The sequence below is a fragment of the Girardinichthys multiradiatus genome, chromosome 22, assembly GCF_021462225.1.
Source record: "Girardinichthys multiradiatus isolate DD_20200921_A chromosome 22, DD_fGirMul_XY1, whole genome shotgun sequence".
Classification (NCBI taxonomy): Eukaryota; Metazoa; Chordata; class Actinopteri; order Cyprinodontiformes; family Goodeidae; genus Girardinichthys; species Girardinichthys multiradiatus.
In genome coordinates, this window is record NC_061814.1 from 27,392,485 (window position 1) to 27,532,934 (window position 140,450).

At 39.2% G+C, this 140,450-nt stretch overlaps 10 protein-coding genes across 18 annotated transcripts; 6 read left to right on the forward strand and 4 right to left on the reverse strand.

The window, feature by feature from the left end:
• The first annotated feature begins 943 nt into the window (after positions 1-943).
• On the forward strand, positions 944-7,666 carry echs1 (enoyl CoA hydratase, short chain, 1, mitochondrial). Its single transcript, XM_047352077.1, has 8 exons — positions 944-1,121; positions 2,776-2,973; positions 3,070-3,197; positions 4,003-4,102; positions 4,179-4,283; positions 6,910-7,029; positions 7,112-7,179; positions 7,272-7,666. Exons 1-8 carry the CDS (start codon positions 1,031-1,033, stop codon positions 7,335-7,337), a joined length of 876 nt encoding a protein of 291 aa, XP_047208033.1. The 5' UTR covers positions 944-1,030; the 3' UTR covers positions 7,338-7,666.
• An 8,751-nt stretch (positions 7,667-16,417) lies between these two features.
• fuom (fucose mutarotase) lies at positions 16,418-20,867 on the forward strand. 3 transcript variants are annotated; one of them, XM_047350872.1, is made up of 7 exons: positions 16,427-16,584; positions 16,694-16,762; positions 16,836-16,906; positions 18,879-18,977; positions 19,058-19,131; positions 19,290-19,476; positions 20,510-20,867. In XM_047350872.1, the coding sequence occupies exons 1-7, from the start codon at positions 16,500-16,502 to the stop codon at positions 20,561-20,563; spliced, it is 639 nt and encodes a 212-aa protein (XP_047206828.1). In that variant the 5' UTR covers positions 16,427-16,499; the 3' UTR covers positions 20,564-20,867. The 3 variants fall into 3 exon arrangements, with proteins under 3 accessions (XP_047206829.1, XP_047206828.1, XP_047206830.1); XM_047350873.1 differs by lacking the exon at positions 18,879-18,977 and having other exon boundaries at positions 16,418-16,584; XM_047350874.1 differs by lacking the exon at positions 19,290-19,476.
• Positions 20,868-20,928: 61 nt separating this feature from the next.
• On the reverse strand, positions 20,929-22,793 carry si:ch211-217g15.3 (uncharacterized protein LOC368914 homolog). Its single transcript, XM_047350871.1, has 4 exons — positions 22,732-22,793; positions 22,586-22,640; positions 22,447-22,484; positions 20,929-22,361 (listed from the first exon to the last, which is right to left on the reverse strand). Exons 1-4 carry the CDS (start codon positions 22,737-22,739, stop codon positions 21,023-21,025), a joined length of 1,440 nt encoding a protein of 479 aa, XP_047206827.1. The 5' UTR covers positions 22,740-22,793; the 3' UTR covers positions 20,929-21,022.
• A 25,257-nt stretch (positions 22,794-48,050) lies between these two features.
• msx3 (muscle segment homeobox 3) lies at positions 48,051-50,320 on the forward strand. The gene is made up of 2 exons (XM_047352343.1): positions 48,051-48,574; positions 49,519-50,320. Exons 1-2 carry the CDS (start codon positions 48,226-48,228, stop codon positions 49,911-49,913), a joined length of 744 nt encoding a protein of 247 aa, XP_047208299.1. The 5' UTR covers positions 48,051-48,225; the 3' UTR covers positions 49,914-50,320.
• A 2,187-nt stretch (positions 50,321-52,507) lies between these two features.
• On the reverse strand, positions 52,508-57,644 carry znf511 (zinc finger protein 511). The gene is made up of 6 exons (XM_047352342.1): positions 57,349-57,644; positions 57,184-57,257; positions 55,069-55,270; positions 54,853-54,977; positions 52,990-53,229; positions 52,508-52,773 (listed from the first exon to the last, which is right to left on the reverse strand). Exons 1-6 carry the CDS (start codon positions 57,541-57,543, stop codon positions 52,701-52,703), a joined length of 909 nt encoding a protein of 302 aa, XP_047208298.1. The 5' UTR covers positions 57,544-57,644; the 3' UTR covers positions 52,508-52,700.
• Positions 57,645-59,313: 1,669 nt separating this feature from the next.
• Positions 59,314-70,068, forward strand: adam8a (ADAM metallopeptidase domain 8a). 2 transcript variants are annotated; one of them, XM_047350633.1, is made up of 25 exons: positions 59,314-59,459; positions 59,614-59,726; positions 59,823-59,896; positions 59,992-60,070; positions 60,604-60,680; positions 61,102-61,318; positions 62,189-62,266; positions 62,366-62,434; positions 62,756-62,925; positions 63,019-63,100; positions 63,193-63,335; positions 63,556-63,733; positions 63,813-63,902; positions 64,069-64,264; positions 64,361-64,442; positions 64,528-64,708; positions 64,794-64,880; positions 65,949-66,033; positions 66,390-66,501; positions 66,603-66,801; positions 66,991-67,038; positions 67,814-67,870; positions 67,970-68,032; positions 68,115-68,195; positions 68,507-70,068. In XM_047350633.1, exons 1-25 carry the CDS (start codon positions 59,387-59,389, stop codon positions 68,549-68,551), a joined length of 2,679 nt encoding a protein of 892 aa, XP_047206589.1. In that variant the 5' UTR covers positions 59,314-59,386; the 3' UTR covers positions 68,552-70,068. The 2 variants fall into 2 exon arrangements, with proteins under 2 accessions (XP_047206589.1, XP_047206590.1); XM_047350634.1 differs by having other exon boundaries at positions 67,970-68,020.
• A 61-nt stretch (positions 70,069-70,129) lies between these two features.
• On the forward strand, positions 70,130-77,826 carry spef1 (sperm flagellar 1). 2 transcript variants are annotated; one of them, XM_047352003.1, is made up of 7 exons: positions 70,130-70,316; positions 70,439-70,550; positions 72,021-72,168; positions 72,290-72,329; positions 76,852-76,924; positions 77,027-77,132; positions 77,483-77,826. In XM_047352003.1, the coding sequence occupies exons 1-7, from the start codon at positions 70,208-70,210 to the stop codon at positions 77,597-77,599; spliced, it is 705 nt and encodes a 234-aa protein (XP_047207959.1). In that variant the 5' UTR covers positions 70,130-70,207; the 3' UTR covers positions 77,600-77,826. The 2 variants fall into 2 exon arrangements, with proteins under 2 accessions (XP_047207959.1, XP_047207960.1); XM_047352004.1 differs by having other exon boundaries at positions 72,021-72,144.
• A 3,542-nt stretch (positions 77,827-81,368) lies between these two features.
• Positions 81,369-93,061, reverse strand: erlin1 (ER lipid raft associated 1). Of its 4 annotated transcripts, none has more exons than XM_047352108.1 (12): positions 92,915-93,061; positions 91,951-92,082; positions 89,969-90,050; positions 87,842-87,888; positions 87,687-87,748; positions 87,483-87,608; positions 87,323-87,396; positions 87,031-87,089; positions 86,824-86,915; positions 86,644-86,733; positions 86,479-86,558; positions 81,369-85,068 (listed from the first exon to the last, which is right to left on the reverse strand). In XM_047352108.1, exons 2-12 carry the CDS (start codon positions 92,061-92,063, stop codon positions 84,877-84,879), a joined length of 1,017 nt encoding a protein of 338 aa, XP_047208064.1. In that variant the 5' UTR covers positions 92,064-92,082; positions 92,915-93,061; the 3' UTR covers positions 81,369-84,876. The 4 variants fall into 4 exon arrangements, with proteins under 4 accessions (XP_047208064.1, XP_047208065.1, XP_047208066.1 ...); XM_047352109.1 differs by having other exon boundaries at positions 91,951-92,079; positions 92,915-93,052; XM_047352110.1 differs by having other exon boundaries at positions 91,951-92,079; positions 92,841-92,974.
• A 1,939-nt stretch (positions 93,062-95,000) lies between these two features.
• Positions 95,001-109,870, reverse strand: LOC124858595 (inhibitor of nuclear factor kappa-B kinase subunit alpha-like). 2 transcript variants are annotated; one of them, XM_047350649.1, is made up of 22 exons: positions 109,589-109,870; positions 107,943-108,065; positions 107,762-107,856; positions 107,546-107,663; positions 107,395-107,464; positions 107,210-107,298; positions 107,041-107,130; positions 106,824-106,948; positions 105,234-105,341; positions 105,009-105,144; positions 104,709-104,909; positions 102,722-102,824; positions 98,829-98,952; positions 98,604-98,755; positions 98,452-98,513; positions 98,251-98,360; positions 97,950-97,999; positions 97,564-97,672; positions 97,307-97,454; positions 97,133-97,185; positions 95,710-95,809; positions 95,001-95,361 (listed from the first exon to the last, which is right to left on the reverse strand). In XM_047350649.1, exons 2-22 carry the CDS (start codon positions 108,045-108,047, stop codon positions 95,308-95,310), a joined length of 2,202 nt encoding a protein of 733 aa, XP_047206605.1. In that variant the 5' UTR covers positions 108,048-108,065; positions 109,589-109,870; the 3' UTR covers positions 95,001-95,307. The 2 variants fall into 2 exon arrangements, with proteins under 2 accessions (XP_047206605.1, XP_047206606.1); XM_047350650.1 differs by having other exon boundaries at positions 107,943-108,080.
• A 17,508-nt stretch (positions 109,871-127,378) lies between these two features.
• Positions 127,379-132,668, forward strand: plaua (plasminogen activator, urokinase a). Its single transcript, XM_047350875.1, has 11 exons — positions 127,379-127,516; positions 128,336-128,429; positions 128,515-128,548; positions 129,371-129,515; positions 129,597-129,679; positions 129,765-129,815; positions 129,898-130,072; positions 130,188-130,333; positions 131,291-131,431; positions 131,516-131,664; positions 131,883-132,668. Exons 2-11 carry the CDS (start codon positions 128,379-128,381, stop codon positions 132,075-132,077), a joined length of 1,170 nt encoding a protein of 389 aa, XP_047206831.1. The 5' UTR covers positions 127,379-127,516; positions 128,336-128,378; the 3' UTR covers positions 132,078-132,668.
• The last annotated feature ends 7,782 nt before the right edge of the window (positions 132,669-140,450 follow it).

The window sequence follows — 140,450 nt, forward strand, 5'->3', positions numbered from 1 at the left end:
CGGAAATCAAGGTGCCAGAGTCTGGAGGAAGACTGGGGAGAAGGAAATGCCAAAATGCCAGAAGTCCAGTGTCAAGTACCCACAGTCAGTGATGGTCTGGGGTGCCGTGTCAGCTGCTGGTGTTGGTCCACTGTGTTTTATCAAGGGCAGGGTCAATGCAGCTAGCTATCAGGAGATTTTGGAGCACTTCATGCTTCCATCTGCTGAAAAGCTTTATGGAGATGAAGATTTCATTTTTCAGCACAACCTGGCACCTGCTCACAGTGCCAAAACCACTGGTAAATGGTTTACTGACCATGGTATCACTGTGCTCAATTGGCCTGTCAACTCTCCTGACCTGAACCCCATAGAGAATCTGTGGGATATTGTGAAGAGAACGTTGAGAGACTCAAGACCCAACACTCTGGATGAGCTAAAGGCCGCTATCGAAGCATCCTGGGCCTCCATAAGACCTCAGCAGTGCCACAGGCTGATTGCCTCCATGCCACGCCGCATTGAAGCAGTCATTTCTGCCAAAGGATTCCTGACCAAGTATTGAGTGCATAACTGTACATGATTATTTGAAGGTTGACGTTTTTTGTATTAAAAACACTTTTCTTTTATTGGTCGGATGAAATATGCTAATTTTGTGAGATAGGAATTTTGGGTTTTCATGAGCTGTATGTCAAAATCATCCGTATTAAGACAATAAAATACCTGAAATATTTCAGTTAGTGTGCAATGAATCTAAAATATATGAATGTTAAATTTTCATCATTACATTATAGAAAATAATGAACTTTATCACAATATGCTAATTTTTTGAGAAGGACCTGTATTTATGTCGTTACGATGGATGGAAAACCTTTGGTGAAGAACTCTGCAAACACATAGCAGTAAATGCTTACCTGTATTTCTTTCCAGAGACACCAGGTGGCAGTAAAGCCCCCTTTTCAACATGTCACCACATAAAAGAAACGATAGAGAAGAAATTGCAGGAGGAAGGACCTACAAACCAACCTGCTGCAAAGTTCAGTGTCGCCCTGCAGTCATGGCCATTTTGTGCAGAAACGCAGGCTTGTTCCTGAAGTCCTTCAGAGCAGCGCCGGCTCTGCTGTCTGCTGGCCGCCTCTACAGCTCAGGTGTGTGGTCAGAAAGCAGCCAGGGGTCCGTTTACTTCCTCGGTCCGAACATCTGGCTCCAACAACACAATGTCATGATATCTGGACGCTGTCCAAGTGTGCAGCAGATAAATTGGTCTTTAACCTTGCCACCACATTTAATTACACTTATATGTACCAGAACGAGATGATAAGATATTTTAATGTATATTTTTAGACCTCCTGAACTACTGTAGCTAAATAAAGCGCTGCAGCTTCAGAACTGCAGGGCACTGTTAGATTATTTCTGATATGAAAGCATTAATGCACTGATTGCCAACAAGATTTTGACCACCTTATTAAAGCAAATCATTTTTAAATATTGTCTTGGTCATGTTCCTTTATTTTTCTAACATGTGGGACAGACCATGCAACGTTTCTTTAGTGAATACACATCTGACTGGTCAAATGTGATCTCAAACCAGCTGGATGTGTAGTAATCGAAGTTTTGCTTGATCAGTTCTAATAAGTCTATTTCAAACGTTTGGGTTTTTACATTCACTTTATAATTATAAAACATTTTATCTGAGAGCGACTTTCTGAACCCAGTCACCTGCTGACACTAAACAATACAACAAATGATTAGCTAAGCTCTGTCAGAGTTCAGGGGATGTTGATTTTCCTAATTTGTAGTTTTTCTTCTTCTTGGTGGATGACCTGGATGAATCCAGGTCACTTTACCCATCTGGAGATTAAACAAATCAAACGGTACACTTTAGGAAAAGCAATCATTGTACTTACCTTAAACATGGCTTCTGCAAGATAGAGAAAAATGGTAGCTTCACAAGTTGTTGATTATAGGTTATGATTAACAGGTTATAATCATGACTTAAAGCTGTAAGTATATTAATTTGCATATCTGGTGTCTTAAATTTAATTTGTTAATCCATAAGGGAGTTCCAAAAAGTTCAATTCTTGGTTCGTTGTTTTCTTTAAAAACTGTATAAATTACTTAAAACAAAGCAATGGAATCTCAGCTTTTCACTTACTGCTCTGCACCTACTCCTGCAAAGAGGTTTTGAGGGTCTCCAGCATGGTTTTGATAGAGTACTAGAACTATTCTGTCATCTATAACTTATTTAAATGGAATGGGGGAAAAAAACATATTTTTCACTTCTTCAAAAAAACAAGGTTGACAGTGTTAGAGAAATCTTTAACTAGGTATGGTCAATAATTACAGATGTCTACGTTCAAATCTTTAGGGGTTTTATTCGATTTGAACAGTTTGTTTGATCAAGTTTAAGACTTTAAGTGTGTAAAATTGAACCCTGATAGAATGTAGCTTTTTGCCTTTTATTGACTAATGAGATGTACCTTAATTGAATGCATTGAATGTTTATTGTCATCATGTGTGATAGCATTTATCACAGGGCAAAGACATTTTGATTAAATATCCCTAAATGAATGTGTACCCTGGTGAAACTCTGGAGTCTACGCTAGCTGTTTTTAGTATGATTTCTGTATTTGAACTGTGTTGCTGTTATCTTGGCCAGGTCCTTCAAAAGAGATCTGTGATCGCAGTGTGACAAACCTGGTTAAATAAATGGAAATCATTGACACTTCTGGGTCAGAAGTGTGGAGCTATCTTTTATAAAGTGACCCGAAGTTCATCCGTGCTGGTCTCCTCTTCATGCAGATGGTCAGTACGAGTATATATTGGTGGAAAAGCGAGGCGAAAAAAACAATGTTGGCTTCATTCAGCTGAACCGACCCAAAGCTCTCAACGCTCTCTGCGACGGTTTGATGAAGGAGGTTGGGCACGCACTGGACGCCTTTGAGGGCGACACAGACGTTGGAGCTGTTGTCATCACTGGCAGCGAGAGAGCCTTTGCTGGTATGACATCAAATGTTTTTGTGTTTGCAGATTTTTGGATTAATGTGATTATAACAATGTATGTCAGGGGTGAACTCTGCTGTTGTCTTTCGTCAGCTGGAGCAGATATTAAAGAGATGCAGAATCGAACATTTCAGGAATGTTATGGTGGGAACTTTCTGGCTCATTGGAACAGAGTCTCCACGGTGAGAAAGCCTGTAATCGCAGCTGTTAATGGATTTGCAGTAAGTATCATAAAAGTATTTATTTTCTTCTTTTTTATGTTTCTCTGGAAGAATCTAGCATGTAAAATCCCACAACAAAAGAAAAATGAAATGTAATGTTTAAAACAAAACCTAATAATTCTAGTTAGTCATGGGCAGTTACTATCATCAAGTTATTCCAGTATTACTGTTTCAAAACCATCCATCCATCTTGAGGTTTATACAGTTCTAAGTACTTTTAATGGCATGCCAGAGAAAGTGTCAGAGTGACATGAGGTTTTTCCAGCTGTCAGGAGATTAGTGTAATGCAACGCTGCTACTCCGATATTTTTTGAAAATGTTTTAAGGTTGCAAAACAAACACAGTAATGGTGTAGAAACGGAAGTAAGGCCGGAGTAATACTGCTAGTAAAACTACAGTAAGCTAGCAATGAGCTGCATGCCTGTCAAGTAGGTGACTGCAGGCTAGCTGCAGGTGCAGGTAGCCTGACTAATTTACTTGCTAGTTTTCATACTGGTGTTACTCCCTTGAGTTCTGTCTTCACATCTTCTCCCTCCCACCTGCACTGTATGTGGAGGATGTGAGGATGAGAAACAAGGAGAGAGCACTTCAAGACATAAGCTTTCAGTGAACTGAGAAGTCTTCTTGAAAGTCATTAAGTTACTGCACATGTCATCATTTCTAAAATGGTAGTGTGCATAATGGCATACTTTAAACCTGCAGACACACATTCATACCTTGTCGATTAAATATGTGTACATGGGGATTGCGTAGCGCAGGTTGCACACACAACCTGATTGTCTTCCTTGTTCTGTTTCTGTTGCAGCTGGGTGGAGGCTGTGAGCTGGCCATGATGTGTGACATCATCTATGCTGGAGAAAAGGCTCAGTTTGGCCAACCAGAAATCCTGCTGGGGACCATTCCTGGTAAAGACCTGTTTCTGTCCTGTGCAGAAGTTACATCGCCATTGCTTTTACTCTTCATGACTGTTTTTACCTGCAGGGGCGGGCGGCACGCAGCGCCTGACTCGTGCTGTTGGCAAATCCCTTGCAATGGAAATGGTACTAACAGGAGACAGGATTAATGCTCAGGAGGCCAAGCAGTCAGGTAATGGCAACATGAAATAGTCACTCTACGATAAAGATGCACCAATCAGACTTTAGTTAGCCAAAATCAATTTCTGGTTTTTATTGTCGTCAAACCTGTCTATATTCCAAGTTTGATTTTCTTTTAGGGAGTATACCACACACAGTTCACAATTAAAATTATTACTCCTTCCTGTAAAAATTTTGTTGTTTTAAAACTATTTCCCAAGATAATTTCTAACAGCTTTTTTATGCTTGTATGCTTTAATGAAATTATTAATTAAAGCTACCAGGGTAATTAATGCCTGTTTAAGAGCTGACCTTTTTATTGAGCAGTAACAGAAACCACTGTTGTGCAATGATTTGCATCCGCTTTGTAATGCTCATAGCATGCAAAACCAAGTTAAAACAAAGGAAAGAGTTATTAGCCTATTTTCCATTGCCTATAGAAAGCCCCAGGCTCTGTAAAGCCCAGATTGCATTTCTATTGAAATTTACCTGGGTAATTTCACTTTCTCTGAACTTTCACGGGTAAATGGTTCTGGTTGGAGTAGGTCTTAACAGCTTTCCTCGGGCTTTGTTAAAAGGACGGGATTGTGCCTGATCTCGGCCCAGCACTCTGGGATTTCCCGCTACCTGTTATCTGCTTGTGGCAGCTGAAAGTGAATATAAAGTGTTTAGTGGGTATGCAGTGAATAACCACAAGTACCAGAAAATGAAACGGAATATTTTTCGCCTAAAACTTGTGACATTTTAAGTTATTGGCATCAATTAAAAACTGTTTTGCCACTGTTCTGTAAGACAAATATTTTAATGCAGTGTTGATGAGCAACATGTTCTGTAGTTATCTGATACGCGTTTACCTGATGATAATAAAAGAAAAATAAATGTGTTAATTAGTGTTTAGTAGGTATTGTAAATAAAGCATGCAGTTGTAAAGCAACAACTCTGGTCAGATGCGGGTTGGTAAAATAAATGTAAAATAATGATTTAAACATTCCTGCTTATGGATCTAGCCGTTGAAACAAAACAAAAAAAGATGTATTAACTTTTAAACGAAGTAAAGGAGTATGCCATCTGCTACAATGAAGGTGTATGGCAGTTTTCTTCATAACTTCTCCATATGTCATTATGCTGACTTAAATCCTTGACTGTTGAAAAGGAACAGGTTGAATTCCCTGTGAGTCCTGGCATAGTCTGGAAAGAAAACTAGCAAGAAATGTCTCTAAAGATGCCAGAAAAACTGTTAAGACACCAATAAATGGCTTAGCCAGGCCAGGAATAGATGAATAAGATAATCACTAAAGCTCTACTCAAAAATGGACTTCAGAGACGCTTAGGTCAGACTGAAGTATGCCAAGGACAGCCTGGAAAAAGATCATGCATGCTGGAAGCATGCCTTTGAGGTCCGATTACAGGATACTAGAGATCTTTGGCAATAGAGATATTACTTACATTAGGAGAAAGAAGATGGAAGCTCATAACAACTTCCACAGCAGAACATGATGGTGTCATAAGTGTGTCTGGAACTGAGAAACATGTCAAGGTGGAAGAAATCACGAAGAAAGAGGATACGTAAAAATTTTGAAAGAAAACCTAATGAAGTCTGGGTCGTCACTTTGTGACACATGCGTCACTGTTGGTAAAGAACTACCACCAGAACCCCCTCCATGATTTAAATCCAAATAAGAATCAGTGAGGGGGACTGAAGATAAAGGTCCATGCCAGAAAACCATTAGATCTGAAGGAGCTTGATAGATATGCTAAAGAAGAATGGGCTGGGATTCCTCAGAGTACATGTCAAAGACTTGATGAAAAGTGCAACAAAAAACTACAGGCTGCTGTCAAGCAAAAAGGAGACACAAATGACAAACAGCATCAGGGGGCTAATAATTGTGACCTTAGTAGTTTTTTTTTGCATTAAATTAATTCCTGTGTGCAAAATAAAATAATGTTGGCATCAAAAATTAAACCTTGGATGTTTGAACAAGTGTTTAAAAGACTTTGCTCCGTTTGTGCAGTTATGTAAAATTCAATCGTTATAATTCAAGAAATTCATATTAAAAACATTGACCGTAAAAGAAAAATGTTTCAGGTTCTTTGAAAGAAACTGTAGCATTAAATTCAACAGAAAAAGAAATGATTCCAAGATTATACCTATTTAGGCATCGAAGCATGCGTCCCTAACCTTTATCTGATGATTTTCTGAATATTCTTTGTAAATGCAGTAACATATTAAAAAAGTCATTTCCTTGATGTAGCTGCCTGTGGTGAACAGGAAAAAAGTTGGATTTTTCAGTATTTGACCAGCTAATCAGCCCTGATAAAGGGAAATTTGGCTTATAGTTTCTGCTATACTAGAGTTTAGTTGGAATTTTGTGTTTTTACTCCTCTTGAAAAATGATTATGAAAAAAATTAAACAGGAGACCGCTCGTTCCTAAACATCTTGGGCGTTTTCTTTTTCTCAACTGAGAAAGAGGTTTATCTTGAAAATAGAAGCTCATATTTTTAACAGCTGATCTACTTCTAGGAGATACATTTTTTTATGAATTTGAATGACCACCAGACAAAATGCTGTAACTTCCCCGCAAATCTGGAATAATTTACGCTTCATGGTAAACTGCCATATCTGATTTTGTGTTTTCAGGTTTGGTGAGTAAAGTTTATCCTGTGGACCAGCTCGTATCTGAGGCTGTTAAATGTGGGGAGAAAATTGCAGCCAATTCCAAACTGGTCAGCGCCATGGCTAAAGAAGCTGTAAATGCAGGTGTGTGAAGAATCTTACCGTCAACTCTGAATTATCTACTTTGTTTCACTACTGTCTAACTTGATCATCTTTGCCGCTGCAGCTTTTGAACTAAGTTTGGCTGAAGGGAATCGTTTGGAAAAGCGCTTGTTCCATGCTACCTTCGCAACGGTAAGTAGAAAAGCCTGTTTGGTGTCAGATGTGAATGTTAATTCTGTCTCTAATAGGTCATTAATGATGTTTGCATCTGACTTTTCTTGCAGGATGACCGTAAGGAAGGCATGACTGCATTTGTGGAGAAAAGAAAAGCCAATTTTCAGGACCAGTAGATAAAAAGTTAAACAAAAATGAGGTTCCTGCAGGTAACTGATCACTCCCTCACTGACGATGCAGTGTGATGCGAAGATCCAGACTGTGGCACAGCATACAGGCTGAAAATAACGAGATTTAGCTGAAAAGTGTCCTGTCACAAAATAAAATGCTGTCTCAAGGCAGGAGGCTTGAATGTGATGGTAAAGTTATTACTGTTTTATACTCTGTGTTCAGGAAGGAAGAAGCTGGATGACTAATTTGTACTTATCTTTTCATTCTCAAATGTTTGTAGTAGTTTATTCTGTGTATTTTGCAAATAAATCTAAATAATTAATTTCAACACTAATAACTGTGTGAGGATTCTTGGAAACAGTGTATTGAAAGCTTGAGATAATACAGTAACGTGTTCTTTACCACACCTTTCAATGGCGTCACCTCAGCTGTGCTGGTAAAATCTCTGAAAACACGCAATGCTGCGATGTCTACACTAGACCACTAGGTGGCGCCGCTGTAAGGCTTCAAACAAGCTAAATGTAGATCGTGGATTTCCGTTTTCTGCTAAGAAGCACTTCATTTAGCTAATAAGTGACAATTCATGAAAATGTGGTAAAAGAATTATCTCTTTTTTTTTTTTTTTTACAGTTGATTATATAAATGTTTGTCAATACAATCCCTAGTTCTAAGAATAAAAGACAAAAAAACAATATTTACAGTTTTTGAAGAAATTCTAAAATGATTAATTCTTGTTTGTTGTGTTTTCCTCTCAAAGACTACTGCATCCAACCTCCTAAAGAACATTTGATTTTTCTTTGAAACTCATAATAAACTTGTGATTTTCACTGCTGATGGGTTAGTAAAACTTCAAGCGTTTATTTCAGTTAATCTTGATGGCTTACAGCTAATGAAAATCCAAAATTCAGTATCTCAGAAAACCAGAATATCGATAAAAGACTAATAAAAAGTATTTTCAACACAAATGTTATGGTCTACATACTACAAATATTGATCCATATAATACGAAAGACTGCTGACTTAACTGTTGAAAGAGACAGACACCCTTCAAAAGGAATGCCAGTCACAAAAGGTCATTGCTGAAGAAGCTGGTTGTTCATAGACTGCTTTGTTCAAACAAGTTAACGGAAAATTTAATGGAAGGAAAATGTGTTAGACAAAGATGCACAGGCAACAGGGATGAATGCTGACCCGAGAGGATTTACAGCAAAGTCATGCAAGATTTTCGGGGAGAATCACAAGGTTTGGACTATAGCTGGAGTCAGTACCTCAAGAGCCACACAATCCAGGATCTAGGCTACAACTGTCACATCCTTTGTGTTAAGAAACTCCAGAACTACAAACGACATCAGAAGCATCTTACTTGAGCTAAAGAGAAATATGACTTTGTGGAGACACAGATTTTATTTTCTAGCAGGACTTGGCCCCTACCCACACTGCCTAAAGAAACAACATCTGGTTTAATGACTATGGTATGTGTGCGATTGATTCACCAGCAAACCTAAACCCCATAAAGAATCTTTAAGGTTTTGTCAAGAAGAGGACAGGAAACAACAGATGAGCTTGAGACCACTAAATCAACCTGGGCTTCCTTAACACCTGAGCAGAGCCACAGGCTGATCACCTTCATGCCGCACTGCATTAATGAAGTAATTCGTGTATTGAGTGCTTTATTACGGTGGCCGTGGGGTGCAAAACACTTTTACAAGTACCGAAACAAATTTACATTTCAGAAAACAAATTTATATTTCAGAAAACACTTTTACATTTCAGAAAACAAATTTACATTTCAGAAAACACTTTTGCATTTCAGAAAACAAATTTACATTTCAGAAAACACTTTTACATTTCAGAAAACAAATTTACATTTCAGAAAACAAATTTACATTTCAGAAAACAAATTTACATTTCAGAAAACAATTTAACAAGATGCGAAACAAATTTACATTTCAGAAAACAAATTTACATTTCGGAAAACACTTACATTTCAGAAAATCAACCGGAAAGGGAATGTACCAACGCCGAGGCTGACCCGGAAGTCAGCCTCAGGGCTGCATCCTTCGAAGGCCGTATTCATTGGCCGATTACGTTACAGCGCGGCGACGAAGGCTGTCCCAATTCATGAATCATTCCGAGCAAATGCTGCCGACAAATGTGTCCTTATTTTGCCCGATTTGAAGGATGGGTTGTGAGTATCCTTCGCGGCCCATCATTTCCCATCATTCATTGCGGGTCGAAGCGGATTGGTCAAGCAGGGGAAGCCATGGCGGACCATAGCAGCAAAAGCTGTGAGTAAATTGTGGAAAATTACACTTTCGGTGACACAAATTAAGTTCTACAATGTTTTTAGTGCGGGAATATAACTATGTAGACGTGAAATATCTGCTTGATTTATCTAGACATCGCTTAATTTCAAATGTGCTCCGACGTGTTCGGAGTTTTCCGTTCCCGGCGTAGTAACCGGCTTGCCTCGCCAGGCCTACCGGTGGTGAGGTGAGCTAGCCCGGTAGAGATCTGACCGGACTATCGGCACTAAGCTCCCGCTGGCAGTCATCACAGTGAACGTTTAACACAAGTGATTTCTAACAGTTTATGTTATTATTTTAATTGTTACTGAAAATCGATTTAATATTTCAGGTGATATTAAGGTTAACCAGAATAAATGGACAGTTTTATGTAATCCAACTGTATTGCTGGAGAGTGTGATTGAGAATAAATAAGCTTTACAATATTAATTTTTAATGAAGAAATGTGCTATATGTTTTAAACGTTTATTTATAATTCAGTTAGCATTATAATTTCTGATTCCAGGTACAATCCAGAGACAATCATGTTCGGGTAAAAAAGATGTTTGATTTAACTAGCCAATAAACAAAGAGATAGCAACTTTATGGCTAATGTATGTTGACACATTTTATATATATATATATATATATTATTAACAACAACTTTAAATTTTGAGATAGATGGGAATTATAAAGTATTTTATCCCCTCTGGCTGTTCTTAGATAATTATATAATAATGCAGTGTTTTTGGTGTATTAGTATCTACTTGCTTTGATCACTTAAAATATCCAGAAGCATGCCTTAAAAATAATGTGTTTTTCCATCTCCATTCTTCCCTTTTCTAGACCAGACCCCTTTACTGCAGGATCCACCTGAGTGTCCTAGTCCTGAAACGCTTCTTCAACCAGGAGGACACCAGGCCAGATTTTCGGCTGAGCAGGGAGTCTCTGGCTTAATCTTTTGCACCAGGATAGGCAACATGGATGGGTGCTACTATTGAGACCTTGGTTTTTCTTTTCTTGGTGGCAAGTGGCACATCCTACAGAGTGGTCTGCAGAGTGTTTGGGATGCCTCGCTCTACTGTCCATCGCATCGTCCACAGAGTTACAGAGGAGATCGTGGCTATTCGTCACCAGGTCATCTACCTTCTAAAGACCCCTGAGGACTTAAGGCAGTGTCCCGTGAGTTTGCAGGGCTGGCACGCCACAGAGTTTTTCTTAAAGCTGTGGGTGCAATTGACGGCTGCCATATCCACTTCAGGTGTCCAAGCAGCCCTGATGGTCAGTGCTACAGGAACAGGAAACTCTTCCCTTCCATAATCCTGCAAGCAGTTTCTGAGAGCCATTTTATTGACACGTATGTGGGCTGGCCTGGGTCAGTGCATGATTCTAGGGTGCTCCGCCACAGCCCACTGTACAGTTTATCCTCCTCCAGGGCATTTTATCCTTGCTGATGGAGGGTACCCATGCCTCCAATATCCACTCCCCCTCATCACTCCCTACAAGAAGACAAGACAAGGTGTGGGAGCCCAGCGCTTTAACAGCCATCATTCCAAAAACACGCTCTATAATAGAGCATGTTTTTGGAATGATGAAAACCAGATTCAGGGCCATCTTCCTGCAAGCGCTGGAGGTGCACGACACCTTTGTACCTCACGTAAGTCTTGACCTAGATCCATTTTATATATACATTATACATAATATATACACATACACATATATGCACCCTCTTTTAAATTGTTTTCAGGTCATAAAAGCATGCGCCATCCTCCACAACGTCTGCCTTGGTGCTGGGGATGTCATGGCCCCAGAGGATGACCCAGAGGAGGCTGTAGAAGAGGATGAGGGTGAGGTTTGGACTGAGGCAGTCAGCGTTGCTCTCTGGCAGGACCAGCTTTCAGCTTAGGTGTCCGCCCTGGAGGAGGTACCACCAGAACATGACTACTGTGTCAGCCAAGTATAATATTATAGATGTGATTAATGTTTGAGGGGTATAACTAATTGTAATATTTTGTGAGCACCATCTTCTAATTCTGCATTTTTCTGATTACCTCTTAGTGATGTGGCAGCCATCAATTCAGCCAGCCCTTTAAACCCACTTGATGGACGATACCGTGGACAGCGGAAAGAGAGGAATCACAAACATCTGCAGACCACCTGTGTGATGCTTCGCTCACCATCCAGAAAGACAAACCACAGATCTCAGTTGCAGCGTCCCATCCAAGTCTCTGACCTTGTGAAAGATTTAGCCACATCTCCAGACTTTCTGTTCAGAAAAACATCTGCCTCTTTGTTCTGTTGAAGAGGTGTTCCTGGAACCAGTCACTCAGGGTGATCCTGCTGTCGCCGTTGTAAATACTTGTACATAGTTTTATTTTATGCCTTTTGTCTTGTAATCTTGATCTGTTTGAATGTTTTCTTCCCCCATTCTGTTTAAAATGCTGTTTGTATTTTTCATAATAAATTCTGTTTATAACTTTAAATGAAGTTGATGTATTGTTAGATAAAATGGAAATAAAATACATTAGTGACAAAAACAATTTTGAAATTTATTAGAACACCTTAAAACTTTAAGAAACAATTGGAACAAAACTTTATATTTTTTATGTAGCACCTTATTTTGGTGCCATTCTTTGGAAAACAGTCTGTCCATTCTCTGTGCCCTCATGTCCTCCCTGATCAACTCCATCATCTCATCTCTGTCCCTCTTTCTTTTCTGACCCCTTCCTGCTGGCTCACTGTCTTCCTTCTCCATCTGGTTGTCCACCGCTCCGCTTGGCCCTGGAGTGTCCTCAGGGATGGAGGCAATTAGGACAGGAGGCGTTGTGGAAGACCTCTGTCCCAACACCTCATCCATAAAGACAAACCAGGGCCAAGTAGCCGCAGTGGGCTTTTCACTGACTCCCTCTCCTGACCCTGGATACTTACAATCCTAAAGTTAGAAGGAAGAAAAAAAAAAAAGAATTGACTAAACAGAGAAACCAACAAGACTTTTAGAAATATTTTTTTATTTGTGTGTGACATGAGAACTTCTGAACATAATCTAAATTCTTTTTTTTTTTTTTTTTTTATTGTCCCACATTGTTTTGGCCTGCAAAGGGGGTGACCTTCCCCTGTTGGTCCATCTTCTCCAGAATTGTCCTAAACCGAAAGAAGTATGTTAATCACTGGATGGATATTTATGAAAGTTAGAAAGATAGGAGTTACTGAAACTGGACAGAAACTGACTGCAAAGAATATTGTTATTGTACCTCCAAGCCACGGTGGCTGAGTTTTTAGCTCCAGTAAAAAGGTGGTGGTTCTCACCCCTGAGCTTAATAAACTGCTGCTGCTGCTTTGTACCTAAAAAAAAAAAATGAAAATACCCAAAAAAAAATATCTTGCTTAATATCAGAGCAAAAATAAAGCCTTTTTTAATTTCACATTTGTCTTAATTTGAAGAAAATATTTCTATGCAAATGTCTAAAACAAGCTCTTTCAAACTTTTCACTTCTTTACTGAGATTCACTTACATTTGGAGGTGTATTCCTCGCCGGGTTTACCTGGAATCAGAAATTATAATGCTAACTGAATTATAAATAAACTTTAAAAACATATAGCACATTTCTTCATTAAAAATTAATATTGTAAAGCTTATTTATTCTCAATCACACTCTCCAGCGATACAGTTGGATTACATAAAACTGTCCATTTATTCTGGTTAACCTTAATATCACCTGAAATATTAAATCGATTTTCAGTAACAATTAAAATAATAACATAAACTGTTAGAAATCACTTGTGTTAAACGTTCACTGTGATGACTGCCAGCGGGAGCTTAGTGCCGATAGTCCGGTCAGATCTCTACCGGGCTAGCTCACCTCACCACCGGTAGGCCTGGCGAGGCAAGCCGGTTACTACGCCGGGAACGGAAAACTCCGAACACGTCGGAGCACATTTGAAATTAAGCGATGTCTAGATAAATCAAGCAGATATTTCACGTCTACATAGTTATATTCCCGCACTAAAAACATTGTAGAACTTAATTTGTGTCACAGAAAGTGTAATTTTCCACAATTTACTCACAGCTTTTGCTGCTATGGTCCGCCATGGATTCCCCTGCTTGACCAATCCGCTTCGACCCGCAATGAATGATGGGAAATGATGGGCCGCGAAGGATGCTCACAACCCATCCTTCAAATCGGGCAAAATAAGGACACATTTGTCGGCAGCATTTGCTCGGAATGATTCATGAATTGGGACAGCCTTCGTCGCCGCGCTGTAACGTAATCGGCCAACGAATACGGCCTTCGAAGGATGCAGCCCTGAGGCTGACTTCCGGGTCAGCCTCGGCATTGGTACATTCCCTTTCCGGTTGATTTTCTGAAATGTAAATTTGTTTTCTGAAATGTAAATTTGTTTTCTGAAATGTAAATTTGTTTCGCATCTTGTTAAATTGTTTTCTGAAATGTAAATTTGTTTTCTGAAATGTAAATTTGTTTTCTGAAATGTAAATTTGTTTTCTGAAATGTAAATTTGTTTCGGTACTTGTAAAAGTGTTTTGCACCCCCCGGCCACCGTACTTTATACTGCACAGTACATAGAAATACTTTTCAGTAGACCAGATTTTATGTATTGAAAATATTTTTTATTTGCCTTGTGTAATATTAATTTTTTTTTGAGAGACTAACGTTTTTCTTAGCTGTAAGCCATAATCATCAAAATGAACAGAAATAAACTCTTGAACCGCATCAGTCTGAGTATCACTTTTTGAATTGATTTACTGAAATTAAGTAGCTTTTTGATGATATTCTAATTTACTAAGATGCACTTTTATACTGTACACATTATTGTAAATAAGAAACAAAATACCAACATATGAGGTCAATATGGACATTTTTGTTGTTAAAGATATCCAATGCCATAAAAATGCAGAACTGATCTTCAAAGAGACCACCAGAACCAATTTGGTTAAAGTGTGCTTTCTGTTGCTGCTCCAGTCATCAGGAGGCATCTTTTCTCTCTCTGATCTTCACACGGCGGCGTCTCTTATCCTCACAAGGCGATGGCCTAATTGTTTTTTTTATTCAATATTCCCCTGGATCTTGCTCACTTGTCAGCCCCTCTAACAAAACATTTAAAAGAAACAGAAAAAAAAAACTCGTCTTCTCACTCTGCAGGAGAGCACAAAACTCCACTGAGAGGAGCAGAAAAGGAGCTCCTCTTTGATGCTGCCGAAAGGTCAAAATAATAAATGTAGACTCAAATGAGGCTCTCTACGCACACAAAGGGGGCAAAACGTTGCAATTTGGCAGTGCAGACCCTCATAAACTCATTTAAAGAAGCCAAAATAAAGCGAGAGCAGCATGGGTCCAGAGAGGGAGAAGGGTCTTTTAGATTTGGCAGACAGGCCTGGCTCCTGCTAGGTTCTTTTTTCCTGCCCAGCAGCTTCAAATCACTTCCCCCAAAATCACTTTTATTTTCCAAAATAGCACGGCAGCTGTGAGGCTTAGTTATGTTGCTGGCTTTATTTGAGCCTCTATGGTCACGATTAGGTCAATGTTGAAGTAATAAGCCATGGTGAGAAATATGAAATTATTATTCTAGTACTATTTTCCCTCTGTTGTTGTACATTGCTGTAAAAAAACCTCTAAATATGTGGCATAAAGCTACTTTAAGCAACAACTAAACATCAAAGCTTTTTAAAACATATCTCAAGTAAAGTATTTACATAAGGTTTGTTAATTTCATGTTTTCAGTTAAAGGAAAAAAATATAGAGTCAAAAATATTCACACTCATTGAACTCTATCAACAACTTTCATCTATTTCACTTGGATTTTATCTGAAAGACCAAGATAAAGTAGTGCATAAAGTAGTGATCACCAGCCCTGAACCAAGGTATAAGCAAATTTTGCAACTGCCTAAGATTTCCTGCTTACCTGTGTGCCCCATGGGAAGATGAATTGATACAAGACACATTGACAAATGCTACAGTAGTACACATACTGAGGAAAACCTTCCTAGTGAGAAGGTTGTGTAAGCAGTCATCATTTAAAGCTTTTTCATGTTTTGTTGCATCTGTCCAAACTGGTAAAAAGATTTATGCACACTTATCTTTTTGTAAATTGTAAGCAATTAATAGTGTTTTTTGTGGTTGTTTGCGAAAGCAACTTTAAAGTTGGCCCCTGCTGGAGAATTTAGAATGCAAAAAAGAAAAAACAGGAAGAAGATCATGCATGTATACATAAATGCCTGATTAGTGGCTCTATGCTGGATGGTGAGCTTTACTAAATTAAATCCTGTTTAGGCCCCCAAACAACCTTGGGCTGGGTCTGCTCCCCCCTTAATGTGGTGGAAATGATGAACCCGTGCCCTCATCGAGCCTTGTTGTAGTTGTTTTGGTCTTTGTCATCTTTACACTGACTGTAGTTATAGGAACGTTTAGGTTAATGGTTTTTAGATTGTCTGAATCAACACACATTTGAATTACTTGAATGACAAGTTATCTTGTCTTGCCCATTTTGAAGACTGACTAAGAGAAATGGGCTAGTGTGTAAGGTCATAGTAATAACATGCCAGTGGAAAGAATATTTTTATTTTGAGAAATCCTTAAATTTCCATGTTTTTCTCGCTGCTGCATTTAAAAAAATGTAAATCTTTTTACACATCTTTACAAGGAGTGCCGATAAATATAGGTGGCGCTTTTCTGTGTCTAAAAAATTAACACCTGTCTGCTGAGTGAAAAAATACCTGACAAAAAGAAAATGTGTAGTTTGCTTGTAGTTCATCTTCCAACCAGCAGGCGCTGCGAAGCTAAACCAAGACGGAAGTGAATTGAGGGGAATGCTCTCGGTTCGCTTTCATTTCTGGTTCTATGATCTCTGATCTGTTCGGCTGGCAGGATGGTGGTTCTAAAAGGGATCCCCTTTGTTATATCACCCGATCTGCTGTATGTTCTCGCCAAAATGGGCCATGGGGATGAACTGGGTATGGTGCACAGCTCCATTCATATCCTGCGGTGTTTGTAGCCCGTATGGGGCAGAAAGCTCATTTATGTCCACACCAGGGAACAACTGTCATGTTTTATTTTCTTCAGTTCTTGCAGATGCCAATTTCCCCACATCTTCTATTTGTACCAGTGGTCCAAAAGAGATACGAGCTGATGGTATGGTAAAATTAAAACATTATGTCAGGGTGAGTTACCAGTCAGCAGTAACACTGTCTCATTCTGGTTTTAGGTTTGGGAATCCCACAGCTTTTGGAGGCTATTCTAAAGCTGTTGCCCTTGGATACCTACGTCCCTAGCCCGGTACAGGACCCACGCATGCATGTCAAAATCAAAGTTTAATCACCAGCTGTTTGTATTTACTGTTCCTTTCAATTTTATGCTGCAGCCCTATTCCAAAATGTGGTGAATTACATGTATCCCTCAAAATTCCACACAAAATACCCCAGAAGTGAGAAACGTTTGAAAAAAAGTCACATTTACATAAGTATTCACAGCTTTTGCTCAATGTTTACAGCCCTGTGAAGTCTTCTTGGGTATTTCGCTACAAGCTTGGGAGACCTTTAGACGTTTTGTCTGCAGGTCCTCCCAAGTTCACTCAGGTTGGATGGGCATTATTGGCAGAGAGCCATTTTTAGGTCTTTCCGCAGACGTTCCATTGGATTTAAGAACATACTAAAGGCATTCAAAAACCGAAGATACTCTTGTTATCTTGGCTGTTTGCTTTAGGTCATTGTGAGGTTGGAAGCTATTAAGGTCAATACTTTGCAAGAGCAAAGAAATGTGTTCTTTTACTTGAGGAAACAAAAACAAAGTTCTTTCTGGCCGGAACATTTCATACTTCACAAGAGGTCAAGTGCAGAACTCATAGGAAGCCCTCACAGTTCACTACCACTGCACCAGTTGTCAGTGTAGTAGTCACACCCACTTCAAATGTCTGACCAATCACACAATGTTTGACACCACACATGAAAAAACGTCTACACAAAATATGTTTCAAGAACAAGCTGCAAGAACTCCCAAACCAGGGCTGCAAGAACAGAATGACTGGGAGAGAGATCAAATTTCGTGGTTCTTGTGGAGTATGTTTAAGCCTTTTTCCTATGGTCCAGAGCACTCTGGATGCAGGCTTTTTATATGAACATCTATCTTTTTGACTGCTTTCATTTTACACTGTATGTTGACTAGTCATCCAGATCCCCCAGATAAAATCCCCACATCATGATGTCGCCACCACAATGCTTTACAGTAAGAATGGTGTTGACCAGATGATGAGCATTGCCTGTTTTCTGTGGACATGACTTTTCAGGTCCAAAAGTCTGATTTTGGTCTCATAAAATCAGAGCATTCTGTTGTCTGGATCTGACAGTCTGCAAGATGCATTTCTGCAAAATTCAAAAATGCTTTAAAGGCCTGGTTGTTGGTGGGCAATGACTTTCTGGATGGTTCTCCTAGCTTCACAGGTGAAGACTGGAGCCAAAGTGATAATTAAGTTCTTGGTTACTTCTCTGACCATGTCCTGTCTTCCCTGATTGCTCAGTTAGATTGGGTGGTTTAATTAAGGGACAGTCCTGGTGGTTCCCAATATTCTACCATTTCCACAGAGTAGAGATCAAAGTGCTCTTTGGGACATCTTATACATTTGTGTCATGCTCATCCAGGAGGAGTGAATGCTGCAAGTCACTGACTGGATGCAATCTGCTGGGTTTCCTTAGATAGAAATTTTTTTTATCCAATTTGAATAAAAAGCTAACTCCGACTGCACTGTTCAATTGTTAGGATTAATAGGAATGTATGTACCTGACTGTTGTGAAGTGCCTTGAGACAACATGTGTTGTGAATTGGCGCTATATAAATAAAACTGAACTGAATTGAATGTAGTCCAGCCCATAGGCTATAGGCAATCCCTTTTTTACTCAATTGCTTGGTTTGTGCTCTAAAATGCTCTGCCTTATATAGACAGAGAGTGTTTCAATACAAATCGTGTTACAAAACTTAATTTACTAAAGATGGACTCCAGTCACGTTGCAGAAACATCTTAAGGATGATCAGTGGAGAAAGGATTCACCTAAGTTCAACTTTGAGTGTTTTTTGTTATCAATTTGAAGAAAAAAAAAAGTTAAACATTTGACATTTTGGGGTATTGTCTCAACAATTTTCAGGGACAATTTTTTGTTGAATACATTTTGGAATAAGGCTGAAATCATACAAAATCCTGAAAAGGTGAAACAACTGTGTTTCCAGCAACGCCACATGTTAAATCTGTTGCTAACAGGCAGCAGTCATGGATCTGGTAGACAGCGACAAACAGAGATGTTTAGCTGTCCCTGTGTGGGAGAATTACACACAGCTGCTCAGCCTGGCAGGCTCGGAGGTATGACAACCTACTCACTGAATGCATACAGGCAGAAGGTAAAACAAAGTAAATTTGTTCTGATTTTTGTTCACATGCAGAGTCCTCTGGAGAAAATGGAAAGATTTGCTTTTTACGAACGAGCCAAAAGGGCCTATGCTGTCGTGGCAACAGGGTGCGTACTTTTTCTGCCTTAACTTAAACATGCATGGCAGAGGTGTTCAACTCCAGTCCAAAAGGGCCTGTTTCCTGCATGTTTTAGATGTGTCCCTGCTCTTCAGTATGTATTCAAGTTCTGCAGAAGTCTGACAATGTCCTATTCAATTGATTCAGGTGTGTTAAACAAGGGAAACATCTGAAAAATGCAGGACATCTAGCCCTCATAGTAGATGGTGGGTCTGGACAAGGGCTGCAAGACCATCAGAAACAATGGAAAGATTATAAAGTGAACATTAGTCACTGTCGGTCTGGAGCTCCATGCAAGGTCTTGCCTCATAGGGTGAGGATGATCATGAGACAGGTGAGGGATCAGCCTGCAATCATTGTTAATGATCTGATGGCAGTTGGGAGCACAGTTTCCATGAGCACCAAGAATAACACTTCACTGTAATTAACTGAAATCTTCCAGCCCCGACATATGTTGTCTAATCATTAGATTCCCAGTGAAGAAATCTTGTACTTAACCAGGTGCTACTTCAGATTAGAAGTATTCCCACCGCCGCCCTTGAACTTGGCGTCATAAATATTGCAGCAAGCGTAATCTGCATCACATTTTGTAAAGAGGAGCCACACTTTCGAGCAATTTATTGCTTTGTTGACATTACCAACAGCTACTGACGTCATTCTTGTGCGTGCAATGCTGTGTATATGCCCAGCATGGAAATGCTCTTCTGCTCCCTCAGTGTCACAATGATGCGTTTAGGTACCGAAACATGGTACCATTTGATTTCACGTGAATTGGTACTCTGTAGTACTGACGGAATTCGGTTGGTACCTATAAAAATACCAAATTACCATATAAAATACCATATAAAGGATTGGCAAATGAAGAAGCACATTAATATTATAGAGTGGCCTAGCCTGTCCCCAGCCCTTAGTTCTGCAGGTTTGTGAAAGGAGCTGAACTACCAAGGAGCAGCCAAGAAGGATTTAGAGTTTCTGTAGCAAAGATTTGGCTAAAATCCCCTAAGAGGCGAGTCTGCAAACCTGGCGGTGAGCTCTAAGAAATGTAAAAGCTGTGTTTATGAAAAAAGGTTCCTCCACTAAGTTCTCAGTCAGGGTCTCTTTGGGGATCAGATATATATCTCATTGACATTCAAATGCAATTTTAACTTTTACCTAACCGAGCAAAATTCCTAAATCAGCGCAAGGTGAAGTACCTATTGTTCCATATTAAAGTTCAGACTAAATGTGGCATTTTGAAGGTGTTGAATCAGGAATATTTCTGACCAGAGCCGGCCCTGGGTTGTATGGGGCCTGGGTTGTATTTAGTCACATCATTTGAGTTTTTTAAGGCGTGTGTTTGATGTTCTTCTGTTTTTTGTTTTTCCCAGGGAAACTGCTCTGTATGGGAACTTGATACTGAAGAAAGGAGTTATTCCTGCTGAGCTGCTGCAGTAAAGCAAACATAGTTTTGACAGAGGTTTCTATTTTGAATATTTTTTAGGAATCTGAGTCACATGTTTAATTGTTATCTGTTGAAACAAAAATGTATATGTTTTTAAATTGAGATTGTTTTGGATTATGTTTGTTTGATTGTTTTAGAGTTTACATTCAAAGCTCAGAAAAATCAATATTTTATTCTTCTGTAATTAATATGACAAACATGGTGATTGCTCTCCATGGAGAAGATATGATCTTGTCTTCTGTGCTTTCTCTCATTTTCTTCATTAAATGAAATCTGAAGTCTTTCATGAGTTTGTACAAAGTTTCTATCAACAGGAAGCATACAAGAGACAGATATCGATACATGTGTGTTACTCTAAAGCAGTTTAATAGAATAAAATTACACAAATGCATTTACATGTTGCGCCTGAGCCGTTTAAAATAACTGCTGTATGCTTGGATCACTTGTGATAGAGTCCATCCAGATCTTCCTCTGGGTTGGCATACTTCCTTTGAGTGGGAAGGTCAGCAGGAGCTTCAGCCACCTCTTGTTGAAGAACTGGCAGGAGGAGTTTTTTATGGTAAATATCATCCAGATCTTCCTCTGGCTTAGCGTACTTCCTTTGAGAGGGAAGGTCAGCAGGAGCTTCAGCCACCTCTTGTTGAAGGACTGGCAGGAGGAGTTTTTTATGGTAAATATCATCCAGATCTTCCTCTGGCATAGCATACTTCCTTTGAGAGGGAAGGTCAGCAGGAGCTTCAGCCACCTCTTGTTGAAGGACTGGCAGGAGGAGTTTTTTATGGTAAATATCATCCAGATCTTCCTCTGGCATAGCGTACTTCCTTTGAGAGCGAAGGTCAGCAGGAGCTTCGACCACCTCTTGTTGAAGAACTGGCAGGAGGGGTTTTTTATGGTAAATATCATCCAGATCTTCCTCTGGCATAGCGTACTTCCTTTGAGAGCGAAGGTCAGCAGGAGCTTCGACCACCTCTTGTTGAAGAACTGGCAGGAGGGGTTTTTTATGGTAAATATCATCCAGATCTTCCTCTGGCTTGGCGTACTTCCTTTGAGAGGGAAGGTCAGCAGGAGCTTCGACCACCTCTTGTTGAAGAACTGGCAGGAGGGGTTTTTTATGGTAAATATCATCCAGATCTTCCTCTGGCATAGCGTACTTCCTTTGAGAGCGAAGGTCAGCAGGAGCTTCGACCACCTCTTGTTGAAGAACTGGCAGGAGGGGTTTTTTATGGTAAATATCATCCAGATCTTCCTCTGGCATAGCGTACTTCCTTTGAGAGCGAAGGTCAGCAGGAGCTTCGACCACCTCTTGTTGAAGAACTGGCAGGAGGGGTTTTTTATGGTAAATATCATCCAGATCTTCCTCTGGCTTGGCGTACTTCCTTTGAGAGGGAAGGTCAGCAGGAGCTTCAGCCACCTCTTGTTGAAGGACCGATATGAGAGGCTGTTTGTGGTAAAGGTCATCTATGTCTTCCTCAGGCTGAAGATGAATTCTTACCTCTCTCTCACTGCTGTGCTCCATCCATGCAGGCGAATACTGGTCTTCATCCTTCTCTTTAGCTTGGTATCCAAACTTTCTCATTTGAGCTTGGAGCTCAGATGTTGAAGGATGGTAAATCTCATCCCGATCCTCCTCAGGCTTCAGGTAATGTTTGTCCTGGCCGCTGTTCTTCACGCTGTTCCAGATTTTCATACTGGGGTCGACCTCAAACTGAATCCTATCCAGGTCCTCTGGAGGCTCAACCATGACTCCCCAGAACAGCTTCCCGTCGTCATCAGTGGACCTGGGATAAGGAACATGCAATGCCAGCCGTTATCCTAACAGTCCACAGAATGTTGTACTTTTAGCTGGAGAAGATGTCTACTTACACAACCATTTCCTTCATGTGTTCATCTGAAAGTTTATTCTGAAGAGGATAGCAAATATTAGACATCTACCACCAACAGAAAAACATTTAAAAGTTTGTATGATTTGATCTGAAGCTAAACATCACACGTGTAAACATACCATTGGCTTCGCATCGATGCTGACTATCAGCAAAACAATGACTATGATAGAAACCCTGTGCGTGAAAAGACTCTGAATCAATTCAAATTCCAGTATAGTTCAATTAAAAAGCAGGAATGTTTTAAGGAGATTTGTAACTCTCTTACCGGATCATGGTTTCTCCTTCTGCTGACAGCTTTGTAATGAGGAACCCTCCCTCTGTTCACAAGCTGTGGGAAAGAAACGACCAAAGTTCCACCAATAAACTTGTTATCTTTTCTTGACCTTTGTAACTCAGTGAAGTCAGCTGGATGTAATTCAGCATTCTTTGTCTGGTCTTTATGATGCATTAAAAACAGCAAAAACGCTTTTATTAACAGTAATGTGAATCACCTATTAGTTTCAAGCCATAATGTGTTCATTACTCCGTTCAGAACAGAAATAATGCATTCTACATTTTTATTTTATAAAAGAAATTAAGTACTACGACTAGGCTCCCTTATCAAGGTACATTTTTATAACGCAGTAACACTTCATCTTCTATCAGCTAGTTTTATTATATATTAGAGATATAATAAATTATAAATTCTCTCCACTGTTTAGGACCTTTGAGTCCAACGTTGTTTTCATACCGAGAACAAAATACTATAAATAAACTCTTAATTAGTTTGATTTTATAATTTCCACAGTTTACTATTTGTCCCTTATTGCTGTTTTATAGAGCTAATCTGTGTTGCTTCATAATTCTGAAAAAGCATTAGCAAAAAGAAAAACACATTCACTGGACACTTTATTAGATGCACATGTTTAACTGAATGTAACACAAATAGCAAATTAGCCAATCAAATGGCTGTAACTCGCTGCACTTATACATCTAGTTGTGGAGGAGCCAACTTGCTGAAGTGTCAGAATGGGGAAGAAATAGGATTTATGTGACTTTGATTTTTTGTGCCAGAAGGGCTGGTCTGGGTATTTAAGAAACTGCTGATCTGTTGGGATTTTCATGCAGATAGGGGAATGACATGTTGCTTTTTCCGATCCCTAAGCCTACTTCATGTTGTCAGACAGACTTCTTGATTCTAAATGTCAGATAGTAACCAGGCCTGGGTGTGGGTAGTGAAACTAAACCAAAAAATATGTTGAATCACTGTGAATTTACGATTTAACATTGGGGGTAATTATCTTTTCACATAAGGCCAAGTTGGTTTGGTGAACGTTTTTCCTGCATAAATTAAATCTGTATCTGTTATCCAAATTTTGTTTGATGATATTGTAGAACTGTGACTGGATAGCTAGTATTGTAAATATGAATCTGAGAATATTATTTAATATTAATATTTTAATATTAATATTTTACCAAATAATATTCCGGTCTGTTAAGGATTGTCCTGTGAATACCAGCCCCATTAAGGCGATGGTATTAGGACAGAATAGAAAGGTGTGAGACGAGCTCAGGCATTATTGAACAGCATAAACTCTGCACACATATGGAATGAATTCACACAATTTCTTAAAATACAAGAATTTATTAACAAAAATAAGTCAACTCAAAGTCAAACATATTTCAATCAACAAACTCTTTACTATGCTAAAACAATCCAACTAAACTACCAAGCAGAAATAAAGAATAATGAAGACTAATGGACTATGTACAATATAAACAAGTTGATTAAAGATGATTAGAAATCATGACCAAAAAGAGTGATGCAACATTACCATGCAATGTTTATGTTTGAGAACCAAGGATTATCTTGAAGAATCTGGAAGTGAAGTGAAGTTAGTTTTGGAACTAATTTAGAAAACAATCAGCAAACATTTAGACAACCCTTCACAATGCAAGATCAGATTAAATATTATTTTAATAAAATAATGTTTTAAATAATGATCTGCTGAATAAAACCAACCTCCTGGATGACTAATTCTCAACGGTGTCTAATTAACTGCCTTTATTTATTAAAATAATATTTGAAGAAATATTATTGAGTATTTTGGAAAAGAGCCAAATCTTTCTGGAGAAATGGGGCTTAATGGTGTTTACTTAGTTATCAACTCTAGCAAATGATGTTCAGGGACTATTATTCACTAGCTTGAAAACTAACAACCTTTCTGTTGACTAGCCTTAATGCTAGCACACGTGTTCTTACCGGCTGGCCGTTCGGCTAACAAAGAAGCTAGCTAAAGTGCTAAGCTAGAGATAGCTTAGCGCCAGAATCAACACATACCTTTAAAATACCAAGGTTAAAATGCATAAACGCGGACGGCGCGTTATGAGCAATGTTCTGGTTAAAACCACCCTTTAAATAAAGTTTATCTTAGCTTCAAAACATACAAAGAACACGGAACCGGCGCGTGCCGTAGCTAGTCTACTAGCGCTAAAGATCGCCAGGTTCCACAAAACAAACTTCATAGAATGAAAACGTTCAGATTATTTCATCCTAATTGTTAATCTGCCCAAACCCAACCTCTGACCATGGTGAGTAAACGTTGTCCAAGGGTAGTTCGCATAAACATCCACAGTCAACAAGCGGTTGGTTTTCAGCTAACCTCTGCGTACGCTCTGCAATAGCGTTAGCTCCGGAGGGCTGGGCGGCTGTTCGGTACCGTAACACGGTTGTGCAAGCCGTAGTCCGTCCTTGCGGCTCGGCTTGTAGAAACAGCTTCTCCACCGGGATCTCTCCTCGATACAGTTTTGCTTCTGTGGGGCCTCGAAGAGAAAATGTAAGCAACTCTTACACCTTAATTTCCCCGTTCATGAATGAAAATACCGGATACACAGACAGTATTTCATTCTACTTAACTTTGCATATGATCGTATGGCTTTGGATCCTGTTGAATTTATGTCTTTTTGCCAGCAAAAGACATCAGCGCGCTTTCCTCTCCTATCCGGTTCCTATGGAAGGCCGCGTGGAAGAGAAAGACTTGTGGAAAGGTGGGGGCTTTTATTTGGGTAATGGCGCAACAGGAAGTCCGCAGTTACTCCCTTTCCTGGCTGTGCTGGAAGAAGGTTAATGCACTTTATTTTGAAAGGTTCCAGGAAAGTGTGTACCGGAGTTTTAGTGTTGAAACCCATGGCTGTGGTCCCAACACTAGCTAACTAGCTAGCAAGCAAATTAAGCACCTGATACAGTGGAACTCACAGAAATTTCTTAAATACTTAGTGGGAAAACCTTTCTTGGCAGCAGAAATCTGCAAGAAAGAACAGCAAGAAATCTCCTAGATGCAGAAGCTAGTCACATGTGTTGCTCAGATTTGATTTTGACCCATTCTTCCACACAAACTATATTCAAATCTTAAAAAGATTCTCCAGGTCCTTTCTATGCACTCTGATCTTCTGTTCTTTCCAAAGTTTATGAACTAGACACAAATCAGCTGGTTAACAGGGCCATTCTACAGATTTCTTTTTCCAAAACCAATTATGTGTTTCCTTGGATTTGTGTGTGGGACTATTGATGAGCTTGGAAATCCACAATAGTTTCATCCTCAAGTTCCTATTAAGAATATATTATCCTTTCCTTAGTTAAATTATGTCAGCCAGTACCACATGCCATGAGACAACCCAAACCATGATCTTTCTTTCTGCTCTCGGTGGAGGACACTTTTTCTCTGTCTCCCACCCCCTCCCATATCTGCCCTGCTTCAGCTCTGTGTCTTGTCTTTGGAGCCTCTTTTTGCAAATCTTCCAAATTCTTAGTTATGGATTTGGTCAGCTGGTCTCTCAATGCAATTGATCAAATTTTCTCGAGGAGAAGACAGGGTGAAGGAGAGCCCAACTTGTCCGGACTGGACGTTTTTCTCTGGATACACAATGGACTCCTGGCAGAAGTGGAGGATTGTGTGTCTGTCGATAATGTCAGTCGAGAATGTGGAAGATGTGTATATAATTGGATGTTTGATATCAGGATTTCTGCTTTTTGGAGTCAGCGGTTACCTGGCATATCGAGAAATTCGGAGTGTCAGCAGCTGTTCTGGCTATTGTAAGGCTGCCTGGCACGTGTGATGGGATCTTCAGGGCGATCAGCACTCAGACTGAGATGTTACGTGAGCTGAATCGCAGACTGGATGTGATCCTTAGGATCGCAGGCAGGTTGCGGTTCCTGGACTCAGGGGTGAAATGGGATAAATCTTGGAGAAAGTTGTTCGCTCAGATCTGGCAGAAAGACCATGAATTTGGCTGTTTGGATTCGCCTTTGAGAAGCACCAGCGAGACTCTCAAGGCTGACGGAAAATTAAGAGTCAGCCTAACCCAAATAATTATTGTTTTTCTGAATCTGGCTCCTCTGCACGGCCTTGATGGCTGGCTATCTTCAACTTCTCCTGGAAGTTATGTAAACATGACGCTCTGCTCCCTCTGCCCCCTTCCTTCCCTGAGGACATCTGTGGACCTGCTCAGAACTTTGTGGCCGGTTGATGAACATTCCAACGTACCATCAAGGACAATGGCCTCTGTGACAGTGCTTCATGGACTTACTTGCACACACACACATGCTCAAGATAAACATATGCACCCCCTCACACCACCTTCACCATTCCCGGCATGATGTTGTTTTGTCAACTTGTTGCTTCTTTGTGCTGAGGTTTTTTACAATGTCAAACTGTGTCCTGCTAAGAATAAAGTGTGAAATATAATTTTTTTCCTCTACTTACCTAATGTGGCCTCTTTTCTCATCTAGCAAGGGCAGCGCCTGTGAGTGGGCAGCAAAGCCTCGATGACCCGTCCCCCCCTTGTCTTGTGTCATGATGTATGTTTGGATGGGTTGTATTGGAATTCTAATTTCCCCTCGGGGATCAATAAAGTATCTTTGAATTGAATTTAATTGAATCTTCCCACCTGCAAATCTTTATGAGTTACATCCACAGTCAGGCCTTGGCTCAATCTGACCAGACTATATTCTCCCAGTTTTTCACTGACTCGTTGAAATCTTTTACAGCAAATTTGAAACAAGCTACAACCTGTGAGAGTTGACATGCAAGAGTTTGCGCAGGGAGTGGACAAAGAGGCCATAGCGGTAAAGTGCATTACTTATTGTTTCTTTTGACTCCTCTGTCACAAATATTACGTGGGGCACCTGGCCTGGAGATGGTTTATGGTTATGACAAATGGTGAAATTATGCTCTTACCACTTCTGGATTATGGCTCCAACAGTGCTCACTGGAACATTTTGAAGTTTATAAATGGAGCTGTAACTATTGCCAGGGATTCGTTTTGCAACAGTCATGCTTTTTGTGAAGGTCTCTTTGCTTTAACCAATGATAATACTCCTTACAATACTGTGATTTGCTGCAGCTGCTTTTTTCTGCTTTCTTTATACCTTTTTGCACATCGTTTTCTTTATGTGTTCAAACCTTGTTTCCTGTGTCATTCAAACATTTTACCCATAACTTTATTTGTGGACTAATTTGTTATGATTTCTTTGTGAGGATAATGTGAGTGGTTACAGATGTATTTTGTGAATTTTATGACAATAGAAATATTAAAAATATCTTCACTGAGAAAAACACAGATGTGTTCAATGCATTTTTTTTTACTCGCTACATAAGATGTTTGTCATTTACAGTTTGAATGTAGCACTGAATCACGATGTAGGGTGTAACAGTGGGTTAGAAAAACATGCAAACATATACCAAGCATATGCTTACAGAAGTGTTATGTTGTACTGTGTGAAACAGGAAATAAAAAAACACTTTTCATTATCTTTTTTAACAGTAATTAAAGTATAGGATTTTAGCTGTTCAGTTTAGTTAATGATAGCATCAAGTTTATAAATGCAGCTGTCATGTTTCATTGTTACATAGCTAAAGAAACAAATACAGAAGGTGGCAGTCAGCCGGAGACAGGAGACTCCTCACTAAACCTCAACACAGTTTGTACAGCTACTTGTCATAAAAGAGAAGGAAAAACATAAAAGGAGCTTCAGCTCACTAAAACAATAATTTGACACCTCATCACGAGCATCATTACTGTCAGTAAATCCTATAAAGGTCCTCCTGCAGCACAGGCTAACCACAACTCAGCCTGCTCACTTGGTCTTCAGTCAAACCCCAACCCCCCTGAACCGTTGCAAAGCTGAGGCTTTCTAAATAACTGAAATTATCTCAATGATCTGCAATTAACTTAACTGGTGCTTCACCAACATTCATTAAACACACATCAGACATCTAATGGAGTTTAGAGCAATAATTACAGGATGTGACTGAAGGACCTCCATGGAAGAACAGAGAGGGATAATACATGTAACAATTCTGGTGTGTTTAACGAAAAATTAATTTCTATGAGAGGTTTGAGGTGGGTAAAATAGAGGAATGATGATACAGATACATACCTGGGATCTAGAGCTACCTGATGCCTGCATATAATTCCCAGGGCAGCAACAGTACGAGATGGATCAGCTCTGCAGCAGACAGACAGAGGAGTCTGTTATGTGGCGGGTGACATGGTAGTTAGACACTATTTGTTGGAGGGAGACACACAACAAGGTGGTTAATCTTTTTTTTCACTGCAGCTAATCTGAAAAACTGGGCCTTTACACAGCTTTGGTGCCTGTCACCCATGGTAATAATACATTAAAGATATAATATCCAGAAGGAAAAGCTCAGTTGGTCTTCTTCAGTTTCTCCCCCATGCAGAAACAGGTCAAACAACCTTCTCCTCTCTCAGGCACACCCCTCATAAACACAGTAAACATGTGGGAGCTGTTAAAGTAAGTCTAATGGCTATTTACTGTGTTTTGTGCTCTTCTCATTAAATAGATTTTCCACTTGAGGAGAGCTAATGTTTTGGAAAACTCCATTAAATCAAACACACTCCATGCCAATAAGCGGCACATGTGGCTCTCTTCAGTAATTTAAAGGATTTACCAACTGCTGGAAAAACCTGGGGAACTACAATCTGTTTCTTTTGCAAAACCTCAGCTCTAATCACATGTTTATAGAGATACATATAGAATACTTTTAACTATTCAAGCTGATATAGCTAATACTTTCTTGCCCTTTTATCTCAGGCAGAACGTAGCACAAAAACAAAAGCAGTGAAGTCTAAGCTAAACTTGACAGATTAAAGCACAGTTATGAGGACAAACGTAATATTGTTATTATTTATTTTGAAACCACCTACACTCGCCACATTATAAGGTAAACCCTAGCAAGTACCAGGTTGGACTGCATTTTCCCTGATTAACTGCCTTAATTAGACAAAGCAAAGATTTTGAAATGGTGTCAGAAATATTCCTCAGAGATTTTGTTCCATATTAACATCACAGTATCACAGTTGCTGCAGATTTGTCAGCTGCACATCCATGATGGAAATCTCCTGTTCTACCACATCCCAAATGTGCTCTGTTAGATTAAGATCTGGTGACTGCACAGGCCGCTCAAGTACAGTGAACTCATTGTCATGTTCTAGAAACCATTTTGATCTGAACTGAGTTTTGTACCCTGTTGCTTCCTACTGGAAGTAAATATCGAAAGAAGGTTTCTTTCTTGTCATGAAGGGAGAAGCATGATTAACAACAACACTCTGGTAGGATGTTGTGTTTAACCCATATTCAGCTGGTACTAAAGGGCCTATAGTGTGCCAAGAAAGCATCCCCCATACCATAAAGCCACCACCAGCAACTTGAACCACTGACTCAAAGCAGGGCGGATCCATTCTTTCATGTTGTTAATTGTAACATCTGAATGCTCTACCTGAAATCGAGATTACTTTGATCAGGCAATATGTTTTTATTTTGCTGTTGTCCAATATTGGTAGGTCTGTGTGAATTGTAACCTAATTTTCAAGTTCCTATCTGGCAGGAGTGATGCCTAGTGAGATCTTCAGCTGTTGAGGGCCAGCTGACCTCTCACACCAAAATTGTATTTTTGTGCGCACAACTGCCGCTAACTGGATGGACTTTTTAGGACTATTCTCAGTAAACCCGAGAGATGGATGTACATGAAATCTTCAGTAGATTGGATTAGCAGTATCTGAAATACTCGGACCAGCCTGTCAGGCATCAATAACAATACTAAAATCAAAGTCACTTAAGTCACCTTTCTTCCCTATTCTGATGCTTGGTTTGAACTTCAGCAAGTTGTCTTCATCACATCCAGATGCCTAAGTTCATTGGGTTTCTGCCATGTGATTGGTTGATTTGCTATTTGTATTAACAAGCAATCAATCAGGTGTACCTAATACAGTGGCTTGTGCATAATTAAAATTTGTCACATAAAATAAAGCAGCAAAATGAGCAATCGCGTGCTTTTGTGAATCATGTGAGCCATTATCAGGCTGAAGTAGTGTTGGTACCAACATGTAGGACAGAACTTAATTTAATTAGTTGATTAATTTTAATAAATCCCAGGACGAATAAAGATGTTGCACAGTTAAAAATCATCAATTTTGGTCCATCAGTATAATGTATACAGTATAAAATGAAATGTGGTACAATGTGCTTTTTTTAGGGTTTAGTCTGGAGTCACAAATGAAATCTGTTATCTAGAGCTCATAATTCAATTGGTACTCAAAAATATAAAAGTAATATTTGTTTTCTTAAGACATACTAAAATGTCTTGAGAAAACCCACAGACCATGTGGATTTTCTCATGTTACACTGTTCCCACAATAGGATAAAATACTTCCAAACTAAGGTTGTTTTCTTCAAATTTGCAGGGGAAAGTAATGACTGATGAGCTAAAAAACACTTTGTCAAATAATGACCAAATCAGTGAACACAATTCAGGACACAAACTACCACGGTCCAGTTTTAAAGCCATAATTATTTGAGAAATTGTGTCCTGCCAAAGTATTTATTGGATTTTATTGGGATTCTGTGATAGACCACGACAAAGTAGCGCATAATAGTGAAATAGATGGAAAATTCTACATAGTTTTCAATTTCATTTTATTTATTTTACAAATAAAAATCTTTAAAATGCAGTGTGCATTTGAATTTAACCCTCTTCACTCTGATATCCCTAAATAAAATCCAGTGCTTTATACTATAAAGCACTAATGATCTTATTTTCTTCAATCCGTATTTTGAGGTGAGTTACTTCATAACCCTCAGTGACTTTTCATATTTTGGGATAACTGATGCCAGAAATTAAGCCTTGAGGGAGAGAACATCAAACATGAATCTTCAAACACAAAGATAGAGGGACATAGACAACTTCACCCTTCAGCCCCCAGTCTTCCTTCTTCATCAGGCACAGAATGCCTCCTGACTGGAGCCCACGAAGCCCTGGCTGCCAGCTGGAAAACCCCTCACATTTAACCTCTGACCCTCAGCATCATGAAATTCACCACAGAGCCCTCAGCTGGACAAACACAGAGGGGAGCATATTAAAAAAAAAGAAACACTGAGCAAGCACAGGTGTTAAGTATGAATACAGGTGGGATATGAGTTTTTACACTTTTCACACCGCTTCTCATCGCTCCTCTGGACTGAATCCAGAAGTCCTGAGGGTGTGTTTGTCATGCTCTGGATTTGTGTAGGTTTCTGTTTGCGTGTCAGGGCCCCATCTGTCCTGATGATCCTGGTTTAAAAAGAGGACCCCGCTGTTCCTTAATGAAAAGCTTTCTGCTACAGAAAGATTGAGTTACAAGAACACAATTCTTTCATCCTTATTGAAGAAACATGTGCCTCCTTCTGCTTTCAGTACAGACAATATTTTACACAGACCTGTTCAGTTTATACACTCCTTTAAGAGAAGCAAAACAAAACAACAGTAGCCACTGAGGTTAAGTATTTTCTCCATGTTTATAGAGAGCAGCCTGAAATTTCAAACACCAATGTTGCATAATACCCAAAATACAAACACAGAATCTTTACTGAGTAAAAAATGTACTTTCCTTGTTCCAGAAGGTTATATTTAACACTGATATTCTGGTGGTGCTGGGCCACCCTTGTAAACGTAGAAGAAGAGAGTTATTGTATTATCTACAATAGATTTGTTTTTCATAATTAGATGTGATGTTATACAGGCCCTAATGTGGTAAGAATGTTGATTGTCCCCTTATTCAGTTTTCTTTGCTAAAAGTTATTTGAATATTAAAATGCTAAATTCCACAATCATGGCAGATTACCACATTTAATAATACCACTACCTCTACTAATAATAATCTTTTCTGTTTTCCTTCCTCTATAAAAGTGTTTTGTCACAATTACAGTTCATCAGCCGTTAAGAATCTTTCATTTGTGAGCCAGGAAGACTAAAAAACCTTCATAAATGCAAGAGATTGTAAACTTCCCCCTCCCCACCATTCATTGTCATGTAGACTATCCTTGGCACAGTCAGTGGATGTGAATCACATCACCACATTAGCTCCAACAGCTCATTAATGACAGTTCTTCAGTGTCTGTGCAGTATATTGTAGTCACCTTTCAGATACTGTGCTTTGTTCTCATCCTTCACCCTGTAGAAAGCCTGTGATCATGTATCTGCAGGTCTGCAGTAAGCAGAGGACAGCTGCAGTGTGAATGAGGAAGGAGATGTCATCATTAACATCTGATTGTTTCCTGCAGCTCACTTTCTGCTGTATCTTGCTTATGTTAGCCAATGCAGTATCTTCAAAAGGTTCATAACTTTATCTAAGAAAGGTTGTTAGACATTGTTAGACCTGTTACTGAGGTGTGTTTTAGTTGTAGAACAATAAGACCTAATGTGTACACAAAAAACTGTCGGTAAAACAAAATGTATTATTGCCAGTAAAGTTACTCAACAGCTAAGCCTTTGATAATTGATGCGTGAAAGTCAACAAATGCACTTTTTTAACCAAATAACCTAAAGTTTTTACCTAATATTTTAAAGTATCTTATGACTTCGTAGATTTTCAACTAAATAATAATCTTGAAGGCAAAACCTTATTTATTACCTTTAAATATTCAAATATTGTTTGAAAAAGTGACTGTGTTTATGACCTCAGATGACAATATATTTAAAAAGCCCCCAGTAAGAGCTAATGTTAGACAACATTATGTTTCAGGTGGTTAACAGAGCAGATGTTGGTTTGAGGAACTAAGAAAACAAAATTTTAATGATGATGATTGTATGTTAAAATGTTAAACAAAGATGGATCCTAAAAATCTAATAAAACAGTTAAAAATCAAGAAAAACAGCACTAAGTAGCTAATTAAATTAATTTAAATAATACATTTATTGATAAATAAAAGCAAATTAAAATCTACATTTAATCTGAACAGTTTATAAAAAATAATCTCAACAATAACAATACTTAAAAAACGGAGCTAAGACATTTTTTGAAGTGCAATAAGTACAGGACAACTTAAATTCAAGGAAAATCTGAAATAAATCATTTTCAAGAATAAAATTCAGCCAAAGTCACATTTTGCAGTAAAGACACAAAAGAGCCAAAACTGATGAAAAGACAGTAGTTTAGATTGTTTCACCAATTTTGCATAGTTGAAAATGGCATACTAAGAAAATTTTCTTTATACTGTGAGAACATAGATAATGTCTTGTGAGAAAAAGGATATGTCTCCAAATTTCTCCATATGTCTGGACTAGGATGTAGGGCCACAAGCCTTTTCTTCCCGGGAAAACATTTAAAAGTTATGAGGTAATTTGGTATATATTCAAGCCACAGCTCCAGATCACCAAAACAACATCATACCCACAGTGAAACATGGTGTGACAACATCGTGTGTTGGGGTAAATTTCCTCAGATGAACTATAAACTATGAATGGAATTTTTCTGCATCACAGAGCCCAGTCAGAAATTCAAATTAGTCCAAAAGATGGCTTCATCAGGAGAGATTTAAATCTTTAATCTTTAAATTTAAATGAAGTAAGAAGAGGCCAGAAATACAGTAAATCTGACAGAGAATCACAGAGGTCACCAGAGGAGGGCTGTGGACAAGATATTTCATCTCAATCGAACTGATTTAAAGAGCTTCTGCAAGGCAAAAATGGCAAATATCACAAAATCAAGCTCTGGCATGCTGAAGGACTACTAACAGAAAGAAATGATTGCTGAAAAGAAATCAACAAGTGCTTCGACAAAGCATTAGTTTAATAGTGTGCCCTGTTATTTCCTCTAACAGATATTTCTGTTTTCAGTTGAATAGTACATACACGTCACGTTAATAGTGGGAAATGGTCTGAAATAATTTCTCGTGGATTTTCAAAAGGGGACATATCATGCAAAATCCACTTTTTTAGCCATTAAATACATTTTGTTGTGTACTTGGAGTACGTAGGAGTACAGAAAAGTGGAATTTGTCTCTCCAGGTACTGCATAGATATCTTTATATTCTGTTTGGGTCACATGGTTCAATCTGTTCAGTTTTCTCCCTTCTCTGTTACGTTTTTTGAACTGTTATGTCACAGTATTTGCTGCGGAACAGCTAAACAAGATCATCCGGCTAACCAACTTCACAAAACCAGCATTTTTATTCCTTGCTGCAATTATGTAGTCCAAGCTCAAGTATGCCAAACCTGCAATTGGATAAGTCTAAATGTTCGGTTGTTGGGTGTATTAACCCACACAATTCATTGCACCGTCCCCCCAGCATCAGAATCTCTTTGAAATGTAATCTGCACTCCTTTATGTATTTACTTGGAATGGATGAAGAGGGTGTAAATACAGTAATAACACACTGTTGCAATGCATTCGTTTGAAGGTGTGGTTCTGCAGGTTTGCCGTCTTCATTCTCCTCTCGCTCTGGGTCAGACTCTGGCTCGAACATGTAAGGCTGGATGTTTTAATCAGTTTGTGAATAAAACGTTTCTGCGTCGCTAGGTCATTATACCTCCGTTATCAAACTAAAAAAATGGTTGAACGAGGTTGGAGTCTGCGACCTGGAAGGGGCGGAATGTAAAATGCCTCAATAGCATTTAAAGAGACTGCACCAAAATGAGTTGCTCTCAGACGCACCTCTGAACGGGTAAAGGAAGAGCCTGTTGAACTACAATAAGAAGGATTTCAGACCAAAGCATTGCAGTTCCACTTTATATAAACCACTGACTGATTTAAATGTGATAAGGAGGAATTTAAAAGCATATGTCCCCCTTTACCAGAGGTGCTTTTAAAATCTTCTGCATGTATGAGCTGACCTGAGTGCGCTTTAGCAACTACAGAAGAGAGAATTAAATTTAAAAATCACCATCAATACAACTAACACAATAATGTGCTCAGCGTGGTCGCTGCAAATAAACCAGCACAAGGTGAGTCTGACTGAGCAGCGTCAGTGTGACGGTCACTGTTACATTGTTGGTTTACAAAGCCCTGTGAACTTCCCTGAGGAAACGCATGCCAGAGCGGGATTTGACCAAGGTCTCTAAATCATTCATAGCTGGGCTCAAGGCAGGAAATGCTTCTTTCTCCTAAACCCCTTTACAGAAAACAGAACATGAAGCATGTTGCTTTATAGATTTCTGCTGAGAACTTACATTGAACTGTCTTTGGCTGGATTCAATAGCATCCTTCAAAGTCAGCCTCCCTGTTCTGCAACAAGAGCTCCTATTCAACACTTAACCTTTCAAAAGTGGTCACCTACCTTCAGAAGGAAAACCGATTCCTGTCTACAGAAGGTGTGAACCACATCAGTGCCAGTGTTTCCATAATGATGGCGAGGTCAGCTGCACGGTATTTAAAGGGTAACAGACATCTGAGCAGGCTTTGGTGTCAGGCTTATGAAAGCAGTTTAGCAAGGAGGCAAACATCCTCGAGGCCAGCAATAACAGAGGGGAACTGATTAAAGAAGGGCAGGGAAGCAGGGAGAAGAAAGGAAAATGAGACAGGAACTGATAGCATCTTTTTCCCCAACATGATGATATTAGAGAGAAAAAGACACAATAATCTTTCAGAAGGTGCAGTTTTTAAAACTGCTTGTGAAATGTGAACAATAACAAAAAGTACAATATAAAAACATTTAGCACCGAAGGAAGAGTTATGGACATAATTAAAATAACGGTTTCACTATAAATTTTACAACAAATCCCACAGTCATTAAATCAGTAAAAAAAAGCAAAGCTACTTTTAATGTTTAACTTTGAGATATGGCTTCTCAAATGATAATTGGGGCAAATCTAAACATATTTCATTACACTGATTAGGAGACAAATCTTGGTTCAAGTCAGAAATGATGTTCAACCTCCCCTTAAAGCTAACACTCATAGTGTTTTGCCAAAGAACTCATGACTGCAGGAATGCAGGAGGTGGAGTTTATATTCATATTCAGCCCCTTTACTCTGATACCACTAAATAGACAATGATTAACCATTCAGCTTCAGAAGTCTCCTAATCAGTGACTTTGCTTGTTACCTAATCAATGTAGAAATCAAGCACCTCTATGAAGGTCTCAGAGGTTTGTTAGAAAACATTAATAAACAAACAGCATCATGAAGACCAAGAGACACAGAAGACAACTTGAGGATAAGAAGTGTGGTCATGAAACAATCCCGAAAGCTTCAAACATCCCACAAATCACTGTTCAATCTTTTTTTTTCTGGAAATGGAAAGAGCATAATAAAAGTACAGACCTAACAAGAAATGGCCATCCACCTAAACTATGAGGCTGGGCAAGGACAGCATTGATCAACGAAGCAGCCAAGAGGTTCATACAAAGTCTGGAGGAGCTGCAGAAATCCACAGCTCATGTGGGAAGAGACAACTATTAGTTATGCACTCTACACATCTGGCTTTTATGAAATAGTGGTACGAAGAAAGCCACTGTTGAGAGGAAGTCATAAAAAGGTCTGTTTGTTTTTGCCACAAGCCATCATCGGAAAGCCAGACATTCCTTTTCTCATCAACCTTCTCCTGCTCATTTTTGAAGGACCCCAAGTTGTCTGCAGTCTAGAGGAGATATATAGTCCCGCCAGTGGGTTCCGGGTCTGCCCCGGGATTTCTGAGACTGAGATTATGTGTTTTATAAGAAGTTCACTGCAAAAAAGAACAACGCAAATGCGTCAATAAAACCCCTAAATATCATGACTCTCATCTGGTGATGATAAACATCTGACTGACTGTAGCAATTTGTTTTTAAAAGAACAATCCCAAGATGGACTGTCTAAAACATAATTTTCCAGTCAAATTTGTGGATAGAGAATTAAAGAATAGGACAGAAAGTGGTATTTGTCTTTTCTTACAGTTTGACAATAAGCTAAACCTAATTCAAGGGATAATTAACCTTTCTTCTATATTGTTTCTTTGGACTAAAACTTTCCTGGCACATGTAGGCAACCAACTTCTCCATGGGGTATGGCTGAAATTGGAGGACATGGGGGAAAAAAAATACTTTTCCTTTCGATCAACGACCCTATGTCCTCATCTATTATTATCATTCCCCTCATTTACTCAGCTTTACTACTATCATACCTTCATATGTCTGTAGCAAATAAACACTTAAAATCAAACTATTAAAATTAAGTAACGGAGAGTGAAAGGAATTCATTTTTTTAACACGATCTGCAAGAGCTGTCAGAGCCCAAGTGGTCAGGAACAGGACAGGAGAATGAGGGATGTGTTTCATCAGGTTTCAAGACATGCAGGAGTGACAGAACATCCCCACACAGCCGCAGAAAGAGCCACGCCTTCATAGACTCAAAAAGGGGGGACTTATCCTCTCCTCTCTTCACTCCTTACCTCTCCCCGACATGGCTATAAGGAACACTAAAGCAGAAGCCCAATAGCTCATCTCCATCTTCTCTGTGTCCAGAGAAGGCAGCCATTGTGTGTCCGCGGCTCTCTCCCCAAGTCAGTTTCCTATTGAGACTCTGAAAAGGCCTTTGAGAGGCCCTGTTTTGGCCGCGCAGCTCACCTGCAGAGTGGAGACTATGGGTCCATTCTGAAGCCCAGCAGCTGCCAGGGCAGAGAGGCTGGCACCCAGGGGGAGAGAGAATAGTGGCCTCAGAGCCTTTCAATATGAAGCCACTTAGTAACAGAAGGCATGTGCCAAGCCTGCAAAGCCAGGATGAGGAGCCATCCTTTGGAGATCTCCAAATAGACCAAATATCAGAGCAGAATTAGACACATCTTCTCCTTTTTCAATTCTGTGGCTTTAGTGTTTAGAATAATAAGGACTCTTCATTGATATGGATCAGGTGAGATTTAAGAGCAGAGAAAAAAGGCTAACTCCCTAACACTTCCTTTCTGTGTTTAAGAACGACCGGTAAACTTTAATGACGGATCATGTCATTAAATCCTGAAGATCTCAGCAGCTTTAGGCCGCTGAGGATATCCTCGTCACACAAAGCCCTCTTTCTATCAGTGGGCCAGCTCCCACACTGCTGCTAATTTACGATGCCCTCACAGCAATTTCCACAGTCAGAGAAGTTCAATTGTGTTTTCCAGCTCATTAAGCATCAACACCACAAAGCTTTCATCTTCTCCTTCATCTGCGGGGGGAAGACCCCTTCTCCTGCTTCACATATCTTCCGCTGCTTCTTCCAGTTTACACCTATCTTCTTAACCTAAGAAGATTAAGACAAGGTAAAATAGGCAAACAGATCTCATTATCCCTCATGATTTTAACTCTTTTTTTCTTGGCTTTGTTTTTGGGTTACTTTAAAGCAAAGGCTGAAAATGTCCCTCATACTGGTGCAGGGAGAGTTTAATGGTTGTTTATTCAGGGGCCTCTGCTGCACCCTCCCATCCCTTTCAGGTTTTCATGAGACGACGTGGAATCTATTGTAATCCCAGCATATTTGTTCAGCCTCTCACTGCAATTAGAAACCGCCATAATGAAGTTAGTACCTTAATATCTTCAAATAAAGCAAGATATTTACGCAAACCCTTTGACATACAAGTTGAACAAAGGTACAGTTATTTTCTAAAGTTTAAAGAGGGGTATGACCTCATCAATACTCTGAGTTGAAAGAAATCCAAAGGGCAATTCCCACCATTTAGAGCAGGAACAATAATGCCCTGGAGTAAAGCATGAAACCCCAATTTGTTCCAGTTTTGGCTTCTTCTAATGTGGTGAATATTATCTGAGCCTCTGATGGATGAAACCATAATTTACTGACATGATCAACGTGCCTGGAACATCTTTTGAAGCAAATGTGAGTCAGAACATATTAGGAAATATGTGGGGGAGGGGGGCCACTGACAGCTACTACTTCTGTAGATAGATCAAAATAAGCCACAACCTTCAAAGTGCATTCAAGTAATTTATGGCAGTTAATGACCTCTTTATTTACAGTGTTTAAAATGATTGGCAAATTACATTCAAACCTTGGATCTTGCTGTCTGTTATTGACATACACATTTTAGCGGTTGTCCATTATAAGATCCAGACACGTCACTTTTGTAAATTAAAAAATATTAATAAAAACACTGCATAGCAGCTAAATAACAAAATGTTGGTGCATTACAATTTTGTGGCGCTCCGGCAGTGCCTGTGGTGTGCAAGATAAACTGAACTTACCTTCAAAACAGAGTCTGAATCTTCCAGTCTTTAAACCTTCTTAATATACATTCAGCTTCACCATAAAAGAAGAGGCCCAGGGTTAGCTGGTTTTTTCCATTACTGGGTTGTTAGTAAACCAGAGTTCAGTCTGAAGCACCTTGCAGGGCATAGCAAAAATATTCAGACCACTTTTATTCCATTTAGTCATGTTACAACCACAAACTTTAATGTATTTTGTTGGAATTTTATTTGATAGAGCAGCACCAACTCATGCATAAATGTCAAGTAGTCGGTAGTGTGAGAGCACCAATTTTCCGCACATTCCCACGTGAATCCAGGTCTGGACTGTCACTTGGCTATTCTGGCACAAAGTATGGTGGAATCTAAAACCATTCAATTATACCTCTGGCTGTTTGTTTAGGTCTGTTACATTACCATAAACTCACTAGAAATTATCCTTAAAAGGTCTAAAATACATAAACTTCTTTAGTTGAATTTGTTTAATCTGTGTATTTTAAGTCAAAATTGTTAACTTCGTCTTGTGTCTGTAAGTCCCGCATTATTAAGTTCCATTTGCCATGACTTTCACACAAATGTGTACAAAATCAGCATAGAAAGTGCTGTATCATAACTCAGTAACCCCAACTTGTCTATTTTCCAGCATCATCCTCCCTTTCATCATCATCATCATTGAGTGCAGGGAGTATAATGACCCCCTTACTGTCAGCACCATCACTGAGCTCGCTATAACACCCGTCTTGCTCCGGGTCCAGAGAGGGTGTCCAATTCCCTTTGTCCTCATCCATTTTCTCCCAAACACAAACAATATGGAGTCCATGTATCTGTGCTTGTCTGTTAGCGCCTGGCACTGTGGGCAAGACTCGATGCAGAGCTCCCCGTCTGTCAAACTAAGCCCATCTCCGTTAGACGCCATGTGGAACTCACCCGCTTGTAACCAAATCCAAACTGAGACGTTCCAAATACACAGCGAGACAATAAACCACTCTCAGCTCACCTGTCAGCACTGTCCTCTAAAAGTCATGCTAACATATAGTAGATAAATGAAAAGCACTTAACCAATCAGCAGCCTGTCAGCTAATTACAATAATTCCAACCCTTATCAGCCATGTGAGTCTCCATTGCAGTGGCTCTTGCATGAATGCTGCCCTCGGTGAGTAACCCCCCCCCCCTTCGCCTTCAAGAGACTCAAACATAATTTGGATCTCATCCCATCAATTTAGCCTGGGAGAAGCAAACCTGCATCCTTTTCCAGTGTGATCTTGGTGATATAGTGTTGCTTTTATGTTCCACATAGCATTTCAGATGTAGGTAAAGTCAGTTTTGAGTGAAATTTAAAAACGTTTGTTCCCTACATGGCTCCCAACGAGAGCGAATAGATGTTCTGATTACTTTTTCCGTCCTGTTCATAAAGTTCATAAACTAATAGTTGACAAAGCTTCTCCCACATGTGCTGTGGATCTCTACAGCTCCTGCAGAGCCACATTTGGCCTCTTGACTGTTTTTCTGATTAATGTTCTCTTTACGTGGCCTGTCAGTTTATGTAGATAGCCATGTCTTAGTAGGTTTGTCTTGGTTTATTTAGGGGTATTAGATTAAAGGGGGCTGAAAGCAAATGCATAACAGACCTTTCAGATTTGTATTTATAAAAAAAAATTTTAATCATATATCAAGTGGTCTTCCACCTCACATTTATGTGTTATTTTGTATTGGTTTATCTTACACAGTCCCAATAAAATATATTCAGATTTGTGATTGTTATGTGAGAATATGTGAAAACCTTACGGGGAATGAAGTATTTCACAAGGCCCTGTAGCCTTACTGTGAGAACAATGTGGTTTGCTTATATTCTTTGACAGTTTGACAAATGTTCTCCATGATAACTGTGAGCGGTGAGTTAAATTGTACCTCTGTTGTAATGGTTCGACAGGTTAGACAGGATCTTAGTGAAGACGAAGTTGGTTGTCACTGAGGCTGACGTGTTGATGTAGTTTCCTTCAACTCCTCCTTCTGATGAAGATCATCGCATGGGAGACCTCAGACCCATCACTTGATCTTTGGCTGGTTGGCCTGAGAGAAACTGAGCTGGACCCAGTATAGTGCTTCTATATTCCTGGAGTTTTTACAACACCACATCAATCATCCAAAAAAGGTGAATGCAACAAGTGGAAACCAGTATGTTTAGCACAGTACATGACCCCAGTTTGTTCCAGTGAAGCTTTCATATGATTCTCATCCGATTGTTAAATGACACAATGGCAGGAGTGAAACCTTTTTCTACCACAATTGCTTCTTCCACTCAATTTTCCATTAACATTTGTAGACACAACACCCTGTGAACAGCCAGCTTCTATAGCAATGACCTTTTGTAGCTTATCCTCCTTGTGGGGGTACCCCTGATTACGGCTAAAGCCATAATGCTCCACTTGATATATATGAAAAAAACTTTATTTGAAACTCCTTTAGATAATTTCAATTGCAATGGACACGGAGAAGGAAACAAAAAGGAAAAAAAGAAGCAAAATAGAGAGAGAGTTGAGGCAAAAAGGATAGAGGGAGACAAGGAGAAAAGAAAAGAAGAAAGAAAGAAGAATGAAGATAATACAAGATACTAGAAGACTGCTTCTGCACCTGCAGAAACACATATAACAGCAATGTTACCGAAAAATGCACAGTACTAATGAATGCAAGATGTATTCAGTGGTTACTGCGGCTCAATATAGAACATCTGTGCATCTGTTAACACCTGAATCCAAACACCTGTGGGTGTAAGTGTGAGCGCTCTTGTGTATATAAGGTTTCTCCATAAAAAATATGCAATAGCGAGTGTGAGGAGCCACAGACCTACCCCCTGGACCCGAGACAGACATGGAGGAGGTCTGAGCCACAGACATCCAAAGGCCCCCCAGAGCCCCTGGAACCCAAGGAGGACCACTCCCGGGACTACTGCAAGCGGCAGCGGGCAAAGACACCAGCCATCAGAAAGGAGGGTGGCGGGGAGGAAATAGGCCCCACATTTGATGGGGGGCCTAAACTGATACAGGAGAGGGAGCACCCCAAGACCCAACCTGACACAAAAACATGCACACACAGTTACAATCATACATTCCTACCTCCATGCCTATACATAAAAACCCTCACACACCCAATGTAAAGACACACAACAATGGACATCTTACATTCACTCACACTCCCCATACATACAGGTCCTTCTCAAAATATTAGCATATTGTGATAAAGTTAATTATTTTCCATAATGTCATGATGAAAATTTAACATTCATATATTTTAGATTCATTGCACACTAACTGAAATATTTCAGGTCTTTTATTGTCTTAATATGGATGATTTTGGCATACAGCTCATGAAAACCCAAAATTCCTATCTCACAAAATTAGCATATCATTAAAAGGGTCTCTAAACGAGCTATGAACCTAATCATCTGAATCAACGAGTTAACTCTAAACACCTGCAAAAGATTCCTGAGGCCTTTAAAACTCCCAGCCTGGTTCATCACTCAAAACCCCAATCATGGGTAAGACTGCCGACCTGACTGCTGTCCAGAAGGCCACTATTGACACCCTCAAGCAAGAGGGTAAGACACAGAAAGAAATTTCTGAACGAATAGGCTGTTCCCAGAGTGCTGTATCAAGGCACCTCAGTGGGAAGTCTGTGTGAAGGAAAAAGTGTGGCAGAAAACGCTGCACAACGAGAAGAGGTGACCGGACCCTGAGGAAGATTGTGGAGAAGGGCCGATTCCAGACCTTGGGGGACCTGCGGAAGCAGTGGACTGAGTCTGGAGTAGAAACATCCAGAGCCACCGTGCACAGGCGTGTGCAGGAAATGGGCTACAGGTGCCGCATTCCCCAGGTCAAGCCACTTTTGAACCAGAAACAGCGGCAGAAGCGCCTGACCTGGGCTACAGAGAAGCAGCACTGGACTGTTGCTCAGTGGTCCAAAGTACTTTTTTCGGATGAAAGCAAATTCTGCATGTCATTCGGAAATCAAGGTGCCAGAGTCTGGAGGAAGACTAGGGAGAAGGAAATGCCAAAATGCCAGAAGTCCAGTGTCAAGTACCCACAGTCAGTGATGGTCTGGGGTGCCGTGTCAGCTGCTGGTGTTGGTCCACTGTGTTTTATCAAGGGCAGGGTCAATGCAGCTAGCTATCAGGAGATTTTGGAGCACTTCATGCTTCCATCTGCTGAAAAGCTTTATGGAGATGAAGATTTCATTTTTCAGCACGACCTGGCACCTGCTCACAGTGCCAAAACCACTGGTAAATGGTTTACTGACCATGGTATCACTGTGCTCAATTGGCCTGCCAACTCTCCTGACCTGAACCCCATAGAGAATCTGTGGGATATTGTGAAGAGAACGTTGAGAGACTCAAGACCCAACACTCTGGATGAGCTAAAGGCCGCTATCGAAGCATCCTGGGCCTCCATAAGACCTCAGCAGTGCCACAGGCTGATTGCCTCCATGCCACGCCGCATTGAAGCAGTCATTTCTGCAAAAGGATTCCCGACCAAGTATTGAGTGCATAACAGTACATGATTATTTGAAGGTTGACGTTTTTTGTATTAAAAACACTTTTCTTTTATTGGTCGGATGAAATATGCTAATTTTGTGAGATAGGAATTTTGGGTTTTCATGAGCTGTATGCCACAATCATCCGTATTAAGACAATAAAAGACCTGAAATATTTCAGTTAGTGTGCAATAATCTAAAATATATGAATGTTAAATTTTCATCATTACATTATGGAAAATAATGAACTTTATCACAATATGCTAATATTTTGAAAAGGACCTGTAATCTATATTCCCAGGTCCAGGTACCGATACTATCCCACAGGGGATACCAGCCCTCAGACCCAAGGGGTGGTCCCCTTTCTTCTGGGGTGGAGACAGGCAGACTGCCCCAGCACCAGACCAACCTAGTGCCGGCACTGCTCGAACCCAAAGGACCTCGGCTCAGACCCCAACCCCCTGCTCTGACTCCAGCCCCCAATGACCTCTGTCCCCATCCGGAGAGGGGGCCACAAACAAAAGAGTGGTCGACCTAGTCCAAACGGGCCCGCCAACTAGAGCTGCCCCAAGATGAAACAGTCCTAACCCCCCAATGAATTACAATCTCAACCCCATGAGCCCCGCAACCCCCATGAACCCCAACATGAACTTCCCCACAGGGCACATGCCCCCGAACCCACAAAGGCACACCCCCACAGATGAGCTCCACCCCCAAAAAGCCGACAAAGATACAACCACACAGCACAAGCTCCACACTCTAAGCACCCCCTGCCGCATCCTGCCCTCCACCACACAGCACACAGCGATGGCAAAGCAACAGCCCCACGCAATGCCACCCCAGCTTCCGCCCACAAGCATAACAGAGAACACACCACTGAGCACCATACTCACAACAGACCCACCAACCCCACACCAAGATGAGACAAACTCACAACTTGAAATGCATTAGAAAAAAATAAACCATTTTCACATTTCTCTCAATGCTTTTGATAAAGGTTAAAAATGCACCTTATTTCTCACTGTTTGCTTACAATGTCATTACTCTCTGCCATCTATATCTGAAGGCGAAGATTTGTAAAGTGAAACATAAAGAACCTGCTTCAACATGTCTGCTTGGGAAAGAAAAGCATTTTTGAAAACCTCAATTAACTCTTAAACTATTCTCCTTTGGGGCAAGGGCATTAGGTTCAGAAGTGCACTGACTTCCTGCAAATAAAAGAAAAGTTGATATTTTGGACTTTTCACATAAAAACAGGCAATAAGATGTAGCAGAACACTCACAAGTAAATTCACTCACAAGTAAATTCACAATGATAACTCCCAAGAAATCTTATTGTAATCTTAATTGCAGAAACTGTTAAAAAAAAAAACTAAAATAAGGAGATTTACTATGTACTACCCTACTAGACAAGTAATGCTGTACTATAGATAGATTTTTTTTATTTTTCTTGCAAGTGCACTCTCTTTGCAGAAAAAAAGAAAAAAACATTTATTTTAAACAATAGAAGACAAATAAAAGGTTAAAGACAGCCATGCACCTTTTTTTCATCGAAGAGTTATAATATTGGCTGTAGGTAGATGCGAATGTAATGGTGCTCTAAATTACAGTCATTCAAAGCTTGTATGGTTACCCAGCAATCTATCACCGTCACACAAGGAGCGAGAGGGAGGAGACAGTGCAGACAGGCGCCAGGCGCAGCAGGATCAAAGCAGGAACATACCTCAGGGAGAGAAACAGTTAACTTCGTTTAACCAATTGTCCTATAAGACAGAGACAGACAGAAAGTCTTCAGGCCCATCCAGCAGCAGAGGAAAAAAGCCTCACATATTTGGTTTCATTGGGAATTATTGGACTTGATGCGAGGAGCCGCGGAACAAAACTAATTTGGCCGAGCCTCTTCAATAAAACCCTTTGCAGACTCTCAAAGGGGCTGCAAATAAAGAGCACAACAGGCCGAAATATATGGGCATAGACAATTAAATTAGAGGCCACAGTGACAATAACTCTTAGAAATACATAGAGAGTGGTAAATCACAGCTTGAATAGCTGTGCTGCTTTAATAAAGCAGGACCATAAACTACTGTCTTCTATAACAGCGTTCAACAAACAGTACCACTCGTTATAATCCTTTATAGCTAGAATGCACACCGTTTACACAAGTCGTATTCACAAACTAGTCTGAATTATTATTTTTAGTATAATCAATAAAAACCCAGAAACTCTGGTTTTTAATTATAACAAAGTACTGAGGTTGTGTTTATTTTCCAGCACATTTTAATGGATGTTGCTTTTAAGAATTAGAGCTTCAGTAACACCACTTTTATGAGGTTTTGGATCCGTTTTCTTATTCATTTAGCTTTGTAAGTAGAAATTTCCTCATTTACAACCAACTCACAGTTCAGTACATTTTTTATACTGGTCAAAGAACGAGCCGGCCCAAAGCAGAAGCAAACTAAAGATATGCTTCAATTTGAGGAACCTTTTCCAGGAAGCAGAGCAGTTTTCTGGGACCTTTATTTTACCCCATCATTTCTGCTGCAGCAATCAGGGCCACATTAGACATCCAACAATGGTCCTCGTATCCTCGTAGCAATGCTCTTCATTTTTAATGTACCCTGAAGCATGGGTAAGGAGGGTGCTAAACATTCCCTTCTGTTTGAACTTTGCCAGCAAACTCGTTGTTCGTTCTTTCTGTTAACTTTAACCAACAGGAGAAATCTGTATTCTTGTTTGAAAATAACATCAAACTTATACAGTCAATCTTATTGTCACATTGTTTTGCAGTAATTACATTTTAATACTTCAGTAAAATTAGCTAACCGTTTTGTAAACATAATTTAAAGAAATTAAATGAAGCATGGACCTTCAGCATCTAGACTATTAATGTTTGAATGTTTTACAACATTTAAGTTTCTAGATTCAAATGCAGACATTCTCAGTCCTCCAGATTTGTGAATTGTTCATTTTGAATTTAAAAAAACAGGCATCTGGCAGTGGCTGCTTCATATATGGTTAATGCTGCTTCAGGACACACCACCAGACTGTAAAAAGGGATTTAATTTCAGTTACAGAGTTTAATCAATAAAATATTCACGTTCACAAGTTCTGTTTTTAGATCACCAAGTGAGTAAACACGGAAGCTGCTGTGGGTAAAATTAATTCACAGAATTAGCCTTTTCCATAAGCTTTGGAGTGGGTTTACATAAATTAACAATTTCCAATGTAATCGCGGTGACAGAACCATTCTTTATATTACTGTTGAAAGTCATGCATATACTCTGGAGTCGGGATCTGTGCAGTTAATTTAAAATCAGTTACCAATTTCCATAAAGCTTGAAGTGACTGTAATAAAGACCACTGATTGCTTTCCGGTTAAATTACAGGCTTGACCTGTTAGGTCTCTAGTAAATCATGCAAACTTACATCTACACTACATTCCAAAGATTACTGATCTGCCACTGGTTACAGGTTTTACATCTGCCAATAACCATCAACAGTAAATCAACCCCAGCCCTCATATGTAAGGTCTGTCCTATCAGAGCCCGCTCCAGCAGTCACGTGGAAGGGTTTTAAAGTCTGATTCGCCCGCGGTAAGATGAGAGAGAAACCTCTGGGTCTTCACTGAACGACAACACTGTGCGTAAAAGCCAGTTTACCAGCGGATGCGCAGCGTCGTAGGAACCTCAGCAATGACACTGATCCTCCAGTGAACTCACGCAAATATTGACAGCAGTGGGGAGAGCGGCGAAGAAAAGTGGTTGCATGGCACCGCAGTCGTGCGTAATGAATCCTGCGCAAGGATCATCGGCCTTGGAGACATCGTTTCAGGATAAAGCCGTTTGTGGAGCTCCAGCCGAGGAGCTGGACATGGCACCTGGTAGGAGATATAAAACCAAAAGTTCAGAGCTGCCTTTCAGTGTGGAATCCCTCATATCGGACAGACCCTCTCCGTGCAGCAGCCTCCACCCCTTCGAGCTTGGCTCAGGCTGCGTCCGCACGGAGGAGGTCGGGTGTGCGTCACCAAGAGGGGTCTGTGGATCCCAACTGGAGGCGGTGGACCTCAGCGACAGGGAGAGCACCTGGCTCCAGGATCCCTACCCTTTACGTACAAGTGAGTTTGAGATGTTCTATTATTATTATTATTATTATTATTATTATTATTATTATAAAACATGCATGGTTATATGTTATTTAACAGCCGCCTGGTTACAGGCATTTAAAAAGATTTTCACTAATTATGATCTTTTATACGTGTACTTTATGATTTTATCCTTTAATTATGAAATATTAGAGGATCAAACCTCGTAATAATCCGAATAGCTTTCAGAATTGATTTTGAAAGGTTTGGTTTGTTGAATCAAACGGAAGGTCGTGGTGTCTCTCTTTATTTTTTCTTCAAGAAAAAAAAATACAAAATACAAAATAAGCCAAGATGCAAATATTAGCAGCATTAGTTACACAGAGTATACACATTAAAATAACACTGATAAATTTGAGTAAAAAATGAAAATGAATGTACTGTTCTTCATATTCAAGAAATAACTTAAATAAAGAGTCCAATATGTGTTAAGGATTGCGTTTATTTGAATGTTTTCTGGTTAATAGATCTATGCAGCCAAAATTCACAAACTGGGGAAAGCATATAATTACTGAATATTGGGTCCCAAATGTTACATATTGGACCCACGTTACTGTATATGTGTTGTAAGACAACTCTTAGTATATACGTGTGACCCATGGGTGCTAGATGTATTGCTTATATAGTTTGAACTTATTTTCTACACATATGGGCCCCACATTCATATACTGGCTGGCCAGTCATAGTACTAATATTTAAAATCAACTGTAAAATAAAAATACAAATTTCTCGTTCCCTTACATTACACTATAAAGAAATAAAAGTTAATTTACATTAGTTTTGTTAACTGACACAGAGAAAGCCCAACTGTTTCAACATATTCACATACAAACATGATATGTTATCATGAAATATATCTTCTGAACGCAGTTGACACGACGAGCATGCAATTTCTCATTGTACCAACCTGCTTGCAGGAATCCCCAGCCCAACTGCGTGCAACCTGCGGAAACACAAGAACAACAGGAAACCCAGGACCCCCTTCACGACCTCCCAGCTGCTCTCACTGGAGAGGAAGTTCCGTCAGAAACAGTACCTGTCCATCGCGGAGAGAGCAGAGTTCTCCAGCTCCCTAAACCTCACAGAGACCCAGGTCAAGATCTGGTTTCAGAACCGCAGAGCCAAAGCCAAGAGACTGCAGGAGGCCGAGCTGGAGAAGTTTAAGTTGGCTGCGAAGCCGCTGCTGCCGACCTTCGCCTTCCCTTTCCCGCTGAGCGCACCCCTGGGCGCAGCGTCTCTGTACGGAGCCCGGCCTGCCTTCCCCGTCCCCGGACTACTCAGCAGGCCTTACGGGATGTACTACTTGTCTTAACTTAACTCTTTTCAGGACGCTTCGTTGGGAGATTATTCTTCAAATATGTTTTCATAAGAAAAGAAGGGCATACGCATTTTTATTTGTCACTGTATTGCAACAGGGAAATTTCGGTGACACGTCACCATAGTAACGGTAAAAAACGTAAACATATATAAAAACAAAGCAGCTGACACAGATAAAATCACCATATGCAATAAGTGAAGGTGTAGGCAGAGACTGCGGTTATTGCGCACCATTATTGCACATTCTGTTCATAAAGACTGGATGGGGTGGATGGGTTGTGAAATAACAAATTATACAAAAAATGTCTATCCGATAGTTTTTACAGTGCTTATTATAAATTGTATGACATTTATTGTCCCTATAGTTGGGGTGAAAATATTATATAAATATTTTTACAAGAATCATCTGCCTTATTTCTTTAGAAGCAATACAAATCTAGGAAAAAGGTCGCAAAAGGCCATTTTGAGGCCATTAGACTTGTTTTTCCATGGCGGAACCATTTGCATAGTTCTTGAAAAAATAAAAATAAAATAAGATTCCGCCGTGTTGTTTTACTAAATGGGTTATTTATTAGATACGACTTTTTTCCCATTTTATAGGCCAGCTTGGTATAATTTTTATTATTTCATGAAGATCTTTTATATATCTTTATGATTAACAAATTACATGAAAACAACCTTAAAAAAGTGTCATTAGATTTAATTTGTTCCTTAGTGTTCTTTATGGTCCATAGACTATTAAAGACACCACGACCAATTCATATTAATCTGAAAAATACTCTCTGTTAAAGATAAATCTACAAGTAGGTTCAAAAAGATGATTTCTATAGCTGACCCAAATACATTGTTGAACTTTGAAATACATTAGAAAAGTGGTTTGCAAAAACAAGTTATATTAAGTGATTCATTAGTCAGTCAGTGACAGTCTTAAGTATTTCCTTTTAAACCTGAATAAGTGAAGGCCAAAACAGCTCAAACAAACTTTTCTTAGTACAAAAATCCTAAAAAATTAGCAAACAAGTCTGACACAGAACCAGTTGCAGTCATTAACAGAACCAATTCTTCTAAACTTGAATAAATCCTTCTGAAATTATATGGATTCTCTTTGATGGCTCACAAAAACACATCCGGTCCATGCCCATGATGATCAGCATATTAAAAAGCCGCAGTGAGGCCCAGAATTATTCATAACCCAGCCAGGTTGATTTAAAATGATTTACCTTGAACCAAAACATCTGCTTCTGATTGGAAATGAGGTGGGCATCTTCCACGAGATGGTAAAATAACATAAAAGAACTATCAGTTAAAAAATTAACTTTTAAAACATTACCAGTTGAAATCATTTAGAATCGTCTCAATAATCAGTGGAAGAATCTTCATTGGCATTACAGCAGTCAAACCCTTCCTATGACTACTGACCAGCTTCTTGGATGTTTTCACTGATATGTTCATTTTTTATCCGATGAGCTGCGAGTCTTTGAGTTTGGAAGGCCTTCTTATAATCACCCTAATTTTTAGCTTCCTCCACAGATTCTCTTTAGCTTTAAGTCAGGTCTCTGGCTGGGCCACTCCAAAACCTCAATTTTATTTCCAGTCAGAAGAAACATGTCTGCCAGGGGTATAAACAATTGTGGGCTTAACTGTACATTAGGAAAAAATCCAGGAGGGGTATTTTTGATCACTAAGCAATGGACACTCATAATTAAAACCCAGCTGGATAACAAGGTGTGGATTTCCACTGCAGGATTCCACAAAACCAGGAGTTTTTAAGTCAATTAAAGGAATTTAAAACTGCTTATTGTGCGCCATCTTTTTCAGTTGATGACATCACAAGAGGCACGGGCATGAAGCTGAACACAAGGCATTAGTTATCATTATAGATAAGCGACGTTTTTAGCTTACTCCAACAACTTTTCTCCATCTGAATGCCAAGCGATCAGATTCATTTCTTGCTTTTCACCATCCAGGAACAAATAAGCAGTATTTTCTTTTTTTGCAACAAGCCTCGTTGTGCTGCAGCCGAACAGAGCATAAGTAAAATCATGCAAATAAAGAGAAACCTGAAAAGAAAAATACAAATGGACATACTCAGAAGCATTCAGATCAGGTGTCTTGTGTTTTATGTGATGTTATCAGAGGAATGAAAGTGTGACAATATCTAAGCTTCTGTCTAGAAACTTTAAATGCCTTTGTTATGAGCATTTTCCTCGTTTTCACAGCAACATTGTCTTTATTACATAAAATGTTGCCATTTCACATAACTGTGAGCTACAAGATCTTTAGAGGTAAAATTGTAATCCATAAATCTATTTATAACTGTTTCAGCAGTAAAAATGAAACCATAAATCTTCCTCATGTTTTATTTCCTTAAAAAGAGATTAACTTATGAACTCCCATTTAAATTTGCTATAAAAAATAATTGAAACTATTGTTGTTTTGCATCTACCAAACTCACTGCAGTCATTAATGTACAATGTATTTTATATGACCGAAAACACTATTTGTATTAAAGTGTTTCTTAGCAAAAATGTTGATGTTCCTCTACTTTTCTACCATTTATGTGAAATCAAAAACATCCTTAACACCAGATTGTTGAGCATCACTGCATCTTTTATCAAATTTTCCAACAGTATCAAGTGTGCCAGAGTTTATCTTCTTTTTTGAAAGTGCAAACAAAAAACTTTTCTTTGAACTAACTTACTGACAGCAAACACATAATGTATGAAAATGCAACATATTTGAACCCTGAAAGACAGAAAACAGAGAGCTTAGATGTTGTGCTTCATTTCCTTCTGCCTCTCTGTCCTCTGAAGCCTCGGACCGAGCCCTGACCGAAGCACACAGTTTTAGGTACCCTGTTAAAAACACAGAATAAACACTTTAAATTCAACAAGTTGTTTATGAGACAATCTGCAGTAAATGCTTCACCAAACTGATTTTTTATCTGATTTAACTACGTACAGGCCAAAGATTTATCTTTAGGGGACTAAGGCTGCTCTTCAACAAACATATCTACATTTAATTTTATACCATTTAGGGTTTAACAAGTTGTTTTTTTTTCAAAGACCAACCTGTAGGAGTATTTTAGTTTCAGTGCTTCTGTGCTTGTTTCTAAGGTCTGAGCTGAAGCAGAATTGTCCTCGATCCGAGCAGCTTCCTCACTGCTTGCATGCGCCTCCATGGACTCCTCCTGCTCGTGCTGGTTGGACTGAACGCTGCACATAACCTCACACACACCCTCCGACCTAGAAACATCGTCTGCTGCCTCCATGGCCGTGTCTGTCCTCTGCTCTCTCCTCGTGTCTCTGGTTCTATAAAAAGAAAAACATCATTTTAAAAATAAGCACATTGATTTTATTAAATATGCAAAGACAACCCTTGTGGATCTAATTTTAAATCAAGAGTATTGAGTTGAAACTAAATATTTATTTACCCATCAGGATGTATAACGTTTTTTTCTCCTCACCAATATTAAATCTGAGTAAACTTTTCCTGTTTTGGGTCAGGATTTCAAAATTATTTCTAATTTGCTAAATACCAGAATTAATGAACAGGAATTTTTTAGAGAATGGCATATTACTTAAATAGTTAGAGACACACCTGTGGATGTATTTAAAGGCAACACATCATACTGCTTCCTTTAGATGACATCATGGGAAAATGAAAAGAAATCAGGCAAGATATCAGAAAGAGAATTATGGATCTCCACAAGTCTGGTTCATCCTTGGGTATAATTTCCACATGCCTGAAGGTGCTGCATTCATCCCTTCAAACAATGGTATGCAATTATAAACAGCATGGAAATGTCCAGCCATCTTTGGGGTTTGATGGCTACACATGGCTGTGTTCCAGAGATGAACATATTTGGTGTGAAATGTGAGCATCAACCCCAGAACAAAAGCTTAAGACATTTTGAAGATGCTGGCTGAAGGTGGTAAGAGAGCGTTGATATCAACAGTAAAACAAGACATGGCTTATATGGCCACTCAGTAAGAAAGAAGACATTACTCCAAAAGCAACACAAAAAGCCAGATTACAGTTGTCAAATGCACTCCGGTGACAAAGACCTTATTTTTTTGTAAAGAAGCACTTTGATGAAAATAAAATTTAAGTGCAAGCACCCTGGTTCAGATCCCACTGATTGCCACTTTGGGTCCCTGAGCAAGACCCTTAGTCCCAAAATCCTGTCCGGCCACTGCACAGCCACCCACTGCTCATGAAGCAACGGGTTAAATGCACAGGACAAATTTCGTGGGAATCTACAATTGCAATGACAAATAAAAGAATACATCAGCCAGGAAGTCAAGGCTTGGTGCAGAAATAGTTACTGAGTAACTGTTTGATCACAACATCTGATGTAATAAGAAAAACAAAGCGTTGTTAGCAAATTGTGGATTTTTAAAGCATAAAATATCAGTAAAAATCAATAACATCATTACAAAATAACAAATTCATTTCTAAATCTTTTTTTAAATAAAGTTTTTGAAACCAATAATTACAGTAAGTAATTTATCTATTTTAGAACAGTGCAAAGTATTTCTCACAATATATCCTTTTTACTGTATCTTCAGTTGTAGGCAGAACTGAAAGGGTGTGTGCAAGCCAGGCTTGTAGGTTTCCTTACTCGGTTAGAGCAGTTCAGTTAGGTGGAAAGGGAAAAAATCCCAGAACATTATTGTATGAAGCGTCTGGAAGGATAAAATGCTCGACCTGAGTCATACAGTTTAAAAGGTAATTTTACCAAAGAATAAGAAAAAGCAGGTTGATTTCTGAATTTCAAGAAAATAATGTAAAAGTCTCTAAATTCTCTCTCAATGTTAAGGCATTTAACAAATAAAGACCTAACACAGGAAAAGCTGTGGTTTTGTCATTTTATACACTGCAAGTGCCTATGAGCGTTTCAGTGCCATCTAGTGGACAAATCATAGAATTACCCTTTTTCCTTTCTGTTTTTGTCGAATCTGAAGTCCGGCGGATACTTGTGAACTCTTATCAGGTGGTCCTTCCTTTCCTGACTTGTTCTAAACTTCTGACCACAGCCCTCCACAAGACACAGATACTGAAAGGCACCAAGAAATCTTGTTTAAAATAAATCACTTCTAGTTGAATTTGTGGCTAAAAGCTTAGGAGGGTGGAAGTGCTGGGCTCACCATGTCCTGTTTTTGGGCAAGGATGATGAAAAGCGAGTCGTGCCACTCCTGAAGGTGAATGTCCAGGAGATGTGCGCTCGGCAGGGAGCGGCGGCAGGAGCAGCACACGTGTCTGTGCAGGGAGTTGTAGTGGTGCTCATACTCATCCAGTGTGCTGAAGACGACTCTACAGCCGGAGATGTGACAGGCAAACTCAGACACGCTGAGAAGGACATGAGGAGAAGGAATGTCACTGACACCTGAGCCAACAACATTGTTTCTTATTTTCATATAATGTAAACACAGTTAAAGGGCAGAGGAGCTCTCATTCGACTTGTCTATTAAATGCATCAAACCTGAAAACGACTAATTTTTAAAACCTGAAAATCCGGCAGCAAACAGGATCTTCTTTGTCTCACTGTGCTTTTGAGTTTAGAAAGTAATCAGATAAAAAAAAGTTAATGACTGTTCCTGTTCTCTATAAATGGAGATAATCTTGTAATTTCTTTATTTGCTGTTGGATTCAAAACTCCGTCTTCCATCCAAGAACTTGCAGCAAATCTTTTTTTATTTCCTGCATTAAAGAACAGTTTATTAGATTGTACGTGTTGTGGTGCTGAGAAAAACTACTGTAATTAAACTAAACTGGAACCAGAAGGCCAAACTTGAAAGAAATCCAAAAATACTGTACCAGCCAGACAAAAATCAAAAGACTGGTACATCGCTAGTATGTATGCGCTAAGATTCCACCAAAATATTATATCTTAACTTATAACAACGATAACCAAAATCAAGACAATTTTTTACATTTTTGCCCAACTTATACTTTGAACCATAAAATTTGCTCAATAAAAAATGAGCAATTTTCATAATACATCTGTAGCAAAATGTCTTTAAATATTAGTTTGATTTTATAAATAGCTGTCCAACTCTTTGAGCTTTCATTAAAGTGTAATTTCAGTTATTCTAGATATTCAGGATGAAAATGTTTTTAATTTGTTGGTCTATTTAACATTTGGGTACCCTGGATTAACTTTTGAGTGTTTTCTGTTCTCCTATCAATGAGGCAGAGCCAAAATTAAACATTTTAAGACCGTCAGAAATTTTGCATTTCACATACTTGTCTGCTTCAGTGTTGTTTTGCCAGATGTTTCTATAGCGTACTGAAATTCCATAATAAATATTTAATCAGCTTCAAATGCTTTTATTGAGAAATAGATCAATGAATTGTATTAAATCTGCAAGAATGTTATTAATGAGAAGATCTAGGAAGTTTTAACTCTTCAGTCCCTCCGCCACTTTGTCATCACCTTGTAAGATGATGGTCCACAGTTGTTCTAGGAGGAAATTTTGATCCCATTCTTGATTCATCGCAGTTATTTTTGTTTTGGTAAAACTGTGAGTGAACACACATAAATACCAGGTTGTTTCACTGTCAGAATGACACACAACTTGTGGTAGCGCTCACCTTTTCTTCTTGGTGCTGCCCTTTTTTCAAGATGTCTCAGTCTAAGGGATGCTAATGTACATTAGAGGAAAAAACCTCTCAATCAGATCCTGGAAATTTCTGCAGGTTGTCAGTCTGTCTGAGATGTTGCTGCCCTTCTTGAGACTAGGCCAGCATTCAAAAACCTCATTTACACTTGCCTGCTGCAATTTCCAAGAAAGCTCTGCACTGGTGGCAACACACTCCATTAATCAAATCCTTATTAGCAGACGTTTTTTGGCACTTGTTTACTGTACTGGGCGACTTGAAGAGGCTGTTGGTGACTCTGTAAATGGTAGATTTGGGTGTTATCTTACTAGCAGCAATATATTTGCCAGTGAAGGGCTTTTGATGCAAAGCAATGATGATACTATGTGTTTCCCTGGAGATAACCATGGTTGACAAAATAACCATTTTCAGCTGCATTCCTTTTTAAAGCAACCATCCCGCTCTTCTGTTTCAATAAGACTGACTATCGGCTGCCATGTCCTCGTTTACGTTTTCACTCTAACTGCAATAAACTGTAGTTCATCTGATCATTATTCCTAGCAGTCTCAATGCAAACTGCCACCAGCACAACCGAAGCAGTAAAATTTGTCTCAGAGGTTTTGGCCACTGCTATCAGATCCAGAGGTTAGTCTGTAACCTACCTGGTTGTTGGCTGCTCCTCTGCCTCTGAGATGAACAGGTCCTGCAGATACATGTGTCTGAGAATATCTCCATCCTGTCAACAAAGGTTTGTGTGACAGCGGGTAAGTAATGTTCCTATAAAGGGTTTGTCATCAGGTGGAGCTCCGTGTGTAGTTGGTGTTTACCTCAAACAGCTCATGGTCTCTGTGCAAACGGAGGAGCTGCGGACTGAAAATGAACGGGTTTCCCTCCTCAGTTTGCCTTCTCCTCATCTCCTCCTGCTGCTCCGTCGCTTCACTAAACTCCTCTTCTTTGTTGCTATTATGAGCTTGACCACCTCCCACCGCCATAAACTGGACCAAGTCTGGCTGCAGCATCATGTAGACACCGTTTCATAACTTCTTCGCTAAACTGTACGAGTCTGGCTATCCGTTAAGGTTCTTCGCGTTTGTTTTGGTTAGAATTTGGCGCGGCGTGATGACGTCACTCAGGCGGTTTCCAATGTTATTTTACCGCCTCCTGCTGGTCAAACTCACATCGGTGTAGCCGCCTGAACATCAATATATATATATTTTTTAACAAATTAGGGCAGACAGCTTTTTTTTGTTTTTTTTGTTTACCATTCAGGAAGTTTTCCATACTTTATACAACCTTACAAAACAAAAAAAATTAAACTAATGAACACACGTGGTTTCTGCAAAGTCAAAAAAGATTGTAAATTTAAGAAAAATGCAGAATGCAAATATGTCTTGTTCTTTCTTTCTCTGTTTTCACCTGGTTTGTGGACCTCCTGAAATATCTTGCTTTATCTCCAAATTATTATACATTTATTTAAAAAAAAAATCAATTTGTTTAATGACTATCCTATGTTCTAATTGAGCAAGAATTCTGAATACTAACTTGTAAAAACTGCGTATAAGACTTTCACTATAAGGCTACAATGATCACTAATATATTCTAAAAAAAAAAAAATACAGTAAATGTATTTTCAAACACAGATTACTAACACTGTTCAACAAAAACTGAGAGAGAGGTCAACTGCTTATAAGAGCACATACGGAGCTTTACCAGGAAGTCACAGGGAAGCTTAGGAATGCCATTGAATCTGCCAAAACTATACAAATGCCAAAACCCTGCACGGAACAGGACCCTTAATATTCATGGTAGGGTCTACAGTCCTTTTCAGGGCATGCAGCAAAATGTGTTGGCAGATGTTTTGTTTTTTGGTAGAGACAAACTTATAAATGAAGCTACAGGGGCTTCATTAATAACCAACTAGTCTATTATATGCCAGTTTTTGACATGGCCTGATTTCATCAAAAGTAATTCCATAAATGAGACAGAACTTTATTTCCAATATATTTAAGTCAAAAGAAAGAGGAGAAAAAAAATATCCAATTTATTGTAATTAGAAATGTAACTAAACATAAACGAATGACCTGAAAAAATATATAAATATTAATTTACAATTTGACAGAGGGTAGAATATTGGGAAACAATTTAAACGTGAAATATCCTCACAAACTGAATAGGACAAGAATATTAATAATTAATGAAAGCCAGCTTTTTCTGCTTTAAAAACATTTTCCAAAAATGTAGAAACTGTCCAATATAAAAGTGGATCTTTGTTTTAATTAATGGTAGTGAATATGTAATAATAATTATAATTATAATCTCAATAACAAAAGTGATCAAAAAAGGCTACTTTTAAAAACATATCCTGGTCATTTTCAGACCATCGAAGTTCTCCCATATTTTATTTATTTATTTATTTCAGGTTAAAAGTATGCTTTTGCGTGTTGCCTTTACTGCCAGTCAGGGATTTGACGTTCCGCCACTAGATGGCGACAATGTAACAAGATATTTTGCTGCGGGCAGCTCTCTCCAGGAATGAAACAACTAAATGCTTAAATCAAGAAACTTCCGCGTTTCAAACAGGACCCGGTAATGTAAAAATATGTGAAAAATCAAATGATTGAGGGGCTGATTTATTTGTTTTAATGTTCTGTTTGTCAATGGGACTGCTTTTGGAACGTAGCTGAAATATATCTATGATTGCGCTTACTTTTTCGCATCAAAATAACAGGAGATACTTAAGAAAAAGAAAATTGGCACAGTTTTCTTGCTGACCTGGGAGGTCAGTTTAAGATGTTAATTTCCAGGATATTACATTTCAAATGGGCGGAGAGTTGAGGACGTTTCCTCTGAGCCTGGAAGCTCACAATGACAGAGTCTGTTCGACAGAGCAACATGACACATTCTAGCTGTTTTATATGGATTTTCTTCTCATCATGGGGTAAATTTATTTATTTATTTCTTTCTATTTCTTTCTTTCTATTTCTTTCTTTCTTTCTTTCTTTCTTTCTTTCTTTCTTTCTTTCTTTCTTTCTTTCTTTCTTTCTTTCTTTCTTTATACCTTAAACCTTAAAAAACATCTCTGATTCTTCCAGGTATAATTGCCGGTAATGTGGAGAATCTTCCTCATGTGATAAAGTACCAAACAGCGACACCTCAGAGGCTGCAGGCTACGCCTCTTTCAAGCGATGCTGCTGCTGCACACAAGGTAACAAACTTTCCATCCTACCCAACAAGTCAACTTTAAAAAGTTTCTAGCTTTCGCTTAACACGCTTTATCTTCACTTGGTGCGTTTTTATTAAGATATACCCAGATGTAGTTCAGTACTCTGTGAGCATTGCTGGGAAAAACTACACTCTGCACCTGGAGAAGAACAAGTAAGATGATTTTCTTCTCTTAGCCCATTCTTATTTTGTGTACCCTTTATTAAACCTGTTATTATTAATTACTTATAAACTGTCACCTTTTTCAGAAATCTTGTTGGAAAAAGCTTTACTGTGACCTCCTATTCTGATCAGGGTACCCAAGTTTCAACTACCTCTGATCATGAGGTATTTATATTTCCGTTTTTGCATTTTCATTTTATGTGGCAAAAATTTATTATAGGACAAACTACTTATCTTGGCTTGATTTAATAAGCAGCAGAAAATTATGCAAGGCTTTACACACACACACACACACACAGTTTGGTCTGGCACTAAATTCTGTCACAGCTTGTTTCAGCTAAAAAAAGGAGACAGCCTTTTTATCAAATACAGATCTTCTACGGGACAGATAGATCTTAAAACTCTAGGCCACACTGATCTATTCATTCTAAACCTTCTTTCACAATTATCTTCATTATTTCATTATTACAACATATCCGATCACATATAAATGATGTTTCTCAACATCGTTGTTCCTCATTATGAGGAAAGATGCCATAGAGATTATTTTGTAGAAAAAGAATTGACATATTTGGACATTTCATGTCTTACCCCAATACTATGACTCATCCATGTGGAATAAACAGTTTCTAACAGAGTTTATGCTCTTAAATTCAATAACTCTTCAAACATATCATTAGAAATCAATTCCTTTCCAGGTCCACTGCTACTACCATGGACATGTTGTGGGAGTAGAGGACTCATCTGCCAGCGTTGGGTTGTGTTCAGGAATAAAGTGAGTACAAAATGTTGTGCCTGAATCTTTTCCTCAAGTTTCTACACCTTACTTGTTGCAACCAGAAATGTTTCCAAACAGCCAAATTGGTCTCTTCTGTAAGTTTCAGGGGGGTGGTGGTGGGGGGGGGGGGAGTTGTACCTTCTTTCAGCCAGCTGATCAGCAGCATGCAGCAACATGTGGGGGAGGGGCAGGTCTGTGTTATTCTGTGCTCTGTAAGTGCAGATACAGCACTTTTGTGGGATCTCATTAAGGGGACATTAAACTGCAAGAATGTTGTTACAAATGTTTTAGCTGGTTTAGGAACCAGTATTCAGCCCATGCCTATTGGAAAGTAAAAATCAAAACAATGACTGTTGCATGGCATTATTTCAGTTGTGATCCGTTAGATTAACTCCAACATTATTGTGCTAATCTACAGGGGCTTCATTGCTCTCCAAGACCAGATTTACCTCATTGAACCCCTGCCTGGTGAGGAGACAGGACAGCAGGATGGTGCTCACAGTGATGGTGATCTGCATGCCGTCTACAACTACAAACACCTGAGGAGGAAGAGGAGCTCCTGTTCCCATGGAAACACATCCACTTTCTACGACCACGGAGCTCGTCCGTCTGGACTCTTCCAGCTTGGCAGTCTGGTGAGGAGGCCGCACGGACAAATTCACAGATTATTCGGATTTACACAGCTAATAATTTATGGTGCAGAAAGATTCAGACATGGTGCATCTGACAAATGCATGCAATCAAAAGAAAACATAAAATACATACAGATAAAATCATTTCAAAATAGCAAATGATCTTGCACTTTACAAAAAAAATGTCAGCTTAACACAATTCTCTGAGAAAAAGGAGAAAATAAGATTATTGATAGTGAAAAAAATGGGACAAAAGTTCCTCCGAAAGTAAATTTACTCTCCCAGAAAGAGAAGATGAGACACAACCAGGATGCAGGATTCTAAAGTTAAAATAATAACTAATACTAAATACAACTACTAATTCAATGTAGAAACAGAACGGTGGGGGCAAAAATATTATTTCAACATACTGATTTAACTTACTTCAACAAACAAAATGACATCAGAGTCCTGCATTATTATAAAGGGTCACATCAGATGCAGCACTTCAAAAGAGACATTCGACACAGCCAGGAAGTAGAAGGTATATGACAAAAACTAAGCATGGAGACACATTTTGAAGCATGATACATAAACAGCCCAAAATGTAACTAAATATGTAAAGGAGTTAAAATGTTTGCAAAACACACAGTTTGGGAAACAAAACATTCATCTGATCGTATCTAAGTTTTTAATTCTTTAGTAACTCTGTCAGATGAGGGCTTCTGTTTCCCAATATTACAAATAGTCTTTTTTGCAATTTCACCAAAGGTTTGTTCTTTCATAAGCTATAAATCTGGAAAGAAGAAAAAAAAGCAAATTAATAATTTGAATACAATCATTATTACCATTATTCTTGTTTTTTTCATGTTTTCTATGTTTAATGTCACTCAGAAAAGCAGAGTCAAGACTAAAGACCATAAAAATAAACCCAGGACTGTGGAGCTTGCAGTAGTAGTGGACAACACAGAGGTTTGATAACACTTATTTTATTTCTTCAACTAAATATTATAGATTTCTAGTAGTGACAATCCTAAATGGGATGAAAATGTGTTTGAATTCTTTTTGTAGTACAAGAAGTTTGGTAACAGGAAGGATGTAGAGGCCAGAGTGCTTGAAGTAGCAAACCACGTGGACAAGGTATGTATGTTTTTCTTCAGCTTTAAACAGAAAAATAAAGATTTTTGGTCCTTTATAAATCTACTTTCAGTTTGGAAAAACATGCAGGAAAACTTTCCTAACATTTCATTATTTAAAATTTAACTAGAAGTAAAAGTTCTCTCGCTAGCATTAACTGTGAATCTTCACGCCTAAGCTGAAAACAGTCACACATATCCCCTCAGCAGTGGCTTTCTGTTACTTCTGTAACTTGTGGCATAAAGTGTTTTTACTCATGTTCACATTTAGTAAAAGTCTCTGTGATTTCTGGGAATCACTGTAGATTCTACTTTGTTGTTGCAGTTGTATCGCCCCGTGGGTGTTCGGGTGATGTTGGTCGGTCTGCATATCTGGTCGTACAAAGATGAGATCGAGGTCAGCACCAACCCTGAGGTCACTCTTAGTCGATTTCTTGAGTGGCGTCAGCGGTACCTGCTGCCGAGGACCAAACACGACAATGCACAGTTCATTACGTAAGAAGCTGTGATTTTAATTCTCCACTTAAAAGTGCCGATGTTTATGCTGTTAGAGGGAATATCAAAACATTTCCCCTCTTCTTTGTTCAGAGGTGTGGACTTTGAGGGCTCCACTGTTGGATTAGCAAACACTAATGCAATGTGCACCTCTAACTCTGGAGCTGTCAACGAGGTAATAAATAAGGTGTTTGTCAAAATTAAATGGTAATCAAAAGGAATTGCATGGTATCAGTGTGAAATACAGAAATGTTATTGGCTCCACAGGATCATAACACCAATTCAATAGGAGTGGCATCAACCATAGCACATGAGATGGGTCACAATCTAGGTTTGTCCCATGACACAGAGAACTGTGTATGCGGCTTCCTGGCATCAAAGAAAGGCTGCATCATGGCTGAAAGTGTCGGGTAAGCTCAGTCAGCTACCTGTATATAAACAAGCCTGCAGGGCTATGCAAAACTATTCATATCCCTTAAACGTTTTCACATGAGATTGCGCAAATTTGTGAAGGAAAAGATTTAAGCAGGTATGAATAGGTTTGCATTACAACCTATATCTTCAATTCTTAAACTATTTAAATTACATGTTTACTATCTAATTTTATATAATTTTTCTCTCCTCCCAAAGCCTTGTGTATCCCATGCAGTTTAGCAGCTGCAGTCAAATGCAGCTTAGCAGGTTCCTGGAGGAGGTCAATCCTGCATGTCTGCTAGATACTCCCTCCACCGATCGCATCTATGGAGGGCCAGTATGTGGAAATGCCTTCTTAGAGCCTGGAGAGGAGTGTGACTGTGGCACTGTGGAGGTTTTTACATGCTTCAAAGAAGACATTTGCATATTGTAAAAAAGGACAGGAAGCTGACTAGTAATTTCCCTCTTGACAGGAATGCAAGAATCCCTGCTGCAATGCAACAACCTGCAAGCTGAATGCAGGAGCTCAGTGTGCAGAAGGAGAGTGCTGCCACAAATGCCAAGTAAGTACTACTCACTGAGCCTACTACTGATGAGGAGTCAGACTGTTGCTAATTATGTAACTGTATATCTAGACACAGATTGACTATTCCGTCTGGCAGGTTTTGTGTGAGTGGACGTATTTGACTAGTCAGTACATCACCATCTGTGTTTCTGTCCGCACTACAGCTGAAGCCGACAGGCAGCATCTGCCGGCCAAAAGCCGGAGACTGTGACCTGGCAGAATACTGCACGGGCCTTTCTGCAGCCTGTCCGACTGATGTGTTCACCCAAAACGGCCGGCAGTGCAACAGTGAGAGAGGATACTGCTACAATGGGCAGTGTCCATCACGGCAAGATCACTGCAAGAAACTTTGGGGACCAGGTGAAATACTCCTAAATATTAATTTGACTAATATATGCCTTTATTCTGATATTTCAACAGTCACAATACTGTCGTCTTTTTTATGGATCTGTTTAGAAGCTGAAGTCGCCATAGAGGCTTGTTTCAACAACTATGGAACCTGCAGAAGGTCACTGTTAAATAAAAGATGTTCCATTCGGTATGTAACTAAATTCCAAAATAACACTAATGTTTTAATGTAATCTTTTTAAAAATTATTCCTTGTGGTTATTTTGTGGTTTCAGGGATCAATCTTGTGGAAAACTTTTCTGTTCTGGAGGATGGGAGTTTCCAGTGACATCCAGGAAATCCTTTTACAAAGTAGGAAACAGAATAATTTGCAATGAGGCAACCATGAACCCTGAGGACAACTACCCGTCCGATCTGGGCATGGTGCCTACTGGTACCAAGTGTGGCAACAATATGGTGAGATCATAGTTTTTTTAAAATAACCAGAATCCCTAACGTTACAGACTTTTGAGGCCTAATTCCTTCGCATTGTCTCTTTTAGGTATGCTACAATCAAAAATGTGAAGATATCAAAAACATTAGAGTATATGGAACAAATGACTGTTCATCCAAATGTAACAACCGTGGGGTAAGTGTCCATGTAAAACTGTCAATGTCAAACATCATACATTATTTAATTCCTTTTTAACATTGTTCAGGCTGAACTCAGGCATCGATGCACAGCATAATGGCTACCCATGACACAGTGAAAGCAAAGCCTGCAGATTTAATTAATAAAATAAAGATTTATATAGTGATTTTTGTTCAGTGAAAGGTAGTAGCGCTGTTTTCTGAATGCAGTACCTGGGAGACTTAGTACACTGGCACTCTGCATACGAATTTAAAAGCACTACATGCCAAGTCTCGTAATATACCAAACTGGGGAATGACTGCCTGTAGCAAAAACTTTAATTTGAAACACAGCTTTTCTGGCAGTACTCAAGTTAGACATTGCAATTTTGCCCCAGTGGGACCAGCATGGTCAGCATTAGTACATTAGTTTCAACAATTTCTTAAAAAGAATGACACCTGGGTCCTTAATATTAGGATACTGAGGAGTGATTGCAATGAATTTATGTTTAACTCACGAGGGTTTAACTACACTACAGTAATGTTGCTGTTATTCCCAGAAAACCATCTTATGCACCAGCCAAACTCTATAGGTTCGTCTATAGTTCATTTTTTTAGAAGATGTTCATCTCTAAAACATCAGGCTTATGCTACACATAGGAGGGGAAGTTAAAATACTCAGATGGCAGCTGCAGTCAAACGCTCTTCTCTGACACAAAGAAAATAAAACGATGATACTGCGGAAGCTAATTATTGGTAAAAGAAAGCTTATGCTTCTGATTAACTTTGTGCTCACAAACAACACCCACAGTCACGTCATGGACTAACTGTTAACTCTGAACTTTTTTCATCCATCTGTAGTTGTTGCTTCCTGTTTTAGGGGGAGTGATTCAAAAGACCCTTTATGTTTTAGAAGAGTGTTTAAAATTACTGCTTTTGAAACAGATGCAAAGATGAATAGTGATTTATTTAAGTTTCTTACTTTCTATATTCATATTAGGCTTTCTGCCTCAATAATATGATGAAATATGCCCTCTAAAGTCCTGTGAGAGCATAGTCACACAGCTAACTCTGAAATCTCTAATAGGTATGCAACCATGAGAGTAAATGTCACTGCAGTCCAGGCTGGGCTCCCCCTTTCTGTGCTGTACAGCAGTCAGAGCAGACTGAAGGTATTGTACTTATGTTCTTCTGCCCTCTGTGAATCTGTGTCTTTAAATGCTTGACCTTTTTAAGACTGATTTACACGTGACTCTGTTTCCAACATGATTTAATACTCATGGACTCTGAAACAGCCGTTATCTGTTCTCATGAGCAAAAACAAACCCTGATTGAATTCAGTTTCCCAGTTAGGCCACACAAATGACATTATAGTGGATTTTTTTTTTTCAGGACAGATGATGTATGTTCCTGCTTATACACTGTCATAACCTGGTGTGTGTGTGTGTGTGTGTGTGTGTGTGTGTGTGTGTGTGTGTGTGTATGTGTGTGTGTGTGTGTGTGTGTGTGTGTGTGTGTGTGTGTGTAGAGTCAGGTCTGGCTGTTGTCATTGTGTCAGTGGTGGTTGGCTTACTCCTGCTACTGGTTCTGCTTATTGGGAGTCTGATGTGCTTCATCAGAAAAAAGACACCGGAAAAAAGGTGATGCAACAGTCGACTTATTTAATTTAGATTTGTTAAACTTAGATTTATCTTTACATAACTTGTCTTTAATTTAATCCCCTTTGTGTGTTTCTTTACAGGTTTCTTCCCGTGACCTCAGGACAATCTAACCCAGTGTTTCAGTCAAGCACCAAGCAAAGCAGTTTTCGCCTTGCGTCCACACACATCAGCCAGCCTACATTTTTGGAGTCGTCTGTTTCTCAGCCCTGTAAACCTCTGCTCTCTGCTGCTGTCAAGCCACAGACTGGAGCTCTGAAGCCTTGCAGAGCAGCTCCAGAGGTGAGCCCAAAGCCTCAACACCCGGCTGTAGTCACATTCGACACTGCATGTGTTTTGGCATTATCTTTGATACCTCACACAGTGGTTATGGGTATGAATTTAAAGCAGCTAACATGTGCAAAATAGAGTAAGAACTGAGGCCAAAAGGAAAAAAATAATTTTGCTTCCTTCTGTTTTCTCAATTTTCAGCCTCCCAAAAAAGAATCAGACGTATCTCACTTATCAAAGGCTCACCAGGTAATCTTGTGCTTCCGTTTTTATTCTTTAGTTAAAAGTAGGCATGGGTAAGTTTCCTGTATCAGGGTACACCATTTTTTTTTTACTTTTACGGTTTTAAAACTGTTAAAATTATATTTCCTACCGTATAAAGCCCTTTGATCGTGATGCCAGAGAAATTGGTTTTCTGAATCATAAAGTACGGCCGGGAAACACATCCCCCCCATGCTGGTGTACATTGCTGGTCAGCATGCTTCAGAGAACGCTCCTGCACTTTTTTTCTTCTTACAAGACTCACAAATTTGGCTCATTCCCTTTCATTTTTTGTAAAAAAAAAATAAGGCAGACATGTTGCAGAAACTAAAAGAGTGCCAACCTGTTTTATTCCTATCAAGGCAACTCAGTTTTGAAAATGTTGACTATGAGAGGCATGTGTGTTAAGCAGCTCCCTGTTGCTAAACAAACAGCCAAACTAATTGACCATCTCATATAAGCTCATTAATTTGTAGTGTTACTTTATGAAGAGAGTAACAAAAAATGGATGATATTTTCCTAATAAGCATGTTTAATTCATATTTATTTCTGTCCAGTTTGTTTAAACAGCACCAATTGAAAACAAATGTCATCTTAAGCCACTTTACAGGAAATATGAAGCCAAATTCTTAAATATAAATATAAATATACAGATAAATCTATCTGATTAAATCCAATCATATTATAGAGAAATTCAATTGAATTTACATACAATAATTTGTATAATATATATTTTAACAGTAAATAAATGTTTCTTTTGTAGGTTGCAAGGACGTTCATGCAGCCTCCAAATGTTTCAAAGGTGCCAATTTATACTGAGGTTAGACAACACAATAACATATTTTCAAAGTATTAATTGACAAGCCCAAATCAATGTGGAAATAGTTTCTATTTCCTGAGTTTTTTTTTTTTTTGACAGACTAAGCCCCTCCCACCTTCTAGGCCGCTACCCCCACTTGCATCAAAACCAGTAAGTGATGATGTAAGCCCTGTTATTTGCATTCTTTGATTTTACTGCTCTTGTATTTGCTTCATGTTTTAATTATTAATATTCTGTCCCTAAGAACGTGAAGCCAAAACCTCCGATGGTTCCGCTGAAGCCGAAACCCTCTCCAGTCCAGTCTTCCCTGCCACATACTCAGCTGGTATGAATCCACAAAGCAGACAGAATGAATAAGACTTTCCAACCTCTGACATAGCTGCTGTTGGCCTTCAGACATCCCTACATTTTATTAAAGGCATTCAAATTTATAAAGAGATCTGTGGTTTTTGGCATCGCCCTAGCATAGCAGTGTAATGAATAAGCAGCGTCTCACTGTTGGAGAGTTGAACATCTCTGGGCTTGGTAACTGGGACTGTTGCTCTGTAGATTAATCAGGAGGACACATTTCGATGAAGAATGCTGAATGCTTACCTAAACAGAATGTGTTACCTGTGTTTATTCATTTTTTTCTAGCTTGGAAGGAGAGCTCCCCTGATGCCCCCCAGCAGGCCGAGATGACAGTGGGAATAATTCACACGGTGGTAAATAATGACATTCTCTGGCAGAGACTTCAACAGACCAAGAAGATGCTCTTTAAAGGCGCTTGTCTGTTTTACATGTGGGAAAAAGACCCACAAGGAAATCTGTATAATGAAGCCATAATGTTACAGTCTCCCTGTGGGTGACCTCTTGTCTACGTCCTACCAGTGCCAGTCTTCAGCTGGTGTACCTGAAATAATGTTTGACAACACTAAACTTAAGTGCTTAAAGAAATGACAAATGCTCCTGCTGCTACAATGATGACTGATTTTAGTGTTAAAGGGAAATCATTTACTGTGTTCATTCCAGGATTTTCCAGCTTTCTATAAGGTGCCTGCACTATCGATGTCTTTGTTTACACATATCCTGGATATGACTAGATTTCTTAGGTGTCATGGTTGCACATCCGTTCATCCATCCATCCATCCATCCATCCATCCATCCATTCACCCATGCCTTGATATGGTTCTGTAATATTCTGTTTTCAGGAGCTTGAGTAAAATGTTATTTTGTTCTGGTGGTAATGAGGGATGTGATGCAATCAAAAACATACATACATAAATAATCAGTTTTCTTATGTTTCATGTAAACAGCCTAAATGGTACATGATCTAAACGCAAAGGAAACTTGATATATTACCAAGAACATAAACGCGCACTAAATGTTCTTACTCCCTAATGTGGTTCTGGTACTTCTATTTTTTATAATAATATGGAAGACAGACTCACTCTGGCTGAAGAAGACAAAGAATACTGTCAGAAACTCCTCAGACAGATTTTCGATCAAGCAGAAGTTTACATTATTTTGTGTTTAATTTAGATTACATTTCCTTTTTCTTTTATTTAATGTTAAATGTTTTTCAAGGAATTGTCTGATCGTGATTCACCACAACAATAACGGATTTATTGGTCAATTGTGTAGTTTTTGTACATTTGAGTGTGTTTGCGGTCTTTTATGGTTGTTTTATATTTCAAATGGTCACTTTAATGTCTGTTTATGTTTTTATGACTGAGGATAGTTGCCATTTGTCTATCCAGTAAATGCTGTTAAAGAGGTTGTTCTGCATTGCTTTAAATTCCTTTGTCCTTTTTTGTTGCTTTATTTGTCCTTGATGTGTTTTAAGTGCATCTCATTATGGTATTTGTGACTCTCATGTGGGTTTGTATATTACAGCATCAGTGGCAGAGGCCCACCAGTTGCTTTGTAATGTGCCATTAAGCACTTCATGGGCACTTTATTATATTTATATATATATATATATATATATATATATATATATATATATATATATATATATATATATATATATATATATATATATATATATAGTTGTTTTATTTTGTATTTTGTACCAATCCGTAGTGTCTGATGTATCTGACATCATGATTGTAATTCTTCCACAAATATTTCAATTATCCGCAATTATGATACCAGTGGAAAGATTGTGCCTTCATTTGTTTTTCAAAGTCTATCTCACAATAAATTACCAAAACTCATTTTTGCTTCGTGCTTTTATTCAGAGGCCGTTTGTTTTGGTTTGACAGCCGTCACCTAGCAACGTCTGAAACAGACCGTGTTTAGCGGGCAGCTAACAAGCTAATTGTTTTACGCTCAGATTTAAATATTGTTTTTAGAATGGATCGTTCGCTTAGCAAGGAGGAAAAGCAGGATTTGCTTGCATGGGTAGATAAAGTACCTTTCTCCAGGCCCAAAAGAAACATCACCAGGGACTTCAGTGATGGAGGTAAAGTCTGTTTGTATCTTATGTTTATGCTAGCTGATTACTCAGTTTATCGCCTCAGATGTCAGTTTGTGTTTTTATTTACTTGCGGATTTATTTTGTCTCCATGCCGGACCTTCCTGCAGTGATGATTGCGGAGATTATTAAGCATTTTTTTCCAAAGATTGTTGACCTCCACAACTATAGTGCTTCCTGCAAAACGCAGCAGAAACTCAGCAACTGGAGGTTTCTCAACAAGTAAGACAGCCTGTAGCTTTTTATTTTATTTTATTGTACATTTATATAGTTATTTTTAATATTCTTTCATTAGGCCCCCATTAGCCCCCTGCAATCTACCTTTTATACAAGTAAAATATTTTTGCGTTACTTTAGCCATCAGCCATTAGTTTTGAATCATTATACTATAAAAAAACTCAACAATTACAGGTTTTCAGTTTATAGGGAAGTAGAGACCAGCAGATGGGTATTTAAAATGTACTGGTTTAATGTACATGATACCATGCACAATGACAAGGTTCACAGGGCCTTTGGCAGAGAGACAGGCCTACAGCATCAAATGTCTCCATTCATACTTTGTGTCAAATACACCTGTTGTGTTTAATGCTAAAAAGCTAAATCTTCTCATGTAACCAAAGCACACAGTTCTAATTAAAGTCCCAGTAGCAGTTAGGAAATTTAACACCTTTAAGCTTGTAAATTGTTGGACAGAAGGGGCAGTTTCCTGGCATGCCTCCTAAACAATCGGTTTTATATAGATAGCCTGTAATGGTTGTCATGGATACTTGGTGAAGTGAAGACTATTTTATTTTACGTCCCTTACTTTCCTTCTCACTGTGCACAGTGGTGACATAAAGTTGGCTCCTTGTTTAGCCTGGGGGCCAATGGCTAAAACAAATGGGCCTTTGTGTCATGTCATATACATATATATCACATTGAAACAGGACTTCAGTTATTTCAATTGTTCTTTGCCACTATGACCAACTTAAAACTTGAAGTATAAAAAAATAAAGCTTTAGATATATTTAATTTATAGGAACTGTTAGGAGTGATATCCTTGGAGCACTATGCACCTAATCCACTATGTGCAATGATTTTAGTTTACCATGTGCTACGATGTATCGGCAGCAACTGAGAGTGGAAATATGTCCTAATGATCATTGTATCTCTCCTGATATTTGTAATTGTGTAGTGCTAAGGGTGTGACTGTTGATGTCATATTTGACTGTTTCTTTTGTCAAATTTCCCTTCTGGATATTATGAAAAACTAAACTGAACTGAACTGCATAAAAATGTTTGCAATAGTGATTTTGTACTAAAAAATAACTGTATGTGATTTGTTCCTAACTAAATAAATGTACTCAAATTAAAGGTTAGATAATTTAACAAAAATTTTTAAAAGTGACAAAGAATATTTGACCTATTCTTACAAAGCACCAAAAATAAGACAGAAAGTTTGGTTTTCAGTAGGATCAGCAGACTAGATTTTTATGCTCTACTAAAACTAAGCGAAATCTTTTTGTGGGCCTTTTCATCAAGTCATGATAAAACACTGACAAACACCCACTCATCCACTTCCTGGTCCCAGCTACAGATTTATGTGCCCCCACTGTAAACAAAGCTTTCTCCGGGGGCTCATTAGTAAATTACATGCTATTTGCTTTTGCCTTGTTTTTTCTATTAGAAACACATGTTTTTCTGTATGGTCAGGAGGGTGTTTCCCAAGCTGGACATGGATGTCCCAGAGGAGATGGTAAAGAAGATTGTTACAAGCACCCCTGGAGCCATAGTGCCTGTGCTGAGCGTCCTCAAGGAGAAGATAGAGGAGAAACTGGTGCAAACCTTCAACAATACACCAGTTTGTACTTACACATACAAACTATATGTGGTGTTTTGCACAAAACATTAATGTAAGTGCAAATTTAAATTACTGTGGTCTGATTGCATACGTTGACTAATTTTTTCTCACTCTTATGCAGCAATACTATGAAACCAGGAGCCAGGAGAAACCTTTTTCAGGTACTATCTGAAAGTTTCTATTCTGTTATTAGTATGGTTTACAGAGCAGCTATTCATCACTAGGCAGTAATTAAGATTTTGTTAAAATTACAAAACTGTATTGAGGTGGATGACATAAATTGAATTACACATAATAAATGTGCTGATGTCAAGCAAGATGTGATGACTGCACCGACTTCCTGAATGCCATATATGCAATTTATAAAACTGTGATAGGGTAAGTTTCGGAGAACGTTTGCTGACGATGCCCAAAATGTGCCTTTTTTAGTGTTAGAGGGCAAAAAAGTGTAATTTTAGACGTTTTGTAGTGGTGTTGTACTGAGTTCAACTCGAAGGTTATTTATAGAAAACTTTTAAAAACAACAGAAGTTGACCAAATTGCTGAACAAGTCAGTAAAAGCAAACTTACAATGATTGCAAACAAAGCAATGATCTTTACAGGCAGAGTTTGCACTTTGCAAAACTGTGAATAAATGAAATACAGAATAGTAAAAGTACTTTCTGTTAGAAGTAACTGACTTTGAAAATAAATAATATTAACTTTAGAGTCCAGTTCTACCAGAATTAATAATAATGTTTTGTAAAACGAGCCGGTCCAATGTTCTACGAGGCCCGTGGCAGAATTCCCTTTAGAGGCCAACCTTCAGTTAGGTCCACTTACCAACAGAGCACCACTGACCTCACTGTTATATTGCTTAATCTTTTTTGCATTCACAACTTGTTTTACAGGTATCAAAACTAGCAAGCCAATACTTTCTGTCTAACAGAATGTTTTACTCGACTATGACATCAGGCAATTAACAGTTTTTATTAAAATAGAATTTTATCTGCTCATGTTAAACATCTACATTTTCATTTTATTGTATGTAATTTCCAAAGGGTCCCTACTGTATAAAACATTCCTGAGATCAGACAATAACAAAGGGTGATTGACACAGCATTACAATTATCATACTGAATTATGTCAAGCCTTATCAGCAATATGCTGTGTGTATATATGTGCATATATACAGTATATGTGTGTGTATATATATATATATATATATATATATATATTCACTATAGGCCTAAACATTTTCCCCAGCTTAGACTCAAGCAGCGCAAATAGCTCTAAATTATGATTCTGTTGGCGTAACTTTAAATGTTTTCCTTAGTGACACAACTGGTGTATTTGTCAGCTTGACCTGTGTTGATTCAAGTTATCTTGGGACCCCAAGCCAAGCAGGAGTCCCTGAGCAGCCACAGACCTAAATTATATCTGGGGTCGACCCAAGTCAGGGAAGAACCAGTGTAAAATGGCATGCTGATCCAAGGCCTAGGACCTACCTAGGATCCCAAAGGCTCAGTTTCTTGTGATCTGTTTTTAATTTGTAACTATTATGCTGCTGTCTTGGCAAGGACTCCGTTGCAAACGAGACTTTCCTAGATTAAATAGAATGAATTTAAAAAGTCCAGCTGTAAAAATATAAAAGCCTGAGTTGCTCTCCACAGATCTTTGAGAGGGAGATAGCATTTGACCTTAGCTATGCGTCTTTTTTGGTAAAAGTTTGACATAATGACAGAGATCACCTTCTTGTCAAATTTTAAATCCCCATCAAAAATCACACTAGGGTTTTTGACAGATGAGCAGAGAAAATGAGAAAAGGCACCTAGACGACCACAGAGAATCCCGGTGTGGCTGGATCTGAACATTATACTTTTCTTGCTTTTACAATTTATTCCAAAGGTTACGGCTCAAGGTTCAAACCTGTTTAATCGAGCAAATAAAAGGCTATTTGGTCATTGTCTGCAAAACAATGAAAATCGCTGTAATTATTATTATTATTTTATAAACTCTTGTGGCAATACATATTATAAAACGAGCATTGAGTCTGAGATGAAACCTTGGGGGATACCATAAACGAGGAGACCAGTAGCTGAGAATAAACTAAATTAAATGGACTTACGGCTCAGCTGAGTAGGATTCAAATGGGTTCAAAGGGTTGATTGGGTCATGCATCAAGTGCCTTGTTTTCAGTACAAAAAAGTCCCAGTGTAAAAATAGTCATCATAAAAATGATCAAAAGCACACTATGGAGATGGTGCTTTTATTTTAAAAGGCTATAAAAATTAAATAAACACACTCACTAGTGATCACATGGTATCACATTGTGACATAAAGTAAGTAAATATTTAATGAAAATAAGAGAAAATATAAAAAAGAATAAAGGATATTAAACCTACAGGTCCTTCTCAAAAAATTAGCATATTGTGATAAAGTTCATTATTTTCCATAATGTCATGATGAAAATTTAACATTCATATATTTTAGATTCATTGCACACTAACTGAAATATTTCAGGTCTTTTATTGTCTTAATACGGATGATTTTGGCATACAGCTCATGAAAACCCAAAATTCCTATCTCACAAAATTAGCATATCATTAAAAGGGTCTCTAAACGAGCTATGAACCTAATCATCTGAATCAACGAGTTAACTCTAAACACCTGCAAAAGATTCCTGAGGCCTTTAAAACTTCCAGCCTGGTTCATCACTCAAAACCCCAATCATGGGTAAGACTGCCGACCTGATTGTTGTCCAGAAGGCCACTATTGACACCCTCTAGCTTGAGGGTAAGACACAGAAAGAAATTTCTGAATGAATAGGCTGTTCCCAGAGTGCTGTATCAAGGCACCTCAGTGGGAAGTCTGTGGGAAGGAAAAAGTGTGGCAGAAAACGCTGCACAACGAGAAGAGGTGACCGGACCCTGAGGAAGATTGTGGAGAAGGGCCGATTCCAGACCTTGGGGGACCTGCGGAAGCAGTGGACTGAGTCTGGAGTAGAAACATCCAGAGCCACCGTGCACAGGCGTGTGCAGGAAATGGGCTACAGGTGCCGCATTCCCCGGGTCAAGCCACTTTTGAACCAGAAACAGCGACAGAAGCGCCTGACCTGGGCTACAGAGAAGCAGCACTGGACTGTTGCTCAGTGGTCCAAAGTACTTTTTTCGGATGAAAGCAAATTCTGCATGTCATTCAGAAATCAAGGTGCCAGAGTCTGGAGGAAGACTGGGGAGAAGGAAATGCCAAAATGCCAGAAGTCCAGTGTCAAGTACCCACAGTCAGTGATGGTCTGGGGTGCCGTGTCAGCTGCTGGTGTTGGTCCACTGTGTTTTATCAAGGGCAGGGTCAATGCAGCTAGCTATCAGGAAATTTTGGAGCACTTCATGCTTCCATCTGCTGAAAAGCTTTATGGAGATGAAGATTTCATTTTTCAGCACGACCTGGCACCTGCTCACAGTGCCAAAACCACTGGTAAATGGTTTACTGACCATGGTATCACTGTGCTCAATTGGCCTGCCAACTCTCCTGACCTGAACCCCATAGAAAATCTGCGGGATATTGTGAAGAGAATGTTGAGAGACTCAAGACCCAACACTCTGGATGAGCTAAAGGCCGCTATCGAAGCATCCTGGGCCTCCATAAGACCTCAGCAGTGCCACAGGCTGATTGTCTCCATGCCACGCCGCATTGAAGCAGTCATTTCTGCAAAAGGATTCCCGACCAAGTATTGAGTGCATAACTGTACATGATTATTTGAAGATTGACGTTTTTTGTATTAAAAACACTTTTCTTTTATTGGTTGGATGAAATATGCTAATTTTGTGAGATAGGAATTTTGGGTTTTCATGAGCTGTATGCCAAAATCATCCGTATTAAGACAATAAAATACCTGAAATATTTCAGTTAGTGTGCAATGAATCTAAAATATATGAATGTTAAATTTTCATCATGACATTATGGAAAATAATGAACTTTATCACAATATGCTAATTTTTTGAGAAGGACCTGTATAAAAACAGGATTAATATAAAAAATAAAATAAAAATCAAGATTAAGAAAAACAAAAGGATTTAAAAGGTTGTTTTTTATCTTGAGCTAGAAAATACCAAATCAGCACAATCCATTTTTCAAATAACTTTTTTGCTTTAACAAATTCTTTTTCAAGTTCCATCAATGGTGTTTCTAGCACTAATGTGATTTTCTTATTTATTGTCCTGTCCTGAGATCGTTAACCCTCCTGTCAGCCCCCCACAGATAGCAGCTCCCTCCTTTGAAGGCATCAGACAGCTCTGGTCAGAAAATGCCACCACACGAGGGTGTGAATTGAGGATATGCGTCTCTTCCGTTTCCTACACTTCATCTGCCCCTGAAAGCACACTCTGTAAAGCTGACCTCAGATCAGTGCCCCCCTCCCTCCCTCTCCTCCTCTCTTTCTTTCCTCTTTCATCCACACCCATCCACTATCAGCAAGGGGGGGTCTCGGGTCTCCTTATCAGCTCCCAGCATCCAGATGGCCCTTATGAGGCAGCGTGAGCTCAGCACCGTTGACTGAAAGACCGATTTTCTCTTATCTGACTTTCTCTTTGCTTTTGTATTCCTCAACTATTTGCTAACCTCTTTACATTTAGATATGTACACCAGATTTATCAAACTGAATCTCTTAAGATTTGCTTTCTTTGTGTGTTTACATTTTGATAGATGTAGAAATTCAACAGGCTGAAGCAAGAATTGTGGCCCAGCTGGCAGAGTTGAAGATCACAGAGACAAAAGTGTACGGAAAAACAGTTTTCATTAGTTGAACCATAACAAATCAGTTGCATTGCTTGTGATCATGATTAGAACATAACATTTGATTTATTCATTTTTAAATCAGGAAACCACAACACATGATGTTTTACACAGAGATGAACCCTGCAACCATCCGGCAAATCCTGCTTGAAAAAGAACTCCAGGTCCAAGATCTTCAGGAAACTGTGAAGGTACACTCAAACACAGTCACCTTGAATTCTAACCGCTGACTGGCTCTGCGTCTCCATCTGTAAAAACAAGCATCCTCCTTTTTTATGCCCTGTATGGGGGAGCTTGGTCATGTTATTGCAGAAGTGTGCGGATGTGTGTGTGATGTGTCACACCCTGTGTCAGTAACAGTCCGTGAGTCACCACCAGTTCAGCGGATATAAACTTTTTTTTTTCTCCTTCCCACATCTGCTTGAAAAGAAAAAAAAAAGGCAGAATGATGACCTACATTTCCAACTTCTTCTTCTACTACATGCCTCTTTAGGTAAACTACCGCTAGATTGGCATCCTCACTTTGTTTTCTTGTTTATAGGTCTTTCAGGTGAAAGTGACCAAGCTGGAGGAGCTGGTTCGATTGAAGGACAAGCGCATTGAATATCTGACCTGTCTTCCAGAGGCGTACAAAACTAAACTACAGCTAGCTGGTTAAAAAAGCAGCTCACATTCACACAGAGACCTGGTGTTATGCTGTCTTTATTTCTGTCCTTGTTGAAGTTCATCTTTGTGCAGAAAACATTAGGGTTCAGTCATTTCAGTTTTATTTATCTGGACTTTACACTAAATGTACTGAAGATGGAGTTTTAATATGTTCATTATGTTAAAAAGTACTTGTTTTAAGATGTAATTAATAAAGAACAACTATACATCTGTCCTATACTATAGACACATTTTGCCCTGAACTTTGAGGTTCTAATGGGATTTTCTTTTTAAATAATATCTTAGATACACTATATTACCAAAAGTATTGAATCACACCACCAAATCAATGAATTCCACTGTTTCAGTCACTTCCATGGTTGCAGGTGAATAAAGTTATGGTGAATAAAGTTGAATAAACCAACTGAATAGATGTCCTTATAAACATAAACTACTAAAGTTTTTGATATAACTAGCAAACAGTCGTTTATATCACTGTGGAGGAAGCCCAACAAACATTTTAATCTTTGACATAAAAGGACCTGTTACCGAAATAGTTGCAGCTGTAGATTTGTACGAGTTACTTCCTTCTAATGAAGAAATTGACATCAGTCATTTTGAGGGAAACGTTATCCAAGTGTGAAAATTGCTCAAAGATAGAACACAGCTTTTACCAACTTCCTTTCCATATTTGCAGTAATTGACCAAATATAGTCAAGTGTTCCTCACCTTGCAGCTTCAAAAAAAAAACTTGGTTCTGTCTGAAAATAAGGTTTGCTTTCTTTTCTAAAGGCAATTATCTCATTACATTATACTGTACAGCCAGGTAACCTTCTGAACCATGTCTCCATTGTTAAATATAATTTATTTAAGACAATTAGTTAAATGCATGTGAAGATATAGTGGTATAGTATAGTTGTGCTAGGCTCGATTCCCTGTCTCAGGCCATTTGCTGCATGTTTTCCCCTTCTCTCTCCACCCTTTTTCCTGTCTGATTACTGTACAATAAAGGCCACTAATGCCAAAAAAGATCTTTAAAAACAAAACATTACTGCTAGTTCTAGTTTGTGTGCATTTGGATCAATGACATCACAGACGTTATAACAATTAAGCTGACCTGCCGGCATTAGTAAACACCACGCAGGGGCCCGTATGAGATTTGTAGACTAATGTCCTCGATTAAAACCCCATGTACTTCTGGCATTTACAAAAAATGTTGAAACAAACAAAACAAAAAAAAAGTAACACAATCTAAGTGTTTATAATTACAACAGAAATGCCCGAAATATTCCTACCACTAATAAAATTACATTACATATGGATTATGACATATGTTATAAATATTATCTGTAACATCAATGTATTATTTTGATTTTGATACACACACTCAAAAGAAACAATAGAATTAAATCCCACAAGTTCTTATTTCTTATATTATCAATTCTCGTTATGGAGTAACATTAGTATAACACCAGTGACACCAGTAAAACAAGCTGAGATTTGCTGGTTAAATGGTTAGGCTGTCTACGTGAGTCACAATCCTGTAGTCAGCTGCCTAACAGACATCCACTCACATAGCTTGCTGACTGCTGTTTTAAAGAGATGTTGTTTTAATAAAGTGATCAGTTGTGGTCCACCATGACTGTGTTTCATGAACAGAAATATTTTCAAGCAGCTGAATTTGTCTTGTAAGCAACAGAAAGGTGTGGTAGCTTTTTTTATAGCTAGTGAAAATAAATCAGTGGGGGAGGGGTATCGGTGTGCTACTCTATGCAAATACCTTAAAAATATAAATATTTTAGTGGTTTTGGAGCTGCAGCTTTTTAAACCCTTAGAACACCTGGGTACCGATTATCAGCCTATGCCTTGTAAACACTTTGCCACGAAGCACTGGCGTTCCATTCTATTCTTCTCTGGCCCTCTTCACAATGTATTTAGTTGCTGCTCAAATGTTCTAGAAATCCATGCAGTGTCTTCTCATAAGGCTCAAAGGTGTTGCTGCAACTATACAGAGTACAAGTAAACACATCTGAAGAGGGAATTTGATTTAAAACATGCACATATGGATGAAAAAACCCTGAAAAATAAAGATGGATATTCTCAAAAGAGCTCTGATCAGTTGCCTAATGCCTAGAGGCACAGGCACTTAGAAGTTTGTTTTTGGGAGGGTAGATTTGATCATGATTTAATAAAATTTTATGACAAAATAAAAAATGAAAAACTTATGACATGTTTTAAAACTAAAACTGTATCCACAGTTAGTTTGACTGGTTTTACAGAAAACACAAGCCAGTCGCTTTAAACAGGTTTTTTTTTGTTTACAATATTAGGTTTGTATGAAGTGACATGGTGGATAGTTTTCTTAAAAGAACAGATAAACAAAGCACAGATAGTACTAGATTGATAAGCAGAACAGATCTTTCTGTACTCCTAGCAATGAGTTATCCTTTAAAAGCCCTCCAGTCAGAGGGTTCAAAACAAATGGGTGGGCTTAGATACGCATCAGCCACACACACAAAGGTAAATTGTACAGCAGTCTTGAGTAATGTTTTGAAAATTATCACAGAAAGACAAAGGAGCTCCATCTGTGAGGGTTACTGGGAAACAGCTCGAACACGCAGTAAGAAAATGTGAGAAAAACCAACAACAGAGCAACCATTGAAAGCGCAGTTCACTGCTGATGATTCATACTGGTATCACACTGCTTTCTGAGGCCAGGCGTTGGTCTAACATGAAAGGCCGCACCCTCGTGTAATGGGGGAGGGACATGCCGGAAAGTGTCGAGGTTAGTTGGATCTTGTAGGGTATGATTTGAGAAGAGCAGATCAGACAGGAATCCAAAAAAACCCCTCACAGCCCTGAGAAGAAAACACTGACATCAAATAAGTAGACCACCCCAATAAATTAGCTAGCACAACCCATCAGAGAAAAACAAAATCTGCTTGAGCAACAACGCAAAAAGAAAGTTCACTCATATTTAATCCACACACAAAATAGATTTCTCCCAGGAAAAAAAATCAGACTGGAGTCACACAAGAGTTAAACACAATCCCAGAGGAAGCAAGGACTCATGGTTTGGTTGTATAAGGATGCCAGAGGCCTCCACAGGGCCTGAGAGGTCATAAGAGGAAGCTATTACTCATCTGGACACAAAACCCAGGGCTCTCAGTTTAAAATACTTTATCTGCTTTATACATCTATATGTTGTGGGTCAGATTAAAGCAAGCTGTGTGATAAGGTGCTTTCAGTGAATTAAAAACTGTATACACCGCTGTCAAAATGCAAGGTTGTTTATCCCTACAAAGTCAAGTAGAAATCAAATTAAATGATCTATTTTTTAAACATAGAAACAACACATGCCCTAAATGAGCCAGTGGTACTTTTTTCTTACCTTGTCATGTGACTGTCACATACTAACATGTACTTTGAATTGTGTCCTGCGCTTTTTAAATTTCAACACATTTGTAGGGACAGACTGTTCACCATGACTCTATTAAAATGATAACTCATGATCCTTAAACTCCCATCTTTGGTATTTTACATAGATTCAGCTAAAGTGATAAGAACACGTCTCAGAATCAGAAAAGCTTTATTGCCAAGTACGTTTTTGGACATACAAGGAATTTGTTTTGGCGTAGTCAGTGCAATACAGTACAAATTAAAACAGTATAAACATATCTACAATATAATATAAATATATGTGCACAGTTTTAAGTGAGTGAGAATAAGTATAGAGCAGTATAAGATCCTTATGTCTCTGTGACAGCTTGAAAATAACGTGCCTTAAGAACAAATTCAAAACTAAAACGAGGTTCAAATAATCCAGTTTATGTTGGAATTTAAAGAGGAACAAATAGCTAAAAGGCAGGGAATGTTTAAACAGTCTGAAAAACTATTGCTCAATATCTTCATCTTGTTGACTTTTTCTGTCCCAAACAGGATGTATTGGCCTATAACGCTTAAATCCTTTCAACCTGGAGCACTCAGAAAATCTGACCAAAATTTCTAAAATAAAATCACCGTTTTGTGCATTTCTGGTTTTTAAGAGAGCAGGAAATTTGAGTTTGTATACTTCAAGTATATTCAGCTTCTACAGCCTTTCATAAACTACACATTTCTCTCTCTATAATTCACCAACTTCCTCTACTTTGCTAATTCCACTTATTTCTACCTCTGCCAAGGAGGTTATGTTTTCAGCTAAGTTTGTCTGTGTTTTAGTAACTTTACAGAAAAAGCTATATGGTGTCAGTAAGCATTTTCTGACTGTCTCGTTTTAAGTACTATTTTAGGTTTAACTAACAGCTTTAGCGTGCTGTTAGCTCGCCTCCTGCAGGCACTTAGGAGTACTACACAATGACCACCCACCCATCGACCAACCCACACACACACACACACACACACACACACATCAAACCAGAGGAGAGGTACCAAAATAGGTTTTATTTTTACAACATTGTCAAAACTGGAAAACATGTTTGCATATAAACTTTTTAAATCAACAAGACAATTTTTCAATTTCACAGATTGTACAAAATATTAACAAAAAAATAAATTTCATAAATGAATCATACCCCTCCTTTTGCATCAACGCTTGAACCCATCACCAAAGCAATGCAAAGTGCAGCGTCTGTCACGTAGAGCTCAGTTAAACAAGCACTAGTAGTGTCCACTGCCAGCTGTGGGGGGGGGAGTGTGACCCCTTTAATTATTTAAGGCTTGAATTCTGTATAGCAAAAGCAGTTTAAAGTTAAAAAAGCCTAACGTTAAAGAAAAAAAGTTCAAAAGCCCAGAAACCAATTATAAACTAGCACCAGCTTGCAATATTAGCTATGAATGTCTTGTTACTGAAAAGCGCTGTATAAATAAACTTACCTTACCTTTATCTTTAAATGAAAAGGCTTGTTCCGGCGATTCAATTAAAATCAAGCCATAAAACTGAATAAACACAGTTGTGTTCAAAATTAACAGCAGTGCAACATCTCTAACCCAATCAATCACTGTTTTGGATCGATATTCTAAAAAGCAAATAATACACTGTCAGGTGTAGTAGAGTAATAGAAATCTAACAGAACCAACAGTCATGACATGCACGTTACTGACTGTAATATTAATTAAAACACAGGGATGTTCAAAATATTAATGGGGTGCTGTAAAAAAAAAAAGCAAGTGGGTTATTTAAGGGCAAAAGCAGCAAGTTTTAACCCTGTTGGTTCTAGTGCATTCATGAATGTAGGCCTGAGTTCTGGGTTGTTCCAGAAATCTTCCAGAAGAACAGGGTACTCTGATTACAACGTGGACTTGAGAGGGGGCATAGGTGCATAAAATGATAGGCTGCTCTGCTAAAACAATCCATAATCCTTTAATGGACCCCAAAAGATGTGGAAGAAAACTACTATTGAAATGGAATAATTGTTTGATGAAACAGCAATGACAATAACCTGAAACACCAGTAAGAGAGCACCATTTTGGTTCCAGGCCACTTGGATTAACTCTATGGAGTGGTCAGTCCAACCACTGGACGTTATTCAAACAAATAATGTCACGGTGGGGTGGGCGGCATAAAAACATTTTTCTTCTGAGACATATTACCAAGAAATGCCAAGAAACAGCAGAAAGAAGTCCAATGATTCTGGGTTGGAATCGTTGATAACAGGAACCAGACGTTGGTCCTTCCTACTAACATTATTTCATTGATTCACAGGAAAGCTAAAACCTCAAGCATGTTTTCCAGTTTATACATTAAATGTTTAAGCGTGAAGAGCCGAATATTCCCTTTTCTTCACTTTCTGTAGTTATAACATATTTCATGTTTTTATCCTTATGTTTTGCTTTGAGGCAGAATGTGCAGCGCTTCCAGTGCATATACAGGTATAGAAATAAACGCTAACATAAGGAGTTACAGCTTTACTCATGGTTTTGAGCACACTGCTGTTATTTTGAACACAACTGTGTCTTAAACAGGTCATTCCTGTAATCATAAGCTGCATGTTTCCATTAAACCCTAAAAACCACCAACATTACAGTCAAAATCTCCAAAATGTTCCAGTCAATTTCTAGAATTAAAAAAAAAGTAAACAAAGACAAGATTGGAAGTTTTCCTTAATTATTTCACCTTCAATAAACGATATTGCCACAGACACCTACTGTGAGTTGACTGCATATGTGTTAGTGGTGCAATCAAACCATCACAGTCAGTGGTTCATTTTGGGTGGAAACTATTAGTTGTTTTACTTTTTATTTGACCGCATCGCTCAATAATAAACCACTGATTTATTACAATAAAATAAACTTCCTGAGAATTTCCATTTAATTACATCTGAACAAGCTGTTTAAGGAGACAATAATGGGTTCTATTAATCATCTGAATCAAAAAACAATTAACATGCATAGCCCTGTTAATCAAAACCGAACAATGCAACAAGCATGCTGACAGAACAAATTTCCACTATTGATTCACTTCCTGTTAAGCATCTTGATTTAAATTTATAAAGACAAAGATAAGAGTTTAGTCCCTTTTTCCTCCATTTTCTTCACAGTAAATATCACAGAAAGTCAGCAAAGCAAAATCACACAAAAATAAAGCAAACACCCAACAATCATTTATCCACTAGTCTTCTCCACAAATCTTCAAACATTTAAGTCAAAGGAAGATTAAGGATGGATCCATAACAGCTGGGATTATTTTAATTGTTTCTGTAATGCTGAAACATCTCTATTCAATCTGTCCACGTGCCAAAACCTCACCACGAGCAGCATTTGACAGGAGGTTTCATTTAATCGGTTCTCAGGCTTGGATTAAGAGGGGGCAGCCAACTTGTTGAAAGAAAAAGATGGTGCAGATGACTTAAACCACTAATAAACCTTCTCCATCCAACCTTTAATTAGTGTCACCGTTAGATTTCAGTGTGGCTAAACCATAAGTTAAAAAATCAGTAACTCATGTCAATCACAAACCATATCTGCTGCACATATATAATGAAAACAGCTCTGAAAGCAAAGTTAAACGCTTTACTGATAATAATAAAAAAAAAAAGAAAAGCAGCTGTAAGTTGCGGCGACTACTTTCTGTCACCTTCCCAGGCATAAAGATGGCATCGTTCTCGTTCCTTTTAACACTCTCCTGTTTGTCCTAACTCTTTCTTTTCACTTTCTCTCCAAATCCCTCCTTGCCATGTAGATTTAAGACCAAAGTGTGCTGTTCACCAAATGAGCTGCAAAGCTACTCATGTTCAGTGACAAGACAGCTCTCCATCAGGTTGTCCTGTCCTGTGCAGAGGCTCGGCTGTGAACTCACTGTGACCTTCGCTTCGCTTTCGGCAGGTCCGATTCACCGTCGGGTAAAGTAGGCGAGGGCACGTGTTTAGTGGGGCCGTTGTTCCCCTCCACAAACATGTTAGGAATGTCCTGGCCAAAGTAGATCTTACTGTTAGCTGCTATGGCCTGGTATTTCATGAGCTCCAGGTATTCTGGTGTTAATTTCAGCTGCAAACAGTAAGAAGAAAAACAGCTTATTAATGCATTTCACATTTCATGAAAATACTGGCATGTCTCTTAACACGACATGGCTGAAAATAAACCCAATACAGGTGACGGAACAACTTGGGAAGGGTGGGAGGAGTTGATAACAGGTTCAGGATCTGACTCAATTGACGAGGATATTTTTAATGGTTAATCAAAACGTTACATTTCTGGAAAAAAGTCAGCAGTAGGAGGAGGATGTGAAGGGTTTCTTTTTTTCCCATAATCACCATCTGGCTTCAGTCTTTAAATATTCTGTGTCAGTCAGATGGATTCAATTAAATCCTATCCTCAAAGCAGCTCTATGCTTACTGACAAGTCAAAAAAGATGTGAAATAATTTATCAAATTAAAAATCAAACCCAATTCAATAAAAAGAAATAAAAACCCCTACAAATTCATTACACACACAATGACATTTCACATGTCTTTCTGTTCGCGTTGATTATAATCAACGGTATTGAAAATGCAAAACTCTGTTTCTCAGCTGAATAACATCAGATATTTAATACCAATACAAGCAGCTGAAATGAGCTTCCTCCGTAGGGTGACCGGGCACTCCCTTAGAGACAGGGTGAGGAGCTCGGAGTAGAGCCGCTGCTCCTCCACATCGAGAGGAGCCAGTTGAGGTGGCCCGGGCATCTATACCGGATGCCTCCTGGACGCCTTCCTCGGGAGGCATTCCAGGCACGTCCCACCAGGAGGAGGCCCAGGATACGCTGGAGGGACTATGTCTCTCGGCTGGCCTGGGAACGCCTTGGGTCCCCCCTGGAGGAGCTGGAGGAGGTGTCTGGGGAGAGGGACGTCTGGGCGTCTCTGCTGAGTCTGCTGCCCCCGCGACCCAGTCTCGGATAAGCGGAAGACGACGACGACAAACAGCTGTCCAACTTAAGCTGGCTGTTCAGAGAGTGCTGTATGCATCAAGAGAAGCATCTAACCTGGGCTATGGAGGACTGGACTGTTGCTCTGTGGTCCAAAGTCCTCTTTTCAAATTCAAGTAAATTGTGAATTTTATTTTAAAATCAAGGTCTCAAGTCTGGATGAAGAGTGGAGAGGAGCAGAATCCAGGTTGCTTGAGGTCCGGTTGGAGGTTCCACAGCCATAGAGCCATGTCATCTGCTGTGTTTTCTATATTGAAAATCCTTTTTATTGATCTTGTGTGATATTCTGATTTTCTGAGAAACTGAATTTTGGGTTTTCATCAGCTGTAAGCCATAATCATCAAAATGACCACATATAACAGCAGGAGATCTATTACTGTGTAATTAATCTATATCATGAGTTTCCCTTTTTGAATTTTATTACTGACAGGAATTTACACTGCAATGCTATTCTACTCCATTGGGATCCCAATGTGATTTAATGTTCTTCTTACCATGTTTGCTTCTGCAGACTTGGCGGCAGTGTAATATTCTGCATCAGCCTTCGCCCTCTCTCTGGCCAGGAACGCAGCATCTGAAACAAAGTTTTAAATGAGACACATACCAAACCAGTGAGCACATCACACAAACTACTGTGCATCTCAACAAGTGATGCTTACCTTCTATTTCAGAGATCTTCTTCTCAGTCTCCTTCTCCATGACCTTCTGTTTGAAATGGATCTCTGCTACTTGAGCAACTTTTTGAGCCTCTGTGGGACAAAACGGCAGAAAAAACATTTAATTATGCACATAAGACAGGAGCAGATTAATTTTAATCTACAGTTAAACACCAGATTTACCAATAATGGCTTTCTTCCTTTCAGTCTCTGCTTCCTTTTCTACCACTTTCTGAGTCTGTGCTGTTATTAACAGACGAGTCTTCTCAGCCTCCCTGCAAATACGCACAAACAAAAAAATTTGTTTTGGAAAGTATTTTTGCCTTCTATCATCTGACAGGATGAGTTAAAAAAAAAAAAGGAGTATTGACTAAAGGATTATAAACTCACATGAGTTCAAAGTTCCTCCTGATAGCCTCTGGGATCTTTGGCTTGGTAACGCGGACTGCCTTTAACCAACAATGAAATGCAAAAAGCAAAGAAAAATATGTGTCGACATAGAAAGCTTTGTTCAGAATTTGATTTTACTGTTCACAAGTTACTACAGGATTGATTATTTTTCTGTTATAGTCAAAGTCAAAGTTCAATGATGTCACAATATTAATATTTTACTGACTTTGTGTTAAAACGTAGAGAGACGAAGAAATCCCAGTTCAGGAGAAGCATTGTGTGTTGTGAATACCTGTATTGTTAGTCCAGGAGCCATCCCATTAAGATCCTTCTGTAATGCAGTCTTCAGATTCTCATCAATAATATCTGTAAGAGACAAAAAAGCAAATCACTTTAAGCATTTAGGAATAAAGACGTGCTAAAACTGCATTAAAATGAGGTCAATTTCTCACCAAACAACTCAATGTAGACCTCCTGCAAAGTATGCACACTGCAGAACTGGTTCAGTTCATGGTGAATCTTGTTGAAAATTAGAGTCTTATCGTAATCTGCAGTGTAGTTCCTAACAATATCCACCACTGCAAAACAAGCAGAAAGAGGCCGTTAAAACAATGTAATGCTGACTAAAAGTAGTCAAGAAAAGGCGCAAGTTTTACCCGCTGAAGGGACCAACATGTTAACGACTTCTATCCTGTCGAAATAAATCATCACTCCTCCGCTGTACAGAGGAGAGAACGGAAAAATAAAAATCCACTTTTTAATAAAGAACAGTTTTGTAAATGTGGCTCTGTTTCAGTAAATATAGGTGTACCTTGTTCCACAAGGCACGTTCTTGATCTCATCGGTTTGAAGCGTAGTCTGAAACAGAGACCCAAACATTACACGTCACCTTCGCATCTTATTAGAAGCCCAAATTATTTAAAAAAGGTAAAAACGTTTTGAAAATTTTTGGTTAAAACAACAGTGTAAATATGTAAAATTTTAACCAAAACCATGACTCAGGGTTGGACCCTTTCATCACCCAGGCTGAAGTCACTGAGGTGGATAAAAAGCTCCACGGTGGCAGGGCTTCGGGGGTGGATGAGATCCGCACTGAGTACCTCAAGTCTCTGGATGTTGTTGGGCTGTCATGGTTGACACGCCTCTTCACCATTGCATGGCGGTCAGGGGCAGTGCCTCTGGACTGTCAGACTGGGGTGGTGGTCCCCCTTCATAAGAAGGGTGACCGGAGGGTGTGTTCCAACTACAGGGGGATCACACTCCTCAGCCTCCCTGGTAAGGCCTACGACAGGGTATTGGAGAGGAAAGTCCGGCCGATAGTCGAACCTCGGCTTCAGGAGGAGCAGTGTGGTTTTGGTCCTGGCAGTGGAACACTGGACCAGCTCTATACCCTCTACAGGGTACCCAAGGGTTTATGGGACTTTGCCAAACTTGTTGGACTCCAAACTTGTTGGACTCCGGCAGGGCTGCCCTTTGTCACCGATCCTGTTCATAACTTTTATGGACAGGATTTCTAGACGCAGCCAAGGGCCGGAAGGGATCTGGTTTGGGGACCAGTGGATTTTGTCTCTTCTTTCTGCAGATGACGTGGTCCTGCTGGCCCCCTCAAGCCAAGACCTACAGCATGCACTGGGGCGGTTCGCAGCCGAGTGTGAAGCGGCTGGGATGAAGATCAGCTCCTCCAAGTCCGAGGCCATGGTACTCGACCGGAAAAGGGTGGCTTGTCCTCTTCAGGTTGGAGGGGAGTTCCTGCCTCAAGTGGAGGAGTTTAAGTATCTCGGGGTCTTGCTCACGAGTGAGGAAAGAATGGAGCGGGAGATCGACAGACGGATCGGTGCGGCTGCCGCAGTAATGGGGACGCTGTGCCGGTCCGTTGTGGTGAAGAGAGAGCTGAGCCGAAAAGTGAAGCTCTCGATTTACCGGTTGGTCTACATCCCTACTCTCACCTATGGCCATGAACGTTGACCGAACTCATGACCGAAAGAAAGAGATCCCGGATACAAGCGGCTGAAATGAACCTCCTCCGTAGGGTGGCCGGGCACTCCCTTAGAGATAGGGTGAGGAGCTTGGAGTAGAGCTGCTGCTCCTCCACATCGAGAGGAGCCAGTTGAGGTGGCTCGGGCATCTATACCGGATGCCTTCTGGGCGCCTTCCTCGGGAGGTGTTCCCAGCACGCCCCACTGGAAGGAGGCCAAGGACCCGCTGGAGGGACTATGTCCCTGAGCTGGCCTGGGAACATCTTGGGGCCCCCCCGGAGGAGCTGGAAGAGGTGTCTGGGGATAGGGACGTGTGGGGGTTTCTATTGAGTCCGCTGCGCCCGCAACCCGGTCCCAGATAAAGCGGAAGACGACAAAATACGTAAAATGCAGGTGTTTATTAATGTCCTTGGACTTATGATTTGTCATAATAATTTATCTTGTGGTTCTGTGATGACAATGTAAATCATCATCTCTAAAAAAGATTTAAAGCCTTTTAAAATTCTTTTCTTTCTCTTTTTGAAAGACCAGGAAGAAAACGAGAGCACAAAAAACAGCCCAAAGAGAAAATCTTCAGACAGCCAAGAGAAAAACTGATCAAATATTTAATAGGCAGGTTTAAAATATGCATGTTGTAGGAAAATAAAAGTTAATCTCATAAAAACAATTGTCTTAAAATCATGAGTGAGCATCGACTTATATAAGCATAGAATGTATATATTTTAAAATAGAAGTTTTTACTTGGAAAACTAAATTTAAGACATGTTCGTACTATTTTAAGCATGTGACTTCATACGAACACAGCCCGTTTACCGGCTTTAAGCAGAACCTACTGCGGCAATGACTGGTTGACAGCTTGGTTTAGAAGATCCCCGCTGGTTTCAGTAAGCAGCGCCTTACTGACATTTCTTACAGAAAATGAGAACTTGACAGAATGTTTCATGCCAGGAAGCAGAAATTACCTGCACTGATCTGTATGTGGTAATGAAAGGCAGCATAATGTGATATCCTGGACCATTGGGAGAGGTCAGCAACGCGCCGCCTCTGAAACAAATATAAACAAATGGTTTGGTCAGAGTTAACAAACATGGACATCTGTGAAACTTAGAGACATTCACACAGACATAAAATATGTGTATTTGGGGTTTTGACCTACATTTTGAAAGCAGTTTGTTCTAAATGTTGCCAGCCTCAACAGACTGATCGTATTCTGGGCACAGTTGGAAAACCATCACTTTTTGATCCTCGGTGCCTTTAGTTTAGCAGGTTTGCAGAAGATAACATTTCTACATAAAAACACCTCTTAGTAGAGATGCACAGACAAACTAGCTGATAACTAAAAGGGACTAATTTTTCATCCGATTGACCCCGATTGGTAATCGGCTGATTGGAAACCATGCATCCAATAATTTTTCCGATCAGTCAATGCCTTAGCGATACACTCTACACTAACAACAGGTTACACAAGTGTTTTTCAATCCTGGTCCTTAAGCCACACTGCCCTGCATGTTTTAGATGTGTCTCTGCTTTCACAAACCAGGTTTCAATTGATGGCTGATTAACAGGCTTTTGCTGAAGCGCAATCATCTGAATCTGGTTAGTGAAAGCAGAGACGCATCTAAAACATAGAGGGCAGTGTGCCTTAAAGGTCCGTGTTGAAAGATACTGGGTTACACTATGTGGATGTTGTTACTGAGTGAACAACACCTCAAGTTTGGGCTATTTTAGAATGGTTTAACATTCTAACATAGAACAGGAAATCTGAGCATTTTAATAACAAATTATTCATTCCGAGGATTTTGCAGCAAGAAAAATTTAAAAGCTTGTGACATGATACACTTCAACATTTTGAGGTGTCAAATAAAGCCATATTGTTATATACAACAATAAGTCAACATCAATATTTCCTTAAAGGGGACATATCATGCAAAATCCACTTTTTTAGACCTTAAATACATTTTGTTGTACTTGACGTCTGTAGGCGTGCAGAAAAGTAGAATTTAGTCTCTACGGGTGCTGCATACATATCTTTATATTCTTTTTGGGTCCATTGAGTTTTTCCAACTGTTATGTCACAGTATTGTCTGAGGAACGGCTAAACAAGCTCACGGACGTCCGGTGATCAATTTCACGTATCCGCCATATTTATTTATCGCTGCGATTTTGTAGTCCAAGCTCAAATTAGCCTACGCTGAGAGGGGATGAGTTTGGTTCGGTTGTATCGACCCACACAATTCATTACACCGTCCCCCAGCATCAGAACCTCTTCGAAGTGCCTGGTAACATTTTATTTTTCATGGAAATGTTCCCACATCAGTGGGGAAATTCCTATTTTCCTTTAAGGACGAGTTCTTCAGCAACCTCCGCCAGTATCAAGACTTGCTGAAAGACTTCATCTGATTAAGGAGTCAGTTCCTTCAGTCTATGGAACGACAACAAACAGACATGAATTGTGTGTTGATATGACATGCTGGCCATTGTTTTGATAGCAGTAGCATCGTGCCTTCTGCTGATGTTTGTGCTGTGTGCTGCTTTTAGCTCCTTGAGGACAGAACAGTACAGCGTGTTTTGAATAATATTATTACATAAGCAGTTTTGCTTTGTTTTGCCGTTATTGTCTTGTTTCTGCAGAGCTAGATACTTGTTATCAAACTATAAAAATGGCCGAATGGGTTAAAGTGAAGCGTTCTTTGACTAGGAGGAGTGAAGGGTGTGAAACGCCTCAGTAGCATTTAAAGAGACTGCATCAAAATGAGTTGCTCTCAGACGCACCTCAGAACAGGGATAAAACAGGAGCCTGTGGAGCTACAATGACAAGGAATTTAGACCAAAAAAACTTTATATAGACCACAACAAAATGATTTCATTGTAAAAAGGAATAATTCAAAAGCATGATATATCCCTTTTAAGCAGACACTAATTTATAAAGCTGTGTTTGTGATACCTGTAGTAAACAGCAAGGTGCCCTTCCTCTATCTTGTGAATAGAGGAGTGCAAAAGGATGGCCATCACCCCTGCTATTGTTGCAAATACTGCCCCGACATGCGGCATCGTCATCCTCTCTTGCTCTCACCTGCTGGCAAAGAAAGAAGCATAAACACCCTGGACTGGTTAGTACTCAGCAAACCATAACAGCTGAGGTCAGATACAGACACAGAAACTGTCTGCAGAAAAACTGGCAGCCACTTCCCATTTATTTGTCAACTATGGCCGAAACTAGAGCTAAAAGTCAGATTTTTTTTTATTTTTATGTAGTTTGTGACATTTAGAAGACATACTGTTGAACACACAAGCCAACAAAGAAATGCGGTAGAAATAACCGAGACACTGCAGACAATTCTTACAATAAAAACCTTATTATACAGAGAAAGAGAAAGCATTGGTGAAATTTTTAAAAGCAAGGACAGATCAATATAAACAGACGTGAAAAGTCCTAAAATACATTTAAGTTGTCTTGGAGATCCACACACCCAGTAAGTTTAGTGTATCCTAAAGGTAAAACATGTGTACTAAACTGTCTGCTGCACCTGAAAGATCTGAGTCTACTAAGGCTAGGCTAATGCTAACACGAATGCTTAGCTTGCAGGATAGGCTTAAGAATGAAATTATTGAATAGCATTTAATTTAACGGGAAAACACATTTCAACTTTACCCATGCATTAGTCAGAATAGCCACCGAACCAGTAATTAGACGCTGACCGGGCATTGGTTTGACAAGGCTAACCAAGATTTAGCTAGCTAGCTCTCATTATCTGGTGTGTTCGGAAGTCAGCAACTCTGTCAGCATATTGAGTTTAACGCTAACTTCAGCATAAAGCTAACAAACTACCTCACCTTACACGGTGTTCAAACACAATCATATTCGTGTAAGCGACAAAGTTAACGACTGGCTGTTGACATAAATTTACCACAGTATCGAACCGTCTCCACCTCTGGTCTTATCTTTCAGCGACCCATCCCCCTCACACCGCCTCCGCCTCCCCGCAGCTTTCTGCCAGCTCTCCTGGGCTGGCCTGGGAATTCCGGATCCTTTCTGAGATCCGGATCTTTGAGCTCGGATCACTAGAAAGACTCGACTCTCGAACTGCTCTTTCCTTTGTACCACACTTCTGATATTTATCTAAAATCAAAACGCTAATGTTTAGAATAAGTCAGAGTGTACTAAACTAGTCATACTACACTTTATTTTTCTAACACAAGAATCGATACAAGAGTTCAGACAAGTTAGAAGTTAACCTCCTTGCTCCTGAAAAGTGTGTTTTTTGTTTTTTTTTTATGCTAAAAATGGCTGTCAGTCAGTCATTTTCTACCGCTTCTCCCATAGTGGGTCGCGGGGGAGCTGGTGCCTATCTCCAGCAGTCTATGGGCAAGAGGCCCTGAACACGTCGCCAGTCTATCGCAGGACAACACACAAACAACCATGCACACACTCATTCATACACCTAAGGGCAATTTAGAGAGACCAATTAACCTAACAGGCATGTCTTTGGACTGTGGGAGGCTGCCAGAGTACCCGGTTAGAACCCACGCATGCACGGGGAGAACATGCAAACTTCAAAAATGGCTGTATCTTTTTTTGTTTTTAAATTGAGAAAAGGATAAGCATAGACCAATTTTCTCTTGATTGGCTGTGATTGGTAACAATAAAAAATAGTTGTTCCCACCTAATTGCATTAAAACTAGAGAAAGCCACCATTTTGGGCTACAAACAAATCAATTAACAGCAAGTAGTTTAATGCAGTTTTTTTAGTTTACAAACATCAGGTACAGGTTAGTGACAACATAAAGGGTAGATGGGGATAATCTTGTCATTGCTTCAATTTCTGTTAGATTAAAACTGGTGCCTTGATAAAATAACCTGTAGCACACTTATTTTCTTTTTTTGTTATAACCAGCTGTGGTCCCTATATTACAACCTTTATTTAACCAGGTAAAGGCTCATTTACATTAACAATCTCTTTTCCAAGAGGGACCTGGAAAAGTCTCATAAGTCTTAGCTGGGTCTCAAATGTGCAGTAGCAAAATCAGTTAAAATTGGGTCCAACTAATCACAATTGTCTTGCATAAAATATTTATAGCCAATGACTTAGGGCCATAACCATGGACAGTCCAGTCTGGTGCCCATTATTGAACCTCTATAGACCCCATATATGAATGTTGGCTTGGTTGCAGCGTGTTGACCTGCATCTGGATGTAGAGGGGGGCTAACAGGTTGGATCTTTTCTTCTAGCTAACAAAGGCTGTGTCTGCTGCAAAATGCAGAGTAGCTCTCAAAGGTGAACATGTCCTTGTTAAAATACCAGGCTTTTGTTACTTTGAAAAACCGTTGGTGTGATGGTGTTATATAGATAAAATTAACTGAATTACACCTCAGCAAAAACATATCAAGTGGAAGGCATGTTCCTCTTTCCTTGTCTTTAACTCATCAAAAAAACATTCAAACATATAAACTATGGCGACAATAATCTGGTACAAGGATTCAAAAATCATTCAAGTCCGAATCACAGCAACCAAAGTGTTGCATTCATTTAAAGCTTTAACTGGACATAAAAATAATGTTTCACTCTATTGGGTCGTAAAAGAATGGTTACTGCCTTAAACACACAAGTCTGGTAAGATTAGCAATTCAAGACCTTGAACTCTTTGCCTGTAGAGAAAAAAAAATTACGTTTCAAATCCAATAATACTGGGAGAGACACTTGCCGGAAAAGGGTGATCTGAAAGGAGCTTTTGTTCATGACCTGAGGGGAAAATAACACAATTAAAACGTCCAGGGTGTCCTTTAAGCTACAAACTATTTTACTTGATTTCTCGGGAAATGTTTATGTTTACTGTTATGTCATTCTTTTAACCTTGCATTTTAGATTGTATTCACTCTTTATCTGGTTTCCTTTTAGTATGTAAACAACTTGCTGAAAATTTTAACAGCTGCTTTTAATAGTTTTTGCATTTGCAGCGAAAGAGAGAGAGGTGAGCAAAGTAAACAGAGGCAAATTATTGTGTTTTCAGCATTTATAACAATTTCTTCACATTACAATGTGCACACTTTTATCAGCAACAGTGTTTTACTTAAATCAACATCAGAAAAATAAATATGTCTACCTAAAGTTGAAAACATTTGTTAACATTCTGTATGTAACATATGTTTGTCTTGAAACATGCGCAGCTTACTTTGTCATGATGTTTCATATACTGTCTTATGGCATTCGTGTAATTATGCAGTGTTAAAATAGAAAGATGTCAGATAGTTTAGCTCTAGGAAAGGCACTCATCAAAGTATACACTCTCAAGCTCTTTAGAGCTACTGAGACTCAACTTTGCTTGCACCGAACTGCATCCAGCTCCAGTCTTGATCCTGTGGAGGAAGAAAAACTGTTAAAACTGCGCTGCCACCAGCCTTTCAATACGTTAACACTGTTTTGCGCTAATTCAGACATGTACATCTTCCTTCCTTTAAATAATAATCTAAAATTAAGACAGGTTCCTTCTTGCACTGTTAGCTAATAGTTAAAAAGATTTTTCCCCTCCACTGTCATTTTTTCAAAATCTTAGATCAGAAATTTGCATATTTTTGAACTAATAGGTTGAAATCAGCAGGTCACATATAGGAATAATCTGCCTAATTTATTTGACTGGTCCGTTTGTCTTACTGTGGTGCTTTCGTGGATCATTTAGCAGAATGATTAGCTACTTCATACTGTACCATAACACTTTGCTTCAACTCTTGGGTGGCATCTTGCAACAGGGAAGTAAGATGATTCAGATATCGCTGATTCTCATCTAGTAGCTGTTCAACTGTATCACTGAAAAAGACAAGAGACTCAAAATCTGCTGCATGTCTTCAATATATTTGAAATTTAAGCAAGTCTACTTTTTCAACATCCTAAATCTATAAGACCAGATAGTCACCTCCTGTCGTAATACTGATATTTGTGAAGAAAGAAAAAACCCATTCAACAGACTTCACATTACAGATTTAAAGTAAAACAGGACCACAGCACCTCTCACAGTTATTGAATGAATCATTTACTATAGTAGCATATTCTTACTAAACCATTTTCAAAATTCAACCTATAAATAAATTTATTCAGTAAGGAAAACTGTCCAAACCCTTCAGCTACTAGAACAGCACTTATTCTCCTGTAACATTTCACAAGGTTGAGCGTACATAGACTGTGACCATTCGTCTTTGCACAACATAGATATAGAAATATCCATTATTGTTGTTCATTGGGGAAATTCAAGTGTGCCAGCAGCAAAGTGACAAATGGAAGCATAAGAATTTACATCAAGGTAAAATATAAGAAAAAAAGAGACTGTACAGTACAGGCAATTTACAACATAAGAAAAAATACCGTACAGTTTATAAAAATAGCATATTCAGGTTCTACAAAATGTACAAACTGCAATTTTATATCCCTGCATAAAAAACATTAATAAACTATTTGCAAGAATACGGAAAAAGCATCTCTAGATCATACAGAGCCCTGCGTCCTCTTTTATGCTCTCTGCTCCCTAGCTCACTGCACAGGTTTTCTGAAAGGATTTAGGTCTGGGGACTGAGAGAGCCATGGAAGAAGACTGTTTCGTTTAACATTTATGAACCATTTCTGTGTTGATTTGGACATTTATTTTGGATCTCTATCTTGCTATAAGACCTAATGATGACTCCTGTTCAGTTTTCTGGCAGATGCTAAAAACGTTTAATAAAAAATATCCTGGTATTTCAAGAAGTCTAAGATTACATGCACTTTAACAAGGTTCCCAGGGCCGTAGGAGGAGAAAATAACCTGCAGCATCAATGATCCTCCACCATACTTAAGTAGATATTTTATAAAAACAGCTATACTATATATTATATATCAATAATTGTGACACCAGCAGTTTTGTTAAAAACATCTTTGTCTTAATGTGGGATTTCTCCTCACAGTGAATTAATGTACACAATATAAAGCTGATGAAATTTCAGGATGAAATTATGCCAATGCTTTATTTACACACTTGGCCAAGGGTATTAGTTAATTAAAAGAAACTATCAGCCACATGAACATTTTATGCAGTTTGCTTTTAAGGCACAAATGCAGCATAATACCAGCACAGTGAGATGAGCATTTAACAGATCTTACCTGTCACTCGGCTGTTTATGTTTAAGTGACGACAACTGAGAGTTGCTCTGAGCCTGCACACAAAACCATGCAGTTTGTAAGGTACAAAGCTATGTGACAACTACATTTCATGATGCAGAGCTTCAATTATCTACTGAGGAATATTTTCTATGGAGCTCTTTACGACATACATACGCAAGCAATCTTGAGAAGGAACCAGAACTCCTTCTGTCTTTTTGTTTGCATTTGCATTACTTCAGCTTCAGCAGCTTTGATGTTCACGACGGCCTTTTCCAGTTTAGGGAACAAATCCACGATGCGCTGCTTACACACCAGGATTGCACTAAACACAAAAATCCCAAAAACACAGAGCTGAAATAAAATGACACTTCGGTTGCACTGAGATTTACTTGTCTGTCACTGTATCTGAATTAAACTTGTGAATAAATTACCTTAGATGGGTGTAAAGGTCTTTTAACACTCTGTCCTGATTCTGAACCGTCTGGAGAATTGTCCTCACCATGTCTGAGCTGTCACTGTAGCCATGTGGAAGGTCATTACCTGCAGAAAACATACCACATGGGATCATCCATGTATAATTTTCAGACACAGATATGTGAATACGCCATCTATTAATTAGAGAAATGCTGACATACAGGTGCATCCTAATACATTAGACTATCATCAAAATGTTACTTATTTAAGTAATTCAATTCAAAAAGTCAAACTCTTATTACACAGATTAATTACAAGCATTTATTGATGTTACATTTGATGGTAATGTCTTAATATCTGATTTTGAACTCGCTAAATTGAATCTGTTAACTTTAGCACTAACTTTTGCATTTAGATTTCAGTTGCTTGTAGAGTTCAACGGCCTTTTCTTCACTGAAAAAGACACAAAAATCACTACTGTTATAGGGTTGACAGTTATCTGACATGTATCACCTTTATTTTTATTGCTTTGCTACAGCAAAGAGACAGCGCTCCAATCACTTATACCACATTTTCCTGAAAGGTTTTTAAAGGCAAAATCATTTAATTAAACCGTGAAGGGCAACAGACGGAGTCAATTAAAATCATTTAGAGAGAAGAAACAATCCAATAAACATGTGGACACTTGAAAAAGAATTACTGACAACTTCTCCATCACATCTCCTTGTTTCCTGGCAAACGGACTCCTCTGCAGCTCCACAATTTCAGAATGTAGCGCCAATATCTCTTCATCAAGACTTGACACATTTGCAACCTACGGCAGGAGATACCCCTTAGCACTGATTGTTTTACATTTTTAAGTAATGTGTTGTAAAGTGTTGCAATGATGTTTCCAGAGTCCCCACCTGTGTAAACCCATCTGCCTTCCGTTCATTTTCTTGCCATGCTCGCTGCATCTTCTCCGAGGCTTCACATAAACACACAACAGCAGGAAGTTCACTTGGGCTTTCAGGAAAACAGCTGAATGTGTCACAGGAAGAACTGAATGGCCACTCACAGATGCCGCTGTTGCTCTGCTTGGTGTATTGCTCGAGATCCTGCTGGATGCTGGTTTTAAAGATAGCTAGCTTAGCGTGGAGCTGCTGCGAATAGGAGAAGAGGCGGTGCTTGAACTGCGTTAAGGTGGTGTTGTAACGCAGCAGACTTAGCCTACAAACAGTACAAGGTAAGGAAGTTTGCTTGGGTTAGTGTATTTAGTTTTTTTGAGTTCTAAGACACTTACATCGCAGCTCTCTGCCCCTGGTACAGGCGAAGGTAGTCCTCCTTCAGTCCACATATGTAGCTGAGAGCTTCCCCCCACACCTTTCTAAGAGCAGACAGGGGCAGCTGTGTCTTTGTTTCCCTGACTGAGCATAAAACAGGAGGCAAAAGAAACAAAAACAACACCTTATTATTTTGGACATTGCATTCATAAAATACGTTAAGAATGAAGAAAAGGAATCAAAGCAATATTCATTGACCCCTGTTCAGACATGGCACTAACATCCCGGGTGATCCGATTACAGCCACCATAAGCTAAACAGAGGTATGAATGTATGGCAAGCCGATTCATTGAAAATTAAATAAATACTGCTATTGATAAATTATTAATAAATATCCCCATGAACTAAAACAGAATAATTATGTTAAAAGACATTTTTATCTTGTTTTATTTAATTCATTTTAAGATTTATTTAATTTACTTAAAGATTATTTATTTATTTCATAATGCAGTTTTATTTTGTGACACTTTTATTTCGTAAAGCTACTTTATGTATTTCAGTGACTTTTATTTTTTAACCCCGTTTTTCATTTTAAGCTCTTTTTATTTCATGTTCTTATATTCAAATGAGGGGGCGGAGTTTTATCTGTGGGGCGGCGCTGGGACAGCAGGGCGGAGCTCAATTCGTGGCTGAGGCCGGCAGAAGCATGCCGCTACCTACCAGAAGACAGCATGCCGGAAGGAGCCAGATGGGCCGCAAAAACCTGCCACGGCGGTTGCCGCTGTTTTTGTTCTTCAGTTTTTTATTTATATAGCGCCAATTCACAACACATGTTGTCTCAAGGCACTTTACAAAAGTCAGGTACATACATTCCAATTAATCCTAATCATTGAACATTGCAGTCAGATTCAGTTATTTATTCAAATTGGATAAAAAGTTTTTCTATTTAAGGAAACCCAGCAGATTGCATCCAGTCAGCGACTTGCAGCATTCACTCCTCTGTGGATGAGCATGTAGAGACAGTGGACAGTCACTGGTGTTGACTTTGCAGCAATCCCTCATACTGAGCATGCATGTAGCGACAGTGGAGAGGAAAAACTCCCTTTTAACAGGAAGAAACCTCCAGCAGAACCAGGCTCAGTGTGAGCGGCCATCTGCCACGACCGACTGGGGGTTTGAGAGAACAGAGCAGAGACACAAAGAGAACAAAGAAGCACTGATCCAGAAGTACTTTCTATGGGAAGGAAAAGTAAATGTTAATGGCTGTAGCTCCTTTAGTCGTTTCACCTAGAAAGAAAGAACATAAACTGAGCCAGTTTTCAAGGTTAGAGTCTGAAAGAGAGCACATAGAGTTAAAAGCTCAGTCAATCGCCATGTCTAGGAGAGAGAAAGGGTTAAACACTAAAAGGCAGGGCCATGTGGATCATCGGTAGAGGGTGAGCATTAAGTTGTTGCCAGCAGAAGCTCGGACGATTCCCCTCTCCAGAAAGGTGTCACAGGTAGACACCGAGTCAGGCCAGGTGTAGCTTCTAGGAAGATAATAGAGAGAGAACATTAAGTTAAAAACTGAAATAACTGCAAATAATGCAAAATTGGAGAGTAGTGTGAGAATGTAGCGAAGAGGGTGAAAGTGGTCATTATGTCCTCCAGCAGCCTAAGCCTATAGCAGCATAACTACACAGATAGTTTCAGTTCAGATTATTTAGTTTTTGTGGAAACCAATGCTGATTATTGGCAAACGGGATGTCATTATGGTTATAGGCTGTTACTTTTCAATGATGATGTCTTTATTGGTTTTTATTTAATAAACAGCTTTAGACCCATAGCATAAGGCGGCTGTATTTACTTGACATGGGAAATAAATAGCACTATGTGTGTGTATGATGTGCTGAAAGAATGATGAAGATTTATTGCGCAAACAGTCGGTTTATTATAGAGCATGAGCGGCTATTCTGAATTGTCACTCACAGAAAATTATAAATAAATGCTTAAAAACACGCTATGGAAGTCCCTGGCCACCATGCTGCCACAAGGCTGCCATGGGGTGCTAGACCGGCTGTAAAAGCCTTTAACATGCTGCCACGGCAGTAATTACTTTCAAATGATGATGTCATTATTGGTTATTATTTAATAAACAGCGTTAGACCCATAACATAAGGTGGCTGTATTTACTTGAGATGGAAAATAAATAGCACTATGTGTATGTATGACGTGCTGAAAGGATGACGAAGACTTATTGCACAAACAGCTTCCTCAAAAACAGCGGCAACCGCCGTGGCAGGTTTTTGCGGCCCATCTGGCTCCTTCCGGCATGCCGGCCTCAGCCACGAATTGAGCTCCGCCCTGCTGTCCCAGCGCCGCCCGACAGATAAAACTCCGCCCCCTCATTTGAATATAAGAACATGAAATACAAAGAGCTTAAAATGAAAAATGGGGTTAAAAAGTAAAAGTCACTGAAATACATAAAGTAGCTTTACGAAATAAAAGTGTCACAAAATAAAACTGCATTATGAAATAAATGAATAATCTTTACGTAAATTAAATAAATCTTGAAATGAATTAAATAAAATAAGATAAACATTTCTTTTAACATAATTACTTTGTATTATTTCATGGGGATATTTATTTATTTCATGGAATATTTATTAATAATTTATCAATAGCAGTATTTATTTAATTTTGACTGAAACGGCTCTCCATATAAAAGCACTAATGTTTTGAGGAATGTTTCCATCAGATCACTATCAGATTTGGCCGGGGACATTCATCGCCGTTAGTCTGAAGGGACTTTATCCTGACACACACAAAACGACCACCCACTGACCTAAAGCAACTCCCCTCCAGCACCACAGCGATTAACTGGACATTTACTGGCTGAAAATATATGCAGCGAAAAAAAAAAAAAAACATTTCTTCTCACTGCCTGACAAAATGTTTGTTTGGTATTTTCAGGCGAGTTGGGCTTAACATTTGTTTAAAAGATTTTCTAAACGACACACTGCTCGTCTTATTCTCTGAATTTTGTCTTTGAAAAAAATCACTGCAGGACTTGTTGGATAAAAGTTCAGGAGGGACGGGTGGCGAGGGGCTTTACAGCTTGTTAACAATAGTAAATAAGGTCTGGGCCTCACTTTTGATGACTATGTCAGAGAAATATAATTGCTTTGCTCTTTTTAACTCCAGGTTATAGTAGGCATTGGGGGGAAGGGGTTAAAAGCAAATGGGTCAAAGCAGCAGTAAAAGCAAGACGAGTCTTTGAGCCACATATAATAATTTCTGTTTTTTTAAGAGTTTGATAATCAAAAGTTATGAATCTATTGGACTTTACTGGAATTTAGCCAAATTACATACTGTATGTCTGTGTGCAGTAAAGGCCTGTAAAGCAGCTGACAACAGTCAGATGTTTTACTGTGGTGGAGTTTTTACAGTTTACATTTTTATTTTTCAGCTCATGCTGAGTCACATGGTACTGAATCTCCTTTACTTCTCTCATTGTGAAAGTTCAACTGACTTGATGTATTTTTGGTTTTGTTATTACTGCTCCACTGTATGACGTGACTGCGGGTTTATTTGCAGGTAAAGCAGCTAACATGGATCTGATCATCCGGGTTAGATTTTAATGCCATGTGTGAATTATTGTAGTGAGGCTTGACTGCTTTTATCTAAATAAGCCAGAACCTATGCTCACACCAGGTCTGAACAAGGTCCTGTTAACGTCAAACTAAGAAATCTGCACATTTTACACCATTAATTATTTTTAACTGTTTCTAAAAATTCAAAAATTGTGCTGGCATCCTCAAAATTGCATTTGGTCTAAAATGTTCAATGCCTAGATGCTCCAGGATATAAAAACAGAATGCTGTTCGCTGATCATTTTATAGCGCAGAATAGAGTCCACAGAATAAAGTCTTACCAATGAAGTTAACGCTGTCTGGCAGGGGTCTGGCAGTCAGTGGGCCTGAGTACTTGGTAAGGCTCTTATCAAACAGGAACACTATGGAGGTGTCCCAGCCACGCTAAAAAATAAAAACACAGTGAGAAACACAAAAGCCTGGGTGGAAGAATTTTAAATTACACTGCCTAGACAGTCTGGAGGCAAACTAATTTTAACCATAGTTTCTGTTAGGGGTGTAACGGGACAGAAAGTGGCCACTAGAGAACTGACTGGAGATTTGTTTTGATTTGTTTTGAAAGGATAAGAGGGTACAGCGACTGGATGGATGGATGGATGGATAGATGGACGGACGGATGGATGGATAGATGGAAGGATGGACGGACCGACGGATGGATGGACGGACGGATGGATGGATAGATGGACGGACGGATGGATGGATAGATGGAAGGATGGATAGATGGAAGGGTGGATGGATGGACGGACGGACGGATGGATGGACGGACGGATAGATGGAAGGATGGATGGATGGACGGACCAACGGATGGACGGACGGGTGGATGGATAGATGGAAGGATGGACGGACGGATGGATAGATGGATGGATGGATGGACGATGGATGGATGGATGGATGGACGGATGGATGGATGGACGGACGGATGGATGGATAGATGGAAGGATGGATAGATGGAAGGGTGGATGGATGGACGGACGGACGGATGGACGGACGGATGCATGGATGGATGGAAGGATGGATGGACGGATAGATGGAAGGGTGGATGGATGGACGGACGGACGGATGGATGGACGGACGGATAGATGGAAGGATGGATGGATGGACGGACCAACGGATGGACGGACGGATGCATGGATGGATGGAAGGATGGATGGACGGATAGATGGAAGGGTGGATGGATGGACGGACGGACGGATGGATGGACGAACGGATAGATGGAAGGATGGATGGATGGACGGACCAACGGATGCATGGATGGACGGATAGATGGAAGGATGGATGGATGGATGGACGGACCGACGGATGGACGGACGGATGCATGGATGGACGGACGGATGCATGGATGGATGGAAGGATGGACGGACGGATGGATGGAAGGATGGACGGACCGACGGATGGATGGATGCATGGATTTGAGAAATGATAAAAAAGGTTTAAATCATTTTGGAGATGTTTTGATTTAGACAATCCTGTATACCAGATCTACCTGAAAGCTCCATGAAAGCGCAGCTGTTGGGCCCTCTGTCAGGGGGGCTGGTCATGACTGTACCGGTGTGTTGTGGCATCTTATATGCTGTGCAGCATTTTGGACAGATTAAAGGTAGCAGGCAGTTGGAATCGAGCTGATTTTTCTCCAGTACCACTGATGTTTACATTCAGCTTGGCACCGTTTCAGGTGAGTACTTCAGTTAAGTGCACCTACATACCTTATTGCTGTTGAAAAATGTGCACCCTGACAAAGTTCTTGTTCGGTCCACCTTTCTTTCTCCACTGTAGCTGCATAAGAAACTTCCCAATGTTCCCAAACAGTAAAACAGCAGAGTTTCTTGCTAGCTGGGAGTCCTCTTAGTTTTGTTTTGGTGTCACTTTTTAAAGCTGCACTACAAAGCGTTGCATTGTGCACTTAGTTCCACACATAAACATTCTGCATGTGTTCAGGCATAAAACAACGCTGTATCCGTTCGGTAAATGTGTTTACCGAACCGACAGGGTTGTAATGAATATTTTCAGTACGAATACATGTACCATTTCACCTCTAGTTTCTATGCCTACTTCTTGTCCACTGCTATGTTTGCAATAGCAAACTAATGATATGCCTTATTACTTTTTAACTGCAAATACTACAAAGATAAAAAATTTATTTTGTCTTCAAATTAAAGACAAAAGAAAGGAAATTTTTAACAACTTTTAAAATATGCAGCTAAAAAAAGTGGCGGCTATTTGCAATCGCAGAATATGTAACTACATGTCTGACCTATTTGTGTCCCTTACCAAACCATCTGGCAGACACTGCACAGGCGCCCAGCGTGGGTCAAGGGAGTTTCCCGTCTCCATCAGCAGCTCCTGACTCTCGGGAGAGATGTGTGCCTGGGTCTGAGCCTCCAGTCGAAGCTGCAGGGAGAGAAAACTCTCCTCATTGCCCAAAACCATTGAGTGGAGCTGGGCTGACGTCATGTCCAAGACGTGCATAACCTGAACCAACAAAAGCAGAATAATAATAATGATTAGAGGTCTGCTTTGCTGCAGTGTAGATAAACTATCTTAAACAAAAACAAAATGAGTGTTTTTAACCTTCATGTTGAGAATATTCTCCAGTAAGGTGAAGCAGCCTGGCTTGTTTGTTTTTGGATCAGGACTTCCGCCACGGAAAACAGGATCCCACAGTAAGAGCATCTGAAGTAGACGCTCGACTGGCTCCAGCAGCGACCTGGTAACACAGGTAGCCACACACACACACGTAGGTGGGACAGTAGTTTTTCACAATGAGGAATCCTTCAATGGCAGCTCTCTCCTTACTTGCTGAGACTGTTGGGATACGACAGATGTGTCGAGAACCGAATTTCCCCGTTCATGTCTTCTACTGCCATGATGTCTTTAGGACCTTTGTTCTTGACTTTGTTTATCCTACAAAATAAAAAAAGATATGTAAAAAAAAAAACAATCCCTGAAAATGTTGAAAAGGAACGTTTTTTATGACTCTTTGGTGATGACGTCTCCCTTATTTTCAATGAATGTATCCTCTTGGTAGAAAAAAAAGACAACACATCTCCCAAGCCAACATTGGTCACCTTTGCTAAACTTTTAGCGAGCCTTTTTGACAAGCTGGTGGCTGGATTTAGAGCTTTCCTCTTCAGGAATAAAGCTCAACAGGTCTATTTAGTGGTGGAAGAACATGGCTGCAGAAGATGCCAGCAAGTGTATCAAGAAACTGAAGCAAGCGTGCTCGAGCTTCAGAGAAGTTGGCTCCAAAGCCAGACAGACAATTGCCCACGTCCAAAACTTGAATTCAATTCTTTGTTTTGGTTATTGAAACGATTTTTTTACTCTGTTCAGAATCAGAGAGGTAAATTTAATAAGATTTAGGTTTCTTACATCTTCAGCTCTTTAGTGTGATGTTCCTGCTGCATTATGATCTGATCTGCTTAAAATAAGTTTCTGTCAAGAAAGACGTCAAGTTTGTCAAAAAGTAATTATTTGTAAAAATGCTCCGCCCTTATTTGTATATTTGTCTAAATATGTATCTATTTTTTGGTAGTTTTCATTATAACAAGCAAGTTCAGTTCTCCAATAAAAATATTTTAGAAAAAATGTCTTTAGAAGAACTCAGTATGGATGCTTAAGGCATTTAAACTCAGTCAATGTAAATTCTATACAGAGAAGCAAATGTATAGGCTTACCATAATGTACAAAACTCATATTTGAACATTTTTATATGGAAAGTAAGAACTGTATAAATTAGATTGGTACCTCTCAAATAAAAAAAAAAATGGTCTATTTAAGTAAATAGGTTCAAAACGTAAAGCTCATAAACACAGCTGAAAGAAATTAAAGGAACACTTTTTAATCAGAGTATAGCATCAAGCTAACAGTTTGGGATATTGATCTGGTCAGTTATTATGCAGATTGGGTTGTTAATCAGTATCAGATGCTTTGGTATTAATGAACGGAACAACAGGTACACAAGAAGGACAGCAAAGAGAAAGCAATCCGGCCACCAACGTTCTGCCTTCCTCATCTATTCTGACTGTTTTGCATTAGCTTTGCATTTGGCTTCGAGTGGGACACCTAGTACCATGAGGAAACTCCTGGACTCAACATGGGTTGTACAGATGGTCCATCTCTGCTACATCGATATGTGCCAGTGCTTGAAGATTTGTTGTGGCCTTTTAGCACAGGCTCTAGAGAATGGAAGAGATTCCACTCAACTTTCCATTCATAAGCTGTGAACAGCAACGACCTTTGGTTGGTTTCACTGGATATTAATCCTTATTGAAACTCATGGGTTCCTGAGGGGCAGTTGTGCTCTGGAACAAACAACTCTGTCTAACTTGGAAGAGTCCTAAGTTCATGACAACATAAGGATGGGACAGTGTATTATTGGCTTACCACTGTACTGGCTGCATGTTGTGCAGAAAGGGACGAAAACCACAAATGCATTCAAAAATGACTGTCCCAAAGCTCCAGTAGTCCACAGTCACAGTGTATGGCTTACTCTCAAACAGCTCCGGAGCCTGCCGCACAAACACAAGAGGTTACGCTTCTTTAAGATTACTGACTAGAAATATTAAAAAAGACATAAGTCAGTGATGTGGCACGTACTTACCAGGTACTGAAGAGTCCCAACAAAGGATGTGCAAAGACTTCCTTGGTCCAGATCTTTTGCATAACCCAGGTCTATGATTTTATGGACCAGCTGAAAAGACAAACATTGAATTAATGTGTAACATTACACTACACAGACACAATGCATGTATGAAAGGAAAACTGATTACCTCCCCATCAATCTCTTGCAGAACTATGTTCTCTGGTTTTAGGTCTCTGTGAATAATCTTATTTTCATGAAGATACTGGATACCAGAACCTGTTTAGCAAAATAAGAGAAAATGTAAATTTATTAGATGTCAACATGTGATTTAAGTGAGCTATTAATCAAAGTGAAGGCAGGTGAAAACCTTACCAATGTGACTGAGCAGCGAAAGGATTTCACTCTCCTTCAGTCCGCAACAATTTTCTGGTTTATTTAGCACCTAAATAAATTACTTGATCTGTTATGTGCTTTGGTTTAAAATACACTTATTTAAGCTCTTTATCAAATAATCATCTTGTACCTTGCGTAGGTCTCCTTTGGCACAGTACTCCATGGCGAGCAGAGGTAGGTCATTGAGAGCGATGGATGTCACATCCTCTGGAACTTCTCTGGCCTGAACAATATTCACATGATTCAGCCTGTAAAAAATGCAACAAATATGATGCATTCCCTTGGCAAGCAGTTTAAATTATTACAAGAATATATTATCGGGACGGTTATACAATAAAACCCTTACTTCCTCATGATTTGAATCTCCCTGCTCCAGCGTTCTTTATTCTTCTCACTCAGGTCCAGGCGGCAAAGTTTCACAGCAATCTTCTCCCCCGTCTCCTGATCCAAGAACAGGTGAGGAGTAAAATGTGAGAAAGATCAGCCTGGACCTTATCCTGTCCAGGACTACAGATGGACCGTCTTACATTGTGCTGGTACAGGTAGACGTGCCCAAAGCCTCCCATCCCGAGTCTTTCCTTCATTGTCCAAGAGATGCAGAGCTGGCTCCTTTTCAGTGCAGGCCGCTCCATTGTGTGCAAATACGTCCGCTACAGACAGTCAAACTATAAGCTATTGTCAGTCCTGACGATGCGAGACTATAATGTGAAACTGATTCAATGCTTTAGTACTACAGCTACCTCTCAATAACCTAGAAAATCATAGCAACATTGATTTCTTTCAGTAATTCAATTTAAAAGGTAAAACTCATAATAATTACACCAAAAGTGATGATTATGACTTACAGCAAACGAAAACCAAAAATTCAGTTTCTCTGAAAATTGTATTGTCACTTAAGATCAATACAAAAACTATTCTAATACAGACATGAATTTTTGAATGAAGTTGAAGATTTTATTGTTAATTTTGAAATCATTGAATGGATTAGCACCTCCATTCCTAACTGTGTACATTCCCAAAAGTTCACTGGGGTCAGGCGAGCAGATGCTGTTCAGTGTTCCAAGGAACATGTAAAAAAAAAAAGGATTTGACCTTTTCTGCAGCTGCGCCTAAGCGGTGGAACAGCCTGCCACTTCACATTAGGATGTCATCAACGCCTTTTCATTTTAAAACCAACTTAAACATCATTTTTATTTTTTCTTATTCAAACTAAACTGAGTTCTATATATTCTCACTCTGAAATGTGTTACTTGCATCATCCTTTTTACATGACATTGATTGTCATTATCTTTTATATTCTTAAATAGACCGCTGTCGCCAAGCACATGAATGGAAAGTTGAGTGGAAGGAAAAAGTGTGGCTGGAAAAAGTGCACAAGCAACAGGGAGAACAACAGCTTTCAGAGGACTGAGGAGCAAAGCCCATTCAGGAGTTTGGGGATGTTTATTTCATTTTCCAGCAGAACTTGGCTACACTACCACAAGTGCCAAGCTTTGTAGGCAAGCATATTTTCCTATAATCTATACCCAATAGAAAATATATGGGATTTTGCCAAGAGAAAGGCGAAGGTCAGACCCAACATTGTTGGACGAGCTGGAAGCCGGCATTAAAATAACCTGAGCTCAGTAGAACCACAGGCTGATCATCTTCATGCCACGCTGCATTGATGCAGTAATTCATGCTAAACCAGCCCCGACCAAGCATTGAGTGTATTCACTGTAAAGTACATGGAGAAACCGTTCCGAAGGCCAACATTTCAGTTTTAAAAATGTTTTTATATTGGTCTAATGTGTAACTTTAGACTGAAACTAATTTATGAATTTATTGCTTTAGAATATTGGGGACACAGGTGGTCTGTAGCCTACAGCATTTATTACTTGTCAAAAGAAAACAAAATCAATACTAGCAGAACTGGTAAACACTAATTCATAGGTATATAACAACATATTTAATAGGTTACGTTTAATTTTGAGTAGTATTTCTAAAATATTGAAATCATACAGAAAAGCATGTTAGCTATATAGGCTTGGTGTTACTGGGGCTAAATAGCTATTTTGGTCATTTGTTATTGTAGTACTCAATATTAGTCTCAACAAAGTAACAATAAACTCAAAGATATCTTAATTTTTTTTAAACAACAGGCCTCTTGAAGATAAACTGAAGCCTTACAAACCTTTTAAACTCACGTTCCCTCGAGGTCAGAGTCGACAGTTCAAAAAAACTGTTTGTTGTTTCTGTCAGAACATTGTCTCTTCACAGTTAGCTAACCATGTTGTTTACGGGTCGTGTTCGGGTTAGTGTCCGAGTATGAAGACGGTGTCCCGGCCGGATGATGTGTTCACTCAATTACCATGGCTGTAAAGGTAAAGTTTGTGAGGCTCGTCTGTTGTTGTTTTTGGTGGGAATCTACGGCGAGTGACTTCACGTCAGCGCTAAAGTGAAAGTAAGGGTAGGAGTTCTGCGCATGCGTGTTTCGCAGCAGCAGAAACGTAACATTTCAACGGCGCTATGCTTGATGCGAGTGTGCTTTTGTTTTATTTTATTTTGTGTTATCCTCATTTGTCACACTTCCAAATTAAAACCACATTGCAAATTGTTTATGTTGTATAATTTTTCAGAGGGTTATGGGGTTAATCCGCTTGCTTGTTTTTCACTTCGTTACTATAGAAGTTGGGAAAGTCCCTGCCACCTAAGTTAGACCTGTTACCAAAGTTTGGCACCGCCACTAGATGGCGCCACATTACATATTTTGGACCATTAGAACCACTTCCAATTGAATAGAACCTTTTAGTAACGTGTGCCGCTGGTGGCGAATTGGCTAAATATCGTAGTACTCCTGAAAAACTTTGCTTTAAATTATTTTCAACGCAAATACGAACAAATTAGTAGTTATACAGAGCTAGTAACTACCAACACCAGAAAAAATAACTTTGGTACATTTTTAAAAACTTGTATTTTTAAATAGATCATAAAAAGAAATAGGCTACCTAAGACCATATCATATAGGTTACAAATTACGTTTTAAAAACTATAATTACGGGGCAATTTGTGCCACATAACTTGTATTGAAACTTGTTAAGTTGTTTAACCCAAAATAATAAAAACTTGTTTCATTATAAGATATTTTTTAGATATTGCCATTAAACATTCTACGAAGGAACTATGATGAATGTTCCATCTTTTTAGTGGATTGAAAAAATGTCTGTTAATTAACTTGTAACAGTTATTCAGCCAAAAGGTCGTGTTTGTTACTCTACAGTTTATGGCAATAATCAAATTGAAAAAAGTGACCAAAAATATATCTTGCAACAGAGACATTCTAATATTATTTTTCAAAGTAAATATTTCAGTTACATTTTGTTATTGACATTAAAACAATTTCCAGTTTTTGATTGAAGCCAAATCGTACTAAATCAGACAGTTCTGTTGTGTCAAATCAGTGGATTTTAGACATATAGGCACTTGAAAACGTTAACAGAGTATTAGGTTGATTAAAAAATATATGCTGCTCATCTACTGGAAAAATTCAAAACCGTTTTCTCAGACCACAACAAGAAGTCACAGTTATGTCATTAACAGGAATGAAAAACAGACACCATATTCTATGTTTACTTCACGTTATCTCTGGAAATTCTCGAAACCACAACAATAAATAAAAAGGTTATATTTATTTTGGGTGGGTGGGGGGGTAGCAGCCCATAAAAAAAACCAGAAGCTACTGACTCACTGACAGTAACACATCTACAATCATCTTTACTTTATTGGAAACTTCTCAAAAGGCAAATGCAGTTCAGAAATATTTAGAAACTCAGGTAGGAATTAAAGTGATCAAGAATAAACCATTGACAAGTGCTTTAGCTGCAATATCTGTGTTCCACTTACCTCTGAAATCAGAATGTGAATCTTGGAATGAAATCAACCGAAATGAACCATGTTCTCTTTCCAAGTTCGAAAACCAGAGGGATTTGCTAATTGACATACTCATTGCCTAGCCTAGATAATATCAGCAATACAAGCTTAAAATGTATCCTTCTAGCTTTTACACACAGTAAAAAACAAAGTGTCACTTCAACACCTGAAGAGTTGAATTTAACTCTGTTTCAGATAACATTTGGTCCCACTCGAAATTAGTGTAAAATTAACTCAACAGCAAGTGTCAACTTTTCAGAGTTAATTTGACTCATTTGAGTGTCAAAATTAATGAAACAAGTAAAACAATTTAACACTCTTGTTTGTTTACACTGTTCAGAGTAATACTCTTATTATTAAGAGTTAATTTAACACCAAATTTACTTAAAAAAGTACATTATATTGTGTAATATTATTTAATTTTTCTTTCTCCTCAGTGTAATTTTTTAAGATCTAGACCATAAAATGCTAAAATTGTATTCTACTGAATAGCTTTTTATCAGATCTACCAAATAAAATAAAAAAAATATTTCACAAGGTTATAAGTTTACAGTTACAACATTTATTTAATGTTATGATCCACTGCCATGCTGGCTTTCACTGCAAGCTTCTTCAGAACACAATGCAACAATGGTCACCAAAGAAAGCAATATGGGGCAACAAGGAGAGTAGTCTCATTTGCCTCACATGACATTTGTATATCAAAGGGCCTAGGATAACAAACAGTTGACATCAAACAACCAAATTTTGCCTTGTCCTTGTAATTTTGTAAGCATGAAAATGCTCATGAAAAGTTATTGTACATAAGGGCAAAGTGAGCAGCAACAGTTTCTCTTTAAGTATGAAAACAGACTCGATCTGGTAAAACAGAGGCATTTCAGATTCAACTTTGCCACAAATAACCAGCGATGGACAGTAAATAAACCCACTGTGTTTAGCCCAGTTCACTTTCATAACTTGAACATTACTGGACACTTGCATGGCCATAGAAATTTCAGAACCTCCTTTTACCATGTTTAAGGACACAATTTTTCCTGGTCCAATGTCCAACCGATTAAAAGTTGATGAAGCTTACCAAAGGTATCCCATATGATGTTGTTTTTTGACTAGTGTTTTAATAATATTTTTAAATGACTTCAGCTGTTTCTTAAAAAAAAATGTGCTTGTCTTCATAGCGCATGCACCAGCTATGGAGTACAGGTCCAATTTTCTGAATGCACCGAGGGTAATGAATAAGGAAATTGTGTTTTGGTAAAAGTTTTTTCTGTGGATACAACTTTTTAAACAGTTTGTGGTGATCCACAATCAAATGTTTTAAATACACACACATACCTTGGGATAACAAAGTACAATGTTTACTATCTGTAGTAGTAAGAGGAGAAGGCTCCAGTGTGGATTTGTAGATGTTACTAGATTGCCAAAGATGAGAGGAACGTTCTTTAACAAGCACCATGACTGAGCTGCATTTAGTCCAAGATCATTTGATTCTCCGCATAAATTCACCGCCACTGGTCTGTTGTTCCTCTCCATGAAGCCATAGTCAAAATGTAGTACTCTCAAATTCAGCTCCCCTTGTGTAACATGTTTTTCTTTAAAATATTCAAAGAAAAGCTTCAACTCATACTGGGCAATAGCTTCAAAAATGTCATGCATCACATCAACTGAGAACTTTTCAGTTGTGTGAAAATACATCAGTGAATTTAAAATGCATGAACTCTTCACACCCAAAATATAAGGAAGAGAGGGATTACAAGCCATTTGTTGACAGTGTGCATTTCTTTGGTGCGTAACACTATTTTGAAAGAATCTTCAGAGAATTCTGTTTGAAAGTCATCTTTTTCAGCTAAACAGAACCTGCAACAGTACCTTGCACTGGAAGACTCAACCAGACCAAACAAGCTATGTAAGCCTCAATTATCCCCAGTAACCTGCACTACACTGCCACAAACATGGCCACTGTACAGGTCCTTCTCAAAAAATTAGCATATTGTGATAAAGTTAATTATTTTCTATAATGTAATGATGAAAATTTAACATTCATATATTTTAGATTCATTGCACACTAACTGAAATATTTCAGGTCTTTTATTGTCTTAATACGGATGATTTTGGCATACAGCTCATGAAAACCCAAAATTCCTATCTCACAAAATTAGCATATTTCATCCGACCAATAAAAGAAAAGTGTTTTTAATACAAAAAACGTCAACCTTCAAATAATCATGTACAGTTATGCACTCAATACTTGGTCGGGAATCCTTTGGCAGAAATGACTGCTTCAATGCGGCGTGGCATGGAGGCAATCAGCCTGTGGCACTGCTGAGGTCTTATGGAGGCCCAGGATGCTTCGATAGCGGTCTTTAGCTCATCCAGAGTGTTGGGTCTTGAGTCTCTCAACGTTCTCTTCACAATATCCCACAGATTCTCTATGGGGTTCAGGTCAGGAGAGTTGGCAGGCCAATTGAGCACAGTGATACCATGGTCAGTAAACCATTTACCAGTGGTTTTGGCACTGTGAGCAGGTGCCAGGTCGTGCTGAAAAAGGAAATCTTCATCTCCATAAAGCTTTTCAGCAGATGGAAGCATGAAGTGCTCCAAAATCTCCTGATAGCTAGCTGCATTGACCCTGCCCTTGATAAAACACAGTGGACCAACACCAGCAGCTGACATGGCACCCCAGACCATCACTGACTGTGGGTACTTGACACTGGACTTCTGGCATTTTGGCATTTCCTTCTCCCCAGTCTTCCTCCAGACTCTGGCACCTTGATTTCCGAATGACATGCAGAATTTGCTTTCATCCGAAAAAAGTACTTTGGACCACTGAGCAACAGTCCAGTGCTGCTTCTCTGTAGCCCAGGTCTGGGGAATGTGGCACCTGTAGCCCATTTCCTGCACACGCCTGTGCACGGTGGCTCTGGATGTTTCTACTCCAGACTCAGTCCATTACTTCCGCAGGTCCCACAAGGTCTGGAATCGGCTCTTCTCCATAATCTTCCTCAGGGTCCGGTCACCTCCTCTCGTTGTGCAGCGTTTTCTGCCACACTTTTTCCTTCCCACAGACTTCCCACTGAGGTGCCTTGATACAGCACTGTGGGAACAGCCTATTCGTTCAGAAATTTCTTTCTGTGTCTTACCCTCTTGCTTGAGGGTGTCAATAGTGGCCTTCTGGACAGCAGTCAGGTCGGCAGTCTTACCCATGATTGGGGTTTTGAGTGATGAACCAGGCTGGGAGTTTTAAAGGCCTCAAGAATCTTTTGCAGGTGTTTAGAGTTAACTCGTTGATTCAGATGATTAGGTTCATAGCTCGTTTAGAGACCCTTTTAATGATATGCTAATTTTGTGAGATAGGAATTTTGGGTTTTCATGAGCTGTATGCCAAAATCATCCATATTAAGACAATAAAAGACCTGAAATATTTCAGTTAGTGTGCAATGAATCTAAAATATATGAATGTTAAATTTTCATCATGACATTATGGAAAATAATGAACTTTATCACAATATGCTAATATTTTGAGAAGGACCTGTATAGTGGAATGTAAATTCCATCAGTTTCCAACACTTTAATGTCTCGAACAATAGGTCCAAGAATTTCACTGAAACCATACCGTTTAAGATCTTGTGCATAAAACAAGGCACCGAGGTGTATGTTAGTGAAAAGAGAATTCCATTTTGGAGAGAAGTTTCGTAATGTAAAATATATTGCACCCAATTTGTGAATACCTCACTTTGAGCCGAGAGTATTTGTGACCTCAAAATCGTCATAGAACATTTGTATCTGTACTGTGTGCTTCTCAGCTGAAAACAGAGCATGACTCTTAAAAAAAGATCCATCATAAATATCTTTAAGTCTTGAGTCATGTGCAGCTGAGCTTTTCAACATTTCTGCTGTATATGGACTTTTAAATATTGACTTCACAGTAGATAAAATTGGGACATACATGAATTTGTCTTGAACTACGATCTGATCATACGTTCCTGTCTTCTTATTTTGTCTCGTGTCAAACCTTGATCCAATTACACATTCAATCGGTTTTACAGTTTCCCACTTGCCTGACAGAAATTTGGATCTTTTGTATTCCGAGTTGAGAATTGTGAAAAGGTTCTCTAGCTCTTCAAAACACGCTTCAACTTTCTTGCACATTACAGTGTCTCTTTCATTGCTAAATACATTCCTTATGACGGTTTCTCTAGCATGCTGTTGGATGTCTTTTACAATCTCTTCCATAGAAATCACTACAAAATTTACTAAACTTTGGCCAACACCTGCAGTCTTTAAATCAGAAATTACTGTGGCCCATGCATGGGATTTGTCACTGGTGCTTGCAGCCCTTTAGTCTCCCCCTTTTGAGCCCGTTACAAGGTTGGACCTCAAGTGGCTCTCCCTGAAAACCGCCTTCCTGTTGGCCATGGTTTCTGCTAAACAGGTGGGGGAATTGCATGCTGTGTCTGTGTCTGAACCATGTTGTCAGTGGAACCCGGATGGCTCCGGTGTTACGCTGTGGACTAATGCTTCCTTTGTTCCAAAGGTGCCAGGCAGTGTTCTGCTGTTCCGGCTTTCCCGTTTTAATCCTGGTACCCCCTCTGAGCCTCTTTGCCCTCTCCGAGCGCTCAAGGTGTATGTCCGCTCCACGGCACCCATTTGTCAGACCACCTATTCATCTGTTGTGCTGGCTCTCGGAGGGGAAAGGCCCTTTTTAGACAGCGGTTGGCACATTGTATTGTGGAGATGATCTCTGTGGCTTACTCCTTGCAGGATCGGCCCCTGCTGGGCGGCATGCAATGTCACTCCACTAGGAGCCTGTCCACCTTGTGCGCTGCCATGACCAGGGTGCCTCTGGAGGCCATTTGTGAAGCTGCTTCCTGGACGGCACCGTGCACCTTTGCCAGATTTTACAGAGTGAACATTGCCACGCCGCATCCCCTGCAGGGCATACTGGAGCAGCCGCCTTCTGCGTCCCGCTGAGGTTGGTGGTGTTGCTGTGTTCCTTGGGGTCTCTGCGGGATCCGTCGGGACCCTGTTGGTATGCGTCATCCAGTGCTTGAAGCACCGCCTCTGGCGGTCAGTAGGGATGAAATAGAATGAAAGTTACAACTCTAACTACGGTTCTATGAATCCCGGATGACCGCCAGAGCGCTCGGTCCCTCGGTGTGCTCGCAAGAAGATTGTCGGGACTGGGCTCCCGGTGTCATGTGACTATATAGACTCACGTGAGCCACCGGTAGGTCACATGTGACCATGTTGTTATTAAATTCTCGACCTGCGCATGCGCAAGAATGATCATTCAGTGCTTGAAGCACTGCCTCTGGCGGTCATCCGGGATTCATAGAACTGTAGTTACAGTCGTAACTTTCGTTCTAACATTACAGTTGAGAAAGACATATTCTTACCTCAGTCGTCTTCAGAAAAAAACGTAGCTAATATGTTTAAGTAAACGACTTTTCTGGGGCCTATCTCGCCTCTCACCACTAAAGAACAGCACTCTCTCCGTCAAACCTGAGGAGAACAGACTGAAACAAATACAGAAAACGGTGGATGCTGATTTTCTGTACCACTAGCAAGCCAACCACGTTGCCTAATGCATATGGAATGGCAACACTTTCGCCTAATTATATCAAGTAGGAGAGTGCATGTTGCGAAAATATCTTTAATGGGTACTACATAAAACTATAAAACGTTACACAAGGAAGTAGTTTATTTAAGGTGTTGCCTTAAAATAGATCTACAGGTGTGCCCACATTTAACTAAAATGTAGTTTATTAAAAATACAGGACATCATCATCAGGGCTTCTCTGGAAAGTTTAAAAGCAGATCAATCCTAGAGTATGGAAACTTCTGACTTTTTGAAGAAACTAATAAGAAAATTACAAATGTTCTGTCATTTAGTAAACAGAGAAGATTTTAAATAATCTTAACTAACCTAAACCAGGAAAGGTTAAGTATGATTTAAGGTCAGGCAGCGTTAAAAATGTCTTTTTATACAGTACATGTAAATATCTGGTTGCAAGTGGTCAAATCCTTAAACTAAAACTTATTTGAAGCATTTTTTTAAATAAATGTTATCATACAGTCTCCAAATCTCTCAGATTCTGAGTAAATCTCGTGTTTTCTGCATTTTTCAGGTGAACCCATGTATTTTTATGTCAGACTGAGTTGTGGACTCTGACTAGGCCATGCAACAACTTTAGTTTCATTTAGTGAATACTTTGTTGATTTGGATGCAGTGATGCTGAAAACAAATGGAAATGTCTCTTCATCTTCACCTAAAGGTTTTAAGGTAAAACTTGTATTTGGAACTGTATAAAATTTACTTACAAACCTCACATTCATCTGAAGAAAAATGACGCCCCACAAAAATGCCACCATGTTCCACTGTGGGTGTGGTGTTCTTCTGTTGATGCATATAGTTTTGTACCAGGCTTTTCTTTAGGAGGTGTGAACCACAACTTTGGTTTCACCGCACTATAACACATTCGCCTACAAGGTTTTGGTCAGACTTTAGCCACGTCTTTGTGTTTTCTTCTAAAGAAAAGCCTTCTGTCTTTCAACGTTAAGGAGAATTAAAGAAAATGTGTCACATGTAGAAAACAGCCAAAATTTGACAGAAAATTTCTAAAATCTCCTTCAGTGGTGCTTCCAGCCTCTTTGCAGTCTCTCTGCCCAGATTCTATCCTATGTTTTTATTCATTTTAATTATTTTCTGTAATTAAATTTGTAGAGAAGTCTCCAAAAATAAGGTTGCATATGGTGTGCATACTTCTGCAACCAGGTATTTGCAACATTTATCCATAACATTTAACATTTATTGAAGGTGGTAAAATGTTTGAAATTATTTATCATAGTCTTATTTTCTTATATCACACAAGCTTGGTATGTTTGGAGGGGGCTGTACACTAATAAGAGCCACTGTACGTGAGAAAAGCAGATGTTTTTAAGCAAGCTCAGAAATAAAAAAGGCTTCAGTCAGTCCAGGAACATCAGAAATATTAACCAACCAGGGGGCTGTTTCAAAAAAGCAAAATTAAGAAATCCAGGATAAGGGATAAAGCCAGGCTTGACCCAGCGTGATCAGTGCATCCTTGCTTTATCCATTTCACAAAGGCCAAGCCAGGCTCAACAGCCTGGTGAAAGTAATCCAACTAAGTGCGCGTCCGCAGCTGTCTTTCAAAGGCCATGAGATCGATCACAGATTCACTGATGCCGCAATGGATAAAGGGAGAGCATCGTACTTCACTCCCATTGAGCAACATATTTTGATGGAGGTTTATGAAGAATCAAAAATCAAGAGCATGAACACTGCCGCTCCCATAAAGGTGCGAGAAAGAGCTTGGCAAACAGTAGCTGATCGACTATATGCGTAAGTAGCCTAAAGTATACACTTCACCAACCATTTGCTCAAATAAACAACTTTAAACTTACGATATTGACTTTCACTGTTAATTTGTAACGTGTGAAGCTGACAAGCTGATTAGTTTATGTTACTCTGTTTCTTTTGTGCATCTCTTCAATATACAGAATAAATGTGACATGACAGCAGGTCAAAATTAAATATAAGAACATTTTGCAGACTGATGAAGTTTGGGACATGTGTGTTTTGACACATTTAATTGTCTTTTTATTTCAGTCGTCAAAAAAAGGGTCACGTGTCTGGCACCGGTCATGGGCCACCATCTCCTAATTTCACCCCGGCAAAAAACTGGCCCTTGCAGGGAACAAGGGGAGGCCTGTTTTAGAAGGGATTCAGGGGGGGACAGCCACTGACTTTGCCCAATCCATACAAACTGCCCCCTTCATACATGGTAAAAAATTCCACTATTGCATATACAGCATAATCTTACATTCATATAGTATGATATGGACTGACTGAGATTGTCTTGCCCTATTTGGCAACACAATGACTCTCGTGGAGCTAACAGAGGATGACAGTAATCCAGTGAGTATTATTTATTAAATGCATATAGGCTATAGTCACCTCCCAACACTAGATTAATGAGTTTGGTTAATGTGGCAATGTAAAGGAACCTCTGCTGCAGAAAACAAGGAGACTCTGTCTGTGGACTCAAGAAGGCTGGAGGTATGTTGCTCTTGTGGAAATATTTTAATTTAAGTCATAACGGAAGAGAAGCCACTGATGTGATGCCCATATCACATTTTTAACAGGACCCAGACTTTGTACTGCCTGAGAGTCAACCTGGGAACAAAGTAAGTTTTACCTAACATTTATTCATTTGGCAGACACTTTTATCCAAAGCAACTCACATTTGAGGAACAACATTCAAACCACAGTAAAGTAAGAAAAGTAAGAGTGCAGTCGATATGAGCGATTCTAACACATAGACCTAGGGCACCAGTGGGATAAATACCTGGGGGAAGCTGTAGGATTTAACAAATAATAGAATCAAGGGGACCTCTTTCCACACACAATTCGTGTACTGCCAATTGTGTTTTACAGGACTCACAAACTGTCAGAAGTCTTTACAGCACCCACTTACAAAAACAAATTGAGTTGGCAGACATACAAATCAAATATCACAAATGAAAACTGCAGGAAGTGGACTTGGATATGGAGATCAAACGAAAAACACTGAATAAACTGGACTTGGAAATCCAGAAACTACAAAAAGAGGTAAGTCTGTAAGCATGACTGTAGCCTCCTGCACAACTTGATAATCTTTATTTTTTTCTTTCCCAAGCTCTCAGCAGACAAAGGCCCTAACAACAATAAAGGAACCATAAAACATTGTGACATCCTCTCTTTTGTTGAATACACACACAAAGAATAAATCATTTGACTGAAATGGTTAATAACATGTTTGTCTATGACAAGTCACCCATTGACACCATCAGCAAATATTACCAGATTATCCCAGTGCATCCCAAGGCCTCCCTAGGAGCCCTTTCCTTCCTGAGACAGACAATGTTGTGAAGGATAGCGCATGCAACAATGATATCACAGGCCCTGTCCGGGATGACCCTCAGGTGGTAAAGTCACTGGAAACAGGACTTAAGAAGGCCAAATGCCATTTCTATGTGGGCCCTTGTTCTTCCATGGGCAACATTATATGTGCGTTGTCCTGCTGTCTGGGGTCTGCAAACAGAGTTGGTAAAAACGTCTGAAAGGCATAACCCTTGTCTCCCGGCAGCACACCAGAGTTCACCTGAGAACACAAAGTGTAATGGTTCAATTTACAGAGTGTAAAATATTTTGACAATGGCCAAGATGCTTATTCACATAAATTGTGTTGCTTACCTTGTGAACATACCGCTAGCGAACAATCTAAGCCCAACACAGATCATCTGTGTGACGGTCAAAGCATGGCTCGGTTCGGTGCAGTGCTGACTTATAGGACCCAGTAGTCTGTACAGATAGAGGATGACATCCCCAGAAAACCAGTAATGCTCAAGCAGGTAATTGTCAGAAAAAGCCAACAGGTCGGACCTGTCCCAACATGCTCTTTCCTATCTGAAAGCCCTTCTGTTAGCCTGGTCTGGAGCAGGTTAACTTCACAGAATAAATAATCATGGCAAATTTTGTATTATGGCTTTTGTGAAGCCGAGTCGAGGCTTAATTAAGGACATCCGAAAAAATCCCAGCTTAATCTTGGTCTTGTGAAACAGCCCTCTGGTGTAACTGAGTCATGTTTGCAGGCTGCCTTGCTCACACACACACTTCCTCAACTCTGTCCACAAATTTTCTATAGGATTTAGATCAAGACTTTGTGATGGACCCTCCGAAACATTGACCTTGCTGTCCTGAAGCCACTTTTTAAGTAATTTAATGGTATCCTTCAGGTCAATGTCCGTTTCAAAGATTCACTTTAACTTTCCGGATGGTGTCTTGATATCCTGTTACAATAATTCCACTTAATTTTCTTTATTCACGATGCCCTTTTGCGAAGTACACCAGTTGCTCTTGCAGCAAATCAACCGCCTAGTTCTCCAGGTTGTAGGCTCCTCTCTGGATGTAGCAATGTCAATGATAGCCAGACACTTCAATTTTAGTTTTATCAGACCACAGGACATGTCTCCTAAAGTTAAGGCCTCTGTCCCTAAGTGCATTTGCAAACTGTAATCTGGCATTTGAATGTTGCTTTTGGAGTAATGGTTTCTTCCTTACTGAATGGCCTTTCAGTCCATACAGGACTGGTTTCACTGGGGATAATGATACCTTCTTACCCGCTTCTTTCTGTTTCATATATATTTATTAGCAGGAGTGAAAGTAGTTTTAAATTCTTCACGGCACTTAGGGGCGGAGCTAGAGGGTGTGGGGAGGCACTGGGAGCATATACGCATATATAAACAGCTGTGGTGATTGCTCTAAGACTGCAAGGGAAGCTCAGCTTCCCCTAAAATGTCAAAAAAATAAGTGATCAAATATATACTGTTGTGTGTACATGTCATTGACTAAATATACACTACAACATGCTCAACTTTTGTTCAGAATCAGCTTCTTATCACTGGTAACGACGCGGCTTTCCTCTCACTCATTCCTGCAGCTTCACAGTGCTTTAAACAGTGAGTTCAATAGCGAAGCAGAAATGCCGGGCTTTGTCCCGACCATCGGACAGGTTCCGAATGACAGCTTCATAGCAGACAGCCGTTCTTCCCTCTTTCCGGTACTGCGCACCGGCGCAGAATCTTTTAGTGGTACGCGGTACCGGACCGTACCGGCTCACTTTCACCCCTGTTTATTAGTAAGACATCACATTGTTGCTATAGTTTTCAAAACCTATTTTGATCTTAGAGAATGGGTGACACAGTAGTCAGTGCTTTGGACTGGACATATCAGTCTAACTGGGGGCTTTAAATTTGCTCCATATGAAACATGTATTATGTGTGCGTAGCTATGTTTTGCTCTTTAAAGATCTACTTTTCTTACAGTCTTTCAGTTATGAGAGAAGATCACCCAGAGTTTTTTTTTTTTTTTTGAAATGTTTATTTGGTAGGGACAGATACAATAAACATAGATCATTATGCAAAATAATCTGATGCCTGTATCATAGAGCTTATAGCCATAGCTAATTCGCAGCACCTGTCCCTTGAAAGGCTTTTAACAGTTAAAATAAATAAAAAGTAAAAACAATTACTATAAATGCAATCAGAAATGTCCAGAAACCAGTTAGTACTAATAAATTCACTGTAATAAAATTAACACATCCACTCAAGATCAAACAAATGTGCGCCTCATTTAAACAGTTATGCATTTCATATGACATGGCCACACTGCTGCTGCTGTGTGATCCAGGATTTTGCTTGTTTTTTGAAAGGAGAAGTAGCTGGACTTCGAATGAGATCAAACTGAGGAGGTGAATCGTGTGAGTCAAAAGTTTATTTTTTGATGTGTGGGAATGGTTTTAACCAGGAAATGACGTTAATAGTAGTTCACTGACCGGTTCTGCAACACAATCTCTCAAGTGACAGGTATAATCATTTGCACCTTTTAAAATGTATGAAAATGATGTTTTCAGATGACTAATGCAAACTATTTAGAAATTAGACTAATATCTGTATTTTTTTCCTTTTCAAGTAGGAGGGTTAGCCAAAGAAGACACAACCACACGTTTACCAAGATACATTGCAGTTCTCCGAATCTATTCCAATACTGTTCAACTTTTTTTCTCGTGGGATTTTGTCACCATTTTCCTTCCTCTCATTCTGTGAACTTATTAGGGTGGTTTGATGTTTCTACAGAAATAGATGGGGTCGTATTTAGGATGCGAACACAGACACCTGCTTTTCTTGAAGTTTAATTCTCATGCCACACATCTGTCAACTTAAACCTGACTTTAAAAAAAACAGCTTGAAAAAATTTGTAGTTTTATGCTTTTCCGCATTTACACATTTTACAATATATATTAGCTTAAATTCAGTAAAAGTAAAAAAAAAAAAAAAAAAAAAAAAACGTAACAGAGAGGAGAGATTTTATTAAATAAAGACAGGTTAAATCATTGGTGTTGGCTTTTTCCCATCTGCAACAGGGCAACACTTGATTTATTTGCACATCCCCTCAAAGTCTCAAAGCTGCAATAAATATTAAAATGCTAAAAGCCAGGGGAAGATACCAGTTGCACAGACAGTTTTGAGCCTTAATATCAAGTATTAGATGTTAGGTTATGGGTGTCTGGAGTCTTTTTTTCAAAATGATCCATTAAACACACTGGGTTGCAGCTGTCTTAACCACAAATATCCCGGGCTTCCCCTGGATGAGGTAACATTACCATTTAGTTCCTTGTTTTATAAAATACCTCTATAGATCAGATTTTCTCAACTGCACACTCCTACAGTCTTAAATAATTAACACAGAATACATTATTCAGCTTTTTTATGGTTCTGTCCTTAACAACGTCCTTGCGATAAGAAAGCTTATTGCTTTACTATCAGGATGAAAGTGGAGGAAACATGAGTAACACAAACATCAGAGTCATTAATGAAGTCAGATATGAGGGAGATTTTAACTTAAAAAAATCCCCTACAAATTGCAAGACAATGCCTTTGTTTTAAAGGAAGTTGCATGACGTTGCATTGAAAGGACTCACAAAGATTCATGCCTCCCAGAGGACCAATATAGGTGGCACACTTTAAACACTTCAGGACACTTCAGTCTAACATAACTCTGATTTAATTTATCTCTGAGCCACATCATAGAAAATCATCCTAACATTTATATCGGTTCATCTTCAGCAGAGCAAACTGCTTTTTGAATGTGTGAATGTGAGATTAATTGGCTTGGTTCAATTCAATTCAATTCAGTTTTATTTATATAGCGCCAATTCACAACACATGTTGTCTCAAGACAAAAGTCAGGTACATACATTCCAATTAATCCTAACAATTGAACAGTGTAGTCAGAGTTAGCTTTTTATTCAAATTGGATAAAAAGTTTTTCTATCTAAGGAAACCCAGCAGATTGCATCCAGTCAGTGACTTGCGGCATTCACTCCTCCCGGATGAGCATGTAGAGACAGTGGACAGTCACTGGCGTTGACTTTGCAGCAATCCCTCATACTGAGCATGCATGTAGCGACAGTGGAGAGGAAAAACTCCCTTTTAACAGGAAGAAACCTCCAGCAGAACCAGACTCAGTGTGAGCGGCCATCTGCCACGACCGACTGGGGGTTTGAATGAACAGAGCAGAGACACAAAAAGAACACAGAAGCACTGATCCAGGAGTACTTTCTATGGGAAGGAAAAGTAAATGTTAATGGATGTAGCTCCTTTAGTCGTTTCACCTAGAAAGAAAGAACAGATCAACTCTGAGCCAGTTTTCAAGGTTAGAGTCTGAAAGAGAGCACATATAATTAGTTACAGTAGAAGCTCAGTCAATTTCCATGTCTAGGAGAGAGAAAGGGTTAAACACTAAAAGACAGGGCCATATGGATCATCGGTAGAAGGTGAGCATTAAGTTGTTGCCAGCAGAAGCTCGGACGATTCCCCTCTCCAGAATGGTGTCACAGGCAGACACAGAGCCTGTGTGTTTGATAAGTCTTACACAAATGGATCATTAATATGTTTGGTTTAGCACCACAGACATAGAAACTAGGACATGGGCACACTCATACCCAAAGCCAGTCTACCTAACCTAACAAGCAAATATTTCAGGTTTTGGAGGAAGCTGGAGTGCCTGAAAAGACCTGAGCCAGCGTTTGAACCTAGGATCTTCTTGCTACAAAGGAAAAGTGCAACAAGCAACACTGTAATGTCTGTACCAAAGAAACATTATTGATGCAATTCTACATGTAATGAGTAACAAACAGGGTGACAAACAATGAAAACCAGAGAGCTTAAATACTGAGGGAAGTGGAGTGTGGACAAGTGCTGCAGGAAGACTGAGGAAGAGTGTCTAATTAAACTAATTGAGCAGGGAGTGCAGGAAGGAAACAGGGACATGTCTACGAACAGAGAAAGTAAACTATGGGTCTGATCTTCAAAGATCCCAAATAGCTTGTGCTAATTTGCATGTACTATAAATAAATTACGCTTTCAATAAATGGGCACAATCTTCAAAGATTGCGCGTGCAACGAATATTAGGTGCAAAACAGGTGCAGACCGCCCAATTTAAATGAGAAAATTGCGTGTGCTACTGGCTGCCTGCTACTGGCTGGAACAAGAGGAAAAGCAAACAGATCATCTGCAGTGTTGCTGGAAATATGCAGGGATTGATCCAGTTGCTGATTTTTTCCTTCTGTTTTGTTTGGCCCTTGCTTTTCTGGACTGTTACACTTAGTTAACTTTTGTTGTCGTGTTTCTCCTATCTTGCTCGACCTAACTCGGGTTAGGGTTACAACAAAACATCCCCTGGCATATGTTCACATTTAAACAACATAATCAAACTGATCCAACTCCGACTGTTTTGCAATGACACAATGTTACTGTCAATAATGCAATGTGTTTTCTTCAGTGACAAGGTTAAAGCATACACTGTCTTTTTCCTACATAGAATCCTCTATTCTCATCTATTTGTATTTTTTTTTTCCAACCCAAATCTGTTGGCACATGTACAGAAGATTCTTTCTCCACACCATCTGTCATTTTATCTATACCTCCTTCAAAGACAGTAGACATTTTTGCCTTCCAGTTAGCAGTTGAATTTCAAACGTGCTAAATTCACACGTTAAAATTGTACCCGCAATCCCTTTCAGGTTTGAAAAATCGCATTGTGGGTGGTAAAGGATTACATTTGCATATCCTCCTCCCAGAAATTTGCGCGTTTGGGCCATTATCATGTGTTCTGCATATTCATGAAGGCAGACATGCTAAAAAGTTTGCGCCCGCAGATCTGGTGATTTTGCACACGCAATCTGATTACCACGTCCTTTGTAGATCAGCTTTGCGGACACAAACAGGTTTGCGTGCGATTTAGTACTCGCAAACCTTTTGAAGATCAGGCCCAATGAAACTTAACTAGTTAACTAACCATGGGGAAACAAGATCTATAAGAAAATATTAACTAAAAACACAAGAATCCAGGAAGTAACAAAATTAAACAGAAAGAATCCAATTGTCTGAATGAACAGTAAAGCACCTGCTGAGCAGAAAGTAAACAAACACAAAAACCTAACAGACAGATCCTGACATATACATACACCCCTACTTATATTGGAAAAAAATGTCCCTTACAACCATTGCATAAACCTAACAGTTTTTGTAGCCATCAACAATCTCTTGGCATAATTCTGGCAGGATATTTGGCAATTCTCATCAGTTCACATGAATTGGTTGGTTTTCTGGCATAAAATCCTCTTTTAGCCCATACATTTTGAATAGGGTCAAGGTTAGGGACAACCCTGTTTTTCTAGTTCAAAACCAGTTGTTTCCAACTTCCAGCTATCTTGCTGTTGACTTGAGGTGAAGTATAAAGAGGCAGTCTACTTTTTTCATTATTCCTTCCACTTTTTGTGATGCACCAGAACCACAAACAGCAAAACAGACCCTCAGTATGATGCCACTACTACCAAGCTTGACAGTTGGTGCAGATTTCCAATATTTTCAAATTCTGACTAAGCAAACCTCTAACCAGAAGTGTGGGTGCAATTAATGTTTTAAAAATAGGAGTGCTCACATGACGCATGAGGGGAAGGAAGTGAGTTTTCTCGGGCTGACTGTGTATCAGCTGCAAGTAGATTTGCTATTTTAGCTGAAAACAAACCAAAATCTGAAATTCTTTTGTTGGTGAATTTGACAGAGTGAGCTAAATCTCTGAGTGTATTTCTTGTTAAGTAAGATTTAAGTCAGAGATCATCTTCTATAAAGGTGATGAAGGAAATATTTCCAACGAGCACATTGTAAGATCTGCCTGAAATCATAAATAAATGCCTTCACTCTAGAGAAGCGTATATATCTAAACTTCAGCTTAAATTTATTTGAGCGGTTTTGAAAAACATAATTTGGACTTTTCAGTGATATATATATTTGGTATTGCTGCTCTTTAAGAGGAAATGGGAGTTTCAGTATGTGTCACAGGACATGACAAATTGTCTGACTTGCTCAGCAGCTCGATGTAGGTAATGTTTTCAGAAAGTCTCCTAAACACCGCCTACTTTTACCATCTCAGTGTTTAAATGGGAAGGAGCAGAGCGAGAATTAGCACTGCAACAACACAACAACAAGCAAGCGTGAGATTAGTTTAGCTCGTCGGACAAATCAGTATCACATCACGGAAAACAGAAAGGCGGCAGAGACGTCAAAAAGGTGAGCAAATATGTGAAACTTTCTACTAATATTTCACAGAAATGTTTTTCTATCAAGTAAATCTTCCACTGTGCAACAATTTCTTTATTATCTTGTCAACAATGCATATCTAGAACATCAAGGAGCAAAATGTTTGACATGTGCATATTCCTGAACTTATTTGATGCAAAGCATGCAACGACAATGTAATCTACTAACGCAAATTGATATGAACTCATTGTACAGATAGAAACCATGTTTACAGTACAGACAAGACGCAGTAAACATCCTCTGAGAGCTGTTTGCACCATTTTATGCTCTTAAATAAGTGTAAAAATAAATAAATGTAGATGCTAAAGAATATCTACAATACTTATTGAATTCTAGAATAGACATGGTGGAGTGGTCTGAGTTTTTCTTGCCAATTTGAAACCATGAAGTAAGAAATATCAATTTTTTTTTCTAAAGATATGTTTCTTTTTTTTTCGGCACTATTGGCCTTTATTTTTTAGTTTTTAACAGTAGGCATACAGGAAAGAGAGAAGGGGAGGCATTCGGCTAATGTCGGCGGGTCCGGGACTCGAACCCGCGACGGCCACTTCGAGGACTGTAGCCTCCGTCTATGGTCGCGCGCTTAACACCTACACTTCAGCGCCGCGCCCAAGAAATATCAAATTGAGAGCTGAGCGAAATATTTTTTTTTGTATTTGTCAGTTCAGTCAGACTGAGAAACGACTTATGTCATCACGTGCTTTATATCAATCTCCATATTAGGGCAACAGGAGGTTTACTTTACGCCTCTGTTACACAGTTCCTTTTCTGCATTTTTTCTTTTTCCAGACAAAAACATCCCCTATAAGCAGAAGCAAAACCAGAGGTTAGGATGAACCTGTTAGTCATCTTCTCTGTCTTTGCAGCACTCAGTGTCAACATGGTGAGCAGCAAGTGAATAAAGCTTTAACTTTGAAGGAAAACACAACAGTCTGTCTGAAACTCTTTCACATCTCCTCTCCTTTTAGGTGTTTTCTCAAAACTACTTTTCAAAAAAATGGGGTAAGTAACCTTGCTGGCATAATTTTCCCACTGGCTGTTTCCCATTCCACTCTTAGCTCCTCATTTTTAGTTTTATGTTTCCAAGGAGTGGCATGTCCCAGTTGTGTTTTATGGAGTAGGGGAATGGCGAAGGAAAATGGCCTTGTAGACTATAAAAAAGGAGACCTTTCAGGGAGACACTTGGAAACAAAGGGGTAGGAGCTGCCCATGCAAATCCTCCTGCAAATGTAAATGTCAAATTTGACATATGTCTGAAATCACTATAAAAGATTGTTAACAATTACAGAAAATACAATAGAATAAATTATTCTTAAATCTAAGAATGTGTGGTTCAATGCATGCTCATGTTTTTCTTAACAATCAAAAGACATTGTAATTTAAAGATTATATAACTGTATTACTGTCATGTATTACCCAAGGTAATCATTATTGTACTTTGTATGTAAAATTCTTAAATATATTTGTACTCGGACCATTCAACAGTACACTCCAACTTTATATAAAAAGATTAGCATACTTATTGAAGCCTGGTTTTTAAAAACAACTATATACCAAGTAGTATATTTTTTGTTTTCATAACGGGGTTCATCGGGGAAGTGGGGGTTTGTTTAGTTACTTGTGAGGATGGGGGAGCAGAAGGAGCGGATCTGCCACTATGCATTTCTCTGTGGAATATTTCAACCAGTTCCTGAATTAAGTGCCAAGGGATGGTAGCAGAGGGGAGTATAGTGGCAGTAATAATCCTTGAAAATGGAATTCAGCCTAATGCTTATGTTTTACGACTATATGCAATAAACGTTCTCTTGTGTGCTATGGTTTTAGGATCAGCAGAGTGTTGGATCGGAAAAGGGAGCAGCTACAAAGGAACTGTTTCCATATCGTCAAATGGTCGCAGTTGTCTCAAATGGACTCATGTTAGACAATCTTGGGTTGATTCAAATGAACTTGGCTGCCATAATCACTGCAGGTACTGCATGTTTTAAATCTAATGCCTTGACACGTTTGAAAGAAAAGACTGACTTTTAATATATTTGCATTTAAATTCTAGGAATCCTAACAAGAGATTGAAGCCGTGGTGTTATGTAATGAAAAAAAATAAGCTTAAGAGAGAGTTCTGCGATATTCCCAAATGTAAGATTTGTAACTACTGTAAGATATGTTTCTGTGCATTTGATTTAAATTTCTTTAATCATGCCTGTTTTCTGCTCTAACACAGGTATTGACCCAACTGTAAAACCAACAACACTTCCCCATCTTGTAGATACAGGTTTGTTTCTGAAAACCTCTAATATCTCAGTAGCATCTTGTGAATTCACGCATCAGGTATTCACACTGTTTCATCCATCCAGAGAGGACATGTGGTGAGCGGTCTGAGCAGAGGATGAACAAGATCGTGGGAGGCTCTTTCACAACCATTGAGTCGCAACCATGGTTTGCTGCTATCTATCAAAAGAAGTTCCTTTGCGGTGGTTCTCTCATCTCACCCAGCTGGGTCCTCACAGCTGCACACTGCTTCCTTGATGGGTGAGAAAATATAACTCCTTGCCACTTCCTCTACTAATTTTTGCACTAAAACAACTTTCACGTGTTTTTGCACATATATGGGTGTTTGAACCATTTTACTTTGGTGTCTGTTCAGAGACAAAACCAGTCTCAAGACTCTGTCTGTGTCCCTGGGAAAGACTGAGATCAAGGACACAGATCCTGACAAGGAGCAGAGATTCACTGTGGAGAAACTCATCATCCACCAGAAATTCAACCTGTCTAGCTACAACAATGACATTGGTGTGTACGAGCATGTCTTGCTTACAATAGCGTTCATTAGCATTCATACCTTTTGAAATTTTCCACATTTGCCATATTACAACCAAAAACAATTGCATTTTATTGGGAGTTCATGTGATGGACCAACACAACTCCTTATTCATTCTTTCATGTAAGGAAGGATACTTTGTTTTAATTTTGTTGCAAAAGAAATTTGAAAACTCTGGGTGTATTTATTTGGATTCAACCCCCAGAGTCAACACTTTGTATTCATCTTTTGGTGCAGTTACAGCTGCAGATGTGTTAGGTCATGTTTGCACATCCAGAGACCAACATTGTTGCCCATTCTTCTTTAATAGCTCAAACTCAGTGAGACTGGAAGGAGAGTGACTGTGAACAGCAATTTTTAACTTGCCATAATTTCTTTATTAGATTTACATATTGACTTCGACCATTCAAACACTTGAATATGCTTTAATCTTAACCGGTCCATTGTAGTTCTAGCTGCATGTTTAGAGGAGTTGTCTTGCTGAAAGGTGAACTTCCACCTCAATCCCAAGGCTTTTGTGGCCTCAAACAGGTTTTCCTTCTGGGTTCCTCTGAATGAGGCTCCATCCATCTTCCACAGATATATTCTATTCACTAATTAGGTTACCTGTGGTAACTAGTTGCACTGAATTTTATTTAGGGGTGTCAGAGTAAAGGGGCCAAAATAAAAATATATGCCATTTATTCTCATTTTTATATGTGGAAAACTGAAAATCATGTATCCATTTTTTCCACTTTACAATAATACATTAAATTGTATTGGTGAAGCACATAAAATCCCCCCAAAAATACATTAAAGTTCAACGTTTTTAGGTGACAAACTGTTAAAAGAATCAAAGGGATATGGACACCTTTGCAAGTTCCTGTAGAAATGATGTAAGTAAAAAAGCTCACTGAGTGCAGAACTCATCCATAATGTTTACATTACAGCACTGCTGAAGATCTCAAACACAATAGGACGAGGTGCATTCAAGACAGCTTCTGTTCGGACAGTTTGTCTTCCTCCCCGCAACACTCATCTTCCTGTTGGATTCACATGCAGCATTGCGGGTTTTGGGAAGGAAGCCTATGGTGAGTACAACAATGTGAATATCCTGAGACTCAATAATGACTTATCCATATCTGCTACCCTTACACCTAATGTGTTGTCTGCAGAGTCGGACTCTTACTCCAATCAGTTAAAACAGGCTAATGTGAATCTGCTCTCCTCCACTGACTGCAAACGTGAAGAGTCCTATAAAAGTTTATTCTCTGACAACATGATGTGTGCTGCGAGCCCAGACTGGAGCACAGACGCCTGTAAAGTAAGCATACTGTCAAGTGGATAAATATCTGTAAAGGTATAGTCTGGGAAAAAGAGAAATGATAAATATGATAGTCTCTTAACTGTAAAGTTTCTTAAGGATGTCCACCAAAACCCACGAGTAAAGTTAATTTCCTCTATGTCCAAATGTTTATCCTACTAAATTGGAATAGTACTCATTTTTCATGCCTGATTGATTCACCCACCCTCTCTTCACAGGGAGACTCTGGGGGCCCACTAGTGTGCGAAGCGTCAGGTCGCATGTTTCTCTTTGGGGTGGTGAGCTGGGGTGACGGCTGTGCCAGTGAGAACAAACCCGGTGTGTACACAAAGGTGACCAACTACAACAACTGGATCGCAGAGAAAACTGGGCTTTCTGAATATACAAAAGGACTGATGTATCCTCAAAAATGAATCCCCAGCACATGTTAAATAGTCTTCTGGTCATTTCATGTTCATAAAAGAAAAATCTGGCAACGTTTTTTTAAGTGTTATGTGTACGCATGTGTTGATGTAGGATAATGTTTGCTGTGGTGTTTTATGCAGTCAAAATGTACATTCATGTTATCTCGTCACCCCCAATGAACCTTTACAGCTAAGAAAGCTTAATAATTTGATCCTGTGACCTTAGTCATGACCTAATGGTCAAATATCAACACTGAATGAGCTAAAACCAGCTGAAGTTGAAAACATTGACAAATAAACATTTATTATGTAGCCCTTATTTAAAGAGCAGCTGGCAAGCTTTGATGTGTATATAAAATTATATGTATGTAACTGTTTGCTTTTTTAGTGTTTTAAAGTATCTGTTTTTGTAAAAAAACAACAAAAAAGAGTAATTTATATACGCATATAAAGATTATGCACACATTTTACATGCTGAAAATACTATACAATTTTTTTATATATATTTACCTTCTTTAATTTAATGAGCATTTCTTTATTTTGAAGGCTGGTCCTGCTAGTTTATATAAAAATATTAAATAAACATATTGTATCATGTTACTATTGGACTCTTTTATTTCAAGCCTCTAAATCTTGTCTTTTTATATTATTCTTGGATTATTATTAATATTATTGAGCTTAAAAACATTGTTTAATGTACTAATTTTTCTTTTTACCAGGTCTCTACTTATGCCCTGAAGGTTTATGCACTTTACAATATGTAAAGATAAGTCCAGCAGGGATATAGGCAGTCCTTAATTATGTTTAATTTTATTAAACAGGGACCATGCATAGCAGCATTGATCTCAAATTAAAATATGCTTTACACCAGATTATAGCTCTCAGAACCCATTTTCATATGATGTACTTGAGAAACATAAACACATAAAAACATACTTTACCCAAAACACCATACAGAAAACAACATTAACAGGTACAACACGGCAGTTTTAAAAGGTGTTAGATGAAAGTCGATAGATGGAGGGCTTACTATTCCTCTTATCCAACACAACAGTAGTGAGTAGCCGAGAAAACACTGGTTTTTTTAGTACCTTATATATATTCTATATTCTGAAACACTTTGCTCAGTTTGATGCATAATAAAGAGAACCCATAATCATTTGCTTTGTGAGAATATTTGTACGGTTCTGTAAAATGAATCTTAATCATTGAGATAAATTATTAAACTTATATTAATTTAGGCCTTTAACATGAGCATCAAAACATTTAAAAACACAAATTTGAAACAGAGCAAGAGGTTTTATTGGATCACTGTAGTGATTTAAGTCTGAGAGGTTGCATTTTATGGAGGACCGATCCTGACAAAATTAAAAATAAAAGCAGAAATATATATAATTTGTTTTTCCTTTTCCTTACACATGCGTTTTCATCAAGAAATGTAAATGTTTTCTTTTTCCTTTTCCTTACACATGCCTTTTTTCTTTTGACATTTCCTTGTCTCTCTTTTTCCTTTGCCGTATGCATTTCTGCTTCATTATGCAAATGAGGAGGGCTGCCTTCTCCTCTCCAGCTCCTCTCCTATTGGTCAATATACAGGAAGGAGGAGGATCCATGTGCAGGCCGAGGGTGTGTCCCAATTCAGGGGCTGGATCCTTCCAAGTGCGTACTTGTGGGCTGATTACATCACAGCGCGTAAGGTCTGTCAGATGCTGCCGACAAATGTGTCCTTCTTTTGCGCGATTTGAAGGATGCGTTGTGAGTATCCTTCGCAGTCCATCTTTTCCCATGATTCATTGCGGGTCGAAGCGGTTTGGTCAAACAGGGGCAGCCATGGCGGACCACACTGGCAAAAGCTGTGCGTAAACTGTGAAAAATTACACTTTCTGTGACACAAATTAACTTTTACAATGTTTTTAGTGCGGGAATATAACTGTGTAGGCGTGAAAAATCTGCTTGATTCATCAAGACATCGCTTAATTTCAAGCGTGCTCCGACGTGTTCGGAGTTTTCCGCTCCCACCGTAGTAACTGCCGGTTTGCCTCGCCAGCCCTACCGGCGGTGGGGCGAGATAGCCCGGTAGAGATCTGATCGGACTATCGGCACTGAGCTCCTGCTGGCAGTCATCACAGTGAACGTAAAACACAAGTGATTTCTAACAGTTTATGTTAGTGTTATTTTAATGTATTGTGTCATTTGTTCATGTAAGTCGATTTGACATTACAGGTGATATTAAAGTTAAGCTGAATAAATGGACAATTTTATGTAATCTTATCGTTTCGCTGAAGAGTGTGATTGAGAATAAATAAGCTTTTAAATATTCATTTTTGATAAATAAATGTGCTATATGTGTTTTTAAAAGTATATTTATAATTCAGCTAGCATTATAATTTGTGGTTCCAGGTACAGCTGGAGAGAAATACACTTTCAAATGCAAGCAAATCTCAGTAAAGAAGTGAAAAGTTTGAAAGAGCTTGTTTTAGGCTTGTGAAACCATATGCTGGTGCGGTTGGCCCTGGGTTCCTCCTAATGCAGGACATCATGTGGCTGGAGTGTGTCAGCAGTTCCTGCAAGATGAAGACATTGAAGCTATGGACTGGCCCGCCCGTTCCGCAGACCTGAATCCGATTGAGCACATCTGGGACATCATGTCTCCCTCCATCCACCAATGTCATGTTGCACCACAGACTGTCCAGGAGTTGGTGGATGCTTTAGTCCAGGTCTGGGAGGAGATCCCTCAGGAGACCATCCGCTGTCTCATCAGGAGCATGCCCAGGCATTGTAGGGAGGTCATACAGGCACATGGAGGCCACACACAATACTGGGCCTCATTTTGACTTGTTTTAAGGACATTACATCAAAGTTGGATCAGCCTGTAGTGTGTTTTTCCACTTTAATTTGTGTGTGACTCCAAATCCTGGCCTCCATTGGTTAATACGTTTGATTTCCATTGATGATTTTTGTCTGATTTTGTTGTCAGCACATTCAACTTTGTACAGAACAAAGTATTAAATGAGAATATTTCATTCATTCAGATCTAGGATGTGTTATTTGAGTGTTCCCTTTATTTTTTTGAGCAGTGTATAAATATATACATATTTATATATAGAGAGAGAGAGAGGAAAATAAGTATTTGAACACCCTGCAACTTTGCAAATTGTCCCACGTAGAAATCATGGAGGGGTTTGAAACATTCATCTTAGGTGCACGTCCACTGTGAGAGACATAATCTAAAAAAAAAAACAATGATTTTTAAAATAATTTATTTGTGTGTTACTGCTGCAAATAACTATTTGAACACCTGCCAATCAGCAAAACTTCTGGCCCTCAAAGACCTGTTAGTCCGCCTCTAAAAAGTCCACCTCCACTCCACTTATTATTCTAAATTAGAAGCACCTGTTTGAGGTCGTTAGCTGCATAAAGACACCTGTCCACCCCATACAATCAGTAAGACTCTAACTACTAAAATGGCTAAGACCAAAGAGCTGTCCAAAGACACCAGAGAAAATTGTAGACCTGCACAAGGTTGGAAAAGGCTATGGAGCAATTACCAAGCAGCTTGGAGAAAAAAGATCAACTGTTGGAGTAATTATTAGAAAATGGAAGAAGCTGAACATGACAGTCAATCTCCCTCGGACTGGGACTCCATGCAAGATCCTCGTGGCGTATCAATGATCCTAAGAAAGGTGAGGAATCTGTCCAGAACTACATGGGAGGAGCTGGTCAATGATCTGAAGAGAGCTGGCACCACTGTTTCCAAGGTTACTGTGGGTAATACACTAAGACGTCATAGTTTAAAGTCATGCATGGCATGGAAGGTTCCCCTGCTTAAATCAGCACACCTCCAGGCCCGTCTTAAGTTTGCTGATGACCATTTGGATGATCCAGGGGAGTCATGGGAGAAAGTTCTGTGGTCAGATGAGACCAAAATAGAACTTCAAACACTCGCCGTGTTTGGAGGACAAAGAATGATGAGTACCATCCCAAAAACACCATCCCTACTGTGAAGCATGGTGGTGGAAGCATTATGCTTTGGGAGTGTTTTTCTGCACATGGGACAGGGTGACTGCACTGTATTAAGTAAGTAGCATATCAAGGTTCAGGAGTGGCCTAGCCAGTCTCCAGACCTAAACCCTTTAGAAAATCTTTGGACTGAGCTCAAACTCAGGTTCTCTCAGCGACAGCCCAGAAACCTGGTTGATCTGGAGAAGATCTGTGTGGAGGAATGAGCCAAAATCCCTGCTGCAGTTTGTGCAAACCTGGTGAAAAACTACAGGAAACGTTTGACCTCTGTAATTGCAAACAAAGGCTACTGTGCCAAATATTTACATTGATTTTCAGAGGTGTTCAAATAGTTATTAGCAGCAGTAACACACAAATAAATTATTATTAATAATAATTATTGTGATTTCCGGATTTTTTTTATTTTTATTATTTCTCTCACAGTGGACGTGCACCTAAGATGAAAATTTCAGATCCCTCCATGATTTCTAAGTGGGACAATTTGCAAAGTCGCAGGGTGTTCAAATACTTATTTTTTTTTCTCTCTCTCTCTCTCTATCTATCTCTATATTATATATATATATATATATATATATATAAAAATAAAGGGAACACTCAAATAACACATCCTAGATCTAAATGAATGAAATATTCTCATTGAATACTTTGTTCTGTACAAAGTTGAATGTGCTGACAACAAAATCAGACAAAAACCATCAATGAAAATCAAACTTATTAACCAATGGAGGCCAGTATGGAGTCATACACAAAATTAAAGTGGAAAAACACACTACAGGCTGATCCAACTTTGATGTAATGTCCTTAAAACAAGTCAAAATGAGGCTCAGTATTGTGTGTGGCCTCCATGTGTCTGTATGACCTCCCTACAACGCCTGGACATGCTCCTGATGAGACGGTGGATGGTCTCCTGAGGGATCTCCTTCCAGACCTGGACTAAAGCATCCGCCAACTCCTGGACAGTCTGTGGTGCATCGTGACGTTGGTGGATGGAGCGAGACATGATGTCCCAGATGTGCTCAATCAGATTCAGGTCTGGGAAACGGGCGGGCCAGTCCATAGCTTCAATGTCTTCATCTTGCAGGAACTGCTGACACACTCCAGCCACATGAGGTCTAGCATTGTCCTGCATTAGGAGGAACCCAGGACCAACCGCACCAGCATATGGTCTCACAAGGGGTCTGAGGATCTCATCTCGGTACCTAATGGCAGTCAGGCTACCTCTGGCGAGCACACGGAAAGAGATGCCACCCCACACCATTACTGACCCACTGCCAAACCGGTCATGCTGAAGGATGTTGCAGGCAGCAGATCGCTCTCCACGGTGTCTCCAGACTCTCTCACGTCTGTCACATGTGCTCAGAGTGAACCTGCTTTCATCTGTGAAGAGCACAGGGCGCCAGTGGCGAATTTGCCAATCCTGGTGTTCTCTGGCAAATGCCAAGCATCCTGCACGGTGTTGGGCTGTGAGCACAACCCCCATTTGAGGACATCGGGCCCTCATACCATCCTCATGGAGTCAGTTTCTAACCGTTTGTGCAGACACATGCACATTTGTGGCCTGCTGGAGGTCATTTTGCAGGGCTCTGGCAGTGCTCCTCCTGTTCCTCCTTGCACAAAGGCGGAGGTAGCGGTCCTGCTGCTGGGTTGTTGCCCTCCTACGGCCTCCTCCACGTCTCCTGGTGTACTGGCCTGTCTCCTGGTAACGCCTCCAGGCTCTGGACACTACGCTGATAGACACAGCGAACCTTCTTGCCACAGCTCGCATTGATGTGCCATCCTGGATGAGCTGCACTACCTGAGCCACCTGTGTGGGTTGTAGAGTCCGTCTCATGCTGCCACGAGTGTGAAAGCACCACCAACATTCAAAAGTGATCAAAACATCAGCCAGAAAGCATAGGTCCCCACCTGCAGAACCACTCCTTTATCGAGTGTGTCTTGTTAATCGCCAAAGATTTCCCCCTGTTGTCTATTACATTTGCACAACAGCTGTGAAATTGATTGTCGATCAGTGTTGCTTCCTAAGTGGACAGTTTGATTTCACAGAAGTTTGATTTACTTGGAGTTATATTGTGTTGTTTAAGTGTTCCCTTTATTTCTTTTCAGCAGTGTGTGTATATATACACCACCAGAACATGACTACTGTTTGCAGGCAGGTATAATATTATAGATGTGATTAATGTTTGAGGGGTATAACTAATTGTCATATTTTGTGAGCACCATCTTCTAATTCTGCATATTCCTGATTACAATCCTGATTAGTGATGTGGTCCAGCCAGCCCTTTAAACTTGGATGAAAGAGGCATCACAAACATCTGCACACCACCTGTGTGATGCTTCGCTCACCATCCAGAAAGACTAACCAAAGGTCTCAGTTGCAGCATCCCATCCAAGTCTCTGACCTTGTGAAAGATTTAGCCACACAGCCAGAGACTTTCTGTTCAGAAAGACATCCGCCTCTTTGTTCTGTTCAAGAGGTTTTTCCAGGAACCGGTCACTCAGGTTGATCCTGCCATCGCCATTGTAAATACTTGTACATAGTTTTATTTTATGCCTTTTGTCTTGTAATCTTGATCTGTTTAATGTTCTTTTTTTCCACATTCTGTTTAAAATGCTATTTGTAATTTTCAAAATAAACTGTGTTTAGAAATTTAAATGAAGTTGATGTATTGTTAGGTCAAATGGAAATAAAATACATTGGTGACAAAAACAGTATTGAAATTTATTAGAACAGCTTAAAACTTTAAGAAACAATCTGAACAAAACTTAATATTATTTCTTATATAGCACCTTATTTCAGTACCATTCTTTCTAAGATGGAAAACAGTCTGTCCATTATCTGTGCCATCAAGTCCTCCCTGATCAAATCCATCATCTCCTCATCTCTGTCCCTCTTTCTTTTCTGACCCCTTCCTGCTGGCTCACTGTCTTCCTTCTCCATCTGGTTGCCCACCGCACCGCTTGGCCTTGGAGTGTCCTCAGGGATGGAGGCAATTAGGACAGGAGGCGTTGTGGAAGACCTCTGTCCCAACACCTCATTTATAAGGACAAACCAGGGCCAAGTAGCAGCAGTGGGCTTTTCACTGACTCCCTCTCCTGACCCTGGATACTTACAATCCTAAAGTTAGATGGAATAAAAGAAGAGTTGACTAAACAGAGAAACCAACAAGACGTTTAGAAATATTTTTTATTTGTGTGTGACATGAGAACTTCTGAACATACTTTATATTTCTTTTTCATATTGTCCCACTTTTTTTTAGCCTGCAAGGGGCTGACCTTCCCCTGTTGGACCATCTTCTCCAGAATTGTCCTAAACAAGCAAAAGGGAAAAGGGAAAACCAAAAGAAGTATGTTAATCACTGGATGGATATTTATGAAAGTTAGAAAGATAGGAGTTATTGAAACTGGACAGAAACTGACTGCAAAGAATGTTGTTATTGTACCTCCAAGCCACGGTGGCTGAGTTTTTAGCTCCAGTAAAAAGGTGGTGGTTCTCACCCCTGAGCTTAATAAACTGGCCCGTCTGCTCTTTTGTCTCTAAACAACAAGAAAAACCATCTTGCTTAATATCAGTGTAAAACAAGTCTTTTTTTTTACTTTACATTTGTCTTAATTTGCAGAACATATTTAAATATTTCTATGCAAATGCCTAAAACAAGCTCTTTCAAACTTTTCACTTTTTTACTGAGATTTGCTTGCATTTGAAAGTGTATTTCTCTCCAGCTGTACCTGGAACCACAAATTATAATGCTAGCTGAATTATAAATATACTTTTAAAAACACATATAGCACATTTCTTTATCAAAAATGAATATTTAAAAGCTTATTTATTCTCAATCACACTCTTCAGCGAAATGGTAAGATTACATAAAATTGTCAATTTATTCAGGTTAACTTTAATATCACCTGTAATGTTAAATCGACTTATATGAACAAATGACACAATACATTAAAATAACACTAACATAAACTGTTAGAAATCACTTGTGTTTTACGTTCACTGTGATGACTGCCAGCAGGAGCTCAGTGCCGATAGTCCGATCAGATCTCTACTGGGCTATCTCGCTCCACCGCCGGTAGGGCTGGCGAGGCAAACCGGCAGTTACTACGGTGGGAGCGGAAATCTCCGAACACGTCGGAGCACGTTTGAAATTAAGCGATGTCTTGATAAATCAAACAGATTTTTCACGTCTAAACAGTTATATTCCCGCACTAAAAACATTGTAAAAGTTAATTTGTGTCACAGAAAGTGTAATTTTTCAGTTTACGCACAGCTTTTGCCACTGTGTTCCACCATGGTTGCCCCTGTTTGACCAAACCGCTTCGACCCGCAATGAATCATGGGAAAAGATGGACCGCGAAGGA

What these genes read in the sequence shown, in the direction of transcription:
- erlin1 (XM_047352108.1), bottom strand. Translation starts at nt 92,063, where the DNA reads ATGACGATGCCGCATGTCGGGGCAGTATTTGCAACAATAGCAGGGGTG. An exon ending in CTCCTGGACTAACAATACAG is followed by an intron (nt 87,090 to 87,322) that starts GTATTCACAACA and finishes TGTTGGTTAAAG; the next exon opens with GCAGTCCGCGTTACCAAGCC. An exon ending in GAAGATCTCTGAAATAGAAG is followed by an intron (nt 86,559 to 86,643) that starts GTAAGCATCACT and finishes ACTTTGTTTCAG; the next exon opens with ATGCTGCGTTCCTGGCCAGA.
- adam8a (XM_047350633.1), top strand. Translation starts at nt 59,387, where the DNA reads ATGACAGAGTCTGTTCGACAGAGCAACATGACACATTCTAGCTGTTTT. An exon ending in TAGTAGTGGACAACACAGAG is followed by an intron (nt 62,267 to 62,365) that starts GTTTGATAACAC and finishes TTCTTTTTGTAG; the next exon opens with TACAAGAAGTTTGGTAACAG. An exon ending in AAAAAGACACCGGAAAAAAG is followed by an intron (nt 66,502 to 66,602) that starts GTGATGCAACAG and finishes GTTTCTTTACAG; the next exon opens with GTTTCTTCCCGTGACCTCAG.
- msx3 (XM_047352343.1), top strand. Translation starts at nt 48,226, where the DNA reads ATGGCACCGCAGTCGTGCGTAATGAATCCTGCGCAAGGATCATCGGCC. An exon ending in TCCCTACCCTTTACGTACAA is followed by an intron (nt 48,575 to 49,518) that starts GTGAGTTTGAGA and finishes ACCTGCTTGCAG; the next exon opens with GAATCCCCAGCCCAACTGCG.
- spef1 (XM_047352003.1), top strand. Translation starts at nt 70,208, where the DNA reads ATGGATCGTTCGCTTAGCAAGGAGGAAAAGCAGGATTTGCTTGCATGG. An exon ending in AACTGGAGGTTTCTCAACAA is followed by an intron (nt 70,551 to 72,020) that starts GTAAGACAGCCT and finishes CTGTATGGTCAG; the next exon opens with GAGGGTGTTTCCCAAGCTGG. An exon ending in AAGATCACAGAGACAAAAGT is followed by an intron (nt 76,925 to 77,026) that starts GTACGGAAAAAC and finishes TTTTTAAATCAG; the next exon opens with GAAACCACAACACATGATGT.
- si:ch211-217g15.3 (XM_047350871.1), bottom strand. An exon ending in GCATCGATGCGAAGCCAATG is followed by an intron (nt 22,485 to 22,585) that starts GTATGTTTACAC and finishes TATCCTCTTCAG; the next exon opens with AATAAACTTTCAGATGAACA. An exon ending in CACATGAAGGAAATGGTTGT is followed by an intron (nt 22,362 to 22,446) that starts GTAAGTAGACAT and finishes TCCTTATCCCAG; the next exon opens with GTCCACTGATGACGACGGGA.
- fuom (XM_047350872.1), top strand. Translation starts at nt 16,500, where the DNA reads ATGGTGGTTCTAAAAGGGATCCCCTTTGTTATATCACCCGATCTGCTG. An exon ending in TCAGCCTGGCAGGCTCGGAG is followed by an intron (nt 18,978 to 19,057) that starts GTATGACAACCT and finishes GTTCACATGCAG; the next exon opens with AGTCCTCTGGAGAAAATGGA. An exon ending in TGAGGATGATCATGAGACAG is followed by an intron (nt 19,477 to 20,509) that starts GTGAGGGATCAG and finishes TGTTTTTCCCAG; the next exon opens with GGAAACTGCTCTGTATGGGA.
- plaua (XM_047350875.1), top strand. Translation starts at nt 128,379, where the DNA reads ATGAACCTGTTAGTCATCTTCTCTGTCTTTGCAGCACTCAGTGTCAAC. An exon ending in GCACACTGCTTCCTTGATGG is followed by an intron (nt 130,073 to 130,187) that starts GTGAGAAAATAT and finishes GTGTCTGTTCAG; the next exon opens with AGACAAAACCAGTCTCAAGA. An exon ending in TTTTGGGAAGGAAGCCTATG is followed by an intron (nt 131,432 to 131,515) that starts GTGAGTACAACA and finishes TGTTGTCTGCAG; the next exon opens with AGTCGGACTCTTACTCCAAT.
- LOC124858595 (XM_047350649.1), bottom strand. Translation starts at nt 108,047, where the DNA reads ATGGAGCGGCCTGCACTGAAAAGGAGCCAGCTCTGCATCTCTTGGACA. An exon ending in AGACAGCGTTAACTTCATTG is followed by an intron (nt 98,953 to 102,721) that starts GTAAGACTTTAT and finishes TTTTATGCTCAG; the next exon opens with TCAGGGAAACAAAGACACAG. An exon ending in GACCTTTACACCCATCTAAG is followed by an intron (nt 97,455 to 97,563) that starts GTAATTTATTCA and finishes TTTTGTGTTTAG; the next exon opens with TGCAATCCTGGTGTGTAAGC.
- echs1 (XM_047352077.1), top strand. Translation starts at nt 1,031, where the DNA reads ATGGCCATTTTGTGCAGAAACGCAGGCTTGTTCCTGAAGTCCTTCAGA. An exon ending in CAGCGAGAGAGCCTTTGCTG is followed by an intron (nt 2,974 to 3,069) that starts GTATGACATCAA and finishes GTCTTTCGTCAG; the next exon opens with CTGGAGCAGATATTAAAGAG. An exon ending in CCTGCTGGGGACCATTCCTG is followed by an intron (nt 4,103 to 4,178) that starts GTAAAGACCTGT and finishes TTTTACCTGCAG; the next exon opens with GGGCGGGCGGCACGCAGCGC.
- znf511 (XM_047352342.1), bottom strand. Translation starts at nt 57,543, where the DNA reads ATGATGCTGCAGCCAGACTTGGTCCAGTTTATGGCGGTGGGAGGTGGT. An exon ending in GAGACCATGAGCTGTTTGAG is followed by an intron (nt 57,258 to 57,348) that starts GTAAACACCAAC and finishes CTTTGTTGACAG; the next exon opens with GATGGAGATATTCTCAGACA. An exon ending in AAAAACAGAAAGGAAAAAGG is followed by an intron (nt 53,230 to 54,852) that starts GTAATTCTATGA and finishes TTCTTTTTATAG; the next exon opens with AACCAGAGACACGAGGAGAG.